This window comes from Coenobita brevimanus, chromosome 23, assembly GCF_032717465.1.
Source record: "Coenobita brevimanus isolate Jiangsu-jjx chromosome 23, ASM3271746v2, whole genome shotgun sequence".
Taxonomy (NCBI): Eukaryota; Metazoa; Arthropoda; class Malacostraca; order Decapoda; family Coenobitidae; genus Coenobita; species Coenobita brevimanus.
This window is the reverse complement of record NC_136976.1, coordinates 62,768,303-62,912,481: the sequence shown is the minus strand read 5'-3', so window position 1 is coordinate 62,912,481 and position 144,179 is coordinate 62,768,303. Positions and strand designations below refer to the sequence as shown.

General features: G+C 42.8%; 3 protein-coding genes and 1 pseudogene across 6 annotated transcripts in view; 2 read left to right on the top strand and 2 right to left on the bottom strand.

Annotated features, from left to right (window-relative positions):
• LOC145392723 (galactosylgalactosylxylosylprotein 3-beta-glucuronosyltransferase P-like) overlaps window positions 1-21,461 on the top strand; it is a 207,917-nt gene extending 186,456 nt beyond the window's left edge. Inside the window, exons 2-9 of the mRNA XM_080267022.1 lie at window positions 1,694-1,879; window positions 10,726-10,805; window positions 10,863-11,027; window positions 14,391-14,532; window positions 14,877-15,028; window positions 15,818-15,994; window positions 19,911-20,021; window positions 21,223-21,461. Coding sequence (XP_080123148.1) covers window positions 1,694-1,879; window positions 10,726-10,805; window positions 10,863-11,027; window positions 14,391-14,532; window positions 14,877-15,028; window positions 15,818-15,994; window positions 19,911-20,021; window positions 21,223-21,357 — 1,148 coding nt within the window. The 3' untranslated portion in view covers window positions 21,358-21,461. The remainder of the gene's footprint in view (window positions 1-1,693; window positions 1,880-10,725; window positions 10,806-10,862; window positions 11,028-14,390; window positions 14,533-14,876; window positions 15,029-15,817; window positions 15,995-19,910; window positions 20,022-21,222) is intronic.
• Window positions 21,462-54,225: 32,764 nt separating this feature from the next.
• Window positions 54,226-106,155, bottom strand: LOC145392994 (trimeric intracellular cation channel type 1B.1). Of its 3 annotated transcripts, none has more exons than XR_013896088.1 (8): window positions 105,900-106,155; window positions 74,003-74,159; window positions 71,698-71,793; window positions 71,133-71,221; window positions 70,558-70,645; window positions 60,460-60,580; window positions 59,738-59,976; window positions 54,226-55,594 (listed from the first exon to the last, which is right to left on the bottom strand). XR_013896088.1 is itself a non-coding variant. In XM_080267300.1 (8 exons), the coding sequence occupies exons 1-8, from the start codon at window positions 106,018-106,020 to the stop codon at window positions 55,590-55,592; spliced, it is 834 nt and encodes a 277-aa protein (XP_080123426.1). In that variant the 5' UTR covers window positions 106,021-106,155; the 3' UTR covers window positions 54,226-55,589. The 3 variants fall into 3 exon arrangements, 1 of the variants encoding a protein (XP_080123426.1); XM_080267300.1 differs by having other exon boundaries at window positions 59,820-59,976; XR_013896089.1 differs by lacking the exon at window positions 71,698-71,793.
• On the bottom strand, window positions 95,584-95,698 carry LOC145393161 (5S ribosomal RNA; annotated as a pseudogene).
• A 591-nt stretch (window positions 106,156-106,746) lies between the features above and the next one.
• On the top strand, window positions 106,747-137,915 carry Cchl (Cytochrome c heme lyase). 2 transcript variants are annotated; one of them, XM_080267298.1, is made up of 7 exons: window positions 106,747-106,770; window positions 113,926-114,094; window positions 114,463-114,788; window positions 127,716-127,907; window positions 128,708-128,887; window positions 133,828-133,940; window positions 136,443-137,915. In XM_080267298.1, exons 3-7 carry the CDS (start codon window positions 114,477-114,479, stop codon window positions 136,651-136,653), a joined length of 1,008 nt encoding a protein of 335 aa, XP_080123424.1. In that variant the 5' UTR covers window positions 106,747-106,770; window positions 113,926-114,094; window positions 114,463-114,476; the 3' UTR covers window positions 136,654-137,915. The 2 variants fall into 2 exon arrangements, with proteins under 2 accessions (XP_080123424.1, XP_080123425.1); XM_080267299.1 differs by lacking the exon at window positions 106,747-106,770 and adding an exon at window positions 106,803-106,909.
• The last annotated feature ends 6,264 nt before the right edge of the window (window positions 137,916-144,179 follow it).

Sequence of the window (144,179 nt, the reverse complement as noted above, 5' to 3'; positions counted from 1 at the left end):
TAGAACGATACGCATTTCATTAGTCGTGTTCTATATTAAAGACTTTGTAGCCAGAACGACTTTGAATTTCAGCACGCTAGTCTCTTGGTCACTCTCATGCCTGCATTTTTATCAGGTTAACACTTTAGGTTCCTCTGACTCACTCTCTGCTGCATTCAAACTTCTGGCTTTGGTGGGAATGGAATACTAAAGTCCTGACCATGAGAGGATGACCGGCATCAGTATTAACACCCTCAGGCTCATATGGCTCAGACTGGCTTTAGCTGCAATAGAAGGCTAGAGTAGTGTTGACCACTTTATTTGTCTTATGGTGTAATCTTTTGGTTCTAACGTATCCAGTTCATTATTGCCTGCATCATTATCACGGCAACCTCTTGACATCTATGATCTGGCGTTCATTTTCATCTGGCCATTAACAGACAGTTTTATTTATCCTGAGAGATACCTAACTTGCGAGGGAGATTATGTAGGGCGTATTTTTTTTTTTTTTTTTTAAATGTGACCGACTCTGGGCATAGGCTTCACAGCCTGATTTCAAGGTCCAGTAGTCCTCCTACGTACCGCACACCTCTACATGTCACCACTTCGGCGCTAACACCCATCGTCCATACTGAATACACGCTAGGGCAGTCTCATATAGGACTGATGTATTGGTATTAGCTCCCATTTGGAAGGTTTCCCCTTAACTAATAATGTCGCCTGGAGGGAGCAAAAACAAAACAAAAATCCTCATTCTGAAGTATTATTGAGAATCGCTATTTATTTTTTTATAATAATATTTGATTCAAATCAATCGTGGTACTTCAGTATAACCTTTAGACAACACGACATTAAAAACTGAATATTACATATCTTATCTCCTATATATACGGTATATATTATACACTCACGTGAAGAGGCTATTGTGGTCGTTTTATTTTTTTACCTATGTATTGTTTCTGACTGAAGTTTAAGACATCAAACTGTTTTAATGCCTTAGAAACTCATTTCCTCCTCCTGTGTCCTCCACACCACTACTCTCTTACCTTTAATTGAAAACACACACCTCAGTCCTTTCTTTCTCTCAGTATTTTCAGGATTTTCTGTATCTCTCTTTCTCGTAATCTGTCTTGGGGAGATCAAGATCTTCTCTTGTGTTATCAGCTTCCCATAGGTTGGGTGCGCTGAACAGACTCTTTGCTCTCTTGATCCTCAATCAGTTGCTGACTCTATATATGAGTCTTATTTCCTCGTTTTTGGAGTGCACTTCTCATGTGTGTGAGGGTATCCACAGACAGCTCTTCAAATAAATACCGTTTCAAATAGTTTCGACACATCATTTCCATTTTTCCCACGGACTCTCGCCGGTCTCTCTACGTTTGTTGCAATGTTGCATAGCCCTCTCTTTATACAGAACACCGTTCTTGTAAACTCTTTGCCTACACCGCCCTTCGCATTTGGCAGGCACCGTAACACCGCTCTGCAGATTTGGAACGCCACGCCTTCAGCATTTGTTGAATCATGTACGTGTTTATTTTGCAGTTATTTTCTTATTCTATTCGTTTGCCTTTCGGGTATGGTGACATTTCTGTTTGTTTATGTCTGTTTTGGCAACTGGCATTTACCTGTCTTACTCGTCTTCCCTTTCTGATATGGTGGCACAGTTCCTCACTGTTTTGGACCGTTTATTTATCTTACTCGTCTCTCCCTTCAGGCATGGTGGCGCTGTTCCGCACTGTGGTTGGAGTGAGCCTGGTGGGTGGCCTGCTGGTGGTGCTGCTGTGGACGGAACACCAGGTGGACGTCAAGACACCAGCACACATCCACTTCCAAGCCCACGCACGCGCCATACCCGAGGCAGCAGCACCAGGCACTGCACTGGACAAGGCAGCCAGTCAGGGTGAGTGAGTCAGTGGACAGGGAGAGTGGCAGGGAGGGTACGGGCAGGGGAACTTGCAGGGAGGAGATGGGTAGGGGTAGATTTAGACTGGAAATGGCCGGATTTAGGCTGGTAGTAGGTATATTGGTAAGCAGTGGATGTAGTTGGCTCAAATTATCTTTTCTGTATATATATATATATTTTTTCTATCTGTTGTCGATCTATCGATCTTTGCATCTCTGCTTACTCATTTATCCATCTATCTTCCGTCTATCAGTCAATCAGTCTACCTATCTTTCTTTGTGTCTGACTGTTTGTCTGTCTATCTGTCTGTTGGTCTGACTAACATTTAGTGAATCAGTCAGTCGCTCTCTATATGACTATCTGTCTATCTACCTACCTGTCTATCTATCCGTGCCTGTGTGTATACCTACCTATCTTCCCTCCTACCTACCCACCTGCCTTCCTACCTATTTATCTATATATCTGTCTGTCTGTCTACCTGTCTCTGTATGTCAATATGTTTCCCTATCTACCTGTTTGTCAATCACCCTACACCTCAGTTTGTTAGGGGTGTCATCCTTCCCCCCCCCCTGAAAAAAAAAAAAACTAGATATTTCCCTTCCTACTCAGCGACGACCCAAGGCTCCCTCCTCCTTCATACATGCCACGACCACCTTGTCCTCTCTCTTCCTACTATACACTGATCCCCTCCTCCACCGACAACACCTCATCACTTACACCTTCCACCGTTATCTGTTCCTCCTCAGCAACGCCCTTAACCTTTCGCCAACATACCGCCACCCTCCTTCATACACCCCCACCATCACACCATGTCTACCCACCTGATTCTAGCTGCTTTCTGTTCGTATGAAGCCTAAGCTAACCTAACCTAATGTAATATGTTGCTAGCCGAATTTTGTCCTAACTCATTAACAACCCCCTCCCCGTTCTGCCAAACCAAGCCACGCTCCCTCATACAGCACACCACCAGCACCAGCACCTTGTCCATCCATCTGGGCCAAGCAATTACCTCAAAATAGGGATAATTACTACCCCCCCTCACCCCTCGCCTCTCTCCCGGTTCCTCGCCGCTGCACTGATTGACGCTCATTACTCCTGCCTCATGTCTGACCCTTGATAACCCCGCCGCCGATGTGCTCGTTGTTTGTTGCCGCCACACACTTGATAATTAAGTGGGTCTGTTAAGTTCGTTGCGTTTTTCCATCTTGTTTCTCCATCCTCTCTACCCCTCCTATAACTGTTGGAATAAGGCAAAGATGTCCAAACCTTCAGGACCTAAGAGCTGCATACAACAATCGTTATAAATTATTGACAATGAGTATCTGTTGCTTTATTTCTTTGTTCGCCACGCACAGCCACAGTTTTCAAGCCACAGAGTTAAATATTGGCGTGGGTATAAATATGGCCAAGCGGAATGTAACAAGCAGCATATGGATAAGGCACGGGGTTTGGGAAAATGACGCAGCCACTGACTACAACTCCTAACTTAAGAGTATTCAATTTTCATTATTAAGAAAATAAATCGAAAACCTGTATGATCATAGATAAAGCTAAATTAATCTATGCCACAAAAAGTACGCTTGCGTGTACTTAGGAAGGGATACAGCCCCCGAACCCTATTCTCTATCTAACAAGATATTATCTAATTTTCAAGATTTAGGAATGGATTTTTTTTTTTGGGGGGGAGGGGGGGGACATTTACAGGCTCGGTTATGCTGTAGGCTCCTCAAGGACTGCACTTGCGTGTTCGGGTAAAAGGTGCAGCACTCATTCTTGACTCCCTGAGATAATATCCACAGTTTTCAAGGCAAATGAAATTTTGTATGTATAAACATAAACGCTCAAGTATGACAGGTCATTAGCACCATATGCTGAATGAGGAGGTGCAGCCCTCGACCCCGATTCTGCAATATGCACCGTTTGCCAAGATAAACAGGCATAATGAAAATGATGATGATGATGGTGCTGGTGATGATAAGAAGGAGGAGGAGAAGGAGAAGGAGGAAGAGAAGGAGAATGAGATGGAGAAGGAGGAAAAGGGTAATCATGCTGCTGCTGATGACGATAATGATGACGACGATGGGTTGCCTCTACGTCTCTGTTCAGTCGCACTATCAGCCAGCCTCCTAATCTCATTGCGGTCATGGCACACGTGCTTTTCACTTATTGAAATAAACTTGAAGCAGATGATCGGAGATGATTTGGACACAAGGAGCAATGAAGAATGGGAATTGAATAAAGCAAGTATGTTAAAGCAAAGGTTACTGCTGAAATAAAGGTTAAGGGAGAAAGTGTAAATAGAATAATTTGTGCAAGAATGAAAAAATCCGAAAGAAGGGTGCATGAAGGATGACTCCTTCAGATTGGCAGATGTAGTGAAAGGTAGTTTGTGGTGGAATGAGGATAGAGGGAGAGGGAGAACTAGACAGAAAGACGAAGTAGGAGAGTGCATGTGGAAAGATGGGATTCAGAATCGGCGCCTTCCTCGCTGCGTTCAGTGACGCTTGCCTGTCAGGGGTGTGGCGGTCAAAACATCCCCTCAGAGGATATCAGTCCGAACCAAACTCGAAATGTCAGCAATTGGCCCCCAACAATTGTGTGTACAAAGTAAAAACTCTGTCAAGGTTCAGGGTTTCATTCATTCATTCATTCATACATACATACAAGCAAACATACATAGAGGTTACATACATACAAACTCTAAGTAGATAGTACAGTAAGTAAATGCAACGCTGGTGCATGAATTTGGAGTAAGAGAATGAGATAGTAGGATGAATGAAAAAGTGCATAAAGAGGAGTCGATCGAACGGAAAGGGCATTGAACAGAAGCAAAATTGGTGAGCAACAGAGGTGACGAAGACCAAAAATGAAATGGCAGCAATAAAAGAAGTGTATATGTGGGTGGTTTGTTTGGACTGGCGGGAGAATGTACAGAAGCCATGTTGGTGGTAGAATGAAAAGATACTGAACAATATGGAAATTAAAAGGGAGGCGTGCATGAGGGAGGGCGACTTGGAATGGCGATATGGCAGTAGTGGAGACGAGCGGTGACGACCTTGGAGACTCTTTTGTAGCAGCCACCCTGGATGAACCCTGGGATTAGGCATATGATGATAGACAGATAGATGAACAGATAGATGGATAGACAGATAGATATACTGTACAGATATGTAGGTAGACAGGCAGACGTACAGAGATAAACCGGAAGACAGAGATATATATACAAAAACTAACAAGTAGATAGAAAACTGATGGACTGAGAGACAGATGTACTGATATAATTAAATAAACAAACATATAGATGTGTTGATAGGTACAGATACACATAAATACTGTACATACATACATACAGAGAGAGAGAGAGAGAGAGAGAGAGAGAGATTAGTCCTTACCTTCCCAACCTTCCAAGCGAGAGACTGAAATGTGAGAACGTTAACAGTAAATCCACGTAACAGTGACATTCTCCAGTTAACCTTTCTCGCTGCCGTGGACGATGTTAGAGGGTTTTATTGAGGCGAACACTGGACAGTTTTGTGTAGTGGAAGGAAAGTCTAGAGGTCGGTTTGTTATGTTACTACTAGATTCAGTTAAACTAAAATGATTTTTTTTTTTCTCTTGCTATCACCACTTATTTCATGCAATTTAACGGGGAGGCGTTTTCGAATTGTAAGGGTTAGCGGCAGTGTTCATTAACCTTTTCACTACAAAGGGCTCCCTAAATCACTTCAGACCGACGACGTCATTTTCATCGCATTCTTACTGTTACCAGACAGTTTTAATAGATTGAGAGGTTGTTATTATTATTATTGTTGTTGTTGTTGTTGTTGTTGTTGTTGTTGTTGTTGTTTTATCCTGATCTGCCTGGCCGAGCGACCCTTCGACCACAAGCAAGTAGCCACCTTCCTGTGGCAGACAGCAAAGTCGAAACAGAGTCCCTCTACACGGCGAGATGCAGGGAAAACGGAGGAGCCATAGTCCCCATGAGGATTAGTTGTGTATAGGAGACAGGTATGATTTGTAGTCTCAGGCCGCACTTTGACTACTTGGTGAATATGGATGGGTTCCCCACCTTGAAGTGTTGTGCAAAGCCAGCTACCCGGCTTTGGCCGCACGTCATTGTCATAGCAGTACCTCCCAGGACGATGATAAACATTTGTTTACTACCGGGTTAATCGGTGCTACACCTTGCCCATGGGTGACCTAAGACTATGTAGGGCAGGAGAGTTCATCTTTCCTGAGCCTGACACATGCTGCAACCGAATACCCTATGGTTTAGAGGTAATATCGTGTAGCAAAGAGCTCTGTGAAGGGTATATCTAACCCGTTTACTTAAAACTCTATCTTGGGATAAATAAAGCTGTCTGTACATGGCGAAAGTACAATACAAAATACGTCATCCAATTCAAGGGGTTAAGCTGAGTTAAATCGTCTGGCGGTGGCAAGCCCATTTGCATTCATTCGGGCATCTCATCTCCAATGACTTCCATCATTACCAAAGCGTCTTTCTCAGTTTATTCTTGTTATCCTCGTATGATTCTTTTCAGTTTTACGGAAGGCGTTCCGGACTGGTGGGGCTGGATACTGACTTAATATCACTTCATTAAAAGGCGTCTTCCCTTAGCTGGATAAAATCGTTGGGTAGCAACAAGAATGATCCCGGGCTTTAAATGGTTAAGTCAGTTCTGACTCACATATATTCGTTTTTTTTTATATCTGACTCATTTCGGGTCATTTAAGTCCATTCAGTTGAGCTCAGATGGATGCAGGTCAAGCATTATCCAAGGAATGACTTCTATGTTGATATATATATATATATATATATATATATATATATCAAGTTTCGCCATATAAATGGCGAGGCTTCTTGTTTTCGTCAGTACTATTAAGCTTCGTAATATAAATGGGAAGCTTCTTGTTTTCATTATTATTATTATTATTATTATTATTATTATTATTATTATTATCATTTGCACTTTTTTCTTCGATCTGGATGATATTATGCATGGTACCTTAGGGTAACCCAAGTCCTTGTGCCAAATATAAATTAATTTGACCTATTTTTGAAGGTCATATACTCTCTTTGATTCTACAAATTACATGTTTGAAATTGAAATATCTGAGAAACTAACTGAGATACAATTATTTGGTTGATAATCCTACGATAAAAATGTTTGATGAATAATTCTGGCTTAGTATTTTTTCATTTAGCCTAGTTAAGAGTACTGAATTCAAATCTGTTCAGTTTTTTCTTTGCAACACGTTCTAGAGAAAAACATAAAAGCTTTAAAACCGTAACTTTCTATATATATATGGCTGTGGTCCCTCTTACGATGTGAAAGGAATATGGTTACAGGTAAGCATACAATTGGCCAGTTATTGAGACAAAGGTAAAATTTACACATGCGTTTTTCGACACCTGTGTCTACAGATCGTGTAGATGTTACGCAAAGTTACCTTAGGGTCTTCATATCTTGTTTATATTAAAGATACCTTTTATACACATCACAAAACCAGCAAGAAGACACGGCGTGTGTGCTGGGCGGCCCCTTCGGGACCTCCCAGGCCCTGTCGTCCCCTCTTGTTTTTAATAAGCCAGGCCACACCCCACTGATCGGGCTAATGTATGGCTCGGTTCCCTCTATAGGAGGGATAAATCTTTAAACGAACGATACTCATAGTTGGGATCAAGCTTCATTATAATGGCTACACCACAAAACAGGTGGCTAATTATTAATATTATTATCAATATTACACCTATATATTCGTTTGTGTTACTTATATCTTACCGAACATTTTCATAGATTTCATCAGTATCATAGGCGAGAATATTACTGTACCGAGTGACACACAGAAGCAAACTGGTAAGGCAGGGGTGCTGGGGAGCCTCCTTAACCAATGAGAATACGACCCAAAAGCAACAGCCCCCTTCCCCCTGCCCATGTCTCCATCTCCCCCTCCCTTCCCTAATGTGCCCCTACTGATTGTGCCCACCTCCCTCCCCCCCCCCGCTGCCCAATGTGCCCAACTCTCCCCATTCCCACACAGATTACACCCCTTTCCCCCATCTGCCTTCTGATCGTCAACCCCGCTTCCATGAACTCATTGATAGTCTTTCTAATAAGTGGTCGTCTTTGCCTCCCTGTGATAATGGAACGGCTGAATGACAGTGAGATTAAAGGGGACTGACAGACTCTGATGGTATAGTGGTTGTCTGATGTTGTGTTATGCATATATTTTATGTTCTTGGAATTGGTTATTAAGGAGGCTGTTAATACCATGAAAGCTGTGGCGATAATTACCTACGTTACTGCCATAATAATTCATATCCGGCGGCTGGGGGCGCCCCTCATCCACTCACTAGATGAAGTGATACCTACAGGTGACTACACTGAGTGACGATCCAAATGGCTTCCCGGTCTCCAAGAAACTATTTACTACGTTAAGTTAAAACCATAATAATCAAGTTAGACGACCCTTAGTAGTTTAGTGACTTAAAGGGGAGGTGGTGACCGGGTCGGTAGAGAGGTTGTTTGTTGTTCCAGTGGACGCGGATTCAAACTCCGACTAGAGCAGGAAACAGTTTAAGAATCTGAATTTCGATGAAAGCAGCCTTGCTGATCTAACATAAGTCTCGCCATGTCATAAAAACACCCACGCTAGTAATGGTGGGAGTCAGCGCAGAAATGGTGACATGTGGAGGTGTATGATACGTGAGAGGTCTGCTGGGCCTCAGGAAACGGCTGTTAAACCTATGCCCAGAATCGTAAGCATAAAAAAATAGAAACTCCAAAAGAATATGCCCATATAGATTCAGGTCTGAGCACTGGTTGTGGTTAAATGTTCACAAAATACCGTTCAGGGAAGTTTGACCAGTCATCCCTGCCTTATATGTCTAAACGTGCCCCTATGCTCCTGATGGGGCATGAGGGATAGACAGGGTCTTGTTGAAATTAGATAGACTACATTAGGTCGTCTTTTAAAATAATTGGTCTGCGGCACTTCCAAACTCTTCTGATCATATAGGCAGTTTGTCCAATTTTACAACACCGCAGATTATGTCATTTCAGTATGCATAATATAGATTACAACTAAATTTATGCAAGGTTAACAACTGTCCTTCTTAATATAAGGAACCTATTTATGTTATTAGTTTCAATGCCAGACGATTTTATTCAGCTGAGGATAATTTTTTCGAGTTAGAAGTAAGTTGGATGGTCAACATTAATTACTTCATTAGTATGGAATATCCTCCGTCTAAAAAAATAATAATAATAATAATACCACAAGAAGTAACCATAAAAAAATTCATTATACTGAAGGGCTAGCGTTTTGGCATGAGTCAGAAAACCCATAACTGAGTGAGTAGACACGGGGCTTTACACCGACTGGATAACCTGGCCTTGTGTCAGTCTTAATAATATACCTTGGCGTGTCCGCAGCAGAAAAGGTCACGTTGAGTATGAATGTCACTCACAGCTGCTTAAAGTATCGATCATCTCATTTCTGGTTCTATCTTTCATGTGGTTATGGATGCAGGGAAGAGAAAACCAATCTATCTACCCGCCTATCTATCTATTTATCTATCTATCTGTCTATACATATATGAATCAATATATAGATAGACAGATAGGTAAATTCTGTCTGTCTACCTCTTTGTCTCTGTTGACCTGCCTACCATCCAGTCTGCCTGCCTGCCTACCAACTTACCTACCTACTCATCTGTCTGTTTCTCTGTCTGTCTGCTTATGTATCTGTCTGTTTATCTGTCTGTCTGTCTTATCAACCTGTCAATATATCTGTCTTTCTACCTGTCTGTCTATGAATCTGCCTGACTGTCTACCAATTTACTGAACTCCTTACATACCTGCCTATCTGTCCGTCTGTCTGTCTGTCTGTCCATCAATCTATCTGTCTATCTAGTTAGTTACGTAGCTTTCTATCTGTCTGTCTGTCTACCTACCTTTTGCATTGGAAGAGGAAACAGGAAAGCTCTCTCTCTCTCTCTCTCTCTCTCTCTCTCTCTCTCTCTCTCTCTCTCTATGTGGAATGAACTTAACTTGTATGGTCAAAAAGGTGTTTGTGAGGCAGATGAAGGAGGAGGAAGAGACCTTAAAAATTATAATTCTATGTAATGATTCAGCGTGTGAGAAAATAAGGTAGTATTCTGACTTCTTGAACCCTTTGCATACCAGACCTTCTCTCGACTGGACAAAACCGTCTGGTGTTAGCCTACATAAAATTCCCAGGCATACTAACAACAGGAAAAGGGTTTCTTGAGCTACTAGTTTATGTAGAATTTTACTACCTCGATTTCTCACAGCTGAACCAAATCTTCTGGTGTCAGCTTGAACAGAATGCCCAACTACACCAACCGCAGCGAGTGTGTTAATATGAGGACAATTATTATTTTATTTTTGCTACAGTCTGACGATTTAATTCAGCTTAAGAGAGTACCCTGGTAGTGAAGGGGTTAATGAAAGCTGTATCTAAGCCATTCAGCTTCAAAACGTCTTTTCCTAAACTCAGCAAAATCGCCAGGAAGCAGCAAAAGAAAAAAAAAAGAAAAAGGAACCGCAGGCATAGGGTTAGGAACAATAATTGTTCCTAATCCTATTATTGTCCCTTTGTGTGTGTGTGTGTGTGTGTGTGTGTGTGTGTGTGTGTGTGTGTGTGTGTGTGTGTGTGTGTGTGTGTGTGTGTGTGTGTGTGTGTGTGTGTGTGTGTCGTTCTTACTTCTGCATCCGTCCCACTCCAAATAATAATAATAATAATAATCCTTTCTGGTACTAAAATTCTTACATCATTTATTAATACCCGAAACTAAGCCAAATTTTACTTTCCAGCCGGTACAAGGAAGTCAGTGCAGCTGCAGTCACCCAGAGGGGCCTCTAACACCCCCGGAGACCCCCACCACAACACCACCACCAGACCGCCCCCCGCCCCCGCCCCTCCTCAGCCACATCCTCCCGCCTCCCCCCAGCCCCTCACACCCACCACCCATGCCCAAGCCCCCGCCCCCGCCCACAACCCTCAAGCCCCCGCCCAGGTTGTGGTGAAGAGGGAGCGTACTGGAGGGAGCGCCGCCCCCACCCCAGCCACGCCCACCATCTACGTCATCACACCCACCTACCGTAGGCCTGAGCAGGTGCGTGTAAATAACAAATACACACAACGAAGTTACTCACCACAGCGACAAGCAACTGTCACTTTGCAATGCAAGATCTCTATTTCGGGTTTAGGATGCGAACAGTCTGGGGTAAAGGGACCCTGTTCAAAAGTCACGTGGTTGACCAAGGAATCAAACCAAAGCCTTCTCGGTTGCGGGCCAAGTATGCTTTCAGTTACACAACCACCTCCCCCAAGCAGGTGCAGGGTTAACCTACGTCCATTCATAGTTACAGCTCATAGGTACTTAATCAAAACAGCCTTTTATACTGTCCTTAATATGTACAGAAACACGGAACACAACCACAAACAAAAATAAATGTTCCTTCAGTGAATATAAGACACAGAACGAACACCAAACATCGTTCATCTCGACATTGGCACATCGTAACATGAAAGGCTTGTAATCTTCGGCTGGGGGGCAAAGTAGACTCGGCAAAACTTCCTGAACTGGTCATTTGTGTATTGAAAAGGACGTGGAATACTGGCCGACTCTTGCATTAGAACGGTGGGGAGATAAGGGATTAAAATGTGTGGATGGATGGGTATTGTGTGCCTGTTTTAATGACAGAGGGAAGCACAGTGACAGTTCAGATGGATGTATAATGTCGAAGAGAGAGAGAGAGAGAGAGAGAGAGAGAGAGAGAGAGAGAGAGAGACTAAAGTCAGTAGTATCGGGTGCGTAAGTCATAATGCCATTGAATTAACCCCATTAACAGAGATGTCTGTAGTGATTCTTGCCCCCCCCCCCACACACACACACTTGACAAGAATAAGACGCGTTCATAATTACCTGGTTATGCTAGAAGCGTTATATGATAGTTCCAGGAAGAGGCCACAAGAAAGAAACACTGAGAACAGCGGAAGATAAGTACATACTGAGCTGTGAGTTGTGTAAGGCAAGTGATAGACATGAGGAGATTATGGTGATCAAAAAATGGAGGAGATGAATTTCTGAGGCACTGATAACTTCGACTGTCTTTCCTCCTCAACAAGAACGAACAGACAGAAAACAGTTTATGTGTGTCGTTACCTCATCCCGTAAATAACTTAGTAACTGTCGTGATGGACGCTGTGAGAGGTGGATGGAGAAGAGAGAGATGTATTCATAACAGGATGAGTGGACAGGGCAGGATACAGGATGAGCAGCTAGAAATATAACTGATGAACTGAAGGAAAAGCTGGTGAAAGGATGGAGGTGCTAAGAGTACCAGTGAAGAAAGCTTTAGATCTCAGGCGAATAGTAACCATCTATAGCAGTAGGTGTAGAACATCCATAAAGGCCACCTGAGATAAAGGCACAGATGAACGGACAGAAACCACAGAAGGGTGATTGTAGACATTTATGCCAGACTCAGTTAAAGGTCTTGGATATAATGAGTGCCATAACAACGAATTAACCATAGTCTTTTTATGAGGATGACAAAAAAACTGAAATGGTCAGCTGTGATGCACATTGATGGAACCCACGTTAACGGTAAACAAGATAATCACGGGAAGAAATATGCTTTAAAATACGAAAGAAGACTAAGAGACTATGATGATGATAAAAGATTACTGCAAAATGGCCGATATATGCAAATTTACGCAGATGACAGACTGAAGAAACACCCCGTCAGTTTATCAGAATATGGTCATTAATCTGCAAGGAGCTAACAAATTACGAAAGTGTTTTTTTTTTTTTTAATCTGAATGAAGCTGTCCAGCAGCAGCAAGAATATATGAAAAAAAAAAAAAAAAGAGAATTAGCTAGCGGCAGAAATAATAAGAGAGAGAGAGAGAGAGAGAGAGAGAGAGAGAGAGAGAGAGAGAGAGAGAGAGGGAGCGTCATCGTACCGAAGGGTTAATAATATTCTTATGTTTCTGCTTCATTTATCGTAACAAAATTAACTGCAGAATACTCCTAATACCAAATTCAAACGACGGTAACAGCCCATTCATTGAGGTGCAGGGGCCAGAAGCCAAGCTGCCGCAGTTCAGTTCGTTAGAGTCACATTTCTCCCTTCCTATTGACCAAAGCATAAATTCTCAAACAATAATCTGTTCAGCTGTAGAAGCAATTTAACACGAAGACCTCAAGGTAATTATTAAGTTTAGCTGAACAGGCCAAATTTAACAAGACCTTACCCAGCCCTAAAAGCCACAAGTTATTTTTCTTCTCAGCTAAGTATAGGGGAGAAGGGTGCCAAGGCCAGGAATGAAGACTATGTCCTTCGCCACTGAGTTAGGTCTTGTTAGGTTCAGGTTGTTTGGCGACTATGAATAAGACGGGGCAACTAAGCACAATAACTACCAATGATAAATGCAGAGCTAAAGCGTTATTCTAATTATTCCATCCATTTAATTAGAATTCTTAGCTTCTGATCCATGTTTCGAAAGTGAATTACTTACACTACCTGGTACTCTCTGGACCCAGGCTGAATAGATTCGTAGTGGCCATGGAATCCAATCTCGTAACTGGTTGGTGGTGGGAACAACGAAGGGCGCCATTTCCGATAAAGTCGTTTCACGGATCGTTTGAATGTCACTCTCAGTGTAGGCGATTGTACCCTAGCGTGCGATGAACGTGTGTGTGTGTGTGTGTGTGTGTGTGTGTGTGTGTGTGTGTGTGTGTGTGTGTGACGCTGTCTATTGGTCAAGCTTTATTTGTCAAGAAAAGGGGGTGTGAACTAAGCCACTTCGATATCTTTATCTCAACACAAAAAAGGGTTTTTCATAAATCAGATAAGATTAGTTGGCCGTAGCACGAATAGAATATGAAAACATCATTCTACCCTAGCCTATTCACACCCACAGCTGAAATAGAAAGCTGGACGTATACTGACGAACATACTGATTAGCTTCCTGTCCTAAGAGGCTTTTGTTTTTGCCGGACTAACAAAAACCACAGGAAGCTTCTGCACTCTCATTACCTTACAAAAACAATGCCGAGTTACGACCGGGAATTGACAGTAAGAGCGCTTGTGAGTCCCGCCTCACCATGGACAATCAGTTCGACTGTTGCATGTCCAAGTCTGAGGGAAAGTTTTGGAGGCGTCCTTGTCACTATGTCACGCGGGATTACATTCACGCATTGGTCATGTTGCAAAAACAAAATTATGTTTAGCAGTATAACCCTATTTACTTTTTCCACTTTAATGCAGCCTCTGTCAAGAATGCTAGACTGTAACAAGAGATTAGCAACACAATATAATGCTAGTCATTAAGTGTTATGGAAATAATTTAGAACCATGTATTATCTTATTCTGCTACTGAACTACGTGAAATAAACTACAAGGACGAAAATCTGTGCCATATTATTGTAGACGAACTCTGGTGATATGATCTGATCTCGACTCCCCAGGTTGCTGAGCTGACCCGGCTGGCACAGACGCTGATGCTAGTGCCGTCACTGCACTGGCTGGTGGTGGAGGACGCCGTGGCCCCCACCAGGAGGGTACTGGCCTTCCTCGACACCTGCACCGTACCTCACACATATCTCCTCGGTAACACATTGCCTTGTATTCTCATCAACTTGGGTGGCTTCTAACACCTTCTCCTTAAAGATACATTTCATATAGCATACATAAATTGGCTTTTCTCGACACCTGCACCAGCCCTTATCCAACCATGAATTAAATTTGTTTGAAGTTCCGCACACATTAATCTCTGAAAATGATAAGTGGTGGATAGGAGGTGTTACTGGTACTGCAAGGGTGCAGTGATAATGGTGTGTGTGTGTGTGTGTGTGTGTGTGTGTGTGTGTGTGTATTACCAGGGCTATGTGTGGATATCTTATCGGTATTGTGTGTATGTGTGTAGCTGTATTACTGGTGCTGTGTTGTATCAGGTACGGCCTCGCGACGCTACAAGGGCGCCAACAAACCTCGGGGTGTGAGCAACCGCAACGCCGGGCTGAAGTGGCTCAAGGTGCACGCCAAGGAGGGGGTTATCTACTTCGCTGACGACGACAACACCTACGACTACCGCATCTTCCACGAGGTGAGGCATGGGCGCAGAGTAGAGGGAGGGGTTGGTGGGGGGTTAGATTAGGTCTTTCAAAACAGCATCTTCTCATATCTTACATTGCCCTTCATCCTAGTCTTGCTTTGTGTAAACGAGTTTGCAGTATCGGGAATCAACTGCGTGTAAACCTATTTATTCCCTGCATAATGTGAGGGCGGTAAAAATATTCCCAGCATTCCATGTTAGTTTTGTTAGAGTTTTATTGATCATTATTCCAGTCCTGTTTCATATTGCCATATGCATTGAGGAAATTAAAATCGGTTTGTTTCAAAAAGTAAATAAAAGAAAATGGAAGCTCAGTTCTCTCCCTGTCAGTGTTGTGACAGCTATGATGGTGCTTGAAGCATAAATGACTGTGTCGGCAATCCGTGAATTTGTAGAAGAAAGAGGAGGCTCCAATCCACTCTTAGTTGTGTTTGACGACATTCAGGGAATACATTTCTCCCTTTTCCAAGGACATAATATCTTTAGTATTGCGCAGCTTTCTTTCCTATCAGCTGCAGTCACATCCCAACTAGTCCGGAGAGCCGAAGCGGTATACTATAACGCCACTTTTTTCTACAGTTCAGTTGATGACCATGTGCAGTCGTTTTGGGGAATAGATCTGACTAGTAGCCAAGGAGACTCATTCCTATCTCAGACTGTAAGGTTCAACGAATTCAAAACAAACACGACATACTACTTGAGTGGACAACTCAAGTGGACCAGTTCCGTCAGGTGAAAACAGACAGACTATAAGTCAGTAACACCCTTTCTCCTCCACAGATCCGCCACACTCGCCAAGTTTCCATGTTCCCAGTGGGTCTGGTCACTCGGCTGGGGGTATCCTCTCCCATCGTGTCCAACGGCAAACTGGTCGGGTTCTACGACGGGTGGGTGGCCGGACGCAAGTTCCCCATCGACATGGCCGGATTTGCAGTCAATGTCCAGTTTTACCTCCAGGTAGGGTGGTGGCCACGTCAGTCTGGATCTGGATATTTAACCACTTGAAACCGGTGCCATATTTTATTTGTTTATTCTTTTTAAGTAACAGTTATTTCATTCTGCATATGAGAGCATCTTGTAGAGAGGGAAAAATCTTGGATATATTTAGCCCCTCCAGTTAAAGTGAAATACACCTTAACTTTGAATGGGTTAACCACTTCATTACGATGACGTACTAGCTGAGTTTCGTTAGCTTCAGCCTTTTTTTCTTTTCAGTTTAGGGGTGAACTTTCGAACTGGAGGTGTTAGATATAGCCTTCATTAACCTCTCCACCACAAGAAGTATCACAAAAACTAAATTATATCACCTGGAGATAGCATACATAAAAAAAAAAAAAAAAAAAGTCTTCCGCTTGCGTCAGTAGAGGTCAGGTATTCTTGATAAAAAAATAGAAGCTGAATTTATAAACTTTGTGTCGCTCTAGTATTTCTGTGCTGCTTGCAGTCAATTGAACTGTCCTGTATTTTTTTTATATTATACGAGTTTTCAAATACTTTGTAACCATAATTAAGCTGGCAATTGATTTCGCGGAGCAGAAAATGTGACTACAATCGAAGGTGCTGTAATGAGCATATGCAACGTTAAAGCCAAATAAATATACAGCGTGTAAGTCACCAGGTAGGCAACAGTTAACACCTTCGATACGGTGACCTATTTTATATTTATCGCAGCCCAGAAGCTTATGTCTTTCGCTCAGTTTGTTTGTCTCTCTGTTAGCAACATTATGGAAAAACAATTGGATGGAATTACACCAGATACGGAATAATGAATGAGGACCATCAGAGGAAAAAGTGATTAAGTCTGAAAGAAAAAAGGTCGACGGTAAAGGTTATAAAAACACGAGGACAACTAAATTCTGCACATCTCACAAATGAAACAAGATAGAGACATGAGTTCATGACCATAATTTTCCATATTGAAAATCCATTAATTTCGTACTATAGTCTTGACCTATGACCTTGAACTTTTGTTATGAGGTCAAGGTCGCACATGATCGAATATGACCTTGAACTCTGAAAGCTTAGCGGAGAGATGCGCCCTCCGCGTGCTTCTGTTTCTCTTGCTACTGCAGACATTTACTCAGGTTAGGTGAATGACCAAGTAGTGGAGGGATTAATGAAGGCTGTATCTAATCCTCACAAGACATAAATGTATTCTACATTAAATATGGTTTTCTGAAGATAGCAAGGATTAAATCGATGATACATCACTGGAATCAAGGAGTTAAAAAAGATTTACCGGTACTCAGTGCATAAGATTGGCGGTTTGATCGTGGATGAATGCAGTATTTGCTCGGCTAGACAGATCTGGGTTGATCAGCAACACGACAACGTACTGCATAGGCAACACTTAATGTGGTGGAATGAAGTGTTCGCTAATTGGCTGTGACTGCTCAGAAAAGAAACTACGGATACAAGTACAGTGTTTTCATGTTGCTGGAGGTGCCTAAACACTTCATCACGAAAGTCAGTTTATACTTTATTCTTGCTACCACGAGACGATTAATTTTATTCATCTTTTGAGAGTGTCCGGGTGGTGAACAGGATACTGAAGATTTGACCTCAGCAGTTTGAAAAGTTCATTCTAATTTTAAAGCTGGATAAAATCATGTTAAGATAGTAAGAATAAAACTACGCAATATGCTACCGAACTGAAGTGGTTAAAATGATTATTAGGAGCAAAAACGTCTGCATTTACAGTTGTCCATCAATCTCTCCGTCTATCACACTCATTCCATATACTGCATCTACCTCTTAGACATTCTGCTTACGTACTTTCCTTCTATCCTCACCGCTTAGTATAAAATTTCATAGTCCTTCCCTGCATCCATTTGTCAGCACCTACCTCCCTAGCTATCTATCTGCATATGTAGCTTATCTACTAATTATCCATGTATCTATCTAACTAAATACCTTATCTACCAGTCTATCAATCTATGTATCCGTCTACCTATCTGTCAGCCGATCTGTCACCAACCTATCTTTCATCACTGATGGCCGCAAAATACAAATCAATACAGTAAGTCCTCATTATAGCCAAACATATTTCAACATTCTGAATTACAGCGTCCAATAAAGCGCCACTTCTTTCGATAAAGCTGATTTGCAAGTTTCTTTCATGTTGAGACTTTTGGATAAGATCTCATTTATTTCAGCCTGTTCGGACCTGAAACGAATTAGGGATCTACATGTGTAAATCGATAGTTACGTGCTGCAGTAAGGGGGAATGTTTGTTTGGTGCTGTCTCTATCGGACTGATTCCCAAAGTTTACAGTAAAAGCGTTGATGCTGGAGAGGGCCGCCTTCTTGTGGTGGCGTCGATAAGTTATACAAATGTCTCACTACTCCTTCCCTCTCCCCCGAAAGAGGCATGATGCACTGCCGTAGACGAGTAACTACAGTCTGCAATTCAGTGGGTTCACATTTCAGATGAACCAGGTGCACTACGATGACTATTAAAGTAAAAGTCGTAAGAAAAAGTTGTGATATACTGGAACACGACCTTTACTTGAAGTGCGGGCTGCCTGTATTGTCACACTTTACTCCTCAGCACCACGCAGGTAACGACAACCAAACACCTAATTCTAAATCATTTACTGTGCTACCATTTTGTACACACACACACACACACACACACACACACACACACACACACACACACACACACACACACACACACACACACACACATATCTATCTATCTATCTATATCTACATCTATATCTATCTATCTATCTATCAATCAATCAATCAATCAATCAGTCAATCTATCTATCTATCTATCTATCTATATAGATAGATAGATAGATAGACATATAGATATAGATATATACATAAATATAGATAGATAAATCTATATATATATACTGTATATATATACAGGGAAGTAGGTAGAAATATCTATCTATCTATCTATCTATCTGTCTAGATAGATAGATAGATAGATATTTCTACCTACTTTCCTGTCTAGCTACCTACCTACCTACTACCTACCTGCTTACCTAGCTACCAATCCATCTAACTCTCATCTGTATCTACATACCTATCTTATCTACTATTCTATCATTCCACAACTCTTATCTGCCAGTCAAATCTATCTACCTATTTACTAAGCTATCCATCTATCCATCGCCAATCTCTTTTCTTTTATATATAACAGAACAGAGGAAGGAAAAACAAATGAATACAAAAAAATAATCCATACACCAGTTTACTGGCGTCCGCCATTCATAAAATATCTGTAACAGTTGGACTTGAACAGCTGTGGGTTGAAGTTTGGGGGGAAACAACTCCGGGGAAGCGAGTTCCAGAAAGATGCAGTTTGGGGAATAAAAAAATTCTGATAAGCAGAAGTTCTGCAATGTGGCTGTGTGACATTCCAGTCATGAGAGCTATCAGATGCCCGTGCAGCGCGAGGGAAGGGATGGAGAGGCGGCACAGTGGACGCAACTTCGTCTGAGCATGTGCCATAAAAATATCTGTAAAATAATGCAAAGGAGGCAACATTCCTTCTTACTCAAATCAGTGTTGTCCGTAAAATAAAACCGAATACTATGACACTTCTTGCAGCAGGAGGTTGGCAACCACAACTAAACATGCAATATAAATCTAACCTACCACACTATCTATCAATCAATTTATCTGTCATCAACCTATCTCTGATCAAGACTGGACACGGAAAAATACACTCACACTTCCCTTGCAGCAGTGGGCAGGTAATCACAATCAAACACTTTATTTTTTGTGTGTCATACTTAGAGCACTGGCACGATGGTCTTTTCTCTGAGGCCCAGGAGTCTTCTTAAAAGGGTGCCCATCTTCACATGTCACACTTAGAGTCATACGAATATTTCTTCATTTTTCTTCCCTACAGAGAAACGCTCCCATGATGCCCTACAACGTGGGTTTTGAAGAGGACGGATTCTTAAAAGCTCTCAAGATCAATCCTGAGGATATTGAACCACTGGCTGATAACTGCACTAAGGTCAGTCTGTTAAAGTGTTTCTGAAAAGGGCGGATCCAGACGGTAGAGGGCCAAGAAATCCACATTCCCCTCCCCCCTCCATCCACCCATCCTCCCACTTTTTTTTTTCTATCTGTGACATTTCTTCCCCTGCAACAAGTACACAAAAATGTTAAATGAAAACAGAAATACAGGTTTAAGAATTCCTGCTCGTATGAACCTGACACTGTTGGTAAATCTTTGTTGTTTATATTCGTGAAATATCTTATAATAATGCATAAACTATTTTTTGCTATAACGATGTATTTTAACTGTATGATTTTCATCCGTGGGTAAATAAAAAGGGAAACATTTTGGAGCCTCGTCCCCCTTCTAGCAAGTATTGGATCCGCTCTTCAGTCTTACTTGGGTCGTTGACTAACGATTTTGTATGAGTACTGTTGTCATACAAGTTCATGCTAATTTTATGTTTCTTCATGTACTCGATTTCATGGTGGTTTTTAGTTACCTCCGCCAACGAAGTTGGCCAGACGATATCTCCAAAGTTCTCAATGGATTTCAATGAAATTTTGTGGATGGGTGGTCCATGGGCCAAGAAAAAAAACTGATTAATTGTAGGGCAGATCCATATCCGTACCCTATGTATCCCGCACAATGTCTCAAAAAGTTTTCAGTTAATTTAAATAAATTTTGTGGAAGAGTGGGCTATGGGTCAAGGAACAATTAATTAAATTTTGGGTCGGACCTGGATCCTATGTATTCCATACATTATCTCCACGGATCCGGATCCGGATCCTTTTTAATGGCAATGGCATTGGCAGAGGTATGCGCTCTCTGAGTGCTTTCTAGTGTTTCATGTATCCGACTTTGACCATAGGCGACGGTCCGTTTTCCGTCAGCCGTCCTACATGCCACACAGCTTCACATAACTACTTCGGCACTAATTCTCACACTCCTTACTGGATACATGCTAGAGATCTCTCATTCAGGACTGATGTACAGTACTGTAAAGGTATAGATGGTGCTTTTATGACATATCGGTAAACTGTAAGAGACTGCAACTTTAGCTTGCAGTTGGCAGGGTTCACATTCATATAAGCCTAGGGTTCCAACAACAATAAAAACTCATCTCGTGGACTCAGGTTGTTGCACGAGTGAAAAACTACATGAAATATGCATACACAAATATTGCAATAATTTGGTTTTGGTTGTCGTGTGGCAGATCCTGGTGTGGCACACGAGGACGGTGAAGAGTTTGCCGGCACTGAAGATGCCAGACAACGACCGAGTGAGCAAGACCAACCTGCACCACCTCAAGTCCCAGATAGTGTTCCAGCTCCCCCACGGCATCTCCTAGTGTGCACCCCCCACCACCCCACCCCCTCGCGACACACCCATCTGTACCATATATCATTGTCTGTGGCGCGTATTCTCGTCAACTTGGGAGGCTGTGTAACACCTATTCCTTACGTTCTTATTTTTTTATACTACGTGTTAAAGTTCTCCTGTATTTGACGGATCCAAGCTACGTCGATTTTAAAATATATGAGCATCGTACATGAGAATATTAATGTGTAAAAACGAAAGATAAATCGCAAAATAACACGTGCTACGTATCCTCCTAAGGGCACGATAACACGTAAATATATCACTGGGAGCAAGAATGTGTACGTGTGAACTACTATAGCCTTATGAGTACTGGTCGTGGATAGCCCTACCTTATTACCGCTGTGTGTGTGTGTGTGTGTGTGTGTGTGTGTGTGTGTGTGTGTGTGTGTGTGTGTGTGTGTGTGTGTGTGTGTGTGTGTGCAGTGAGGAATAGCAGGAGACAGAGGTGTAACTAAGGCGTGTATTCTCGTTCGCTTAAGAGGCTCACTATAGACGGCTTGTTTTCATCTGGCGGAACTGGACCACTCTCAACTTGAATGCTAAGTTGTGGCTGCGTAAATTTCGATGAGCCATAGTTCTTAGGTAGGACAAGTGTCCTTGGTCACTAGTCAAACTCATCCTACACTCAGAATACACCCAGCCATAACTAAGCTGGAAAATGTTACGGATATTTGTCAGGTGAAAACAAAGTGACTCTACGACCTCTTCTCTACCAGCTGTACTTGACACGATGATGTGCTCGTCTACAATGTTGATGGAGTTATGTCGGTGTTTAAAGTGGTATAATCATGATAGACGATAATATAAAGCTGTAATGTGCAAAACTAACTGCTGATGATGTGTTATAAAGCCTCCTTAACCGACGAGAATGAGGTCCTAAAAGTCGTATTCTCGTTGGCACAGAATTTCATTGCACTACTTCCTTAACGAATTATTTTACATAATACATCGCAAAATTATATATATATATATATATCGACTTAGTATCAGTAAGTAATATCCAAAAACTTACAGGTATTAAGGCTTAATAGGCAAAATAAATAAATGAGAAAGACGTGTTGCCATATCTTCCAAGGCAACGAGAATATGACCCTCAAATCAAAGACTGATGCAACAAGCTGATGATCAGTGACACGAGGAAAACATCTATCTTATGAGATAAACGGCTGCGGCCAATAATTCCTTTACACAGCCTCGAAAGTGCCACAAAACCTGTGTGATATTTTGCCAAACTAATCGGTAATATTCAAGCAGATTGGACGGATTAATATTTCACTCGTAACCTCAGGCGTACACAAGGATTATTGATCGCGGCTGTACCTGTATTGTATGTGGTCTATTCTAAACCTTTCAGACAGCGTCCGTGAATAATTCTTATGTTGTTTTCAGAAAGTACCCAGGAACACAGTAAGAGAAATCAGTAACCTTCGGCTTATAAGAATTAGTTCGATCGTATAGTTTGAGCGAGCTTAAATACCCTACTTTCAAACATTTTAAAGCTCATTTCAAACGTCACATCCTTCGAAAGGACTAATGGAACAAGAACTATCGGGTCTGGCCAAACACTATTCTTAGGGTTGTATACCGTTCTCGTTGCACTGAAAGATTATCGTAACACCTCTTCTTCATCGATTTATATTCCACATTACACCTTCTTAACCTCATGAATTTTGTTGATACAATTGTGTAGATATTAAAATGTACACAAGGGAGTCTCGAGGTGTAACATGCAAAGTAAATGTTACGGAAGTTAAAAAGTCTCTTGTGCCAAAGAGAACACAGTCTTAGATATCAGAAGTTAACACAACTCTCAGTTATTCTTAATTTACAATGACGTAATTTATTACTGAGCAGTTGGACTCCTATTACCTGTATCGCTGATGGACCACGATGGCAGTGGTTGTGTGTCAAGCACTGTAACATCCTCATTACCAGTAATGGTACTGTGCAGTGTTCGTACGTGCATCTTGTTTGTTAAATATGTACTATGCAGATGTTGTGTGAAATACAGCTGTAAATTATCGAGCACTGTACAGCTTGTGACTCTTTCTAAATGTCACCTGTAGTATTGAACAAAGGTGCGTAGTGTGATGCCACGGGCTATACGACCAAAAAGGTAACGAAAGTTATGTAGTAGGTGATAAATCTAAGTGTTCTTGTTTACATATCAGGAGACAAGTGTTTTTGTGAGGGATCGTGTGTGTACAGTAAATGAATTAGTATACTAAGGTTAAACTAGAGGGGCACTCACTGGAGCGCATCTCTCCGACAAGGGCAATGTAATTTCCAAACCGCTCTTCATAATGAGTTAGGGTTTCGCAAAAAGTGTTTTCCGCATTCAGAATCTGTAATACGATCCGAATCGGTGCCAAAAGTTAACTGATTGTTTCCCAGGACATGGTCCAAATCTCTCTTTAAGCTTTAATTTATCCTGCTAACAGACAAGCAAACAAACAAACAAACAAATAGGGGTGAAAACATACTCTCCTTGTCGGAGAGAAAAGCATCCAGTCATCTCCTGGGGATCAAATATTCGCGTAATCTAGGCTGTAACTCCGATCAGGGCGTTCTAACCACTACACCACAATGGGATCGGTCCAAAGTTAATCGATTGTTCCCTGGGACATGGGTTATTTACCCACCAAATTTGGTCCAAATATCTTATTTACTTTTTGAGTAATCCTGCTAACAGACAAACACACAAACAAACAAACAAACGGGGTGAAAACATCCTCTCTTTGGCGAAGAGAGTTAATACATCTCGAAGTTAATATTTTTTGACCCTGGTTATGTGTCACTAGTTTTTGATAATCTAAAGACAAAACTGAGGCGACAGTGTTTCCCTGACCGTGTATTCGTGAGCCATAGTTTTTGTTCACTTACTGATCCTAGCCCTGGCTAGAGGGATGTGCGCAGCCAGGGTTGCCCACCAAATGAAGAGCTCTTGTCCAGTGTTAAGGTGGTTGTTTGAACTTTTGCTAGACTACACAAGGAACAGTTCGCGATGACGCTATTATTCGTGCAGTCTAGCAAAGCAGTGACCTATTAGAGTCAGACGTACTGAAAACAAATAATAATAATAATAATAATAATAATAATAATAATAATAATAATAATAATAACGACAACAACAACAACAACAATGATACTAACGGGCCTTCGTTCGCTGTGAAACCCTGGCCACGACTTCCTCCCAGCCAGGGATTTGGTACAAGATGGGCAGGCACTGTGATTTAAAAGAGTACCTCCAAGAGGACACTAACACGAAACGCGCACAGCATTCAATTGAAAAAATATTTTATGTTCGTCACAGGATGACCTGCTGTTGGCTTTCGTGACTTGTTGTCAACAATTACAGTAGCCTCAATGTGATGAAGAGAATCCTAGTGGTGGTAATGGTGGTAAGGAGTACTAATGATGAGGTTGACAACAAGGCTGTGATGGGGAGACATGAGGTTTCATATCACAATCCTCGAGATACAAGAAGGACCTCAAATTATACGTGATGGAATTTTAAACGTGAACAGGATCATAATAGTGGTAAGAAGTGTTGTTGGAGGGATGTACAGAAAGGCGATTTTGATGGGACGAAACGAGGTACCACTCCACAACACTGAAAATAACACGGATCCCACGAGTGCTGGTGGCCTGTGTGTGGTGAACGGAATTCTAGTAATGATAAAGAATACCGCTAGAGAGGTGGGCAGCAAGGCTATCGTGATGGGCAGACCCGAGATTTGTCACTCTACAGCTCTTGTGACGCAACAGGTCAAAGCTTTAAATCAAAATGCAGAAACGAAGCACAAATAACTAAAGGAGAGATATGGAGTTTTGTAGGGAAGGTCTATGACAGTACTAGGCTCGAATTCAAAACGGTAACTATCAAATCCCTGTTGTGAGTATAAATTGCTTTTACAGGAGGAACAAGAGACTTCAGAGGATTCTATAGTCATTTCTCTGTCCTTCCTGCAAACTCAAACTTAGATACGACAGCGAATCAACCGTAAGTCTGTCTGTGAATCCCATATCTAACTGAGTGAGTAAAGGCAGTTACTGAGGATATAGTATGTGTAGAGGTGGTTAGATTCAAGAACAGAGGATTACCGGTATATGGATTAGATATAAACTTTAAAAAGTATGGCAGGGAAGTCTTTAGACGAGAGCGGAAGGCTGTTTATAGCGTTTACATATCTAGAAAAAGCGCGTGATAAGGTAAACAGCCTACAGTTGTGGAGTGTTGTGTGTAAGCAGAATCGAAGGCAGATTACTGATGACAATCCGAAGTCTGCATTTTGAAGCAAAACCACCGATGTATGTAGACAGTACGCTGAATAAAAGATCTAATATATAAAGAGGACTGAAACATAATTCTGTTGTCTCCATGACTGTTCACTGTGAACTGGATGTACTGAGCGGGGGGAAAGTGAGAGTAATGAAAAAAGGACGCTTGAGGTCAATAACTAGAAACTATACACTGATGTCTGCGTATGATGTAATGACTCTGATACATTAGAACTGGAAGCTGTACAGTTTTATAGATTTCATAAATGTCCAAAAGACAAAATTCAATCGTATATGTGAAATTAAAGTTACTGTATCTAAGAGGAGGGTACAATGACGAACTATAATGCAAGATTATATGATATGGATATTAAGAATGTGCGGTTTATCTGTTATTTAAATAGCCTTGTGAACCAAGACGATGACCTCGGTGGACGAATGCGGGAAAGAAGGAGAGCTGCACGGGCTTTAAGAGCAGTCATAAAAGTGCAGAGTTTTACATAACAGTAAACTGGTCACCTCAGACATGCAGCAGTGACGTTTGAACGATGCTTCACCATCTAAGGCAAGACTGAAAACAGTTGAATCAAGTTACCACAAAAGTGAGTGTGTGGTGACTTTGAGAAATGAACGAATTAATACAACTCCTTCAGTTCGATTATGTATTTTTCGTTTTATTCGCATTTCCTCTAAACGAGAATATATAGGTTTAGAGAGACTTTACGTTGGAGGGGTTAGATGTAGCCTGCCTTAGCCCATTCAGTATGAGAAGATTTTTCTGCAGTGAAAAAAATAAGCTGGCGGCAAGAATGATATGTAAAAATATCATCGTAGCGAAGGACTTAAGATGAAACAACATTGAAGCAGATCTGGTGAACGACAGAGAGAAACACTTTACGCCCGGTACAGTAGTTTGGCAAATTTGGCCATACGGAGAAATCAGAGAGCGAGATAATGACCAGAAATATGAATAAGAGTGGTGGCTGCGAGATGTGCGAGAAAAAAGGCAGGCCGGAAACCAGGTGGAAGGAAATGTATGTTGAGGGAGGGATCATTACTGGAGCGACAGAAATTCCTAGAATTTGCGTCAAGGCCACTCTTTACTATCAGATTCGTCGACAACAGAGATAAGTAATGAATCTTCTAAGATTCACAGTGTTACTCAAAATCAAGTGTATGTTCATGCAGCGTCGAAAGATATTCATGTATTTTGTATATTTATTTTTGTCAGTTGTACACACAGGGACAACAGTTTGCCAAATATTTCACCACTTCTACCTGTCACTACCATCTGCTGTCCTATCTTTCTCAGCTGAGAAAGGTTTGGTACGCTTCTCTACCCACAGATGATTTTGTATGATACGATAACACTGAGATGAAAGTAACGAACATGCCGTGTGAAGTAGAAACAGTGGAATAGCAGGCTAGCGTATGTCCCTAACTATACCTCGAGATAAACAAAGAATCAAACAATAAGCACCAACATAAAACATGTGTTGTCCACTGAGCCTCGAGTGACTGGATTTTATACTCCTTAAGGGCAGAGTCCAGAGTATGTGCATGTAAACAACTGTGATGCGACCAATGAAGAAAGTGAACACCTGCCCCAGCGGCTTGTTAAGCCCTCCCGTTATCAGATGACGATTTTATTCAGCTTTCTTGAAACATTTCATACTGAAGAGGTTAGATATAGCTTTTCTTAGCCTTCCCTCTCACGACTAGAGGTCCTTCCTAATCTAAATGAAGTCATTTAATTACAACAAAAATTATATCAGACGTTACTGGACTGAAGAGTTTCTATACCTGGCTCCTTACATGTTCTGTTATAATTCAAGCCGAGGCGTCAATCGTAACTTTTGTAGGCTATACCCAAATTAACTACATCATTCCTTTTCTCAAGTAGTGGACATTGTCAAAATATATCACTTGATTTCGTTAAAAAACATGTACAGGAAGTGGATGATTTTGACGCGGTGAACATATCAAATTAAGTAATGTGATTCTGCTAAGAACATGAACTGCAGTCGCAGAACTTGTTCAGCTGAGAGGACAAAGATGGAGGCTGCATGTCATTCTGGTAAGGCATATTAGATTATGAATATTATACACTTTTATATATTCGCAAAATTATGAGTCTCCTCTCTGTGAACGTATGGTGTGCTTAATCATTATAGTATATTTTTGCACAATAAAATTGATACTTAATATTGTTCAGTTTCATTCTAGCCTGATTCTAAGAAAAATGTAAACAGGAAAATATAAAATTACCCTCTCACGGTTGGAAGAGCTCGAGTATTTTTATTCTAAGTAACGCCAGAGGATTTAATTCAGCTTGGAATGAGTCACAGCTTTCTCTACCAGCGCTCTGGCAACCTTGAGAGTATCGACTTGCACGATTGGTGCTGCAGTCTCTTCCTTTTATACAGTGTCTAGGTTTATCCAATGGCCTCTGATGTTTTGGTCTATTGTCTCGTGAGCAGAGTGCAGGAGCTACATATACTATGCAATGCTATCTAAATATCTATTACCTGATGTGTATCCTGTTGCCCTTCGCTGCACTGACCAATTAAAAATATATTTTAACCCTTTCACTGTAAGGGAAGTCTCTCAGCGGAATAAAGGTAAATCCTCGATATGCTAATAGAGAAGAAAGCGCTGCTCAAGATTGTTTTTAAAGCCTTTGAATGCTGGGATTTCCCTTGGTTGAACAAAATATTGTAGTGTCAGCCTGATTAAAATACTCAAATGCAACAACGCCAGTGAATGGGGTGAACAGCGATGCAAGAATTGTAGACTTCAACATATTTAAATTTAGGGCGGACAAGGCATTTTAGTGGTACTGTATTATTAGAATATCATTACTGTAGAAATTACTGTCAATGAGCATGCTGGTATAACTCGACTGTGGTATCTACTGTATCAGAACTAGACAAGGAGACTAAGGATATCTCACTACTCCCCCAGCCCTTCTCCCTACCACCACCCTCTCCCTTCTAAACTTTCCTTGTCTTACCCCCCCTTCTCTCTTTCCTCATCCTTCTGGTTATCACTGCCCTTCCTTATTTCCTCCTTCCTTCTCTCCTCTTTTCATCCCTTGTCTCCAAGCCCAACCTTCCCTGTTGATCACTCTCTCTCTCTCTCTCTCTCTCTCTCTCTCTCTCTCTCTCTCTCTCTCTCCGTTCCTTCACACAATCCCTCTTTTTCCTTCCTTCCCTTCCCCGTTTCCCTCAGTTTCGTTCCTTTTTTTTCAGTCTTCACCTCTTCTCCTTTCCATATCTCCACATCTACCCATATCTTTCTCTCTCCATTCTTTCCTCTACCTCCCCATTCTCTCCCTTTTCACCGCTACCTCTTCTTTCTCTTACTCGGCGAACACAGAAGTCCAGAAAACATTTTAAACAAATACATAATACTCTAGATAATACCCTAAGTAATGGCCTTTATAACAGCCACATAATACCCAAAATAACGCCCAGAATGCATCCCCGATAACACTCAAAATAACGTAAAATAGCACCCCCATAGCATTAAAAAAAAAAAATAGCATTCAAAATAATATTCAATAAAAATAATTCAGAGTACCATTCAAAATATTAAATACCGTAATGACACCCATACAATAACAGAAACAGCATATAAAATGACACGTCAATAACACTGAAACACCGGGCTAATGTAGGGCCCGGCCTTCACTACAGGTGAAGGATATCTTGAACGAACGAACACTGAAACGGTATCGAAAATAAAATATTATCATCCAAAACAATATCGAAGTAACAATAACAAATTCAAAAATAACATCCAAGTAACAGCCAAAACTGAATCCATAAAATCACATAACCCACATTTTACACATCAAAATATACCTTAAATAACACGGTTATAACATCCACAAAACCGAATGAAAGACTATTATAAAAAAATCATGAATAAAAAAAGTGTCAAAACTAATATAAACCTAATATGCACGATAACTAAACCTCCATGTATTGCTGGAAATACTGCAAAATTCAAAATAACACTGACGAAAGCTTACCTAACATTCAGTCTTCCTTATGGCTCCATCTTGTTAGTATATCGGCAACACTCCACACCCTCTTCACATCCTGCTCCACTCTTTTTACACAAGCGTGCCCTATAGTTGTCATCTCATCATCTTGACTTCCGAGCTGTAACAACATATTAACACTAGAATGTGGTGCTGGTCACGAAGAAGTATTATGAAAACGATGTTGAGTTGTATTCGTTTTTCTGTTACTAAGGTACGTGAAATAAGCAACATAACGGAAATCTGGGCCAAGCTAGAATGAAAGTAGAACTGCTTATGGAGTTGTTGTCGTTGCTGATGCTGTTGTTGTTGTTGCTCAACTCCGATCTGTTTGACCAAGCATACCCAGTGATCACAAGCAGGCAGCCGTCTTCTTGTGGCGAGACGGAACAGGGTCCCTCCACACGGCAAGGTGCAGGGAAAATGAAATACCAAAGCCCTCAAGAGGATGAGTTGTGCACAGAGATATGTATGATTAGTAGTCTTAGGCCGGACTTTGGCTGTTTGGTAAAAGTGGTTGAATTCCCCACCTGGGAGTGTTCTGCAAGACCTTAGTGGTCTCGGTACAGTAGTATCTCCCAGGATGATGGTAACCACCCACTCACTACCTTTTTGATGGGCTAATGGGTGCTACACCTTGTTCAAAAGTGACCCAGGACTATGCAGGACAGGGACCTCTAATTTCCCTGAGCCGGGCACATGCTCCGTCCACATCACTGAGCTATAGACCTCAGTGGTCCACGTACCCAGACTGCATGTGGAGGAAAGCAAAGAATGAAAGAAGGGGACGAGGAGGGAGAAACTGGAACAAGGACGGATAAAGTGTGCGAGAACATTTCACAACAGTGGTAACAGTAAACAGTTATTTAAATATATATATATATATATATATATATATATATATATAAAGCTAGAAGTCTTTACAAGAATACTCTTCCAAATCGAGATTCCTGGACACATTGCATTTTAAAGAATGGATTTTATCGGCAGCTGGAAAGACACACAAACGAATACAGTTCCAGAGCTGACCGACTGCGTACAAAAAAGAAAGTGTTAGGTAGACGGGTGCAGGCATTTACAGTAACCCCATCCTTCTCAGGATTCCAAGAATGGTTGAAGGCTAGGCATCATGCCTGCTTAATTTGAAAACCGTGCTGTAATATGTAATATGAGCAGATAAAGGATTTTATAAAAGAGAGTATGCTGGATAAACTCTCCATATCATGGAAGCTCTGTAAAAAGGTCAGAAAAGGGAGACAGTAAGGAGATGGATCCTGAGAGCTAATGAAACGGGTAACCCATCTCTCTCTATTATCAACATTCGGTCTACCTTGAGAATACCATCCTATTCAACTGGTGCCATAGTTCTCTTTCTACAAAGGCATCAAAATGAAAGGAGGGTGGGGAAGACGAAAAGTCAAGAGCATTATCATAATTAAACCTCCTTGTTTGTGTGATGTGGAGAAATCTACATCGTGGCTAGACTCGTTATATCCTTAATTAACCACTAAACCATCATGCGCCATAAGTTGTTTATATGGTTACCATCCAGCATAGTAAATGGTTTCCCGGTGTACAGGAAACCATTTGGCTTGTCACTCAGTGAAGAGCCACCCAAGGGCAGAAGGAAGAGGAAAGAATGAAGGAAAGAAAGACAGAAATAGGAGTGTAACGTCACCCGTAGGCAGAAGGACGAGGAAAGAATGAAGTAAAGAAAGACAGATGAGGAAGGAAGGAAATAAGGAAGGAGGAGAGGAAAGGGCAGACACCTGAGAGCAGCACTACATCGAGTGAGTGGATGGTGAGCACCCCCTACCTACCATATATCTATCTATATACTGTATATATATATATATATATATATATATATATATATATATATATATATATATATAATAGATAGACAGATAGATAGATAGATATGAGGTGCTACCCAAAAGTTCCAGTAATTTGAACAGAGGGAGCCAATTGTTTGCAGTTTTGCCTTTTGCCGCTAAGAGGAGTCAGCAACACCCCTTGTGCATCAGTGTGGCCCCAACTGTGTCTGTGAGCGGACGGGTTGTTGTGCTATGCTTACTATTGTAACGTGGTGTGTAGGTGGTTTGGCGGTTTTGCAATGGCGGACCTCACGGAACAAAGAACCTGCATCAAGTTCTGCTTCAAGATCAACAAAACAGCTGCAGAAACTCACTGGTTGCTGCTGCAAGCCTTTGGTGACAATGCCATGCCCCAAAGCTTATAATATTTCTCTGGTACAAGCGGTTCAAGGAAGGACGAACGTCCATCAAAGACGATGACCATTTTGGACGGCCGGCAATGCCAACAACACCAGAAAACGTCGGAAATGTTTGTCAGGCTATCCTTGCAGATCGTAGATGAACTATCCATGATGTCTGTGATATCGTTGGACTGCCTATGGGAGCGTGAAACGCACTTTGTCGGACATGTTGGTCATGAGACGCATCGCTGCAAAATTTGTGGCAAGACTGCTGAGTGACGAGCAGGAGACACATCACGTTGCAGTTTGCAGGGAGCTCAAGAATCAGGTCAGAGATGATGCCACCTTCATCTCCAAGGTCATAACTGGTGATGAGTCATGGGATTATGGTTATGACCCAGAAACAAAGCAGCAGTCATCGCAATAGAAGTCTCCCAATTCACCAAGGCCGTAAAAAGTGCATCAAGTTCGCAGCAATGTCAAGTCGCTGTTGATCGTTTTCTTCGATATCCAAGGGATTGTTCACAAGGAATTCATCCCATCCAGTCAATCTGTCAGCGAAAAGTTTTACTGTGAAGTTTTGCAGCGTCTGAGGGAGAACATCCTCTGCAAACGTCCAGAACAGTGGAAGAGCAAGGACTGGGTCCGCATCATGACAATGCCCCCACCCACACATCAACTGTTGTTGGCAGACCCTGGCTTCCACTAACACAGTAGTCATTCCCCACCCACCCTATTTGCCTGACCTTGCACCCTGTGGCTTTTTCCTGTTTCCCAAGCTGCAATTACGACTGAAAGGGCGTCGATTTGACTCGACTGAGGAGAGCCAGAAAGAATCACAAGAGGTGCTGAAGACCATCATGCCTGAAACCTTCCAAGCTAAGTCTACTAATTCCAAGTCTGTTCACTTTTCCTCAGGGCGCAGGGAGGCGTGGCTTGTGTGTGACGTCAGTCGGCTTAAGTAACAGAAAATGTATAAAAGGGCAGACTCAAATTAAACATTTATAATAAGGGAAAACAAAGAAGGGGAAGAAGTGCAGACTCTTTTAACCCCTTAACCGCGGGTGTCATTCCAGAATGACGGCGACAAAACTGGACCAAACCGCGGGTGGCATTCTGGAATGATCGTGAATATTTTGAACACCGCGCGTTTTCCCGGCACGCAAATATTCTCACGCAAGAGTAGCTGTCAAGTTCTTTCACGCCAGCCATCCCACACCTCCCTCCTCCAACCCCGAGGGGCCCCCCCCCACCCCTGCCCTGACCCGCGTCAGTCAGTATCTGTCCAGCTCTGTGCGTGATAATGGCGCTCCGTCCCGACTCATCGTCGCTCGCTTCCTCCTCTACAATGATTAGTGCTAGTGTTCCCTCTACCTCTACACCGGTAAAGGAACTGCCGACGGCGAGGCAGAAGGGGTTGAGCACTCCTGAAATTAGGAGCTGGACAAAACTGTAAGTACTACTCTTGATTGTGGCAGTGAAAGTGACACACTCACAGCAAGTAGTGATGATTTGGCAGTGATTGGTGGTGAACCATTTTCCATTGATAGCGACAGTGATGAAAGTGATCGTGTTGATTCCCCCCCACCACCCCCAACTTACTCTGGGAAAGGAAAGGCTCCTATGGGCAAATCTGGTATTGCACGTGGGAAGGGAGTGAAGTGCAGGCTCACGTCTCCCACACCAGGCCCTAGTACGCATTTCCCATCAATTTCCCGTTCCCTTAGCCCAATTGCCCTCACATCATCATCATCATCATCTGTCGTGCCCTCTCCTCAGTCTACATCATCTGAGGAGTACGACTACCAAAGCCTGCAAAGCGAGGAAGGCAGGCCGTGCAGGCAGGCCTAGAACAAAGGGGATGCGTGGCAGTTGGAGGGCAAAGCTGGGCGATGTTTAGGCGATAAGCGAGGTGATAAGCGGGGTAGAAAGGGTCAAGTTTCACCACGCACCAGGTCAGAAAGCCCCCCGCCTGCCCCCGCTCAGTTCCCTCACCAGCGCCACCCCCCACTCACCGCCCCCGCACTCACCCCCCTCCCCGTTGCCTCCTGCCTCACCCACCTCCCGCTTGCCTCCTGCCTCACCCATTGTCTCTACATCAGCTCCTTCTCACGGGGAAACGAGTGGAATGCAACCTGCCCCTGCCACTGAACCACGCACAGGGCAAGTTGATGCATTTGTTTGGACTGACGGTGGAGATTTCCAGCCACACAATCCACCGTTTGATAGGACAAATGCTGGAATACAGCCTGCCTTCCCATGCAACGCAGGTGATAAGTTTGTTGATTACTTCCTGGCCTTCCTTGATGATGAAATTGTGCAGCATGTCAGCGATGAGACCAATAGGTATGCAACTCAGTGTGCAGCAGAAGGGCTGGGACCTATTGGCTCACCAAAGCAAGTGTCGTGGTTGCCTGTCGGGATCAGAGAGCTGTATGTTTTTTTTGCACTCATGTTTTTGATGCCCCATATAAAGAGACATGAGTTGGAGGAGTACTGGCTCGTGGATGACATAACTACTATCCCCATATTCGGGAAGTATATGTCACGGGATCGGTTCCGACAGCTGCTTGGATACCTGCACTTCGCTGACAATGACAACCCATCCCAAACTGACCCTTTGTGGAAAGTGAGGGATTTTCTCAACAGGATTAGGGATCGATTTATGCGATTTTTCAGGCCTATGCAGAAAGTCGTCATAGACGAGTCCCTGGTATTGTTCAGAGGACGTCTCAAATTCAGGCAGTACATCCCCAGCAAACGCCACCGCTTTGGGATAAAGTTCTTTGTGCTGTGTGACTGTGAGACGGGGTATATAATGGATTTTGTCATTTACTCGGCTAGCACAATGGATGTGAACAGGAAAGACCCCTTGGCTTCTCTGGCTCCGTTGTAAAAGTGCTGATGGAGAGGTATTTTGGTGGTAATCATGTGCTGTACACAGACAATTATTACACAGCACCGAAACTCTCCAAATACCTTGCTGAACACGGCATTGGCACTGTTGGCACTGTACGGAGCTATAGGAAAGAGTGGCCTAGTTTCCCCGAAGCATCATCATCATCCAGGGGAGATGTTCACCTGAAGAAGTCAGACAAGCTTCTTGCGATCAGGTGGCATGACAAGAAGGTCGTCAATATGATCAGCACCATCCACAAGGGGGAAATGAAGAGAACTGGGAAGGTCAGCTACAGGACGGGAGAGCCAATCAGGAAGCCTGATGCCGTCATTGATTATAATGTAAATATGAGACTCGTTGATAAGTCTGATATGATGATTGGCGAAATAGACTGTCTCAGGAGAAACACCCGATGGTACAGGAAGGCTTGCCTGCACATGCTCGATATGTGCATGCTCAATGCCTTCATTCTTTACAAGACGCAAGTCGGGGGCATAAGGCAACCATCACTGAGACAGTTTTCCAAGACTGTCGTGCAGCAGCAACTTGAACGATTTGGTCAGGTGACGGCATTGATCCCGAGGCGACACTCTGACACACAACCTGACCATCTTGAGTGCCGCAATTACATGAGCCGGCACCAGCTTGTGAAATTGCCTCCTAAAGCAGGCGGCAGGTTGTCACAGGGCCGCTGCAGAGTATGTTCAACCACCACACGAAGGCCTACGACGAGAAAAATGAGCACACACCAGTGCCTTGAATGCCAAGTCGCTCTATGTGTAACTCCGTGCTTTGCCGAGTACCACTCTCTGAGTAAATACTGAAAGTGACAGTGATATATAGTGATGCGACAGTGACGTGCTTTGCCAATAATTGTATAATGGATAATGTAGTAATAAGGGATATTTTGCCTAGAAAATAAAGGAAATATTGGCCAGTATAATAAGTGATATTGTAATAAGAGAATCTGCGGCACTTGTGGAATTCTGCGGCACTTATGTAATTCTGTGATGCGCCAGTGACGCAATATAGTAATAAGTGCATTGTAAATATAATGTACATTGCCCATATTATATGTAAAATAATATTAGAAGTTAGAAAGAATGAAAAGATCGCAGGAAACGTCAGTGAGCGGGTGCCGCCGCAGTGAAGTGAGGCGCAACCGCAGTGAAGAGCGGGTGCAGCCGCAGGGAAGTGCCTTTTACCTACCTCAATGAACACAGAGTGGGTGTTTATCGTATGTACAGTGTTCATATATGTTTATATTACTATTATGAGAGAGTGGTTGGCATTTGGTACTGGTGTGTGGGGCGTAAAATAGTTATTTCACACCCCTCACTTCTAACGGCTCTCCCCGTCCTGTGAAAGTCAACGAAGTCATGAAACCTACATCAATGGAAAGCTGAAGGTTTGTACTTTCTAATGGTACCTTATTTTTTTTCTCTAGCTTTATTCTGTGCAGAGTTATTAAGGTTTAAAGGTTTGTTTACATTTGGCTGAAACCCCCGCGGGAGAGGACAGTCAGACCAAAACAATACCCGCGGTTAAGGGGTTAACCGTATAACATATCAGTAGGTTCCCTCACACCCCTACGCCTTCCCTCGCACACTTCAGTCCCTTCCCACACTTCGGACTGAAAATGTTTCAAGATTTGGATAGCGCAGCATACATCCACTCACCACCACGGTCAGGCGTCAACTGAACTTGGGTTTCGTTAGATGGACGTGATCCTACTTGGTATTAGCAGACTTAGCTTCCAGAGATGCATGGATTCGTGGAAAAAACACTGGGACAACTGTATACTGTACATGCCCAAGGGAACTACTTTGAAGGTGACAGTGAGAACTAGGAGGTAAGGTAACTTACTTTCCTACAATATTCAAATTACTGGAACTTTTGGGTAGCACCTCGTGTATATATATCATCATCATCATCACCAGCAGTTTGAGTATCCACTGCAGGACCGGCCTATCTCGACTGAAGTCGGGACGATACAGCCAATGTATCTCTACCAAGTGGCTTAGGCTGTCTAGTAGAGATTGTATGTAGGGTGAGAAGTGCTTGTAAGTGTAATTGTAATGTTGGAGTGGCTTTGGATGTGTGTATAGTCTGTGAACCAAGTGTAATCATCCCGCGCAAGCCGACTGGGTGCAAGCATACTTTATAGTAAGCAACACTGGTTCAACCACAGCACCCCTTATGTCCTCCAATGCAGTACATGGCTGGGTGAACACTCCCAAAGTTTATTACCCTGGCGGGGCACGAACCCTTGTTCACCCGTGTACGAAACGCACACTCTACCACTTATACATATATATATATATATATATATATATATATACATATATATTAAAATGCCCGCCGTGCCCGCCGCCGGACCTCCCACCTCACCACCCCCCACAACACCACCTGGCCGCCACCCCACCACCACCCCAGGAGGACACACCGGTGAGTTTAGTGACCTCAGTCAAGAGGGTCATCAGGACATTACGGTCCTAGGTCCTTATTCCCCGCAAGTGCCCCAACCCCAGGTGATCAGGGGAAGTAAACTACATTGCGGGCGGAGCAGTGATCGACAGAAGAGGGGTGGGACTGAAGCAGAATCAGTCCCAGGTAGCACCATATTGACGGCTTTGTTACACCCTCTAGGGCAGGAGGCCCAAGGGCAAGAGGCCCAAGGCTACGGCCTGATACAGGGTGTGAAGGGGAAAGTGACCCCAGGCTCCGGCCTGAACACACCAGAAGGAGAGAGTTGCCCCAGCGCATCTCTCTCTTGCTGTTCTCCCCTTCAGGAGCAACATCCCGTCGTCGGCACTAAGCCGTGGCGTGAGGGCGACCCCATTCGCCCGGCAGATGTTCCTGCTAGGACAGATCAGCTACCGGCTGCGGCCAGAGTACGGATCAGGGTAAAAAGCCCCTGCTACCGTACATGTAGCACTTCCCAATTACAACACTCCGTTGTCGGCGCTAAGCCGTGGCATGAGGGCGACCCAGTTCACCCGGCAGTTGTTCTCCGTACGGGTAGACACTCGGCTCTGGCCGGGGCACGTACCAGGGTAGAGAAGCCCCTGAAGGTAGACTCAATCTGTATTGGAGGGAGTGTGGCCTCTGTGCCCCTCACTCCGACTTGTCTCGTACTACGGGAACTACACCCCGCCGGCGACCCTCAGCCACGGCGCAGGACGACCCCGTACGTCCGACAGGTGTCCCCCGTACGCCGGGCAAGTACACGGCTACAGCCAGAGTGTGTGACAGGGGAAGGCGACCCCAGGCTCTGGCCTCCAGACACACTCGAGAGGACACGGGCAACGTGAGTCCTCCTCTCGCCTCTTTCCCTTCGGGGAGCCCTTCGTCACCCCCCGGGAATATAGCCCCGGAGGAGACGCTAGAGTGGTGGCAAGGCCTGATATTGGGCTTACCGCCTACACCCGGGAGTTCCTTGTTCCTGTCGGAGCCCCGTAGGAGACGCTGCCGCAGCCCAGTCCTGACGGCGCCTCTCCCCCTTGGTGCCCGCAGCCCCAGGACGCCCCGGCCAGAATCTCCAACCCTCGACGAAGGCGACTCGGGCTCCCTCACTCCCCGGAGTCGGAAAAGGCAGGCCCGGCTACTCCGGCTGTTTGGCCCCAGTCCCGAGGGCCACCTATCAGGTAGAGGCCCCCAGACCAAAGGGCCTCCCTGCACCCTACCGGCACGGCCCCAGTACGAGGGCCGCCTCCCAGGTCGAGGCCCCCCAGACGGGAGAGCCTCCCTGCACCATACCTCCAAGTGCAAGATAGAGTGACTATTACCCAGAAAACAGCGAAAACAGTGACAGTGACTCCGTAAGAAACCGTAGTCAATAGTGGCCCATCAGAACTCAGTGTTAACAGGGCAGAAAGTGAACTTTGTGAATTATCCTAGTCTCTCCCCATATAAGAGAGTCAGGGAGTTTTCTGTGAACATCTGAGGTCAGGGTGCGGGCTAGTCAAAAGCTAAGTGTACCTGTCTCCGTGACAAGGTGACAGAGTCGAGTGTCGCTGTCCGCACCCTACCTCTTTTATAGTAATATTTCCAAACTAGGCTCCCAACCTTGTTTATTCCTAAGGTGAACAATCCTATTTATATCCTGCCTCCAAGTGACGTGTAAACCATATTATAGATAATTCACACTCTCCCTGTGTGAACATTGTAGTGTATATGATTGCTCTGTGGAGCCAAGTGTCAACTCTGTATCTCTGTGTCCCTGTATCTTAAATATCATTCTATGTGTATTGTTACGAGTAGGATTAAGGTAATAGACGTGTTAAGGTATACTGCCTGGTTTTTATATCCTGTTCCTTTGTTAGTGCTTTACTTCCGGTCTAGAAAGAGGACCCCGCTTCAGTAGCTAGTGTTTTTACGACGAGAAGTCGCCTTAAAAACACAGCATTACACTGGTGGCAAGCGGTGGTTCTGGATCCGAGTAAAAGCACGGAGGAACGAAAAAAGGAAACTTGCACAATGGCAGCCAAACCGCACATCCAATTACCGAGATTCAACCCGGACCAATGCGACATAGAAGTGTATTTAGATATGGTCAAACCCCTCCTAGACATAGGGTTCGACTCAGACAGAGAAAAGATTGCAGTCACACTACCTAACCTGGGGAAAATAATCGCTACTGTCGCACCAAAAATCGTCCCAGAACTGTCATGGGATCAATTCTCACAAATAGTGAGACAGGCTTTTATGCCATCAATAGGCAGAGTTGTCGCTCTCTCTCAACTCGACGCCCTCACCTACGACGGGAACCTGGACGATACATTCATCCAGGCTCGGCGCCTCGTCAGCGCTGCCTATCCCGAGGCACCTACAAATGCCCGGGATATACATACATTTAATGCTCTACTGAGAATTCTCCCTAGCACAGTCAGGGAGCACTTCTTAATCTACGATCCCTCAGGGGACATGGAAAACGACCTGCAACTCGTCAGACGTCTCCTCGCCGCCCGCCCCACACCACAGCCACTCCACGCGGTGACACGTTTCCCGACAAAACAAAACCCTCCACCCAAACCTAAGCTGCCGCCTCACCAGCCAACTACAGAGCCATCTCCCACTGTGCCTAGAGCTTACCTGCAGAAAAAACGCCCCAACCCCAGGGAACAAGGAAATCTCATCACGATAAATCCCTGGGAGTTCACGGCTTGCAGTCGCGCCTGCCCCTTGCACGACATAAGGGAACAACTAAAGGCTAGCAGGTGCAGAAACTTTCACCAAGGGCGCAAGAAAGTCTCCTCCCTAGACGATGACGCCCCGGAAGACGACGCACCGCCAACACACTACTCGGGAACGGACGACGACGACCACGACGACCCCACTCCACAACAGATGGATTTTTAGGCCCGCCCCCGCACCTCCCCACGGTGGCGGGGGCCACCTCACATAACTACAGACCCCCAGTCTACAACAAGATTTGGCTGAACGGGGTCAAGGCACGATTACTGGTGGATACGGGAGCAGCCAGATCGTGCCTCTACTCCCACTTCTACTCCCGCCACACCTCTGCATTCGGCCCCCTTCTCCCCACCTCAGCCAACCTCGTCGACGCAGGGGACGGCCCCCTGCCTATCCATGGGGAAACACGGGCCCTTCAAACCCACACCCACCAACAAATATCCACTAGCCACCCATTCATCATATTCGACTCGACATGCGATCAATATGATGGATATCTCGGGCTGGACCTGCTCCAGAAACTCCACGCCACCATTGACTGCCATCAGCGCCGCCTCCACTTCAGTCCAGCCCATCCCAACCAAGCATCAATCAACAAGAAAGAAAGAAAGAAAAAACAAAAACGAAGGAAAATCAGGAACACCACCCCTCCCGCACCATGCAAACACACACTACCCTCAGACACTCACCTGTCCCAAACCACTCGTACACCTGACCCCAACCCAACCTCGCACACTGCCTCACCCCATCCCCCCCATCACCACCCCCCACCACACATCATCTGGACCCCTCCCCATCTTTTCCTGCCACTATCACCTCCTCAATCACCATCCCACTCCACCACAAAGCTTGGGTAAAGCGGAACAAACCTTCACATATCTCCGTCCTCTTCTCACCATGCATCCCCACCGGACCACCACTCTCCTCCTGTTTAGTAAGCCCCACCTTCCTCCCCCCACATGCCCACGAAATCCGTATCGCCAACCTCGCCACAACCCCACTAACCCTACCAAGAGGACTCATCATCGGCGACACAGAAGAAGCCGAACCATGCCAAGCACCACCCCCAGACCATCCCACTCTCCCCGACCTACCATCACACCTATCCCCTGCCCAAACCAACAGCCTCCGACAACTCCTCCTGGACTTTCAGGACCTATTCTCCTCCGGCCTAACCGGCCTTGGCCATACCACCTATCTCAGCCATGAGATACACACGACCGGACCTCCAATTCGCCAACCATCACGACGAAAGAATCCAAAGCAACGGGCAGAAGAAGACCAGCAGGTCCAGGATATGCTCGATGCCGGCGTGATCTCCAACTCCACTAGCCCATGGTCCTCACCAGTGGTACTCATACGAAAAAAAGATGGGACAATGCGCTTTTGCATAGACTACCGCCGCGTCAACAATGTCACAGTCAAAGATGCAACGCCCCTACCCCGAATCGACGACTCACTGGACTCCTTACATGGCTCGATGTGGTTCTCCACCCTAGACCTGCAATCGGGGTATTGGCAAGTCCCTGTACACCCCGGCAACAAACACAAAACCGCCTTCTCAACATCAAATGGGAAGCATTATGAATTCAACGTTCTTCCTTTCGGACTCTGCAACGCCCCTGCCACATTCTCCCGTCTGATGGAGTCAGTTCTCAGTGGACTAACCTGGGAGACTTGTTTGGCGTATCTCGACGACGTCATCGTCTTCAGTCGTACCTGGGCTGACCACCTCCACCGCCTCAAACAAGTGTTCCACCGCATACGCCAAGCAGGGCTAAAATTAAAACCAACAAAGTGCGTCTTGGCCGAGAGATCTGTTTCTTTCCTTGGACACCTAATTAACACTGAAGGGATCTCACCAGACCCAGATAAACTACGTGCCATCGCCGACATTCCCCTACCTCGTGACGTTCATGAAACTAGAGCCTTCCTAGGCTTAACATCATACTACAGGCGGTTCGTCAAAGGATTTGCTGATATCGCCAAACCCCTACACGACCTAACAAAAAAGGGCGAGCCGTTCTTGTGGACCGAACCAAGGAAAACTGCATTTACCACCCTCAAGTCCAAGTTAACCTCTGCCCCAGTAGTCGCTTTCCCAGACTACAACCTCCCATTCCGCCTGTATACCGACGTATCGCTCATCGCCATAGGGGCTGTCCTTGCACAAGTACAAGATGGGCGGGAGCACATCATCGCTTGTGCCAGCCGCACCCTGAATCCTGCAGAACGGAACTACGCGGCCACCAAACGCGAGTGCCTGGGGATCATCTGGTCCCTAGAATACTTCCGTTCCTACATCTCAGGCACCCATGTGATAGTCATTACAGACCACCAATCCCTGCAATGGCTACGGCAATCAAACACCACCAACGCGTAACTGATACGGTGGCGAGAGACACTCGAAGAGTATGATTTCGAAATCTCATACCGACCAGGCAAACTCCACACAAACGCTGACGCCCTGTCCCGTCTTCCAATCAACGCAATCTTGACAGAGCCAGACCTGGTCCAAATGTGGCACAACAAACAACGCCCTACCTGGATCCCACCGAACACATTCGCTAAACTCCACCCACATGGCGAACACCTGTTCGACCCAAACGGACACATCGTCCTAAGCCCCACCACTGCCCACGACACCATGCTCCACCTCCATACCCATAACAGCATCCACCTGGGAACAAAGAAACTGCTACAAGTCTTTACCGACATGTACTGGACCCCTAATCCATCCACCATCGCCAAGAACATTATACAATCACGTCGAGCCTGTGCTTTAGGAAAGGACATCACCCGAACACCAGGCCCTACAGGAAAATTAACAGCACAAAAACCATGGCAACTACTTTCCTTAGACGTCATCGGCCCTCTCACACCCAAAGCAGGCTACAAGTACATAATCACCTTCGTGGATGTATATTCAAAGTTTATCATCGCATGCCCCGCCAAAGATCACAGTGCAGTATCAGTTGCCGATGCCCTCACCCGACATGTATTCCCTTATTTTGGTATTCCCCAAGCACTGCACTCAGATAATGCTCCAGAATTTACGGGAAAAGTCTGGGAAGAACTGGCAAACATATTCGGATACCACATCTCCCACTCATCCCCCTACTGGCCCCAGGGTAACAGCATCTGCGAGAGAAGCCATCACTCCCTTATGAACCAGGTCCGCACACGCATTATGCAAACAGGAAACGAAGACTGGCCTGCCCACATCAAGATCATCCAATGGGGTTTAAATACATGCCCACGAGAAGACGGAATAACTCCACATGAAAGAGTTTTCGGGGAATCGCCCCTACTCCTACCACTCCACCACCACCTACAGCCACCCACCCCACCCTCCACTACCGACCCTCCCCACCATCTCAAACGCCGCCTCCACCATCTACATTCACAACAAGACCTAGCACCCGACATAACCCACTCCAACCCATACAAACCTGGTCAATCCGTAGTCGTCGCAAACCTACCTACCCCATCCAAAACCTCCCCCCGATTCAACGGACCTTACAAAATTGTTTGAGTACCCAACCCATACCAAGTCATTATAGATCAACAGGGACAGAACCGCACATACAAGAATCGCCACGTGCGGCCCTTCCACCCACCCGACACTGACCACCCCCGCGCTAGGCCTATCTGCACCCCTGCCCGCACACCTGTCCACCCCGACCTTTCTCAGAATTACCCCCCAGACTCCTACTCCCACTCCTTCTCACCCCCTTCCCTCAAACTCACCAACAACCAGCCCACCCCCCGACACACCACCACCACAAGCCGAAATCACAACTTACAACTCACCTACCTAACACCTATCCACCCACCACCTCCCAACCCACTCCGCCCATGCTGCCCACACCACCACCACCGCCCCCCCCCCCGAAAACCGCACCACTCACCACCCCACCACCTCCACACTCACCACCACCCTCCCCCATGACCACTCTCATTATAAGCGCCACACCGCGCCCCCAGCCATCGCCCCCCCTAACCTCCGCACACCCTCACCACCACCACGCGCACAACCACCATCGCCACCCACACCCACCATCACTACTACCACCACCAGATCAGGACGCCTCTCACGCCCACTCGCGAGGTACACCCCAACACCTCCACCCATCGCACACCCATCCCAACACCCACCCTCTCCACATACCCCCCCCAAACACCTCCCCCTCCACCAAGCACGATGGAATTTTCCCAATTCCCAATTTCCCAAAGGACAACGCTCCTCCCACCGAATTAGTCCCAATAGCAACGTTGGGTCTGGTTAGTACTTGGATGGGTGACCGCCTGGGAACACCAGATGCTGTTGGCATCCCTACGTCAAGTGGGGTTGGTGGAGGATTAGTGCCCCTCCCTGTAAAACAATTAACTCTAAGCCATTGGCCACCCCATTTGGGATACATGGCGTCTGGCAATGGATGGATGGATGGAAAACCACCAACCTCCCGTCACTCTCCAGCATTCAAATTTCATCTCTCCACCAGGCACCATTCTCCGAGATGAAGGTGACGAAAGTGCATTGGAAACCTTACAACCGCCCACAGTCCAGAATCAGGGGCACCCACCACCTGCTCCAGCTCCTACGCCAGACCAACCATCCGTCCTCCCTCCACCTCACACTCAACCCCTATCAGGAGCCCAACACCTTCACCACCCACTGGGTCAGCCTCACCCAACACCTTACCCCGGCCCACCAGACATCCACCTCCACCACCTACCACCTCCAGTCACGGGGTCGTGACTTCAACAACGCGGAGGGTGGTAAAATGCCCGCCGCCGGACCTCCCACCTCACCACCCCCCACACCACCACCGGGCCGCCACCCCACCACAACCCCAGGAGGACACACCGGTGAGTTTAGTGACCTCAGTCAAGAGGGTCATCAGGACATTACGGTCCTAGGTCCTTATTCCCCGCAAGTGCCCCAACCCCAGGTGATCAGGGGAAGTAAACTACATTGCGGGCGGAGCAGTGATCGACAGAAGAGGGGTGGGACTGAAGCAGAATCAGTCTCAGGTAGCACCGTATTGACGGCTTTGTTACACCCTCTAGGGCAGGAGGCCCAAGGGCAAGAGGCCCAAGGGCAAGAGGCCCAAGGGCAAGAGGCCCAAGGCTACGGCCTGATACAGGGTGTGAAGGGGAAAGCGACCCCAGGCTCCGGCCTGAACACACCAGAAGGAGAGAGTTGCCCCAGCGCATCTCTCTCTTGCTGTTCTCCCCTTCAGGAGCAACATCCCATCGTCGGCACTAAGCCGTGGCATGAGGGCGACCCCGTTCGCCCGGCAGATGTTCCTGCTAGGACAGATCAGCTACCGGCTGTGGCCAGAGTACGGATCAGGGTAAAAAGCCCCTGCTACCGTACGTGTAGCACTTCCCAATTACGGAAGCAACACCCCGTCGTCGGCGCTAAGCCGTGGCGTGAGGGCGACCCAGCTCGCCTGGCAGTTGTTCTCCATACAGGTAGACACTCGGCTCCGGCCGGGGCACGTACCAGGGTAGAGAAGCCCCTGAAGGTAGACTCAATCCGTATTGGAGGGAGTGTGGCCTCTGTGCCCCTCACTCTGACTTGTCTCGTACTACGGGAACTACACCCCGCCGGCGACCCTCAGCCGCGGCGCAAGGACGACCCCGTACGTCCGACAGGTGTCCCCCGTACGCCGGGCAAGTACACGGCTACAGCCAGAGTGTGTGACAGGGGAAGGCGACCCCAGGCTCTGGCCTCCAGACACACTCGAGAAAAAAAAAATGGAGATCCCCCGAGCTAAGCCCTGTATTGGACTATATAGCCCCGCTAGGGTTACAGGAGCGAGCTACCACTCCCGGCACGGCAGCCCGGGCGAGGCTCGAACTCGCAATCCCCCGATTACGAGTCAGGCGTGCTACCACTGTGCTACCGCGCCCCCCAGACACACTCGAGAGGACACGGGCAACGTGAGTCCTCCTCTCCTCTTTCCCTTCGGGGAGCCCTTCGTCACCCCCCCGGGAATATAGCCCCGGAGGAGACGCTAGAGTGGTGGCAAGGCCCGATATTGGGCTTACCGCCTACACCCGGGAGTTCCTTGTTCCTGTCGGAGCCCCGTAGGAGACGCTGCCGCAGCCCAGTCCTGACGGCGCCTCTCCCCCATGGTGCCCGCAGCCCCAGGACGCCCCAGCCAGAATCTCCAACCCTCGACGAAGGCGACTCGGGCTCCCTCACTCCCCGGAGTCGGAAAAGGCAGGCCTGGCTACTCCGGCTGTTTGGCCCCAGTCCTGAGGGCCACCTAATCAGGTCGAGGACCCCAGACCAAAGGGCCTCCCTGCACCCTACCGGCGCGGCCCCAGTACGAGGGCCGCCTCCCAGGTCGAGGCCCCCCAGACGGGAGAGCCTCCCTGCACCATACCTCCAAGTGCAAGATAGAGTAACTATTACCCAGGAAACAACGAAAACAGTGACAGTGACTCCGTAAGAAACCGTAGTCAATAGTGGCCCATCAGAACTCAGTGTTAACAGGGCAGAAAGTGAACTTTGTGAATTATCTTCGTCTCTCCCCAAATAAGAGAGTCAGGGAGTTTTCTGTGAACATCTGAGGTAAGGGCGCGGGCTAGTCAATAGCTAAGTGTACCTGTCTCCGTGACAAGATGACAGAGTCGAGTGTCGCTGTCCGCACCCTACCTCTTTTATAGTAACATTCCCAAACCAGGCTCCCAACCTTGTTTATTCCTAAGGTGAACAATCCTATTTATATCCTGCCTCTAAGTGACGTGTAAACCATATTATAGATAATTCACAATCTCCCTGTGTGAACATTGTAGTGTATATGATTGCTCTGTGGAGCCAAGTGTTAACTCTGTATCTCTGTGTCCCTGTATCTTAAATATCATTCTATGTGTATTGTTACGAGTAGGATTAAGGTAATAGATGTGTTAAGGTATACTGCCTGGTTTTTATGTCCTGTTCCTTTGTTAGTGCTTTACTTCCGGTCTAGAAAGAGGACCCCGCTTCAGTAGCTAGTGTTTTCTACGACGAGAAGTCGCCTTAAAAACACAGCATTATATATATATATATATATATATATATATATATATATATATATATATATATATAGTGTGAGCAGTGGAAATGTGTTATTTAAGAGGAGCCTGTGGAGTCACATGGAGAACAGGCTGACAAATGAAGATATAAAGAAGCGTTGTGGTGTAGAAATGGATGTGATAGGAAGCGTTAGGCGGAACACACTGAGGTGGTTTGGCCATGTGGAGAGGATGGAGGGTGAGAGACTGACGAGGAGTGTGTGAGTGAGGTGGAAGGGGAGACCGAGGATGAGATGGAGGGATTGGGTGGAGAGGTATATGAGAGAGGGGGGTGTGAGTTGGAAGCAGGGCAGTGAAAAGGCGGGGGACAGGGCGACGTGGAGGCGATTTGTTTTTGGCCAACCCGTACGGGATTGAGGCGTCTGGCAATAGACAGACAGACAGACAGACACACACACACACACACATAATATATATATATATATATATATATATATATATATATATTGTGTGTGTGTGTGTGTGCGTGTGTATTATATATATATATATATATATATATATATATATATATATATATATATAATGTTTGTATATGTATTAAATAATTATATATATATATATATATATATATATATATATATATATATATATATATATATATATATATATATATATATATACACACAAATATGGAATACAAATGTGGGCGATTGTGTGTGTGTATGCGCCAACGCAAGATCGTGCCAGAAGAGTGAGAGAAGAGTTCTGGACAAATGTGGAAGTGTGCATGGAAAAGTTTGGAAGGAATGAGAGAGTGTTTTTGATCGGTGATATGAATGGTAAAGTTGGGAATGTGAAGGTGGATGGAATAGTTGGTGAGTGGGGTGTGCCTGCTGAGATAGATAAGAATGGGAGTGCGTTAGTGGACATTTGTGCTGGGAGGGGGTTGGTGATAGCCAATACCCTCTTCAGGCATAAAATGATCCACAGGTATACATGGCGAGTGATGAAAAGGGTGGGTGGTGAACTGAATGAAAGGAAGGCAATGATTGATTATGTGTGTGTGGATGAAAGGATGCGAAGATGTGTAATGGATGCAAGAGCTTATAGAGGTTGGGGGAGTGGACTTTCTGACCACTACTTGGTGGTGGCCAGAATTAGGATTCAAGTATGATGGAGGAACAGAAGAAGGGAAAGACGAGAGGAAGGAGTCGTTGCAAGGAGAGTGGAAAGGTTACAAGAGGATGAGAAAAAGGCAGAGTATAAGAGATAAGTGGAGGAACGATTGGGCAAATATGAATTGGAGCAGATGGGAGACGTGGAAGGTGTATGTGGGATACTTACAGAATAAATATGTGCAGCATGTGATGTGGTGTGTGGAAGGAAGAGAAGACGGAGGGGGGGTGCAAGGAACAGCGTGGTGGACTGAAGAGGTGAGACAGGCTGTGGCACAAAAGAAAGCATACAATGAATGGATGAGAAATAGGGGCGTGGAAGAAGTTGAGAGGCGGAAGAGAGAGTTATATGTAGAAAGAAAGAGAGAGGTGAAAAGATTAATAAGAGAAAGTAAGAAGAGAGTGGATGAGGAATTTGGAAGGAATTTGAGTGTAAAGTGGAGAGACTGTAAGAAAATGTTCTGGAAAGAGGTGAAAAGAGTAAGACAGGGTGGAAGTGGAGTTAGCAGGGGAGTGAAAGATAAAAATGGTAGATTACTAGTGGAGAAGGGAGAAAAAGTGAGCAGATGGAGACAACACTTTAAGGAATTGTTAACATAGAGGATGGAAGTAATGCGAGCATAAGTGGCTAGGGAATGGCTGGGAGAACGAGGGAGGTGAGAAGACAGGAAGAAATCAGTAGGATAGAAGTTGTGGAAGCAATGAAGAAAGTTAAATCAGGGAAAGCCCCAGGAATTGATGGAGTGTGTGGTGAAATGCTGAAGCATGGGGGAGAGATAGTAGTAGAATGGATGTGGAAGATGTGCAGATTGGCCTGTGAGGAAGGTAGAGTCCCGGAGGATTGGAAGTCAGGAATAATTATTCCCTTGTACAAAGGAAAAGGGGAAAAAGAAGTGTGGTAATCATAGGGGCATTTGTCTTCTTAGTATAATAGGAAAAGTGTATGATAGGATACTTATAGACAGAGTTAGAGAAAGAACAGAGAAATTAGTTGGAGAAGAACAGGGAGGCTTTATGAAGGGAAGAGGTTGTGTAGATCAGATATTCATTCTTAGATCTTTAGTGGAAAAGTTTCTAGAGAATGGAAAGAAGTCGTATGCGGCTTTCATGGATTTGGAGAAAGCATATGACAGGGTGGATAGACAAGGATTGTGGAAAGTATTAAGAATATATGGAGTAGATGGGAAGTTGTTGAATGCTGTGAAGAGTATGTATGATGGTGCGAAGGCTGCAGTGCGTGTGGATGGTGAACTAAGTGAATTTTTCTCCTTAAAAGTTGGGTTGAAACAGGGATGTGTCTCCATGGTTGTTCAATCTGTACATGGATGGGGTAATAAAAGAGGTACAAGGCAGGGTAGTGGATGTTGGAGTGCCCCTGGTGAGAGAGGATAGTGTTTGGAAACTCCCTGTACTGTTGTTTGCAGATGATACTGTGTTGTTGAGTGAAGACGAAGGGGAGCTGCAAGGCTTGGTGGATGAGTTTGGGAGTGTGTGTAAGAAACGGAATCTAAAGGTGAATGTAGGGAAGAGTAAAGTGATGGTCTCTGAGAGAGGTGAAGTCAGTGAATGTACAGCGAGATTGGATGGTGAGGAATTGGAAAATGTGAGTACGTTTAAGTACTTGGGTAGTGTGATGAGTAAGGGTGGAGGTTTGGAGGGTGAAGTGCTTGAAAGGGTACAGCAGGGAAGAAAGGTTGCTGGTTCTTTGATAGCAGTGATAAGAAACAGGGAAGTGAGCATGGAAGCGAAAAAGTTACTACATGACAGTATTGTGATACCAACTCTAACATATGGAAGTGAAGCTTGGACGTTGTTGGAAGGACACAAGTCAAGAGTGAGAGCAGTGGAAATGAGTTATTTAAGAGGAGCCTGTGGAGTCACATGGAGAGACAAGCTGACAAATGAGGATATAAAGGAGCGTTGTGGTGTGGATGTGGATGTGATAGGAAGCGTTATGAGGAACACACTGAGGTGGTTTGGCCATGTGGAGAGGATGGAGGGTGAGAGACTGACGAAGAGAGTGTATGTGAGTGAGGTGGAGGGGGGAAGAGGGAGGGGGAGGCTGAGGATGAGATGGAGGGATGGGGTGGAGAGGTATATGAGAGAGGGGGGTGTGAGTTGGGAGCAGGGCAGTGAAATGGCAGGGGACAGGGTGACTTGGAGGCGATTTGTTTGTGGCCACCCCAAACAGGATTGAGGCGTCTGGCAATAGATAGATAGATAGACAGATAGATATATATATGTATATATATATATATATATATATATATATGTGTGTTTTGTTTTCGTCTTTAAAGGCTCCAACATGCTTACACGTGTCGGCCTTGGTCACCTAATGGCGGCTCTCCACGCTGCACGATCCATTGCAGCCTCCTTGTTCAGTCCCTTAACCCTGAGGTCACACTTAATGACCTCGTCCCATGTCTTTCTCGGTCTACCCCTCATAACCCCACCCCCAATATTAACACCTCTCACCTTCCTCACCCAATTATCATCCCCCATTCTCTCCACATGTCCAAACCATCTCAATCTACCTCTCCTCATCACAACACCAATACACTCCAGTCCAATCCTACCTCTCAACTCTTCCATCGCAAACCCAGCCCCTCCTGGCCTTGGATGCAGGGACGCACTGCACATCCATCTAATCATTGTCATTTCTGTACGTCTGAGCCGACGAATATCTTCCTCCTTCACTGCCCAGGTCTCACTACCATACAGCATTACATTCCTAACACATGCTGCATACAAAGACCCCTTAGCACGTAGGGAGAGTCCTCTCAATGTCAGGAGAGGCAAGAGCTCCCTGAACTTCTTCCAACCACTTCTCACACTAGCCACAGAGCTAGCTCCAGCCCCACCTCCAGCACACAACATGTCTCCCAAATAACAAAACTCTTCCACACACTCAAGAGATTCACCAGCAAGTTCAATCCTTTCACGTCTGACAATCTCCACCTGGTCACCCCGACACGCCGCGCACACAAAATCAGTATTATCTCGCAGTCTACCTCTGATTCCACTACATCTCTTATGCACCTATTTGTCACAAACACCGCACAAGATGGAATTACTTCCCACGCCCTTGTGGCAAACTGCACATGGCCACTCTCCCTCATCTTTGACAGTACCGCCACCAACCCTAGATATCATCACTTTTGTTTTATCTGCATTTACCCTTAAGCCCTTGTGCCCCATACCATCTCTCCACTTCCTAAACCTTTCCTCCGCCTCCCTCTCGTTCTCTGCAATCAACACCAAATCATCAGCATACAACAACTCCCACGGGAGTCCGTTTCTAAAGTCACGTGAAAGGGCTTCAAGTACCATGATAAACAACATGGGACTCAAGACTGACCCCTGATGCACACCAACATTCACGGAAAACTCATCACTCAAATCTCCATTCACTCTTACCTGGGTGTGAGCACCCACATACATAGCCATAACCACCCTAACCAGCCACTCCTCCAAGCCAAGCTTTCTCATTGCCCACTTCACCACCTCTCTGGGGACTCTGTCAAAGGCCTTTTCCAAATCAACAAAAACAAATAAAGATCCCTTCTCCTACCAATATATTTTTCCTGAAGCTGTCGAACAATGAATATAGCATCAGTGGTCCCCCTACCTGGCATAAACCCAAACCTCATCTCATCAATATTCACTCTTTCTCTAATCATACCTTCTAAAACTCTCTCCATTACCTTCATTATCTGATCTAAAAGCTTTATACCTCTATAATTTCCTCTTTCCAGGGCATCACCCATCCCTTTATACACATTTACAATTACACTCTTCAGCCAATCATCTGGGACAACACACTCATAAATAATCCTATTTATCAGGTTAGTGACTAACCTCACCCCTATATCGCCTGAGGCCTTCAACATTTTGGCTGTCAACCCAGACACACCTGCTGCCTTCCCCACCTTCATCCTGCCTATTGCCTCACTCACAGTAGCAGCATCAATCAAAGGCCAAGGGCCAGACACTGGATCTGCTGGCTCCAAACCTTCCCCGTCCCAATCAAACTCCTCATTCAACAACCGGTTATAATGCTCTCTCCATGCATCTTTAATATCCTCACTGTTCACCATTACCCTTCCTTCATCATTCTTCACACACTGCTCACCTATAATATCCTGATTATCCCTCTTCACCTGACCTGCCACCCTAAATATCATATTTTTCCTTCCCCATGATTTAGGTTATCAAGTAAAAGTCTCTGTGACTCAGACTTTGCCCTATATACCTCTATTCTAGCCCTCCGCTTGGCAGCCAAATATTCCTCTTTGCTACCACCCTTCTTCCATTCCCGGAAAAGCCTTCTTTTCTCCTTAACTGCAGCTTCTACACCCTCATCCCACCACCAAGTTACTTTATGTCTTGGTGGTCCTCTTGTCCAACCGCATGTTACATCAGTAACTATCAAGAAATTGTTCTTGAGAGCTCTGTACTGTTCATTAACGCATCTGTCTACAGCTCCCTGTTCAGCCACCACTCTCCTCAACTCGCTATAGAAGGCATCCCTTACTACTAGGTTTTTCAGCTTCCATATTCTCCTCCTAGGTACATAAGTCCTCTTTCTCATCACTTGTTCTTTAAGCACCATATCACAAATCAATAGTTTGTGCTGCTGCACACACTCCTCACTTCCTATAACTTTAACATCCCTCACTAACCTCCTATCGGCCCTCCTAACCAGAAAATAATCTATCTGACTGCTATTTCCCCCAGACTCATACGTAATTAACCTACTGTCTCTTTTCCTAAAATATGTGTTGCACACAATCATGTCCGTTGCCTCCCCAAACTCGAGTATCCTTTCCCCTTCTGCATTCCTTATACCATACCCACATCCCCCATGCACTCCTTCATAACCTTGTGCTGCTTCACCTACATGACCATTTAAGTCCCCTCCCAAAATCACTATCTCATCATCTCGCATACCACCCACTACAAGTATTAAATCATCCCAAAATCTATCTTTCTCTGCTTCATCCAATCCAGCCTGTGGAGCATATGCCGATATAATAGCAGCTATCTTTCTACCCAACAGAATTTTCACTACCAGTATCCTATCGCTTACTCTCAAAACATTCATAACATATTCCTATATATATATATATATATATATATATATATATATATATATATATTTATCTATCTATCTATCTCTATCTGTCTATCTACTCCATCTATCTATCTACAGTATCTATGTCTCTATCTATCTCTTTCTATCTATCTATCATTATCTATCTATCTATCTCTATATCTATCTATATGTCTGCCTGTCTGTCTATCTGTCTGTCTATCTATCTGTCTGTCTGTGTCTATCTATCTATGTCTATTTATCTGTCTATCTATCTCTGTCTGTCTATCTATCTGTCTGTTTGTCTATCTATCTATATATACACATACACATATATACATGTATATAGAGTATACAGTAGTTTTAAACAGTAAAGGAACCAACTCTGGAATAAATCATTAATAGCTGAAACAGGAAATAAAACTAGAAATAAATGTCTGTATGTCAACATTTTGTTAGCATTTGAGTGACTTTACACATTATGAAAGGGGAGAGGCCTGGGCCCCAAGTCTAGTTGCATCCTTCAAAGATATCTGAAAAAATATACTGCTGCAAAAAAAGATTCCCAGCAACAAGGGAGAAGAGTTCAATAATTTATAAAAGAAAGAACTGGTGTCAAATAAATAATCACTGAGAAAGGGAGTGTGAGGTATCCAGTGTGTGTGGAGAATCTTCTGTCTGGGCCATCTCCTACAGGGCAATTCTGAGAGAGGTATATGTGTTGGCAAGATATGATAAAAGAACAGATGAAAACTAAACTATGGTACAATTTCCCACTGTAATGTATATATTACTAGAAGATTTATGCTAAGCACAAAATGACTCCTTTCCAACAGTCTGCTAATTAAGTATGATAGAAAAATATGAGCTAACTTAATATCAAAATTAAGCACAATTTATATCAGGGATCTCATTTTTATTTTTTGAAAAAACATTACTATAACAAGTTTATTCCTGCATATACACTTTCATGTTAAATTTTTTCTTGTAGTACGGCATGAATGCCCTACATGACACTGACATCTGAAAAGTATGACCAATAATATAATTACATTACAATCATCCCGAAAATCAAGCTCATTACATTACAAACTACTTAAGAAAACTGATTATAATTACCTATGCCAAAATTCAATGTGTAAGTATTGAAAGATGAATTTTGCTAAAGCTTATGATTTTTCTGCTTCCATCTCCCTTTCCATCTGGTAGTACCATGAGATTGAGCTGTTACAAGCAGTCCTCCTTATATGTCAGCGATGGGTTCCTAAATATATCTACTTTATCCACACAACCATTACTGTACACCACGAGAAGTGGGCAAATCAGCTTTGTAGGTAACAAAGAAACTGCAACAGGTATTGGCATTTCTGCAATTTATCAAGGCATTACCGGCATAAGGGAGAGTGAGGAGGGGGGAAAATAAAAAAAATGACCTATAACAAGGACTTGCTGTACTGTACATCTACCAGGTGGGAAGGAGACATAGAGTTAAAACTGTTGACACGAACATGACTAGTAAGGATGGGGGGAGTGGGAGGCTATCAACACTGACAACCAACTACTGGGAAAACTTGTACAGTTGGCTGACAACATACATACAGAGGTCGTTACCGTCACCCATGTTAAAAGATCACACACATTCTTTGAATCAACATTTTGTGATAATTTATCAATGAAATGTAAACTGCTAAATATTTTTCTTCTTACTGATAAGAAGATGCATATCTCTCAGTATAAAAAATTATTACAAAGTTTTGTGTCATATTAACTACAGAAAAATAAGTACATTTATTCATCAGTTCATAGCAAATTGGGAGACACATTTCAAACATATCTCTTTTATACATATTTTATATTGCAATATTTTAAAATTCTGCAGTGGAAAATGCAGTACAATAATTCTAAACCACCACTGCTGTGAATTAAGAATCCTAAAGAAATAACTTACTGAAACATATGTTATTAATATAAAATAATATCAATAATAAAAATAATAATAATAATAATAATAATAATTATAATAAAATGAAATCAGAACCTAAAAAGTAAAAAAAAAATTGTTGCTGTTGTTGTCAATGACTTTGGTTTAATTTAATGTTAAAAAAAAGAAAGAAAGAAAAAAAAAAGAAACAGCACCAATATTGTGTAGGCATTGTGTGATCCACGGTGCATGGTGGAAGGTGCAGCATGAGAACAGGATCATCAAGTTAGGGTCCATACATCTGCAGAACATCTTCGGCCACTGTACACAATACCACATTACCCTGCAACACATGAATCATATGACTTCCCCTGAATTTGGTGACATATTTCAAGTTTATTCTTGCTACAGGTATCTACAGAAAATTATCTTTACCTAAAGATACATTTTTCAAACCTGAATGGTTAAATATAGCCTTCATTAAATTCTCCACTACCAAATATTCTTCCTAAGATCAATAAAAGCTACTTGAAGTTGTAAGAATAAAATGAAAAATGTCATAAGAGTGAGGAGGTTAAGTAAAATACTGCCAGAAAAAAATATCATAACAGTAAAGTGCTCCTGAACAGAATGACATCTTCAAACAATTTACTCTCAAAAACACACTGGTGCCACGAGAGTACAACTGATGAAATTCTATAATACAACTGGAATATTGAAAAAAACAGTCACTTAGTTCTGTTGTGACTATACTACTGAAGTACTGTATTAAAAAATTATTCAGTCCAGTTATAAAATTGTACCATGAAGGACAAGAAGTGCCAGAATTAATCCTTGACCAAGATGGCCAAGTAAAAATCAAGAGGAAGTGTCAGATGTAAGAAAATGTATGTGAAAGTCAAAGCACTGCAATAGCTAAGTTTATATGCATCAAATGTTGAATAAGTCACTGATAAAAAGCAAAAAGGTGCAAACACATGCTAGTTAGTGGTTAGGGAAGTGACTGGTTGTTTCCATGCATGTGAGGGACAGGTTTGTTGTTACTTTTTTCCACAAGAATCAGTGATATGATACCAAAGCCTAACACCTGTAAATAACTCACTCAAACCAACAATTAAACTCTGAAAATCATCAAATATAAGTCTGGAAAAAATCAAGCTTAGTAAACTGTACCCCCAAAATGACAATGTTCATCCCACCTATGGATAAAACATATTAATCTAGGTCTAAAACCAGTTAATAAATCAACCTAAATGCACAATATTAGTCTAAAATATCAAAATCAGTAAAAAAAAAAAAAAAGTCAAAACCCATCGTTAAACCAGGGTTTGGCTATTGTTAGGTGGGGTATGGTGGTACTTCTACCCTCATCGTTAAGCCAGGCTATCGCATCTAGAGGTACCATATATCAAGGTATACCTGTGTATGTATGTATGTATGTGTATATATCTACAGTAAGACCTCACTACACCGGACTAATTAGGGCCGAAACCATTCCGAAAAATGCGAAATTCCGATAAAAGCGACATCCGGACTTCCCCCTGCTAATCCGGACTTTTTCTGATATATCAGACATTAGTCCGGATCACATGAACGGTTATTAAACTGTTTTGACTGCCATTGCGGTACTGTACTGTGTTATAACTTCACTATATTAAGCAAATGTATATATAACCGTAAAACAGGTAACTCAAAGTCAAGTGGCCACCCCTTACGGGATTATCGTCTGGCAATAGATAGATAAATAGATATATAATAATACTATATTATACACTGACAAACATGTCTTTTATTTACCTGATCGTGGTGAACACAGCTGAAGTGGTCAGGCAGTCCGGACTGCTTCTGGCTTTATCGGACTTTTTTTGATATACAGTACTGTATAGGAATTTAGTCCCGTAGCTCCTCGAGTCCGATAAAAACGAATTTTGGTCTATTGAAGCCATTATATCAAGGTTTTACTGTGTGTATGTATGTATGTATGTATGTGTGTATATATATATATATATATATATATATATATATATATATATATATATATATACAGTATATATATCCATCCATCATCCAATCCTACATTGCCCCATGAGGAGCGTAGGAGACCGGGGCTAAGCAGTTGGTCCTGACATTTAAGATGAGAGTGACTATACTGTATATATATATATATGTAAACACACACAGTATATCAATCTATATCTATATCAATCAATCAATCATCTATCTATATATATATAATTCATCCATCCATCATCCAATCCTACACTGCCCCATGAGGAGTGCAGGAGCTCGGGGCTAGGCAGTTGGTCTCAGCATTTAAGATGAGAGTGGATATACATACTAACATATATATATATATATATATATATATATATATATATATATATATATATATCTATCTATCTATCTATTGCCAGACGCCTCAATCCCGTTTGGGGTGGCCACAAACAAATCGCCTCCAAGTCGCCCTGTCCCCCGCCATTTCACTGCCCTGCTCCCAACTCACACCCCCCTCTCTCATATACCTCTCCACCCCATCCCTCCATCTCATCCTCATATATATATATATATATATATATATATATATATATATAATATACACTGGTATATACAGGTACAGTGAAAGTCCAATTATTCGGCAGATCTGATATTTAGGCAGTTTTGAGAAACAGTCCCATTTATGAAAGTCTCTGATTGTTAGGCAGATGTTCGGAATCATCTCAGCAGTCCGGGAAGTGTTATCTGTGACTTGTAGGCCTACTGTTTCATTACATTTGTATATGTTCGCTGGTTTCTATATTTTTCAGATTCAAGTATAGTACTGTACTGATTACAATACTGCACAGCATCATGCAGTACATTAACAACCCCCCCAAATTAGCGAGGGTTACGTTCCAAGCCCCCTCGCTAATTCTTGTAATTCGTTAATTGTTGACGCCTTCCTAAAAATGACATTTACCGGTAATTGCGTAGCCCATAAACCACTGATACTGTAATGAAATACCCATAAATAAGAGCTGCTTGTTAAATCTGTTTTCCTGTTTTTTTAGCTGTACGGCTGTGACAGCTCGTCTGATTCCTCTGCATAGTGGTGGAAGGGACTGTCCTAAGTGTTTAACTAAACCTAACCTAACTGTCCTAAGTGTTTAACTAAACCTAACCTAACTGTCCTAAGTGTTTAACTAAACCTAACCTAACCGAGTTTAACTGCACCTAATAATTTAACCAAACCTAACCTAACCTGAAGTTGGAAAAATACATAAACTGGAGGACTATGAACTGGTAAGGTTTAACTGATGAAAGTTAAACATACATTCGGTGCTCATTCTTTTGTTTGTTTTTGTGCTTGTATGTGAAACATATAGTACTAATGCAAACAGTAATGTACTCCATTAACCCCTTAAAACCCCCCTGGTGATGAACAACCCTTTACAGTACTGGTGTCAATGACATTGAGTTAGTGTGAACTATAAAAAACCATAAACAATTATGGGAAGGGAACGAAGGTCACTGGTATGTTTACACGACTCTACGCTACTGTTCCAAGCAGTCAGGCAATTACTTAATCTCAGATGTTTTCGCCCATATGGCACATGCACCATAACTTTATGAATTCTTTCATGAATCATAGTGAATCATAGCATGGGTTTGGGAAGCTAAATAACACATTGTTAAGTGCGCCAGATGATTCTCTTCACATCTTTAAGAAAAAGAAATTGATTTCAGAAGAATGGAAGAAACTTACTCTACTTACTCGGAGATGGATTACATTTCTTTCATTTAATTTTCTTAATGATGTGAAGAGAATCATCTGGCGCACCAAGCAATGTGTTTTTTAGCTTCCTAAACCCATGCTATGATTCGCTACGATTCACGGCAGAATTCATGAAGTTATGGTGAATTTACCACATGGGTGAAAACATCTAAGATTAAGCGACCACCTGACTGCTTGGAACGGTAACGTAGAGTCGTGCAAACATATCAGTGACCTTCGTTCCCTTCCCATAACTGTTCACAGTTTTTCATAGCTCACACTAACTAGATGCCACCACCCAAATCAGAAAATGGTTTCCTGATGTACATGAAATCATTTGGCTTGTCACTCAGTGTACAGTCACCCACAGGCAGAAGGAAGAGGAAAGAAAGACAGAAGAGGGAGTGTAAAGTCACCTGTTAGCTGAAGGAAGAGGAAAAAATGAAGGCAGAAGAGGAAGGAAAGAGAAGAAACGGTAGACATCAAAAGCAGCGACACATCGAGTGAGTGGATGGTGAGTGCCCCCACCTACCAGTTATGTGAATAAACTTATCTGTCAAAATCAGCACACTAGAATATTTATGTCTACAATAATGAAAAAATCAGACATACTTTTCTCATGCAACTAAAAAACATGATATTCACAGTTTTTTTTATAACTACTGAAAATACTTCTACATACACTGTCTTTATATTAAGCTATACAAAAGCCTGGAGAGCTACAAATATACTTACAATAAATTATATCATTTGTTTGTTAGTGGCCACACACTGCAAACCACACTGCTGTCTCAGTCCTTTTTGTTTTTGCTATTACCATTTTTGACAGCGTCGACACCTTTCTCTGCAGCAGCACCTTTCTTGCCAGCCAGAGTCTGAGCAAGGGAGTCCCAGATGCCACCCAAGAAAATGGCACAGAACAGGTTCTCAAATGGCACAAATGGATCATGAATACCCAGCAGGAGAGATGACAACTGCAAATCAATTTCAGAAAAAGGCAGTATAAGATAAGGAATTCTTAAATGACTCTTGGAAAAACTTCCAGAACCTCAAACCACTAGCAGAAAAGTCATGATTAGTGATAAAAAACTGTATAAAACAAATATTAACATGAATCAAAACTAGCTTGGAAAACACATCCAACAACAGTTATATAAAATATTATTTACATAATGTCAAAAACAAGTTCAAATTACTCTGGATAATAAATTCATTCCAACTCTTGAGAAAGTAACTTCCACCAGAGACTTGTAAGTACAAATAAGGAGCAAAACTCATCTATCAAATAAATGCATCACTAATTGTATTAAACAGTATGCAATAAAAGTATGAATAAAAAGTATCTAGGAAAAAAAAAACAATCTACGAAAATATCTTCCAATAATTACTTTTACTACATTACATGGAGAAAAAAAAAAAAAAAAAAAAAAAGCTTCACTTAGTTCTTAACTCCATACCTTGAAGTAAACAAAGAAGATGCAGATACCAAAGTAGACAAGGGCATGTGGAGCTGAAATAAGGTCTGTCTTCTTGTCCAGAACAAAGATAAGGGCAGCAGCAATTGAGGCCTTGGTTGGGCTGAGAGAAGAAAGAGTAATTTTGCAGTGTTCAGCAGTGTTCAAGATATACATAGCAAAATTATGCACTGTATATATTAGTCGTTATTGTTGATGATTAACCCCAGTCTGTCTGGCCAAGCCAACTCATCAACTGCAATTAAGTAACTGTCTCTGCAGAGTTGTCCCATACAGAGAACCAGTGTTCCTCTGTGGGAGACAGCGCCTTGCCATAGCGAAGCATGGGGAATATTGTGGAGGATGTACTCCATTTGCACCTCTTCACCCATTTAACAGGGATGCAACAGAAGGCTCCACTTCAACCCGTAACATGGCTTTACGGTTACCACCCAGCATTGCAAATGGTTTCCTGGGTTACAGGAAACCATTAAAATTGTGTATTAGTGTAGAGGCACCTGAAGTGGAAGAATGGTAATAAAAAGTGACAAGAAGGAAATGGAGAAGTAGGAAGACAGGAGAGGAGACAGAGAATGAATGAGAAAGGGGAAGGAAGAGGTAATGTCATGAATGTGAATGATGGTTGCCACTACCTACGACCATGTTTGTTTATTTTCATTTTGTTTTTGAAGGCTCCAACACACTTGCATGTGTCGGCCTTGGTCTCCTAATGGTGACTCTCCATGCTGCTCGATCTCTGGCAGCTTCCCTGTTCAGTCCCTCATCCCTGAGGTCACACTCAATGACCTAGTCCCAGGTTTTTTTCAGTCCATCTCCTGTTACCCTACCCCTAACATTAACACTTCTCACTTTCTGCACCCAATTATCATCCCCCATTCACTCCACATACTCAAACCATCTAACTCTATCCCATCACAACACCAATACAATCCAGTCTCATCCTACCTCTCAGCTCTTCTATTGTAAACCTAGCCCCCCCAGGCCTCAAACTCAGGGACGCAGTGCACATCCACCCTAATCATTGCCATTTCTGTACTTTTGAGCCAGTGAATATCTTCTTCCTTTACTGGCCAGGGCTCACTAGCATACAGCAATACACTCCAAACACATGCCACATACAAAGATGCCTCAGCACACAGAGAGAGCCCTCTCGGTATCAGGAGAGGCAACAGCTCCATGAACTATTTCCAACCATTCCTCCCTCTAGCTGCAGAGCTAGCTCCAGCCCCACCTCCAGCACATAACATGTCTCCCAAATAACAAAACTCTTCCACACACTCAAGAGACTCGCCAGCAAAGTTCAATCCTTTCACGCCTGGCAATCTCCACCTGCTCTCCCTGACACATCACACATATGAAATCAGCGTTACCTCGCAGTCTCCCTCTATCACTACACCTCTTATGCACCTAAATGCAAACACGGCACAAGATGGAATTGCTTCCCAAGCCCTTGTGGCAAATAGCACATGGCCACTCCCCCTCTTCTTTGACAGTACCATCACTTTTGCTTTATCTGCATTTACTCTGAAGCCCTTGTGCCCCATACCATCTCTCCACTTCCTAAATCTTTCCTTCACCTCCCTTTCATTCTCTGCAATCAGCACCAAATCATCAGCATACAACATCTCCCACGAGAGTCCACATCCAAAGTCACGTAAGAGGGCTTCAAGCAACATAATAAACAAGGAGTTCAAGACTGACCATTGAAGCACACTAACATTCATGGAAAATTCATCACTAAAAACTCCAATCTCCCTCACCTGGGTGTGCAAACTCACATACATGACCATAACCACCCTAACAGGCCACTCCTAGATCCCAAGCTTTCTCATTTCCCACTTCACCACCTCCCTGGGGACCTTGTCAAAGGCCTTTTCCAAATTAACAAAAACAGAGTACAGTTCCCTTTTCTCTCCAACATATTTTTCCTTAAGTTGTCAAAATATGAATATGGCATCAGTGATCCCTTTGCCTGGCATAAACCCAAACTGCATCTCATCAATATTCACTCTTTCACTAATCATACCTTCTAGAACTCTCTCCAGTACTTTCATTATCTGGTCCAAAAGCTTTATGTCTCTATGGCATGGGATGTGGGACCCATAGCCCACCAGCCATGACCAGAGGCTGTGGCAGTGGCCTCAGGGAACCCTGCCAGGACAGTTACACGGACACCCTCAAAGCGCACCTTGGCACTGTAACTGCCCTGCCATTATAAACCCAATGACAGGGCAGCGTTTTGAGGTACTACTCCCAGGTTTCGGCTCCTCTCTATAGGGCGGAAGTGGCAGTCAGGGAATAGCAATGCCCTGTACCCCCTAGCACAGGTTGGACCCTATCCCATGCTAGCACCAAAATCTATGCTAGTGGTGCCCTCAACACGCCTCCCCACAATAGGCCCGCCACTAGGTAGTGGGGGCAAAGCTTTCTGGCCGCACGCCCTTGTTAGTGTCAACCCGTGTACGTAATGGGATACGTTGTGTGATATGTAAAGCACATGTAGAGTAGTGCATGAAATAGAGGAAAGTGTCTGGTAGAGTATGCTGGTCTACTCTCCATGTAGGTGTCACACTGAAATGGTCAGCAAAGAGGGATGGTTCAGTAGCTAGTGAAATAGGAGCACCAACTCTCCCTATCACCAGCATTCCCAATCCCCTTGGGAGTGCCACCTTGACCGGGTGGTACTATAGCCTACTCCCTATACGGGAGTATATACTGTACTAATCTGTGACAATTTGGTACACAGCCTAATGTGACCCCATAGAGTTCAGTCCCTTTCCCCTCACTTTTTAATCTTTTTCCCCATGACATGCCACGCCCTCCTCCTTCACGAACATACAGTAATCTCTCAACTTCTCAATCTCTCAACTATCCAGATGGCCATTACCCGGACACTGTGATCTGGCTGTCCGAAACCATTATTCGTACATTTTTTCATATTATCCAAACAATATGCTTGCATCAGAGTGGAAATTATGGTCGAGCAAAAAATTTCCACCCAGATGAGAGGGAAGAGCCCACTGGTGCTACCATGTCCGATCGGTTAGTTTACCCAATGTCGGTCAGAGACCCCCTAACTCAATCCAAGTTCCCATGCCGCGATTGTGTAGTAAACAGCTCATCTTGAACAGTTGTTATGGCAGCGCACGTGGTAGCTTTTGTGGTTGTTTCTTACTTGCTTCAGGCCTTCATATTCATTGCATGTCTCTTCCTAGGGTGTGTGATGATGGCCCCTTCACCAGGGAAAAGGAAGAGGGTAGTGCTGGCTCTGGAGAAGCAGGAGATCCTGGTCAAGACTGATGTGGGATGGTTGAACTGTGAGTGTTGACACTGATTTTTTTTCTAGCTTACTGTACTGTGACGATTTTATTCACTTTTACGATGATTTTATTTCATTTTACCATTACATTTTGTGGGACCACTGGATTGTTCTTGTGCAGCCATTTTTTTCAAGCTTTCATGTCACTGGAGGGAATGGCCCTGTAGTGGTGACTGCTTGTCTATGGTTGACGGGTCTACTTGACCGTGGTAACTGCTTGGCTGTGCTTTATAGGTCTGTTTGACCAGAGTAGTGTCAAACAACAGAAACCAGTGTTGTATGTTGTACTGTAGTGGCCTTTACACTGGCTTTCAAAGTTAGGTTATGTCCAAAGAGGGGTCAGGGGAGGAGTCCAGTATATGGACTATGCCATTACCCAGACATGCCTTTGGTTCTGTTACGTTGGATAATCGAGGGATTACTGTACAGTCCTCTGCTGATGACTGGCAAACAGCTTCAAAACAATCCAGAACTCAAAAAGCAGCAGCACAGCTCCAACTGTCCCTCAACTCACTAGAACTCTTGACTTGGACAAAACTGAATGACCTCCTTGACAACCAAATCAATCATCACCCTCTTCACTCTAGACAGATATGAATCTCGAACACACTCTCAAGTATCCCTCTTTAATCAACCACTCCCACTGGAAAGCAGATACAGAGTAAATGTAATGTGTAATTATACTTACAACTGATTATTGACAAAGTAATTGTAACTGATCACTGTGCACTAATACATTTTTCAGAGTAATCATACTCATACTTGTAATAGAATATTTTCTATATAAAATCATAATAATTATTCTTACTATTAAAAGCTCACTCCCTCACGTACATTACAATGTATATTACATCTGAAGATTACATTATGTTTCGACAGTTACTTCAGACACATACAACTAATGTAAGTTGTAAGTGCTCTTTCTTAACGAGAGGCTTACTAGTCAGTCAACTACTCTCTTCATTTATAAGCCCCACCTTCTTGAGCAACACAAAGCCAGATATATCATGATACTGAATTCATTATTCAATTTTTCTTTTACAAAGGTACTAGGTGTTTAAACAGTACGTAGTGTACACCCACAGAACAACTGCAGGTTTAATGCAGAGATCCAATAAAAAACCAAGAAAACTATCATTGCTTAATCAGAATGTACAAGCTACGAATGAAATAAATAATCAAGGAAGATTACTTGACCCTTACAATAAACCCTCAACTTGCATCGCTCTTATATCCTGGCATTTTACTTTGCAAATAAAAATATGTGTTGCTGAGACCCTTGTTATATGGCTAATTGGTACGGTGAAATACCTAATTTTACCAGACTCTCCCCTATGGCCCTCCTGAAAAATGTTTACTCCCTCCTGATCATACCTAGCATTCACTGTAGCACACATATAACATCTATGAACATCACAGGGCATAAAAAAGGATTAGTCAGAGTAAACAACGTGGTAAATAAGCGATGATCACTTACCACGGCAAAGGATGAAGTGATTGGGTATTGGGGAAGGGGAATTCCAAGACTGAGGGACTAGAGGAGTGGGAATAAGCAATGCCTCTAACCCCTCTAAGGCTAAGGCTAGGCCTGGAACCCTTCAAAGTCACTCCCCCAATTGTCACTGCTGGCATGTTGTCAAGAGCTGGGTGATGGAGAGGTGCTAAGCTGAGGAGACTGAGATGGCAGGGCTGGCATTGGGGCTGGGTAGGAAGTTATGAGGGTTTAGAACAACTCACTGATTTTCTTCACAAGCTGATCCCTCTGCCCCCATAAAATGCTGTTAATTTTACTCTAGAGAGACTGCAACTTCTCTGTGCTGTGCACCACCATCATTAGGGCATCCTTGTACTGATCAGCTATTTCCAACACCTGACTCAGCTGCTGATGAGTAGACCCCTCAATTAGCAGTGGCTCAGCTGCTGCTGCTCCCTGTTGTGTAACCTCAGGTGCCAGGTGCTCCTACTCCTCAACCGGTTCGATGAAGCCACTGATCATTAATCTGGGAGAGGTGCTAATAACATAAAGGATGCTGTCATGAGAGATGGCAGTAAAAACCTGTCCCAGCACTAGCCGGGCCACATCTCCTGCCTGGCATGACATATCTGTGATTGGTGTTGCCAACACAATGGGTAAACATGAGGTGGCAGCTTCTGCTAATTATGCTGAATGGCCTCCTTGCTAATGTTGTCCCAGGAATCAACCATCTTCAAAAATTACATTCTTAATATTGCCTTCTAAAACTGATTTGCTGTCATTTCTTGAGAGTGTGCCACCAGAGGTGTTGGTTTGTTAACTTCAGGGGCTGCCCAGTCCTCAGATGCCACTGCTGCCACCTAAGTCCCCCAGACAGTTGCCTCTCTCATACCTTCAAAGATGCAGGACGCGATGACCTCCAGATCAAGAGGCTGAATATCACTACTGGTGCTGGGTGGTAAGAAAACAATGTCAATGGCTGGGTGACAACTGTTGACATATTGTGGGTGTGTAGTACAACCCCTTGAAGGCCGTGATGGCATCCTGGTTGAGAGGTTGAACAACACTAGTGGTGCTGGGTGATGGGAACACAACCCCAGTGGCTGAGTGACAGCTGAAAAAATAGCTGTATCACAGATGGCTTGAACAACTGACCATAACCATGACCACTTACATCGAAATACAGTAATACCCGATGTAACAGAGCCAAAGGCATGTCCGGAAACTGGGTTTGTCTGGGAATTGGGAAAATGCCTCCTGGACAGGTACTTATGGAACCTAACCCAGCCTAGCTCAGAAAACCACCTACATAACTCCCTACTGGACATGCACAGCACCTATTTAAGACCCTATTCACACGAATAAGGGACAGAAAACATGAAATAAATGAAAAGGAACCAGAGAATGAAGAATTAGAAGTATGGAAAATATTTAGAAGTGTACAGGGTACTTACAACACGTCCATGGCCACTGCGAAGATTAACCCGCCTTCTATAAGGCTCTGGCAGTGGTGAAAATGCTCTTGAAACACGTACAGCAACCCAGTGTTGTGCTGCACTTAATCCTTTGCACTGTGAATTACAACTGTCTAACACTGCACATTCTGTTCTCGCTTGTGCCACGTCAGTTGCAACATGCCAGCTTGCACTCTGCACTTACTCCTTTGCACTCTGACATCTAATAAAACACTGCACAACACTAAATTCCCATGTGGTCAAGTGGAGAGGTATTGCAGTTTATTCACTGTTTATTCACAAATACGGGCATGAGCGGCAGCCATTGTGACGAGCATCTAGTCAGGACGGTATTTAGGCGGTAACTGGGGAGGGGAGGTAGCAGGGGGCCGCCCTACTACGCGCAAAAACACGGCTGTTCGGCGCTGTGCGCCAAGTTCAAAGTACGGTTGAAAAAAATGTTGGAATTTTTTGTTCCTGCGTTTTACGGTTTTTGGCCATTTTGGGGTTCCGAAGGGCCGGGCTCAAAATGTCTGAAAATTGGGCGTCCAGTTATTAAAGGGATTACTGTATTTTCCTCTCTGCAGTGCCTCTCAGCTATGGGGACAAAAATCTTACTGAACCACTCCAGCACATACGACCACACCGCCCACCCTTTGGAATTATGCATCAAATGGACACTCCACATTTTCACAATGGAATACCCTTGGCCATGCAAACTTATGAATTACCAAAGGCTTTACCTTACACTTGCCTGTGGTGTTACAGTCAAACAATAAGGTAAGACACTCTCTGGAGGACTAGGACCCACAAGCTGAGCTTTCCTCTTCCACCAGGAAGAGGAGGAGGGAAGGCGGTTTAAAAAAAAAAAAAAAAAAAAAAAAAAAAAAGAAGTCCATACTGAACAGCTGATCTAAACTGCAACCACTGTCCTCTGCCACCTTCCTAAAGGAGGCAGCGGAAAGCTTCAGCCCTGGCCACGTCCACAGCACCTGCCTCACTATACACCAGCACACAGCACAGTTCACAGAATCTTGCAAATCAACCCTTGCTACCAGAGATGGGTGGAGGATTTGAACTATCACTTGGGCAACTTTTTCATAAATTTCAGAAGCCTTTCAGCAAATGATATTACTATCCATTGTCATATTCATTTCTTGCTGTGCAACGATAACTAATAATGCATTTCACTTTCTCTGTTTTCATTGATACATTTCTAGCATAGGAATGCCTTTCTACTTTGTTGTCACCTTCTAGTTGAACCGTGCAATCATTCTTTTCATGATACTTTTGTACTGTCAGCTCGCTTAATGTTAAAATACTTTGCAACGTCAACCATGTGCTTCTTAGTGTTGAACTGAAGGAAAATCTCTCTTCCACTTGAGAGACAGAAGCACCACTGGTGGAAGTGGCAGAAGACCAGGAAGCCATTACGGTATGCACCAAACAGCACTGAGGGTACTGCATGGTAGGAGGTTCACACAGGATTTTTATGTGAGAAGGGAAGCCAGGGGTCAATGTCAGCTGGCGCAGACAATGGGAAGAGGGAAACAGGAAGACACATAGTGTACATGAGTGGCAGCCATGCTGGCATATGTCACTGTGCAGGACCTTCAATGTCCTCACAGATGGGGGCCGAGGACTGGGATTTTCCTGTACAAACTGGTTTCTTTCCTCTCTTTACTGGGGTGAGTCAGGGTTTATCTTTCAGCATAAAACGAGTTTAGCGCAAATTGGTCCTGCATAAATTACGGGCCTACTGTTCCAGAAAACAATATAAACCATATGCTTATGGTTCAGTTGCGATCTGCTGATGTACTCCTACCGATACAGTATATACCTGTTTGAACGGTCCAGTTCCCCCAGCCTGCAGCCACTGCTGAACAGACATGTGAACATCACAATTTGTAGCATTTCATCACAGTGCATGAACCATACACTTGTTTAGGCATTCATCATTAATACTATTAATTTCATTCATTCACTCATAATCCAATCCTACGTTGCCCCATGAGAAGCGTAGAAGCCCGGGGCTAAGCAAGTTGGCCCTGACATTTAAGATAAGAGTGACCAGCCTCACTCATCCCTGAGTGGCATTACATAAGCAATAAACCCCAACCACCCCTTGGATATAAACCTTCATCGCCTCAATCCGATTGGAGCACAGTAATTGCCAACTAAACCACCAGGGGCCAAAATTTGGTTATATGGTTACCACCCAGTATAGTAAATGGTTTCCTGGTGTACAGGAAACCATTTGGCTTGTCACTCAGTATAGAGTCATCTACAGGCAGAAAGAAGGGGAAAGACTAAAGGAATGAAAGACAGAAGAGGGAGTGTAAAGTCAACAGTAGGCAGAAGGACGAGGGTGACTTTACACTCCCTCTTCTGTCTTTTATTAAGTATTCCAGGTTGGTACTACTGTACCAAGGCTTCAGATGCTGAAAAACAATATAAACCATAAAGTTATGCTTTTCTGGTGAGATCACCCACCATATCGCTTCCTGGTGTGACCCTGGAACTGCAACTGCCAACAGGCAGATGAATGACAACACTGTTAAACTCAAGAAACAATAACTGTATTGCTTTCCAATGTAAATAATGTACCTGAGGTTCCTGATAACACAAACAGGAATCTTAACATCCTGTGCCCACCACGCTTACCACAGCAGATAATACCCTTGAGACACGACCCTCAGCTAAATTACCCTTTGTTTTCCAAGCAAACCTGAGTTCAGGCACTAATGTGACAGCCTAAACCAGCCCAAACTGGGCTCCCAATACAAAAACTAATACACTTATAAAAAAACAATACATGTGCAATGTCACAAGCATACCAACAGGATGCATAAAAGCCACAAACAGAAATCATGTACATTATGAAACAAAGATGCTTCCACTCAACAATCATAGGAATATGAGAGGTACACAATTCAATGTTTCAGCTTAAAACCCGTCCCACCTTTGTAACATTATGTTAAATCACTCCCTTCCACAAAGGAACAAATAAAGAACAGTTTGCCACTGCACAATGTTTCAGTGACACCCCTCCACCATCCAACACAACATTTCACACACAAACACACACATTAACACACTGCCACCACAGCCATCCAAAACCTCCAGTCAAATAGAATCATTCATGAATCTTCACCATACATTCACTCCTCATAAAATAAACTACCCCAGAGATATGAGTTTATATAGCCAGCCTACAATATGACTATCATGTTTTTTCTGTCACATTACTAACACAAAATAAAACTCTAAAAAATCCACTATGACCAAATTGCACTGAAGTCCTCCATACAACAGCAAACTTCCTCAACTCATGCACCACACTACCACAACACAGACACTCCTTCAACATAAGCCCTGCAAAAGATCTACAGAAGGAACTGTTTGAAGTGACTGATATCCTTTGATCCACTGGGTTCACATCCAGATGATCCTGGGCTTGTACCAACAACAGCTTATAATAAGGCCTGTTTCCACACCAAATGGCCATGACCAATATCTATCTAGCCAGACATCATGATACCATAAGGGGTGGCCATTTGCCTCTGAGTTAGTTGTTTTACAGGGAGAGGAACTAACCCTCCACCAACCCACCTGCTGACATACAGGGAACATGTATGGGTTAGTTACATAGTTACCACCCAGCACTGCAAATGGTTTCCAGGCTTACAGGAATCCATTAGGCTTGTCGCTCAATGTAAAGCCATCTGAAGGAAGACCAATATGTAATGGCTATTTCACATATTTGGAATAAGCTAACAATGAAAGCCAACATGCCTGACTAAAGAAGAGACAGCTTAGAGGTGCATACGTACAAGGTAGGCTGCATGACCTCAACAGCAGCAGGTGTCCAGACGCCACGCATTAGTCGCTCCATGATCTTCAGGAATCCAGATCCGTTACCTGCCAGCAGACATTTTCTTTAATCCTCTAGCACTACACCACTCTTACCAATAATATATATTATATACATACAGTTTACCTACACACACCTGCACAATAATTTAGTACTGTACTATACACAACTAAAGACTTCACCAATTTTAACCTATTTACTAACACATGAGAAAACTTTACATTGCTTATATTCACTTATCACTGTCATCTACTGCTGCATCATATTCTTTGTTAATTACATGTACACCAGTATAGTTCTAAAAATTATTATTAGTTGTGTTTCAGCAAACCTGGAAATAGTGGAAACAAGGTTTTAGATAACAGTCAAAATGTAACTGTGGTCATGTGGTTGTTGACTGCATGATCCAAAATTAATGTTACAGTAGTGTATTTCATCATGAGGGAGATAGGATACAGAAAACTATTGTAGTAAAGAGTTGGGAATTATATTCTACCAGTTATTTCAGATTACACAACATGAGGTGGTACTAACCCTTAATAGTACCGATGAGAACCATAGAGAGGTAACCATTAGGGAAAACCTTTGCCGCATGAGTTACACCATCATTGATCTTCTTCACCCTGGTAAATTAAGCAATGATAAGTAATAACCTTACAAAAGTACATGAAAAAGATCAATTTTACATAATTATCTTCAACTTTTTTTTTTTCCATCAAAGTATGGGATGAAGTACAGTCCACAAAAAACTGAAGGATCTATGAAGGTGGGAGAACTATCAACAACATGCCCAGTGAAATGGAACAGTTACAATCGCATACAGACAGTGTGAAACAAAATCTGTTTTCCTGTTCAATGTACTGCATAACATATAATGGAATATTTAAGATAAACAATAAATAAATAGCTTCACTCTCATTTTAAATGTCAGGACCAACTTGCCTAGCCCTGGGCTCCTATGCTCCTCATGGGGCAACATAGGATTGGATGATGGATGGATACATAGCTCAGACCCATTCTCTCATGTATGATGGAGAGATCTGATACTACACTAAGTGAAAGGTAATGGTGCAATATCAAGTATTAATTTGAAACTTGCCTATAAACTTCTTTCATGGCAGCCAGCAGGACTTTGATGGGCAAGAACTTGGCAATCTTGTAACCAATATCAAATGGAGAGTAGAAAATGACATACCTGGAATGAAGAACATACTTTTACAGATGCACAACATGATGCAAAGCACTATTAATTTATCTTTTTCTGAGTCCACACCAGGATCGTATTCAATTTTGAATGTAAAGTACAGTACAATTCAATATACACCCCTAAATATCAACAAACTTTGGTCCTATACTAATGTCAGCATAATACTCCTACACTGCAAACTAAAATGAATAAAGTCATTGCTGAAATATGTATCAGATTACTTACAGACAGGCAATAACAAAAAAGCTGGTATGCAAAATTTGACTTCTGCATGCAATACAAATTCTTTACTCATGTAAACTCTATACTCAAAGGTTAGAAAACTACTTTAAATCAAATCTCAAAGTTAAATTACCACTGTTTCCAGTTTTTTTCAAACATCTTTATATATGAATGGGAAGTTAAATGCTTTATGTGTTAGAAGTACAATGTTTTACAGTTGTGAAACATGGGCAGTGAAAGATGTAGACCATCACCAGATACAAAAATAGGCTACTGAAATAAGGAAGTGAGATGGAAGTGCAATGACACACTGAGGGGCAAGAATAGTGTTTGCAGAATGAAAAGGATACTGTACTTGAATATTGAGTGTGTTAATGCATGCAGGTAGGGTCAGGTGGCCTTGACGTAACGACATTAACTGGATAAGGTGCCATACAGACGTGAGCAAGCAGAGAAGAAGCCGCTGGAAAACTAAGAAAATTGTGGGAGGAAGTTGTATGATTAAAATACTACACAGTAGAAGACTGCTGCAGCTTTAAAAGCAACCTTTCAGAAAATACAGCTGACCAATTCAAGCATTAAATACTGCCTTTTAAGGAGTGTGTCTATGGATATACAGTATCACACAAAAAACACAACAAATACTGGTACACTACTTTACTAGTGAATGATATTTTCAGAACAATGTAAGGCTTTTCATTTAAAAAATCAAATATTAAAAAAAAATAATGTAAAGTATAGAACAACCAAAATTGTACTACACTGTACATCTCTTTCTTGATTCTACACATGAATTCCTTTGAATCTATATCCCTTCTGAATGTCCAGTATACCATAACTATCATTATGAATCACCCTATGCAGGCACTAGGAAAAAAATTATGATTATAATAGGCACAATGTCACAAAACAGTTGGAAAGAAGACCCTACTGAAAGTACATTACATACAAAAAGAGCCTGACAAACAACTATGTATGACATAAAGTCCTTGCTGAAAGTCACTTTTTTTTTTTTTTTTTTTTTTTTTTTTTTTAGTCCTATGTAAATTAAAGAAACCTTAAAATATTGTTGCCCATAAGTTCATTTACCAGTTCCGCACAGATTTACTGTAGCAAGTCTGTGTAAAAATAACTAACAGGGAACTTAGTCCTAACATGTGAGGACTACCTATACTATACAGTATATACTCTTTTCATTTACACTTGACCAAAAACCAATATCTATCCATCTTGAATGCTGAATTGTAACAAGCAAGTACAGGTATACCTTGATATATGATACCCCTAGATGTGATACCCCTGCTTAATGATGGGGGTAGAAATACCACCATACCCCACCTAACAATAGCCAAACCCAGGTATAACGATGGGGTTTTATTTTTTTTTCCAATTTTGATGAATTTTAGACTAATACCTTGTGTTTAGGTTGATTTATAAACTGTTTTCAGATTTAGATTAATGTGTTTTAGCCATAGGTGGGGTGAACACTGTCATTTTGGGGTACAGTTTACTAAACTTAATTTTTTCCAGACTTATATTTGATGATTTTCAAATTTTATTTATTGGTTTTAGTGAGTTATTTACAGGTGTTAAGCTTAGGTTAGCTTAATTTTACAGCTGTTAGGTCATTTAGATTGGCTTTGGTCTTGTTTTTGGATTCATTTGTGTGGGTTTAGGACTTGGTTGGGGGGAAACCCAAGGCTCAAAAACGCATCCCTCTATTTTACGTTAAATCGTTAAATCTACCCCGAGATACGATACCCCAGCCTAATGATAGGTTTTTACCTGACAATTATATCTCTGGGTATACCTGTACCACAAGAATAGAGCACCGGTCATGAAAAAGTGCTAAGGAAGAGATCTAGTGCCATAATATTGTCTTACTCTGCTATTAAGCTAGAGGAAATCTGCTGTAAAAGAAAATTCCTGTCAAGGTCAGATGAAGGAACTACAGTATACCAAAATTCCAACTCACCAAACGGCAGTGGCCAGGAGGAGCTGTTGGTTGTTCTTGAGGGCGCCTAAGATTGGTTCTCCTAGTAGGAAGTTAGTGAGCAGACCCCCAGCAAAGATGGTCAGCATGGAGGAGAGCCAGTTGGCCAGGGGGTGCTTTCGAGAGAAGGGGAGAGACCCTGCCCGAGAGGAGACATGCTTAAGCCCAAAAGCCGTTAAGAAGATTAATGGCAAATGACTGTATATGGAAGATAAAAAAGGAGCACAGAGGAAAATTTACAATTTATATGTACAGTTCTTTATTAGCTTTAAAATAAGCAGCAGCAGAGGATAAAATGCATCACCTTGTTTTCTTCATATACACTTACAGTATATATAACACTGCATTGGAGCATTTTTTTTTTTTTTTTTTTTTTTTTTTTTTTTTTTTACTACACAGTCTTGGAGCAGTTCTTGATTATACAGTTTTAGAGCAACATGAACAATTAATAGTCTTAACCCTTTGAGTATAAAAGAACAATTAAGGATTACATTCAAGCTACTGTTACATGTAATATTACTCAGATGAGGGAGGTAGTCAGCATCAAACAGGTTAATCTATCCTGATTATGAGAGGAACACTGAAGTTTTAATCTGGCAGATGCCAATGATTTTCCAGAGGTTACAAGCAACTGAATCTTGAATATCCAGGTTGTTCAGATTATTAGTGTAGCACCTTAAAAATATACTGTACAGTACTAAATACTGTATTAATAATATTGATGGGGTAGAGGGTTTTCAAGAATACTCCCCCAGTATCCCTGCTTGTCGTACGAGGCGACTAAAAGGGTTGGTGGTGGGTTAGTGCCCCACCCCGTAAAAAGAACTAACTAAAAAAGCAAATAAAGCGCCTCGGACCCGGACGGACCATACGTTGACGACTAAGGAACGGACAAAGGACATTCTGAGGGTAGGAACGTGGAATGTGAGAGGAGTGAATGATGAAGTGAAAGAGAGAGAGATTGTCCAGGTGCTTGAGGATGCAAAAGTGGATATATGTGGATTGACTGAAACTAAATGGAAAGGTGAAAGGATGAGACAATGGGAATACTGTGTAGGTATATGTGCGGGAGTCAGTGAGAATGAGAGGGCAAGAGAGGGAGTATGTCTGATGATAAGCAAGAAGTGGAAGGAGAATATAAGAGAGTATGGAACAGTGGGTGCAAGGATTGTATGGGTGAGGATGAAAGTAGGTATACAAGCATGGGCGATTGTATGTGTGTATGCTCCAACAGAGGATCGAGTGGCAAGAGTGAAAGATGAGTTTTGGGAGAGAGTAGAAGCATGTATGGACAAGTCTGAGAGGAGCGAGAGAGTGCTGTTGATTGGAGACATGAATGGAAAAGTTGGGAATGTACGAGTGGATGGAGTGGTTGGTCAGTGGGGTGTGCCAGCTGAAGTAGATGGGAATGGTAGTGCTTTGGTGGACATCTGTGCTGGTAAGGGGTTGGCAATAGCCAACACCTACTTTCGTCATAAGATGATCCACCGGTATACATGGAGTGTAATGAGGAGGATGGATGGTGAACTTGTTGAACGAAAGGCAATGATAGACTACGTGTGTGTGGATGAGCGAATGAGAAGACAAGTGTTGGATGCAAGAGTGTGGAGAGGGTGGGGGAATGGAGTCTCGGACCATCACTTAGTGATGGCCAAGGTAGAGCTGCAAAGAAAGTGGTTGAGGAGGCGAAGGGGAAGACAGGAGGAAGCAGCTCCTGTGAGAAGAGTGGAGAAATTGCAAGATAGTGAGAAATGGACAGAGTATAAGAGCATAGTGGAAGAAAGATTGGGAAGGTATGAGCTAGAGCAGATGGAAGGGGTGGAAGACGTATGTAAGATATTCACGGAAGAGATAAGCGAAGCGTGTGAGGCGGTTTGTGGAGTGAGGAGGAGATGCAAGGGTGTGCAAGGGACAGCATGGTGGAATGATGAGGTGAAACGAGCTGTGGAACAAAAGAAGAAGGCATATGGCGAATGGTTGGCGAGTAGAGGTAGGGGAGAAGATGAGAGAGAGAAGAGAGAGGTATATGTGAGCAGGAGAAGGGAGGTTAAGAGACTGGTGAAGGAGAGTAAGAAGAAAGTGGATGAAGAGTTTGGGAGGAATCTGAGTGTGAAATGGAGGGAGAGTAAGAAATTGTTTTGGAAGGAGGTAAAGAAAGTAAGGCAGTGTGAAAGGGGAAATAGTAGGGGAGTGAAAGATAGGAATAATAGATTGTTGGTGGAGAAGAGAGAGAAATTGAGGAGATGGAAGGAGCACTTTGAGGATTTGTTGAATGTAGAGAGTGAGAGCAGTGTGAGTATAAGTGGTTGGGGAATGGCTGGGAGAAGAAGAGATGAGAGGAGGGAGGAAGAGATCAGTAGGTCGGAAGTAGTGGAAGCGATGAAGAAGATTAAGCTGGGAAAGGCCCCAGGAATTGATGGAGTGTGTGGTGAAATGCTTAGGTATGAGGGTGAGATTGTTGTGGAGTGGATATGGAAGTTGTGTAGATTGGCTTGGGAAGAGGGAAGGGTTCCAGAGGACTGGAAATCTGGTATAATTGTTCCTCTGTACAAAGGAAAAGGGGAGAGAGAAGTATGTGGTAACCATAGGGGTATTTGCCTTCTTAGTGTGACTGGTAAAATATATGGTAGAATACTCATTGATAGGGTTAGGCATATGACAGAGGAGCTAGTTGGAGAAGAACAAGGGGGATTTAGGAAGGGAAAAGGGTGTGTAGATCAGATATTTGTTCTAAGATGTTTAGTGGAGAAGTATCTAGAGAAGGGAAGGAACGTGTATGCTGCCTTCATGGACTTGGAGAAAGCTTATGACAGAATAGATAGGCAAGGTATGTGGAAGGTATTAAGAATATATGGAGTGAAGGGGAAATTGTTGAGTGCTGTGAAGAGTATGTACGAGGGAGCTAGGGCTACGGTGCGAGTGGATGGTGAGCTGAGTGAGTTCTTTGATCTCAATGTGGGACTGAAACAGGGGTGTGTAATGTCTCCATGGCTGTTTAATATATATATGGATGGGGTTGTAAAGGAGGTACAAGGTAGGGCAGTGGATGTGGGGGTGGCCCTAATGAATGAGGGTGAGATTTGGAAGCTTCCGGTGTTGCTGTTTGCTGATGATACAGTATTGTTGAGTGAAGATGAATGGGAGTTGCAAGGTTTGGTGAATGAATTTGGGACAGTGTGTAGGAGGAGGAAGCTGAAGGTTAATGTAAACAAAAGTAAAGTTATGGTGTTTGAGAGGAATGAAGTCACAGAGTGTGCAGTGAGGTTGGATGGTGAGGATATGGAGAATGTGAGTGCATTCAAGTACTTGGGTAGTGTGATGAGTAAGGATGGAACTTTGGGGGATGAAGTACGTGAAAGGGTACAGCAGGGAAGAAAGGTTGTTGGTACACTGAAAGCAGTGATGAGAAATAGGGAGGTGAGTATGGAAGTTAAGAAGTCACTGCATGATGGTATTGTGATCCCTACCCTGACGTATGGAAGCGAGGCGTGGACATTGCAAGAGGGGAACAAGTCAAGAGTGAGAGCAGTGGAAATGAGTTACCTGAGAGGAGCATGTGGAGTGATGTGGAGGGACAGGTTGACAAATGAAGAAGTGAAGGAACGTTGTGGGGTAGATGTGGATGTGGTTGAAAAGATTAGGAGAAATACACTGAGGTGGTTTGGACATGTGGAGAGAATGGAGAATGGAAGACTGACTAAGAGGGTGTATGTAGGTGAGGTGGAGGGAGGGAGAGGGAGGGGTAGACCGAGGATAAGGTGGAGGGATGGAGTTGAGAGGTATATGAGGGAGGGGGGGGTGAGTTGGGGGGAGAGGAGTCAAATGGTGGGTGACAGAGTGACTTGGAGGCGTTTTGTCTGCGGCCACCCTTTGCGGGATTAGGGCGTCGGGCTATAGATAGATAGATAGATAGACTTCTTTGTACAGCATTAATACAACTCTGTCCCTAAAGGGGCAGAAAGGTTAATGAAATTGTGAAAGTACAAAAATAAAAAACTCATTGTAAAAGACAGGACAAATACTGCCAACACCAGACATCTAGAAATGCTGATTCCAGGTCACCTTTCTTATTCTCAACCCCTAAGGTAAAGGCAAGATGGGTATAGTATTCTGGTCACCAGCAGGCACTACTATTCAGCTGGTAGCAGTAACTTGGTCCAAATGGTTTGCAGCTTAACCCCTAGAAGGGGGCTGGCCAATTTCTGTACTGGTATTTTATTCTGGTTAATGCCAAATATTTATATTTGGCTAAGTGAATAACCCTGATTCTAATGGGTTATATATTACCTGAAGCCATGTATTACTGCCTTAATGCCCTGTTGCACAAGTACCTTCCCTTTATGGGACTGTTCTTTGATACATTCAGCAAGATCATCCTCTGTACCAATGCAGTTTATTTGCCCCATTCCCCTCATACATCTACACAACTTTTTGCCTTGTGTCTCATAAGTTCATTCGCTCCAACCAGATAAGGCCTATATAGGTTTCCCTGGAGAGGTTGGGATCTAATATTCAAGTATTACCATTAAGAGGCAAGCGCCTGGTCCACCTTGCCTTCAGTGTCTCGAGCTGACTAGCCCTGGGTCCCTATGCTCCTGATGGGGCAACACTGGACTAGATGGTGGAAAGATAGATGGATATGCAATAGGTTCGGGCACTTGAGGGCTCCCAGAAAGATAATAAAGGACTGGCTTTTACTATCTGCAGTATCAGTTTAGCGCTTACCACACAAAAAGATGTGTATATCACACTGCAGATACTTAAATCTAATGTCTCTGAAACAGCAATCCAAAATCCAAATTAATAGTAACATATCTATATATTGCCAGATGCCTTAATCCCATAGGAGATGGCCATAAACAAATTGCCTCCATGTCACCCTGTCTCCTGTCATTTCATTGCCTTGCTCCCAGCTCACACCCCCCTCTTTCATATACCTCTCCACTCCATCCCTCCATCTCATCCTCAGCCTCCTCCTCCCTCTCCCCTCCTCCACCTCACTCACATACAATCATCTCGTCAGTCTCTCGCTCTCCATCCTCTCCACATGGCCAAACCACCTCAATGTGTTTCTCCTAAGGCTTCCTGTCACATCCACATCCACACCACAATGCTCCTGCACTTCCTCATTAGTCAGTCAGTCTCTCCATGTGACTCCACCTGTTCCCCTCAAAAAACTCATTTCCAATGCTCTCTTTCTTGACTTGTGTCCCTCCAACAAGGACAGAGCTTCACTTCCATAAGTTTAAGTTGGTATCACAATACTGTGCTGTCATGCAATAACTTTTTCACTTCCATGCTCACTTCCCTGTTCCTTATCACTGCTTTCAAAGAACCAGCAGTCTTTCTTCCTTCTTGTACCCTTTCAAGCACTTCACCCTCTAAACTTCCATCCTTACTCATCACACTACCCAGGTACTTTAACGCACTCTCATTTTCCATTTACTCCAACCTTTTTGTACATTCAGTGACTTAATTTCTCTCGAAAACCATAACTTTACTCTTCCCTACACTTGCCTAGATTCTGTTTCTTACACCGATTCCAAAACTCATTCACCAAGCCTTGCAGCTCCCCTTCGTTTTCACTTAACCACACAGTATCATCTGCGCACAACAGTACAGGAAGTTTCCACACACTCCAACATCCACTGCCCTACCTTGTGTCTCTCTTATAACCCCATCCATATATTGTCTGAACAGCCATGGAGACATGAAACATCCCTGTTTCAATCCAACCTTCAAATAGAATAATTCACTCAGTTTGCTGTCCACATGCACTGCATCCTTAGCACCCTCATACATACTTACTAATGAAAACTTATATTAACATATCTAGCTATCTATCTATTGCCAGATGCCTCAATCCTGTTTGGGGTGGCCACAAACAAATCACCTCCACGTCGCCCTGTCCCCCACCATTTCACTGCCCTGCTCCCAACTCACACCCCCCTCTCTCATATACCTCTCCACCCCATCCCTCCATCTCATCCTCGGCCTCCCCCTCCCTCTTCCCCCCTCCACCTCACTCACATACACTCTCTTCGTCAGTCTCTCACCCTCCATCCTCTCCACATGGCCAAACCACCTGTGTTCCTCATAACGCTTCCTATCACATCCACATCCACACCACAACGCTCCTTTATATCCTCATTCGTCAGCCTGTCTCTCCATGTGACTCCACAGGCTCCTCTTAAATAACTCATTTCCACTGCTCTCACTCTTGACTTGTGTTCTTCCAACAACGTCCAAGCTTCACTTCCATACATTAGAGTTGGTATCACAATACTGTCATGTAGTAACTTTTTCACTTCCATGCTCACTTCCCTGTTTCTTATCACTGCTTTCAAAGAACCAGCAACCTTTCTTCCCTGCTGTACCCTTTCAAGCACTTCACCCTCCAAACCTCCATCCTTACTCATCACACTACCCAAGTACTTAAACGTACTCACATTTTCCAATTCCTCACCATCCAACCTCGCTGTACATTCACTGACTTCACCTCTCTCAAAGACCATCACTTTACTCTATATCCCTACATTCACCTTTAGATTCCATTTCTTACACACTCTCTAAAACTCATCCACCAAGCCTTGCAGCTCCCCTTCATCTTCACTCAACAACACAGTATCATCTGCAAACAACAGTACGGGGAGTTTCCAAACACTATCCTCTCTCACCAAGGCCACTCCAACATCCACTACCATACCTTGTACCTCTTTTATTACCCCATCCATGTACAGACTGAACAACCATGGAGACATGACACATCCCTGTTTCAACCCAACCTTTAAAGAGAAAAATTCACTTAGTTCACCATCCACACGCACTGCAGCCTTAGCACCATCATACATACTCTTCGCAGCATTCAACAACTTCCCATCTACTCCATATATTCTTAATACGTTCCACAATCCTTGTCTATTCACCCTGTCATATGCTTTCTCCACATGCATGAAAGCCGCATACAACTTCTTTCCCTTCTCTAGAAACTTTTCCACTAAAGATCTAACATATCACTTATGAAAAATTCCAAGCACATACCTGGTAAAAAATTATAGTTACCACACTTCCTGCAATCTAAAATGCAAAATAATATTAACACATCGCTTCTAAAAACTTCCAAATATATTTCATTCAATCATTTATCTAATTCAGTGTTGCCCCCTGAGGAGCATAGAAACCCAGGACTAGGCAAGTTCGTCCTGGCATTTAAGATGAAAGTGACCAGCCTCACTCATCCGAGTGGCATTACGTAAGCAATAAACCCCAACCACCCTTTGGATATAAACCTGCACTGCCTGAATTTGATTGGAGTGCTTTAATTACCCACTAAACCACCAGGTGCCATATTATGGTTATATGGTTACCACCTAACGTAGTAAATGGTTTCCTGGTGTACAGGAAACCATCTGGCTTGCCACTCAATGTAGTCATTCATAGGCAGAGGGAAGAAGAAAGAATGAAGAAAAGATAGAAGAGGACAGAAGGACAGATGAGAGGAAAGGGCAGGCACCCGAGAGCAACACTACATCGAGTGAGTGGATGGGGAGAGCCTCCATCCACCAAATTATAAAAATAATGTGAAAAGTTCCTGTTAAACTTTGCCATGAAATTTTCACCACAAACACTAGATTTTTTTTTCTTTCTTGCAGTCAACAGGTCAGCTTGATCAGATGGACCAAAGGTGGGGAGGGGGGGGTGGAATAATTTTTTTTAATATGATTACTGGAACAGAAATGTAAAAACCTCACTGCCTATCACAGTACTGAACGCAGCCTCATAACTCCTACTGTACATAGGAAGGCAAGGAAGGATTACAATGATCAAGACATACAGTGGAGTCTCTTTTATCTGAAATTCTTTTAACCGTAGTATGCCATTAACCCTAAGTTTCACTATAATGTTCTCATTTCTATTAACCGCAAAAATCTGAAATCTATCTGAAATTCAAACATGGCGGGCTTCTTTCGTGCCACTAGCATTAGTTTACGGTTGCTCCACTAGTCACTAAAGCGAGCAAGTTGCCCACTCCCTCACCTGCATCCACCACCTTGGAAGATTTGGATGATGTGGGAGATGATCTGGAAATGATTGAGTAAGGAAACAGAAAATATGAAAAAACAATTAGGTTTAAGACTTTATTTGTTCGAATTGCTTACAGTGAATTATGTTGTTTTGGTGAAGGTTTATTTAAGTCTACCTGAGTGAAGATTTAGTTAAGCTGACAGTTTCTATTACAGTTACATAAGTACAGTTACATATGTAGTTACTACAGTGTATTAAGTGTTTTGGTGATGGTTAAGTGACTTTTGGGGTGCTGGTGGTGGGCTAGACATCGTCAGAAATGGGTGATGGGTGAGTACAATACTGTTCCCTTGTATCCTACATATTATTACAGTATCTTTTATCTGAAAAAATCAACTCTGAAAGTCCCATGATTTTCGGATAAAAGAGACTCCACCATAGTTGGGTGCAATCCCATGCCTGTCAACAACACAGCCGTGACTATTAACAACAGCATGCAAGTTAAATAAATAAAATGCACAGTATTGTTAAACCCATACTTGTTCTCTACTTTTCAACAAGTGGGTTGGTGAAGGGTTAGTGCCCCTCCTCATAAAACAACTAACTCAATGTCAAATGGCCACCCCTTATGGGATTATGGCATCTGGTTACAGACACAGATAGACAGACTACAATTTAATAGTCTAGCAGTTTCCTCTTCCTCTTTATACACTTCTCCAGCCATGATGGAAGAGATTCAACAAGGTTTTAGAAAATTTATGGGTCCAAGTGTTTTATTCTTCCTTAATGGCCATCTTCAGCTTCAGGATGCTCGGTATGTTCCTCTTCAGTGGACACTTCTTCATTACTGACCACAAATTTGCAATCAGATTTAAGTCAGCAAGTTCTCTGGCCAGCCTTCTATAAAGTCCACCTCATAGTTCTGAAATTATTCCAGGACAGATTTAGCCATGTGGCAAGAGACCCCATCCTGCATGAACAGGTAGCTATAAAAATTGAGATTGTCATGAACTCAGTGGTGCACAGTCCTTGTAGAAAGCTCTACAAGCAGCTCAGGATTTTTCCTCTTAATTCCCTTGCTTTATGTGAGAGCTGGCATCTACCTGATGCCTCATGAGAGTCAAAGTAATTGGTGGTCTTATGCCTTTGTCCTGACTTCTTCACATGTTCTGGTACAGTATTTTCATCCTTCTGTTATTCTGAAACTTTTTCCTCTTGTACACATCTCTCTGTCACTCTCACATTCCTTGCTATTTCTTTCACTCACCTCTGTGCCTTGTGCATACCAATTATGACTGTAATCTGAAACTTTGTCGTGTCTTTCTTGCCACTTGCTGCCGAGGTAAATGAACATCAAAAAGTGCACCTGAATGACAAAGGGTGGGAAATGTCTGAGCACTCTTTTTTCAAAATAATCCACTCACAATGGCCTTGTGGGAACTGATGTTTCAGTAATGCTCCCATTCATGGGTCCAGACATCCACTCATGCTACAGGTACAACACCTGTCTCAGCTTCCTCTCCCCAGCCTTAGAGGGTATGTTCCACCTTTTGCCACAATAATGTTCGTTGACCATTTGGCAAACATTATTTTGGTGAACAGTGTGTATCTGTGGATGCTGTCTGTTTGAATCATGTATCCAATGAAAACAAAGACTATGTTTAAGATCTCTCCACTCCACGTAAATAGGGGAAACAATGTCCAATAAAATACAAAAAAATGTTTTTAGCACTGTATTTAACCCTGCAGTAAATAATACATGTATTGGGGAAAACAGAAAAGAAAAACACATTTACCCATGAAGACTGCAAGAAAAGAACATTACTTCCACTTTCCCCAAATGCTGAAAATTAACACAAAAAAGGTTGGAAGCCAAGGACTAGAACTCCTTTACTTTACACAGTACAGTGCTGATGTAGGGATGTAATGACTCCATTGCTCACCACAATATATTCAGCTCTCTATTAATGACATTTTTTCATATTTTTTCCTTGCTACCTTAAGGTAATTGTAATCAGTGTGGAAGAGCACCCCATAACAAATTTCTCTACTTTGAATACCATATGGTCTCTTAAGCTAAATAAAAGTGTCTGCAAGCAGGAAGAGTAAGGCGGAAATCTCTCATAGGCTGAATAAAATCGTAAGTTGCAACAATAATCTCATTCAGGTCTTAAGAGATCAATGAGCCCATTCTAGATCTCTCCAATCCCTGTGATCGTGATAAATGAAATAGTGTATATTACTGTACTTACAAAGGAGTGCCTATCATAATTTGGCATGTGTTTTGTCTACAACATGTCAAAGTAAAGCCACCTAAGAATAAAATTATCTAATTGTACATTCCTGTACTTCAATTGTGGTACCATTGTGTGAACACTAATTTCTTTTTACAATCTACTTTGCTTACCCGTACTTAACTATGCAAAAGTACATAGAATTTTGACCAATCCAAAGGTTTTAACATTTCATAGTCATGTAGTTATCCTACAATATGATAACTTAGAAATGAAAATCAGCATTGTACTACAACACTGGATGCTGGATAACATCCATGCATATGCAGAACACTACTACTAAATAAAACAGTAAACAATCATAAACTTCATTTAGGTGAATTCTGTTTAAACTCTGATAACTGCATTGAACTGCATACCACCATTGCATGGCTGCCCATATACTGTACTACATACAATACTAGTATCAATCTACCTGGGTGATGACAGGTTTAAGCTGATGACACACCACTACTTGGTACAGTCTTGTCAAATATGTACTGAACAGTGCTAATATGGAACAGAAGAAAGCAAGAATAGTTATTACAAAGCACATTCATGAAAACACTTCTTTCATATCATGTAAGATGAGCCTGTTGTCGTGTGGTAAAAATTAAAGAGCAACTGGCATCCTTATGGGGCCAGTCTGGTAGGATAAATATAGAGGCAGCAGCACACATGCTGGTGGCAGCCAAGCCTGTGTGCTGCTAGTTGTATGCCAGCCCAACACTCTCACCACAAACCATCATGACCACTGAGTCCTCACTGTCACACACTATGACCTCACTGCAGCTTTCATTCACTCTCAACAATTATTATTATGCATGCAGAAATAGGAACTTTTTAAGGTGTTAACAATACTGAGCAATGAGGAACTAAAGCTAATTGTACAGGGTAGCTATATTTCTGTCATCATAAAGATACTAACTGCACAGGCACTAAGAACTGGGAGGTAACACCCCAGTACTGTATATGACTGACAAAATAAGAATATAAATCTTGATGGCTACAAAAGTATACCAAACACTGCAGTAATATTTCTATGTATGTACCTAACAGGCTGGCCACTTGCCTTACCTAACCCCTTCAATCTGGTGACAATCATTCTTCTCTTCTAGCTGCCTCCAGATGATAATATTCTGATTAATGGAGACCTTTCAGACTGAACGGGTAAATGCATATTAACCTCTCTGGTGTGAGAAACCTCACCTAAGATGTTTAAAACTATCTGGTGGTAACAAAAACTAAATAAAATACATTAAAAGATAAAGGAGTTAAATTTCAAATGCCTGCTGCTAATGTATATCGTCACTAAGTTTGGTCAACTTACTCCCCATAATCAGTTTTAAAGAATGAAATGAATCAAAATTCTTCTCCCCAAGTGCTGCTTTACATAACATGGAACAGTACAGGCAATACAAAAAGCATAATCTTATACCTCCCTATGTGTCAACAAGTGGGTTGGTGGAGGGTTAGTGCCCCTCCCTGTAAAACAAATAACTCAGAGTCAAATGGCCACCCCTTATGGGATTGTGGCATCTGGCAATAGATATACAGATAGATAATCTTATACCAATTTACAGCATTTTTAAAATGACACAGATTGTGAAGCAACATGAGTTTAATAATGCTGTGGAATACTGTATACTGGTAACTTGACACTATTTTGCACTACAATGAAAATGTACTATATTTACTTTAACAAAGCTATTCAGTGATACCAGATATCTGACAATGTGCTCTGCTGTATACACAAATTGGTCAATTAAAAGGAAACAGCACAACAAAACTTCAATTCAGATACAGTTCACTCGCACAGTGCGCGAGAGACTGGATGGTCCGCGACCTTGCGTAGTGTGAATTCGCGCACTGAGAATACATAATCTCATGGGAAAAATTACATTTGGGCAGCACCCCCTCATACCTGGACCTTTTTTGGCCCTTAGAGACAATAAACGTCAAATTTTTCAGACACTGTACTACAGATATAGCTACAATAACAATAATATGGGCAGGCACCTTAACAACAGGAGACAACAGGCCTGATGGACTTAAGTAACATGGGTTCTGAGGCGCAGCAACACTTAAAGCCCCGCATTTCCCACCACACCTCCCGCCGCACCAACACTTCCCTCCACAGACTCCTCCTAAGCACCTTCCCCAGGAGCCTCTAACTCACTCACTTCGGCCATAAGCCTCTCAAAGTCCAATGCTGATACATCTGATATTGCATCCTCTTCATCCTCAACAGGAACAGGATCAGACAATGTCGCTGGTTCCTCACTGTCACTTACCTGAGCCTGCTGTGTGTAACTTGTTATTAGTGTCTGTCTTCTCCTGTTTATTTCTTGCCTGCACCTGTCTGTGTAGAAACGAAAGAGTTTGTCGATACCACTGAGAACCTTCTCCATTCTTAGGTTGCCCACTTCATGTTCCTTCACCTCTTCCTTGAGCTTATCCACAGCAGCAAGGATCTTGCTTATTCTTGACTTACACAGATCTGTCCTACCCTCCAACACACTAGACTCCTCAACTTGACTGCCTGGCGTTGGGCTCTGCGTCAGCCTCGTCTTGCCGTTGCAAGACTTCCTACCCCAAGCTGTAAAGTGGAATGTCCTGGGAATTTCTGCACATCAACATGACGACACGTGATGATGGACGCGTTGTGTGTGTGGGGGGGTCGCGTACTAATGGAAAATGGCATTTTTGAGCCACTCCTTGCCTCTACCTCGCGTTCTGTGAAGTAAACTCACACATTCAGAGTTTCTGGGTATGATTTTTGGTCACTCGCGCACAATGCAATTCGCGCACACTGAGCTCATGCACTAGGCAAGTGAACTGTACCATGGTCTACATAGGTACACTTGCTTCAAAAAGTATCAGTGCACACTATGCGTGAGACAGTCTTACACCACAGACGATGGCTTTTGCAAAATGTACAATGATTCCATGCCATGCTGGTAAATCTGCTGTCAAGAGGATGCATTATATCGCACTCTTATGACTCTTCATAGCCAATATTGTTCGTGGCCAGTACTGCTATCATATAAATATTCAAATAACAATTGATTAATCTTCTCGGAACATCGTAAACTTCATTGTTCATCATCTCCCTCTTGTGCGATACTTTTTGGACCTAGTGTACATACATTCTGTACATGGTTACATGTTCTGAGTATGTATCTGTACAATAATATCTTGATCAATGTTTTGTTGTGCTGTTGCTCTAGCCAGGAGTTCATCTGACTGTGAACCAGTGGACTGTAGGCTGAAGCTGTCCTCCTCCTGTTCACCATCCTCATTTCAAAGGACTAGGAGGGAGTTGAGGGACATTTGTATTATAGTGCAATGGATTCACCCAGTCATATTGGTGCATTTAACTGAAAGCAACCTTCTCTAGTACCTCTACTGTGCTATTTCCCTATATTGGTATATCAAAAGTTAAAACTGCATTTTATCGATGATGACTGACTCTGTAACATGACATGATCAACAGTTCTTTTGGAACAATGACTGTGCAGTCTTGTCACAAATCAGTCACTTGATATCTCTTGACACATTCCAAGTGCAGTAATAGTGTGACATGCAGAGCCTAAAGTGTAGGTAAACAGGGGAACATGGGCAAGAGTTAACACTACAGGTATCCCAGCACTTCTGGCACTATGCCATCACTGCTTCCTTCACCACCACCATTTACTTTCACACAACTGTTTCACATTACCTAACATAATGAACTATTTCAGCTTGTGTCTGAATAATCAACAGGGCATCAACACGTTCCACTACATGGTACATCACAAATAAATTTTCAATGCCAGTGGGATAATATACCTACAAACAAGAATAAACAAAATGTCTTGTAGCAGCAAAATAGCAATCAAGGAAAACAATGTCCTTGAGCAACACCACCTGCCAACTCTGTAAATCTATCTTCTCTAACTCCATTAGCATACACAAATACTAGTGCCAGTAATTATACTACTGTATTTAGTACATCTAACCATTGCAACCTTTAAGAAAATAAGAGCAGTTCTAGTAAACTGAGTTATATGAATGTATAAAGTTATGTGTAGGTTAAGAGTAGAACCATTTCGATAATAATACTGTACCACGAATATGAGTGTCTACTGTTGTCATAAAAATATAAACATCTAACACTAGGAGACAAATCTAGAATAAGCCTGCAATAATCAACCTGCATCTTATACAGATGAGAAAAAGTGGTGAGCCAAGGAACAACTATTAATGAACTTAGCAAATGCAACACTGATTTCTCCTTGTAATACTGGACAGGCTACTGATCACCATATTTATTGCTAAGGTTACAAAAGAGAACTATAAAAACAATACAGTGAGTAAGCTTCTCCATAACACGAGAAAATGGTTGACACTAGAGCATGTGTAACAGAAAAACGTATTATGGTAACTGCGGAGCCTATGGGGAATGAGGAATCTGGCTGATACCTTCTCAAGTGTCACCTGGAATGACCCCCCCTAAGCCTGGTTCCCCAAAATAGCCTTAGAAGTAACAAACATTTATAAGGAAGCCTAACATCACACTATCAAACATGTATAAACACATTTATTGTACTTCAAATAATCTGCGATGGTAGGCATGAAGGAAGGATGAGGGAGGAGAAGTTGCACAATGAGCCTCTGTAGCCCGTGTTGAGTGATTTGGGAAGGAGGGGCGTGTGCAATGGTTGGATATGCCATACCTGTACTTGAACCCAGATCATGTATTAAATACATTCTATACATGTTATAAAAACATTCTGAACACAACCAACAGCTATGCATGGTCTAGTATTCAAGAAATGTGCTGCAGATGCATGTATTATTGGCGAACCTTCAGTAGTTTATCCACCTAACCACACCAGGTTCTAACTTCTCTTTCCATCACCTGTTACAGCATGCCTGGATGTCTCCTTTCTAAATTGTATCATCAGCATTACAACTCCATTTATCTATCTACTGCCAGAAACCTCAATTCCGTGAAAGGTGGCCACAAACAAATTGCCTCCATGAAGCCCTGTCCCCTGCCATTTCACTGCCCTCCATCCACCTCACATTGCCCTCTCTCATATACTGTACCTCTCCACTCCCCTCCATCTCATCCTCAGCCTCCCCCTCCCTCTCCCCCCCCAACCTCACTCACATACATTTTCCTCATTAGTCCCTCACTCTCCATCCTCTCCACATGGCCAAACCACCTCAATGTATTTCTCCTAATACTTTCTATCACATCCACATCCACACCACAAAGTTCCTTCACTTTCTCATCTGCTGGTCTGTCTCTCCACGTACCTCCACATGCTCCCCTCAAATAACTCATTTCCACTGTTCTCACTCGACTTGTGTCCTTCCAACAAGGTCCGAGCTTCGCTTCCATATGTTAGAGTTGGTATCACAATACAATCATGCAACGACTTTATTACTTCAATGCTCACTTCCCTATTTCTTATCACTGATTTCAAAGAACCAGCAACCTTTCTTCCTTGCTGCAACCTTTCAAGCACTTCATCCTCCAAACTTCTATCCTGACTCATCACATTACCCAAGTACTTAACCTCCTGCATCCCAACCAATTTTTCACCAGACACCCCCCCCCCCCAATCCCGGCAGAGTTTCGAAGTTTTTTGGCTAAAACCTCCGCTTTTTATGAGAAACATTGGAAAAATACCCATAAAAGTGCTCAGCTGAGCTTATAATTGCATTATACAGCTGTCCCTCTGAATACCTGGCACCATCTTCTGTGGGCTGTGCTCCAGAGAAAATGTTCTCCATGGGAGAAGTAACTAGTCCAAACCACTCATAAAAGGTTAGATATTTATTTCAATGGTACGAATTAATATGTAGTACAAGAGTATATTGATTTTCAGACAATAATATAGACAAAATAAGCACTGTTTTACTCACCAAACATATCAACATACCTTACCTTTCTTTACAATGTTACCGCCTCATCACTTCTGCTTGTTTCTTCCTTTGTCCTTCACCTCGGGAATAACCTTCGCCTTGAATTTCGTCATTGGAGAGACCGTGGCACGACATGTCTTTACTAGCCAGGTCTCTGCTAACAGGTGAGTTGCTGAGAAAATGATGTGCGGGGGGGGGGGATCCCTGTCAGACAAGGGGTAGAGAAAGGTCTCTCATATATGCCTACCAAAAATCACCCACGAAACTTGAAAAAGTGAAAATGACAGACCTCACAATTGCAAAACGTATGGATACATCATCGGGAGTCACCATGACAAAACGTGGCGACGTATCCACACGTCACCGGGACGCAGCGGGTTATACACACTCACATTTTCAATTTCCTCCTCATCCACTCACATTTTCAATTTCCTCCTCATCCACTCACATTTTTCATTTCCTCATCATCCAGCCTCACTATACTTTCAGTGATATCATTTCTCTCAAAGACCATAACTCTACTCTTCCCTACATTCCCCTTTAGATTCTGTTTCTTATGCACTCTCCCAAACAGTTCCCCTTTCTCTTCACTTAACAATACAGTATCATCTGCACTAAGGCCACTCCAACATCCACTGCCCTACCTTGTATCTCTTTTATAATCCCATCCATATACAGACTGAACAACCATGGAGACATGACACATCCCTGTTTCAATCCAACATTCACATAGAAAAATCTACTCAGTTCACTATCCACACACACTGAAGCTTTGGCACCCTCATACATACTCTTCATGGCATCCAAAAACGTCCCATTTACTCCATATTTTCTTAATTCGGTAGTCTCTCAATTATCTGGACGGCCATTACCCTGACAATCCATTACCTGAACACTGTGATCTGGCTGTTCGAAACCATTATTCGTACATTCTTCATAATACTGTATCTGGAAAAAATACTTGTGTCTGGGTGGAAATTAAGGTGATGCAAACATTTCCCCACGGTCAGGCAGGAATAGCCCGTTGATGCCGCCCTGTCTGGCTGGGTAGTTCACCCAGTGGTGATTGCTTATCGATGGTTGATCGGTCTGCTTGACCATGGTAATTGCTTGGCTGTGGTTTACAGGTCTCCTTGCCCAGACAGGGTATTGTTAAACAACAAAACAAGTGTTGATTGACGTACTGTAGTGGCCTTTTATACTGGCTTTCAAAGCTGATGTTATATACAAAAGAGGGCTAGGGGAAAAGTCCATTATCCGGACAGAGCCATTACCCAGACATGACTTTGGCTCTATTAAATCAGATAATTGTGGGATTACTGTATTTTCCACATTCCTTGTCTATCCACTTAGTCATATGCTTTCTCCAAATCCATGATGGCTGCATACAACTTCATTTCTTTCTCTAGAAACTTTTCCACTTACGACCTAAGAATGAATAACTGATCTACACAACTTCTTACCTTCCTAAAACCTCCCTGTTCTTCTACAGCTAATTCATCAGTTACTTCCTTCATTTTGTCAATAAGTATCATACCATATACTTTTCCTATTACACTAAGAAGATAAATGCTCCTATGATTACCACACACTTCTTTTTCTCCTTTTCCTTTGCACAGGGAAATAATTATACTAAAGCTGACTTCCAATCCTCAGGGATTCTACTTTCCTCCGAGGCCAATCTACACATCTTCCACATCCAGTCTATTACTATCTCTCCCCCATGCTTCAGCATTTCACCATACACTCCATCATTTCCTGGGGCTTTCTCCACTTTGACTTTCATCACTGCTTCCACTACTTCCATCCTACTGATATCTTCCTTGATTTTCGTCTCCCTCCTTCTCCCAGCCATTCCCCAGCCACTTATGCTTGAACTTCAGTAATCCCTTGATTATCCAATGTAACAGAGCCAAAGGCATGTCTGGAAAGTGGATCTGCTCGGATAATGGACTTAATCCCTGGCTCCCTTCATACAAAACTTTGAAAACAACTGTAAAATGCCACTACAGTACGTCATACAATACTTGTTTCTGTTGTTTAACACTACTCTATCTGGTCAAGCAGACCTATAAACAACAGCCAAGCAACTGTCAAGCAGACCTACCAACCACAGACAAGCAATCACCATTGCAGGGCCATTCCCTGCAGTGACATGAAAAAAACAAGAAAAAACTGGCCTAGCCAGGTGAAAATGTTCATGTGGCCATAATTTCCACCCGGACGCAAGAATTTTGTCCGGATAAAATGGAAAGATGTACGAATGATGGTTTCAAACAGCCAGGTCAAGGCATTCGGGTAATGGATTGTTCAGATAATGGATGTCCGGGTAATCGAGGGATTACTTTTCATTCTCTTTAACAGCTCCTTAACCCCTACGCACCAGGAAACAGCATATGCCACGGAAATGGGCGGATGGGGACCACCAGGTGACAGGAGGAGCTGCTAATGTATTCCCACCATCATTTGAACCGGCCACAATTTGATCTCAGCATCAGTAGGCTGGGAGAGACTCCCGCCACCTCACACAAATGTACCTCAGTCTTCTCTGTGACCTCGCCAGGTGTAGAATGAAAATTTCTGAAACTTTATGTCCGATTCCATTCCCACCTCACGTGGATACCTTGCCTCATCCACCCCTGCCTAGCCTCTTTCAAAGGATACTAGGAATGGGCTCACTGATAATGCCACAGGATATGCCTTGGATACTACTGTGCCTAGTTTATCTAGTAGTGGAGAATTTATCACACTGAGAGCACAGCCAAAGTTGGGGTTGTGTGCACACACATGACTACTGCACATACATCCTGCCTCAAGTGGGAAACATCCTTAATCATCGATGCAACCACCTGAAGACTTGGAGATGCTTTCATTCACAAGAAGAGTTGGTGAGCAATATGGTCTCTAATTTGTTTCCTTAACTGCTATACTTTCCCAGGTATGAAGGTTTGAAAACAGGCTATTTGGGGGAAACATGCCTGTAGTGAGAGCGGGGCTGTGGCAAAATAATGCCGGCAAGTAGGGAGAGGGAGGCCAAGGATGAGATGAAGGGATGGAGTGGAGAGGTATATGAGAGAGGGGGGTGTGAGCTGGGAACAGGGCAATGAAATGGCAGGGGACAGGGCAACATGGAGTCAATTTGTTTGTGGCCACCCTTTACGGGATTAAGGCGTCTGGCAATAGATAGATGATGGAAGAACAAGAGGTCATGACTTCAAGTTGAGGAAAAGTAGATGTCTTAATGATCTTAAAAAGTTCAGTTTCCCGAACAGAAGCATCAGTATTTGGCAGTGCTGGGCAGGTGCGCAAACACTTGCGCACTGTTGCGCTCTGGTGAATATCGTTTGCACATTGCTCACCGCACAAGACCATGCACAATAATGCGCTTTCGCACATGCCTTGCGCACCTGTCCTGTGGATTGCACACTGCGATCCAAGGGACACGTGGTCTTGGGAGCTTCCCATATGTCTGGACAAGGGATGAGGGAGGCTTGGGCGAGTCGCAAGGGTTCTGGAGGAAGGGGTGGAGGGTAGTAGCATTTCTTAAAATGCTTCAACAGAGATAATGTATTTTTATATTTTTCTATTATTATTAGTCAATAATGCTTAGGTATGGGGGTGAGACTGTTGTGAAGTGGATATGGAAGTTGTGTAGATTGGCTTGGGAAGAGGGAAGGGTTCCAGAGGACTGGAAATCAGGTATAATTGTTCCTCTGTACAAAGGAAAAGGGGAGAGAGAAGTATGTGGTAACCATAGGGGTATTTGCCTTCTTAGTGTGACTGGTAAAATATATGGTAGAATACTCATTGATAGGGTTAGGCATATGACAGAGGAGCTAGTTGGAGAAGAACAAGGGGGATTTAGGAAGGGAAAAGGGTGTGTAGATCAGATATTTGTTCTAAGATGTTTAGTGGAGAAGTATCTAGAGAAGGGAAGGAAAGTGTATGCTGCCTTCATGGACTTGGAGAAAGCTTATGACAGAATAGATAGGCAAGGTATGTGGAAGGTATTAAGAATATATGGAGTGGAGGGGAAACTGTTAAGTGCTGTGAAGAGTATGTACGAGGGAGCTAGGGCTATGGTGCGAGTGGATGGTGAGCTGAGTGAGTTCTTTGATCTCAATGTGGGACTGAAACAGGGGTGTGTAATGTCTCCATGGCTGTTTAATATATATATGGATGGGGTTGTAAAGGAGGTACAAGGTAGGGCAGTGGATGTGGGGGTGGCCCTAATGAATGAGGGTGAGATTTGGAAGCTTCCGGTGTTGCTGTTTGCTGATGATACAGTATTGTTGAGTGAAGATGAATGGGAGTTGCAAGGTTTGGTGAATGAATTTGGGACAGTGTGTAGGAGGAGGAAGCTGAAAGTTAATGTAAACAAAAGTAAAGTTATGGTGTTTGAGAGGAATGAAGTCACAGAGTGTGCAGTGAGGTTGGATGGTGAGGATATGGAGAATGTGAGTGCATTCAAGTACTTGGGTAGTGTGATGAGTAAGGATGGAACTTTGGGGGATGAAGTACGTGAAAGGGTACAGCAGGGAAGAAAGGTTGTTGGTACACTGAAAGCAGTGATGAGAAATAGGGAGGTGAGTATGGAAGTTAAGAAGTCACTGCATGATAGTATTGTGATCCCTACCCTGACGTATGGAAGCGAGGCGTGGACCTTGCAAGAGGGGAACAAGTCAAGAGTGAGAGCAGTGGAAATGAGTTACTTGAGAGGAGCATGTGGAGTGACGTGGAGGGACAGGTTGACGAATGAAGAAGTGAAGGAACGTTGTGGGGTAGATGTGGATGTGGTTGAAAAGATTAGGAGAAATACACTGAGGTGGTTTGGACATGTGGAGAGAATGGAGAATGAAAGACTGACTAAGAGGGTGTATGTAGGTGAGGTGGAGGGAGGGAGAGGGAGGGGTAGACCGAGGATGAGGTGGAGGGATGGAGTTGAGAGGTATATGAGGGAGGGGGGGGGGTGAGTTGGGGGGAGGGGAGTCAAATGGTGGGTGACAGAGTGACTTGGAGGCGTTTTGTCTGCAGCCACCCTTTGCAGGATTAGGGCGTCGGGCTATAGATAGATAGATACAATAATAATAAATTAAAAATACATTATTTATTAAGAGTAGCATACGCAATTCCTTACAAAAATCATTAAAACATATTATTTAAATCAAATATCCACAGCTTAATAATTTATTAGGCTGGGGATATTTGATTTAAATAATATTCATTTTTTTCATTCATTCATTGCCAGACGCCATGTATCCCAGACGGGGTGGCCAAGGGCTTAGAGTTAATTGTTTTACGGGGAGGGGCACTAATCCTCCACCAACCCCACTTGACACGTAGGGATGCCAACAGCATCTGGTGTTCCCAGGCGGTCACCTATCCAAGTACCAGACCCAATGTTGCTTAACTTCGCTGATCGGACGGGAAGCGGTGTACTCAACGTGGTATGGCTGTTGCTTTAATGATTTTTGTAAGGAATTACACACGCTATTGTATATCTACATTGAATTATTAAATACAACGTCTTGCGAAAAAGCAGATAAAAGTAAAACTGGCAATATCACAGCCTTTGTTTCTCTGTCCCTCTGCTTTGCAGACCGCGCACTCCTCTGTTTGAACTTCCACGAGTGAAAAAGTTACTACATGACAGTACTGTGATACCAACTCTAACGTATGGAGCTGAAGCTTTGACCTTGTTGGAGGGACAGAAGTCAAGAGTGAGAGCAGTGGAAATAAGTTATTTGAGAGGAGTATGTGGAGTCACATGGAGAGACAGACTGACAAATAAGGAAGTGAAGGAGCGTTGTGGTGTGGATGTGGATGTGATAGGAAGAGTTAGGAGAAACACACTGAGGTGGTTTGGTCATATGGAGAGGATGGAGAGTGAGAGACTAACAAGGAGAGTGTATGTGAATGAGGTGGAGGGGGAAGAGGGAGGGGGAGGCGAAGAATGAGATGGAGGGATGGAGTGGAGAAGTATATGGGAAAGGGATGTGTGAGCTGGGAGCAGGGCAGTGAAATGGCGGGGGACAGGGTGACATGGAGGCAATTTGTTGCTTGTTTTTGGCCAGTGGCCACCCTTTAATGTGATTTAGGCGTCTGGCAATAGATAGATAGATAGAATAATAATAAATAAAAGTACATATGCTAATTTATTTAAATATCTCAATATTTTACAGTAATTCCGACAAATATATGCAAATGGTTTGCACTAGTGCTTAGCGACACTGTGCAAGCTAAATATGAGATTGCGCACTTGTGCAAATTACAAATAATAGAAAATAATACTAATACATAAAAGTATGTAAGTAGGTATGCTATTTTATGTAAATATCTCAATATTTTACGGTAATTCCCACAAATATATGCAAATGGTTTGCACTTACGCTTTGCGACATTACGCAAGCTAAATATTTGTCAGATTGCGCACTTGTGCAAGGTAGTGAACTGTGGATTGCGCATTGCGCTGGCGCAAGGTCCTTCTTCGTTTGAGCTGCCCACCATTGGTAATTGGAATGACTTAGACGAAGAGGAGGTGCGGGCAAAAAACATTCATGTGTTTAAGACTTGACTAAATAAATGTAGATATGGAGACAGGACAACACGAGCTTAGCTCAATTCCTGTATACCAGAAATAGGTAAATAGGTAAATACACAAAACACACACACACACACACAAGAATAAGTACAACTGGAATACATGACAAAACAAAATACAGTATAAGCCAAAAGATTAAGGGGATACAGTATTCTATGCTGTACTCTGTAAATCGACTTGATTTGTGTACACTACCATTCATCAGTCTCTATCATCATAAAACAAACAAGACTTACATGAAAGTACCAGAGTAAAGAAGTCTTCTGTAATGTAACAGTAAATGTCATCATGGAAAAGATAATAATACTATACACAGTTGGAAATTTTCACCCATCTCTGATTTTACAGTCCATGGGTAAAAAAATGAGCCTAACCAATAAAACCACACACAATAGTAGCCTACGTAACTGATATGTCGACAGTCACAAAGTTAATTTCCTTTCCTTATCTGATATCATAAAGCTCCTTATCAAACCACATAATTCTGTATACCGGTATCAAATATCTACCTCCCATAAAAGACACCCCGTAACTCAGATGGGACACTACACATTACAAGAATATAAAGTTCATACATGGACAGTCATTCACCAGTACAAATATATTTCGATACTGTATTACTAAGAAGGCCCAAAGAAGTTCAAAGAACTTGTTAGCCTAAGTTAAGTGAAAAGGTTTAGTTATGAGAAAGAGTGTTATATGTGGAATTAAACAAGGTACTGCACCTTTCATTTATCATTACTTCAAGCTTACTAATACATCCAACTGTCAGCCTATCTTATTTACAGCCAGATACCTTAAACCCTGAAGGGGTAACACAAGTGAACTGCTCCATGTCATTCTGCCCCATGTAATTAGACTACACTGCCGTGGTGGCTGAGTGTTTAGCATCACTGACTGTGAAGCTGTTGTCCCATTAGTGCCAGGATTCAAATTCTGGTGTGAGCATGATTCAGGTGTCCATCGACGCTTTGTGGCTGGTAGCTAAAATGTGTACCTAGGGTAACACCCAGGAGAGGTAACTCTGGTAATCTGGATGATGCAGTGGCCTTGTACCCCATGCAATTGAATGAAAAATGCACTGCAGGTTCAGAGGCCATGTTTTGGAGATAAGTACAGCGACTTAATGCCTCATGGCGTCTGCCCCTACCTTTATCTTTTACTTTACCCTCTCTCCAACTAAAACTCTCCCTCATTCATATAATTCACTCCATCCCTCCATCTCATTCTTGGTCTTCCCTTTCCCCTCCTCCCCTCCACCTGATTAACATGTACAGGACTCTCCTAGTCAATCTCTCAAACTCCATTCTCTCCACAAAGCCAAATCATCTCAATGTATTTGTATTGCTTTCTAGCACATTCACATCTGCACATCAACATTCATTAACATTCTCATCTGTTTGTCTGCTTATTCATGTAACTCCACATGCTCCTCACATATAACTATCCACCACTCTCACTCTTGACCTGTATTTTTTCCAACAGAGGCCAAGCTTCACTTCAGTATATTAAAAGGGATGATTACAATATGTTAAAAGGGGGGACCACACTTCCATCTTCCTTCTCACTGCTCCCAGAGAACCTACAACCTTTCTTCCCTGCTTTTACTTTTAAAGAACTTCTTTCTTTAAACATCCATCCTTGCTCATCACACTAAATATCTGATGGTACTCATCCTCCACTTCCTGACCATTCAGTTTCATGGTGCACTCTATGACATGACTTCATTCCACTCAAAGATCATAACTTTACAGTGCTACATTAATTTTTAGATTTGGTTTCTTTACACACACATTTCCAAACTCATTCACAAAGCCTTGCAACTCTCACTCACTTTCACTGACTACAGTATCAACAGTAATCAACAGTACAGATAATTGCCAAACCCTCCCATCTCTTGCCAATGGAATGCCAACACCCAGTACATACATAAACAGTATACACAAAATGATACCACGCTTCCTCTTAAGGAATAACTATACTGAGGTTGGCCATGATACTACAGATTCCTATAGACTGGAAGTTACACCACATCCCCAGACCTGCTAAATACCTCCCAACAGTTGCTAGAAACTGATGAGAGAGAATATGAAATGTGTACAATAACAAGGCTGGTGACTAGGTTAGTCTCAGTTTGGAGTTTGACTGTGCATCCTTGTGGCAGAATGTTTACTGTCTGAAAGTGATGACTGGCTAGTTACCAAGCCTGTAGCTATATTTCACCCACATGTCAGTAGCTACTGTAACTCCTAGGGACCCATCTACAACCTATAATTATAGTAACCTATTATCATATGTAAGATAGGTAGGATCCAAAAACTAGAAAAGGCTGCTCAGCTACAATGCCTTATCAAAACTTCACTTCTTTGTCAGTGTCATGCCTTCAGAATTTTATTCACTTGACCCAACTACTCCTTTCATGCAAGCTGTCTGACATGCAGCTGCTTCTCAGTTCACAATGAATCCAATTATTCTTTTTCCATTTACCTGGCTAATCCAAACATGACCCATTCACCACATATGCATCACTGTCACGGACTGATATAAGCAAAAAACTCCGAGACGTTTAAAATACACTGCGTAGTCATGTTGATGTATGCAGCTCTCTCTATAATCCACCATGCCACCTCCACTCCTGATATCTTATGCATGTGGAACAACCTGACTGGACCTGGTCAAGTGGGAAATCTTGCACGATCTGTATTCCAGTTTTAGTGCAGTTGGTTGAGTCTTCAACTAAGTGCAAAATGATGGAGTCTGTTGCAGGACCATTTCATGGGAGATATTAAACTTTGTCCTTGGTGACAATACTGGGAATGTTACATCATCTGGACAACCATGAGACAGTTTTTTTTTTTAATCTTGACAAGCCAAGAGTGCATAAGTGAGAAAGGATCATGAAAAAAAAAATAATAATAAAATATTTACTAAGAAAATCTGTGAAAATAAAAGATGAGAAAAATAAAACAATGCTGAAATGATAAAGAATAGTTTGATGATGTTTACTGTATCTACGCATAATGTGATCATAACCTACACGTTGACAACAACATTAGGCACAGGAAAGCCAAAGAAATCTATGCTAAGTATTTTGACCTGTGCAGATGGTGATGAGGCGAGCAAGGAAAGCCAAACTCTACTCTTTTCTATTACTGCTACTGGTGACTGCCAGTGGACTTTCTGACCACCACTTGGTGGTAGTGAAAGTCGAGGTTCAAATGAAATGGGAGGAATAGAAGGAGGGAAGGACAGGATGTAGCAGTCCATACAAGGAGGGTAGAAAAGTTATAAGAGGTTGGAAAAAAGGCAGACTTTAAGAGAGAAGTGGAGGAATGACTGGGTAAAATGATCTGGAACAGATGGGGGATATGGAAGGTGTGTGCAAGACACTCACAAAAGAAATCTGTGCAGCATGTCATGTGGTGTGTGGGGTGAAGAGAAGACTGCCTAGTGGAATAAAAAGGTGAGACAGGCTGTGACATAAGAGAAGAAAGCATATAGTGAGTGGATGAGAAACAGGGGCGTGGAGGAAGTTGAGAGACAAAAGAGAGAGTTATACGTTGAGAGGAAGAGAGAGGTGAAAAAACTGGTGAGAAAGTATTACGAGAGTGGATGGGGAATTTGGAATTTGAGTGAAAAGTGGAGGGAACGTAAGAAAATGTTCTGGAATGAGGTAATGAGAGTTAGACAGGGTGATAAAGAAGAAAGTCGCTGAGTGAAACATAAAAATGGTATATTGCTAGTGAAGAGGGGAGAAAAAGTGGGTAGATGGAGAGAACACTTCAAGGAACTGCTGAACATAGAGAATGAAAGTAATATGAGTATAAGTGGTGGCTGAAGAATGGCTGGGAGGAGGAGGGAGGTGAGAAGAGGAAGGAATCAGTAGGATGGAAGTAGTGGAAGCAATGAAAAAAGTCAAAATGGGGAAAGCCCCATGAATTAATGAAGTACGTGGTGAAATGTTGAAGCATGGGAGAGATATAGGAGTAGAATGGATATGAAAGATGTGCAGATTGGCCTGGGAGGAAGGCAGAATCCCAAAGGCTTGGAAGTCAGGTAGGCCTATAATTATTCTCCTGCACAAAAGAAAAGGGGAAAACGAAGTGTGTGGTAACCATAGGGGCATTTGTCCTCTAAATGTAATACAAAAATTATATGGTAGGATAGCTGGGTCTGGTTAGTATTTGGATGGGTGACCGCCTGGGAACACCAGATGCTGTTGGCATCCCTACATGTCAAGTGGGGTTGGTGGAGGATTAGTGCCCCTCCCTGTAAAACAATTAACTCTAAGCCCTTGGCCACCCCGTCTGGGATACATGGCGTCTGGCAATGAATGGATGATGAAAATACTTAATGACCGAGTCAGGGAAATAACAGAGGAATTAGTTGGAGAAGAACAGGGAGGTTTTAGGAAGGGAAGAGGCTGTGTAGATCAGATATTCATCCTTAGGTCTTTAGTGGACAACTTTGTCGAGATGGAAAAGAAGTTGTATGTGGCCTTCATGGACTTGGAGAAAGCATATGACAGGGTGGATAGACCAGGAATGTGGAGAGTATTTAGGATATACGGAGTAAATGGAAAGTTGTTGAATACCGTAAAGAGTATGTACGGTACGAGGGTGCTAAGGCTGCAGTGAGCGTGGATAGTGAACTGAGTGAATTTTTCTATCTGAATGTTGGATAGGAACAGGGATGTGTCATGTCCCCATGGTTGTTCAACCTGTATTTGGATGGGGTTATAAAACGTATACAGGATAGGGCAGTGGCCAGTGGATGTTGGAGTGACCCTAATAAGAGAGGGCAGCGTTTGGAAACTCCCTGTACCGTCGTTTGTTAAGTGAAGACGAAGGGGAACTGCAAGGCTTGGTGAATGAGTTTGGAAGTGTGTGTCAGAAACGGAATCTAAAGGCAAATGTATGAAAAAGTAAAGTTACGGTCTTTGAGAGAAATGACGTCCCTGAATGTATCTCAGAGGATCCCCTATCGGCCCACTCTGTGTTCCAATTTCTACATTACAGTAGTTGCTTACGGGGTACCTTGTCAAAGGCTTTCTTCAAATCTAAATACACGCAATCCACCCAAATATCTCTTTCCTGTAGCAGGTCTATTGCCCTTGAGTAGAAACTCAACATGTTGGTGACATACAACCTTCCATTTCTGAATCCAAACTGACTTTCTGCCAAAATGTCCATCTTCTCCAGACATTTATCCATCTGTCTTTCAGGATTCTCTCGGACAGCTTTGCAAGCGTGCTGGTCAGGGACACTGGTCTGTAATTCAGGGGTACTTCCTTGTTCCCTCCCTTACGAGTATAACTTGGTACCACACTGGACCTTTTCCATTCCTGACGCACTTTCCTTTCTTCCAGAGAACACACATTTAAACTGTAAATCTTATATGCCATTTGTTCTCTGTATTCCTTTAGTATCCAATTAGAGATACCGTCCGGTTAAAGGGCCTTCCTCACGTCTTGAATTTCTAGTAATCTGTATACTTCTTGCACTTCTACCTTTACATCTTGTAACACTACATTTCTAGTCACTCTCTTCTCCACAAAATCACTTTCTCTAGTGAAGACTGATTGGAAGCATTTGTTCATTATTTCATCTTGCATAACCACATCTTTATAGACATTTCTTTCAACTTTCAGCTTATCGATTCCTTCCTTTTGTTTCAGTTTACCATTAACAAATCTGTAAAACAATTTAGATTCTTCCTTACATTGTCAACTATACCTTTTTCAAAGTTTCTTTCTTCCTCTCTTCATATTCTAGTATATTCATTTCTAGCTCTTTTATATTCTTCCTTTGTTCTATAATTACTTCTCTTTCTCCATTTGTTCCATGCCTTATCCCTTTCTTTTTTTTTGCTATCATTCACCTTTTGTTGAACAAGTCATTTCTCCAGCTCTCTTTCCCACTAACTTTTGGCACTTACTTTTCAACATCCACATTACAGAAGTCTAGAAAGATATCTCACTTCTTCTGTCTCTCTCTTGTTTCTCAGATTTCCCCAATCTGCTGCTTCAAAAATTTTTCTCAATCCTGTAAAGTTTGCTTTCCCAAAGTTGTATCTTCCATGCCTGTATAGTTCATCTCTTGTCTCCCCAATTCCTTCTATCATTTGGAACTCTGTCACTACATGATCACTTTTTCCTATAGGACACAGATATTTTAGAGATTCAATTGCATCAGGTTCTTTTGTTGGAATTAAATCTAATCTTGCTGGTGTGTCATCCCCCCCCTAAATCTTGTCTTTTCTTTGACCCACTAGATCATTACATTGTCTATGTCTATTGCCAGACGCCTTAATCCCATAAGGGGTGGCCTCCATGTCACCCTGTCCCCCTCCATTTCACTGCCCTGCTCCCAGCTCACAACCCCATTTCTCACATACCTCTCCACTCCATCCCTACATCTCATCCTTGGCCTCCTCCCGTCCACCTCACTCGTATACACTCTCCTCATCAGTCTCTTATTCTCCATCCTCTCCACATGGCCAAACCAGCTCACTGAGTTTCTCCTAACACTTCCTATCACATCCACATCCACACCCACACCACAATGCTCCTTAACTTCTTCATTTGTCAGTCTGTCTCTCCAAATGACTCCACATGCTTCTCTCAAATAACTCATTTCCACTGCCCACACTCTTGACTTCTGTCCATCCAACATGGTCCAAGTTTCACTTCCATATGTTAGAGTTGGTATCACTGTCATGTGGTAACTTTTTCACTTCCATGCTCACATCCCTGTTTCTTATCACTGCTTTCAAGGAACCAGCAGCCTTTCTTCCTTGTTGTACCCTTTCAAGCACTTCACCCTCTAAACTTCCATCCTTACTCATCACACTATCCAAGTATGTAAATGCACTCACATTTTCCATTTCCTCCTCATCCATCTTGTCTAAGAAGATTAACCACGTGACAACAGGAATTTGAAAAGTGCAGGTACATCTGGTATAAGGTTACTTCAGTTACACTCTTTTAGGTGTACATGTGCTCCACCGGTAACCAACTGAAGATTAAGCATGAGAGTACCAGTATTCCATCCATAGTTAGCTACATGGTTATGGTTGCAAAAAGCAAGATAGAAGAGTGTATCCGTTTATGTGCTATGGTCGCATGGAGAGAAATATGAAAATAGGATGGTCAAAAAGGTATATGCAAGCAACTTTGAAGGAGCAGTCATGGTACGCCAAGGCAGAAGCAGATGGATGTGGTAAACATGTGTCTGAGAAAGCAAGGTATAGAAACTGATAAGGCTAGGTAGGCCAATGTGAAAGGTGACTGAGTTGGTTGGTTTTAACCCCTAAAAGAGGGATGTCTGCATATGCTGTCCGAGGGTACTAGGGCCAAAAAGACGGATGTCTGCATATGCAGTCACGATCCCCACCCCACCCCCATCCCCCACCCCCCACTGCCCCCCCTCATCTACATTCCCCCATGCTCCCTACCACTACCCCACTCCCTCATAACTGCCCAACCACCCACCATCTCTAAACCACCCTCCACCCCCTACCCCTCACCCTCCATCCTCCCCCACTCCCCTTCCCCCAAACCTCCCTACCCAACCCTCCCACCCTCCACCCATAATCCTCCCCCTTCCTGCACCCAGGCCCCTCACCCATCCACCCCCCAACCACCACCCCCACCCTACCCCCCACCACCACCCAACATCCCCCCATCCACTCCCTCACCCCACAACCTTCCACTATATCGCACCCACCGATTATGCGCGTCCTGAGCGTATGGTATATCAAAACATTCCGCTGCCCATCTTTTAGGGGTTAAACCCTTACAGACCACATCCAGTTGCAGCACCTTCGTCCACTGGGCCACCAAACATCCATTTGCTGGCTATATGATAATCACCATGGGTATGAAATGGTGTCCAGGGTACCAGTAAACAATTTATCAGTGTAGTGTTACAATACAGGTATACCAGTATGTCATTAGTTAATTAACGGTACAATATCAGTGTCTCTACTACAGCTGACAAAACAGGTACTGGTTAATTCAATTACTGGTAATTCAAATGTAATATTTCAACCCTTCCATTTTTTTTTTATATATATATTTTTTTTAATGTCTGATTCTGGGCATAGGCTTCACAGCCTGCTCTCAAGGCCCAGTAGTTCTCCTACATACCATACACCTCTCTACGTATCACCACTTCGGCACTAACACCCTGAATCCTGGCCCCTTCTGATGATTTTCTTCAATACTGGTCAAACTTGAAACTAGAGAGGTTACACATACCCATAATTAATCTGTTCTTTTTAGGGAAATCCTTCTTAAGTATAATAGACAGTGTGGAAGAAATGATAAAATAGAAAAAAAGTCACTAGAATCAGAGAGTAAACAAATACACAACTTCAACATTTTCAATAAAGCTGAAATAAGAGAAAGCTATAATCAAATTCATTTACCCATACACAGTCCTTAATTAAATGTTAAAAAATCAACATAGCATTTAAATGTATACTGATATATGGTAGCCATGTTATTTCCATATTCATAATTATACACTTATGCATATTAACCTGAGAATAAATACAAAATGCACCCAGCTGTGGCCATATTGTTGCAACAGTACAATATAAAATCTGTTCCAAATCTGCTAGGAATGACCTCCCGAAATATCAATCACTTTCACTTAATCAGGGCAACAAAAGTACTTTCACTTTCCTGGCAATAATTCTACTACGGTAAGACTCATTTCACTTAATCAGGGCAACAAAAGTACTTTCACTTTCCTGGCAATAATTTTACTAAGACTCATTATGAACAGGAAAACCTTGTGAAACAAGGGGATTGACAGCATAATCAATGATACTGTTGGCTATTCGCTATATACGTAATCAACCAGACAACAGGATATGAGGTTACTGGGTTTGAGATAAAGAGCAAGAGTGATTATAAGCTAACTCGAGCACTGACATATATCCCGCGCAGTTAAAGTAGCGTTAGTGCAATTTGCTCAGTGTCATTATATATACACATCCAATAAATATACAGTGCTATTGCAGTGACTATAACCAACTGTGGACTATTCCTCACCGGTGCCTAGGTCGTCGCGGACGTAGAGACAACACAAAGTACAATGAGCGATGTCAAAGTACGGGTACATTTTCAATTTGGTGACCTGATTGGCCATTTCGAGGAAGGCTTCGGGATCCATGGTGAATAATGATTTCGTTGACGCCGCTCAGATTCAGGCGTGCTGGTCTGGACACCCACGGGTAAGACAAGACAGGAGGAGAGAACTGACGTACGTCCACTTCTCAGGGGAACTTGGCTCTCCTGCAGACGACAATCGACATCGTGGTGAGGAAGCCGATAATAAATTTCAGTGTATTTTTATCAGCACTATAAAACTAAAAAAGAGACACAAATTTTTATGTATTGTTATTTACAAACAAAGACATTTTTAATAACTGCATTAATGACTGTACTTAAATCTCGATGTCAAAAGAAAAATTTATTTATATGGCATGCCACAACAATAGGCGCATGCGCACACATGCAGACGACAAAAATAAAACTGAAAAGTACACGATGGTACACAATAAATGGATGCTGGTGTATAGAGTTTGAATGCGAATGTTTTGGAGTATATATCACGATAGTAAATAACTCTTTGAAACTGCTAATACTGCAAATACAACTCTTTATTTACATTAGCAAGTGGCTTCCTCTACAACTTGTTCACATTCTCTAAATGTAACTTCTTTAGACAATTCTTTGAAGTTATTTTAGCCTTTATATTTTCATTGCATAACAAAGAAATTACAGAGTTTACAAATATACTTTCTGAAACTGCTTTTAACAGAGAAGTGAACAAACAATGTGCAAATACTGGAAGACTCGTATTTTGGTGTGCAAGAACGAAGGTCTTGCACAACTACCCGATCCGACGAACTTGTCTAAGGTTGGTGGAAAGAAGTGTTTGTATTCGGTGTTGCTTGCGCCAGGGTTGTCCGGGTTAGGCGGTCTTCCTGGAATGCCTGGCGGAGGTGTCCCTGCCCTAGTCACCGAGACCTCCCCCATAGGGGTGCGGAATGCAAACGGTAGTTCTGTACCGGTATACCGACTCGCAGTCCTCACTAACCCTCCTCCTCTCAGATCATCCTTTGACTCACGTCTGGCTTGTTCATGCTATTTTGGAGCACCTCCTTCTCCTTGCTACTCTGTCCTGGCACTTCTGCTTTCAGTGGATTCCCTCGCAGGTATGCATCCATGGCTATGAAATTGCAGATGCAGCAGCAAAGCGGCTGCTGACCTCCAATACATTGGTATATGTGGCACCAGATACTGCCTCATTCCCTTACCTCGCACGCAGTGCTTGCATATCATATTGTAATGCAAACCTTGTGACCAACCATCCCACCTGGGGCGTTTTTGCTCTGACTCCTCTGCACATCCTTGGGCTCACTATCTCTGTTGAGATGTTGATGTAGCCATCACCAGGTAATGGTCAGGCCCTCGCGAGTTGCAGGTCACCTGTACCATTTGGGTAGGCTGTGGCAGATCATCATTGGTGCCAGTGGTGTACATTACATGCAGTCTTTAATTACATTTCATGTTATAATTTCATTTCATAACATTTCATGTCATGGCATCCTAGGTTCCACTCCTTTTGCTCACTTTTGAAAAATTGTCTGGCATCTCTGGGAGTTTTCAACTTGTCCTTCCACACCCTCCTGGGAGGGGATAATAGGGACCCTCAGTTACAGCAGCGAGTCGTGCAGTACTCGTCTGACTTTTTCCGCAAATCTAGGCAGCTCTGCCGTATATAACGTGAGGACCTAATCAGTCTGCACTGGAAGGGCTTTGAGCCATAGTAATGGCCGCATCCCTCAAACCCACAAGATGAGGAAGATATTTGGTCTTGCTGTGGTCCAACCATTGGATTTCTATCATAAAATGAGAACTGTGGATGGTAGTTTTTTTTTTTTTTTTTTTTTCCCATCAACACATTGTGTAGCCAACGTTAAACTTGGTTATTCCATACTCTAGCTCTAAAGTTAAATACTTAACAATAACTGAACTCCAAATCTGACATGTAAAATTTCTTCACGAACTGATATTTTTTATCTCTTTGTTGAGGCCACCTCGAGCATTTTAGAGAATCAGGTGTATGAGGTACAATCCCTCCATCCACGCCAGACCACTCGGACCAGCACAAGATCCCCCACTTTGTTGCTTTAAGTCTTACCTTAGCAGTGAATTGTAAGCTGCTGATAAAAATGTAGAATTCATATTGATAAATGAGATATATTTGTAGTTTTGGAGTCACTGCATTTAATTTTATTTATTATGGTACAATATAAATTTACAAAGACTGACGAAGAGAGTGTATGTGAGTGAGGTGGAGGGGGGAAGAGGGAGGGGGAGGCTGAGGATGAGATGGAGGGATGGGGTGGAGAGGTATATGAGAGAGGGGGGTGTGAGTTGGGAGCAGGGCAGTGAAATGGCGGCAGACAGGGTGATGTGGAGGCGATTTGTTTGTGGCCACCCCAAACGGGATTGAGGTGTCTGGCAATAGATAGATAGATAGATAAATTTACAAAACCATAACCGAATGTGTACAAAATAATGGGACTCAATATGTTGTGCAGTTATATCAACTTTCTTATTGGTGTTTCTTTTAAACATAAAAGGTACCGAAAGCAATGTTGTGGGATCTAATTTGGTGTTACAGCTTTGTAAGCATTTATACTTTTTTCCTTAATGGTAAAAATGAACAAGTGAATGATCTTTCAAGCCATTTTGGCCATTACCAACCCAAATGCCACTTAACCTAATGGAGATCCATGTCATTTCAGCCAGTCAAGATCATTTTCCATTCTTATCCATAGCTAAATCATTGGCAGAGGCCATTTTGACTAGTTTCAAATTTGAAATCGAGACAGACCCATTTGCGTCCCTCTGATTGGTTAAATAAGGACCATAATGTGCCAGCAGAAACAAAAACGCTGCCTAAAACCATAATGCACCACTGAGAAACAGAAACAAAACACTTTTCAAGGACAAAATGTAAACAAACCACCAGCACAGGCATATATTAAAGACCCTACAATATCTCGCTCTTTTGACTTTGCGGAGGAAGGATCACGAGAATGTTGGCTTAAAACTGTGCAGTATATTGGTTCCTATTATCATCATCATCATCACATATGCAAATCAGACTGATGGGTGGCCAAGGCTATGACTTTTTCATTATAAATGTATCATTTTGTACCATGCTTAATAAATAAGGAGAGGGATCATCCAGCTCTGGGTAAATTTTTGCTTTTGAGCACACAAATTTTGTGGATAAAACAAACTTTTTCTTATGTTTTTATATGATAAATTTTATTTTGACCCACATTTCTTTTGAAAGTGCCACATTTCCAAAATCAGTAGACTCACTTAAAGGAAGCTACAGAAACATGTGGTTCCCAGCTTGAGGGGGCTGTGCAGTATGAATATCCAGAACCCCCATCCACGATATCAGATATTCAGAACACCACTAAATCTAACTTTGAAAGACCACTTATCTCAGGAGAAGGATGCTGATTTGGGTTTTTTGAGCAGTCGTGGAGCAAATATCTTTGATCCTACATGATGCATGAGTGTATTTTTCATGTACGATATATTTTTCAACATCCTCGGTTTTAGTTGGTGTAGGAAGAAGTCAAAGAAAGCACGTGAAACTGCTTTGCGTGTGTTTGCCCATAAGTAAAATAATATCTAGCTCCGAGCTTTCTGCTATGATGTATGTGATAAAATGACCCAAAGTAACCAAACTTAAACTAATCAGCATAGAGCTACCCTACATCCATATTTTCCCTGACATCTGCTCCATCTCCATTTTGCTTCTTTTATCTCCTTCTTGGAGGAATTTTACGCATTTAAACTTGTGCATGATTTTGCCCATTATGCAGTGGTTGAGGAGATGAAGGGGAAGACAGGAGGAAGCAACTCCTGTGAGAAGAGTGGAGAAATTGCAAGATAGTGAGAAAATGACAGAGTATAAGAGCATAGTGGAAGAAAGACTGGGAAGGTATGAGCTAGAGCAGATGGAAGGGGTGGAAGACGTATGTAAGATATTCACGGAAGAGATAGGCGCGGCGTGTGAGGCGGTTTGTGGAGTGAGGAGGAGATGCAAGGGTGTGCAAGGGACAGCATGGTGGAATGATGAGGTGAAACGAGCTGTGGAACAAAAGAAGAAGGCATATAGTGAATGGTTAGCGAGTAGAGGTAGGGGAGAAGATGAGAGAGTGAAGAGAGAGGTATATGTGAGCAGGAGAAGGGAGGTTAAGAGACTGGTGAAGGAGAGTAAAAAGAAAGTGGATGAGGAGTTTGGGAGGAATCTGAGTGTGAAATGGAGGGAGAGTAAGAAATTGTTTTGGAAGGAGGTAAAGAAAGTAAGGCATTGTGAAAGGGGAAATAGTAGGGGAGTGAAAGATAGGAATAATAGATTGTTGGTGGAGAAGAGAGAGAAACTGAGGAGATGGAAGGAGCACTTTGAGGATTTGTTGAATGTGGAGAGTGTGAGCAGTGCGAGTATAAGTGGTTGGGGAATGGCTGGAAGAAGAAGAGATGAGAGGAGGGAGGAAGAGATCAGTAGGGCGGAAGTAGTGGAAGCGATGAAGAATATTAAGTTGGGAAAGGCCCCAGGAATTGATGGAGTGTGTGGTGAAATGCTTAGGTATGGGGGTGAGATTGTTGTGGAGTGGATATGGAAGTTGTGTAGATTGGCTTGGGATGAGGGAAGGGTTCCAGAGGACTGGAAATCAGGTATAATTGTTCCTTTATACAAAGGAAAAGGAGAGAGAGAAGTATGTGGTAACCATAGGGGTATTTGCCTACTTAGTGTGACTGGTAAAATATATGGTAGAATACTCATTGATAGGGTTAGGCATATGACAGAGGAGCTAGTTGGAGAAGAACAAGGGGGATTTAGGAAGGGAAAAGGGTGTGTAGATCAGATATTTGTTCTAAGATGTTTAGTGGAGAAGTATCTAGAGAAGGGAAGGAAAGTGTATGCTGCCTTCATGGACTTGGAGAAAGCTTATGACAGAATAGATAGGCAAGGTATGTGGAAGGTATTAAGAATATATGGAGTGGAGGGGAAGTTGTTGAGTGCTGTGAAGAGTATGTACGAGGGAGCTAGGGTTACGGTGCGAGTGGATGGTGAGCTGATTGAGTTCTTTGATCTCAGTGTGGGACTGAAACAGGGTTGTGTGATGTCTCCATGGCTGTTTAATATATACATGGATGGGGTTGTAAAGGAGGTGCAGGGTAGGGCAGTGGATGTGGGGGTGGCTCTAATGAATGAGGGTGAGATTTGGAAGCTTCCGGTGTTGCTGTTTGCTGATGATACAGTACTGTTGAGTGAAGATGAATGGGAGTTGCAAGGTTTGGTGAATGAATTTGGGACAGTGTGTAGGAGGAGGAATCTGAAAGTTAATGTAAACAAAAGTAAAGTTATGGTGTTTGAGAGGAATGAAGTCACAGAGTGTGCAGTGAGGTTGGATGGTGAGGATATGGAGAATGTGGGTGCATTCAAGTACTTGTGTAGTGTGATGAGTAAGGATGGAACTTTGGAGGATGAAGTGTGTAAAAGGGTACAGCAGGGAAGGAAGGTTGTTGGTACACTGAAAGCAGTGATGAGAAATAGGGAGGTGCGTATGGAAGTTAAGAAGTCACTGCATGATATTATTGTGATCCCTACCCTGACGTCTGGAAGCGAGGCATGGACCTTGCAAGAGGCGAACAAGTCAAGAGTGAGAGCAGTGGAAATGAGTTACTTGAGAGGAGCATGTGGAGTGACGTCGAGGGACAGGTTGACGAATGAAGAAGCAAAGGAACATTGTGGGGTGGATGTGGATATGGTTGAGAAGATTAGGAGAAATACACTGAGGTGGTTTGGACATGTGAAGAGAATGGAGAATGAAAGACTGACTAAGAGGGTGTATGTAGGTGAGGTGGAGGGAGGGAGAGGGAGAGGTAGACCGAGGATGAGGTGGAGGGATGGAGTTGAGAGGTATATGAGGGAGGGGGGGGTGAGTTGGGGGGAGGGTAGTCAAATGGTGGGTGACAGAGCGACTTGGAGGCGTTTTGTCTGCGGCCACCCTTTGTGGGATTAGGGCGTCGGGCTATAGATAGATGGATAGATAGATGCATCTCAAGAATTTTCCATACAGAACTGGTAAAACTGTAGTGTAGAATTAGGAATATGGTACTGTATTCAGTTTTGAGAGAAAGATTGAGATTTGCATACCGTACCACTTCAATCCTGGACTTTTATAACTTGCTGTGTGGTTCACTTTTCCTTGTGAACTGATACCATAGCTCTCTCTCCTGGCTCCACTTAAAATTTTTAAGAATTAAATCAGTGATTGACTCCACAACGCTAATATATTGTATTTAAAGACTGCTTGTAATGTACAGCACACACAACTCATTATTACAGTTTAAATAACTTGGTACGGTACTTTCACGCCTCACTACCGATATATGATAATGCATCAAGTAAAAAACCATGGTATGGTAATTATCACATAGCAAGGTCGATGTAACATGGGTTCATTGGGTATGGGGAGAGGGCCCATAACCACATAATCTAAGATCTAACAAAAAATTACCCTTACTGGCTTGCTGTTGGCATCCTCAGTAGCACCATGCTTTCCACTAGGGGTGGCATCTTTGCTAGACATGATTTCCAAGTCACAAGTTTCAGTACTTCACACAAAAAAATGATATCTAGTCATTGTGCATTATTTTTAATGATTTGAAAAAGCCTCTAGAGAAGTGGTGAAGCGGGGAATGAGAAAGCTTGGGATCAAGGAGTTGCTGGTTAGAGTGGTTATGGCAATGTATGTGGGTGCTTGCATCCAGGTGGTAGTAAATGGAAATTTGAGTGACAAGCTTTCTCTGAATGTTGGCTTGCATCAGGAGTCAGTGTTGAGCCCCATGTTCTTCGTCATGGTGTTCGAAGCTCTCTCACATTTCAAAAATGAACTCCCATGAGGGATGTTAAATGCTGATTTCTTGATGTTGACTGCAGAGAATGAGAGGGAGGCAGAGGATAGTTTTGAGAAATAGAAAGATGGAATGGGGCACAAGGGTTTGAGAGTATATGCAGATAAAGCTAAGTGATGATATTTAGGGTTGGTGGCAGTACTGTCAAAGCAGAGGGAGTATGGTCGTGTGCAATTTGCCGTAAAGGTGTAGAAGTGAATCCCATCTTGTACTGTGTCTGTGACAAGTGGGTGCATAAGAGATGTATCTAGTAGTATTAAAGGTGGGCTGCGAAATAATGCTGATTTTGTGTGTGCTGTGTGTCAGGGAAAGCATGTAGAGATTGTCAGACACGAAAGGATTGCTCTTGCAGGAGGGTCTCTTGAGTGTGTGGAGGAGTTCTGTTATTTTCAGGACATGTTATGTGCTGGAAGTGGGGCTTTATGGTTGAGATAAGGAGTTGTTGCCTCCAAGGAAGTTCGTGGAGTAGTGGCCTCTCATAACATTGAGAGGGCTCTCCCTCTGTGCTAAGGGATCTTTGTATGCAGCATGTGTTGGGAGTGCAATATGTATTGTAATGAGACCTGAGCCTTAAAGGAAGAGGATATTTGTAGGCTCAGACATACAGAAATGACAATGACTAGACGGATGAGTAGTGTATCCATAAATATGAGGCCTGTGGGGGCTAGGATTTTAATTGAAGAGCTGAGAGGAAGGAGAGGGCTTGAATGTATTGATGTTGTGATGAGGGGTAGATTTAGATGGTTTGGGCATGTTAAGAGGATGGAGGTTGACAGTTGGATACGAAAGATAATAAGTGTGAACATTGGGGGCAGGGTTGTGAAAGGCAGACCAAAAAATGACGTGGGACAAGTTCATAGAGTGTGACCTCAGGGATAGGGGACTAAATAGGGAGGATTCCAGAAACCAAGTGGCATGGAGAGCCACCAATAGGTGACTAAGGTTGAAGCATGCAAGCTTGGAGCCTTTATAAACAGTATAAGCAATATGAAACAATACAAACAATACACTGAGTTTATGTAACAAGTTTATAATTTGTATTTTTCCTGTGTAGGCTTCTTTCTGAACTCTTGGACAGTGTCCCCCAGTTCCTTCTGGTGAACAAAGAGTAAAGCAAGACGTGAACCTGGGCTGCAGTTGAGCAACTTACAAACTGGGACCACGTAACTATCTCCTTCCATTCCCACACCATACCTGAAAGTGAAAGGTCATTACTATCAGAGGTGAGAAGTTGTTTCATTTCTAACCAGCTTAACTCTTTTGAGAATTTATAGGACACTATAACATTATTATGTCAGCCATTAAACAATTTTATTCAAATGAAGAAATCAGCTGAATCTCAGAGGGTTTAAACCATAACTTGGTTAATGTTCAGGTCTCATGTAGAATATATGTCAGTATCTCTTTCAGCTCATATTAGATCCACTGTAGGACCTGACTTTCACAGGTTGGTGAATAGTGTACTTTATTTGAATTTTTAAGTAGCTGCATGTAATTCACTTTTTTTTTTTAAATACTCTTTGTTGTTGGTAATTAACTCTGGATTTGCAGAGAACCCCAGTATACTATTTTTTTTTTTTTTTCCCTCCAGGGTACAGTATAACCATGGGCAACACAGTGTCAGCTGCACAGGCTGCTGCCACATCCCTTACAAGTCTGGCTGTGAGTGGTAGTAATGGTGCCACACTTGATGCATCACAGTTACCCCCCAGTCACCCCTCAGTAGACACACACACTATCACCTCCTCACCAGCTGAGTGCCCAATGCATAAAATGTCAGCAGTTGAGTCATCAGACCACACAAACTCTTACAGTCATGGTGCTCCTCCCTCAGAGTGCCCTATGCACAACAAGCCCAGAAATGTTATCCCATCAGAGTGTCCAATGCATCAAGGCAACCAGGACCAAGTTATTCAGGTAAGAGATGGAGTACACATTACTCAGACCAAGGGGTATATACAGTATATATACAGTATATCATAATAAATGTACTGATCCTGTAGCTAACATTCTGTATTCCTGATGTTGGTAATGTCATCATAAGAATATACCCAATAATGCTCAGATATTCTTTAAAAGTCATATATTCTCATACTCTTTAAGAATTAGAGATGCCTCTGAGCTGAATAAAATTATCTGTCCATAGCCATAGTATAATCTTATAATTCAGCACAACTGAATGGCTTAGTGGAGAAAAGAGTACATACCAAATACTGTAACAGGGTGATGTGGAGCCTGCTGTGGTGCCCCTGTTAATTGGGTGGAAGGATGTATTTGCATCATCCATCTGGAAACCAGATCTCCATATTCTTCCCTGCACCTTGCCCTGGTGAGGCACTGTCCACCACAAGGGAACATCAGTTTGCTGCTTGAAACCACCCTGCAGTGGCAGTTGCTTGCCCATGGTTGATGGACCTGCTTAGCTAGAGAGATAGGGTTAATCTACTCCTACACTAAGATGACATCTTTTATCAACCTGCTACCAAATGCTTTTATTCAGCTCAAGAAAGATCTCTGTTAGTGAAGGGTCTAAAAAAGGATATACGTGTACTGTACTGTGCAGATATCAGACTCATCCATTACTGATTCTTTTAGAAATCATCTCTGACATGCTTGCATGCGTCTGCCTTGGTCACCAGTGGCAGTCATCGACACTGCTTGATCTGTAGTAGCCTCTTAGTTCCGTCCCTTTTCCTTAAGGTCACATTCTATGACCTTGTCCCAGCTATTTATTTATTTAATTATTTAATTATTTATTTTTTCTGGTTTGGCTTCTGGAACTCGACTCACAACATTCACACCTCTCACTCTCCTCTCGTAGTTGTCATCATCCATCCTCTCCACATCCCCTGACATTTCAGTCCACCCCTTCTCATCATAACACTAATACTTTCAAATCCCATCCTTCATCTTACCTCTTTGTTCACAATCCTGACCCGCTCCCCCCCAGGCTAGTCATTCAAGAATACACTACATGTCCATTTAACACGTTGACCGCTTATCGGGCCATCGATGTACCGAGCAGAAGTTTCCCCCTCAGCGTATTGGTACATCCTTGACCCGAATGTCCCTTTTCAAAAACTTTTGAAAACGTGAGTATATAATCAATATTTATTTCCATTTGCATTTATTAAAGCTACTGATGTGCTGCAATGGTATTATTTAATACAAAAATACTTATACATAGGTAAGTTATTGATTAATAATCAGCTAAAAATTTATTTATTTTTCGTTCATCATTTTTTATACAAAATCAGTTTTCACACAATACAGTTAGCTCAAATGCATTATAATCAATATCCTAGAAAGGCAGGTATCAAATATAACACTTATGAATGCATTTCTTGTATAAAGAGTAAAAAATCAACACTCCGTTTTAAAAAAATTGAGATAATATTTCATAAAATAAAACATAGTTCCAAGATGCACAAGAAGCCTGGTAACAATTTATAAACAAAGTAAATGAATTACATAATGTAACAGTAAGTAACTGTAAAGGAAAATACTGCTAAATTAAAAAAAAAATCTAAAAATTTTTAGTCTTATGATAAATGAAGGTTACATAAAACATACAAAAATAATTAACTATTACACTATATGACTCGTAATTTGCAAAACTGAATATCAAAATATCTAATTTTTGCCCTGTATTATATAACCTATTAGTATGAAGCTGCATGCTTTTCACTGAAACATGAAATACAAAGGTGGGGTTGTCCATCACACCCAACACAGAAGGTTGATACTCTCCTTGGAGAGAGAGAGAGAGAGAGAGAGAGAGAGAGAGAGAGAGAGAGATGTGCAGCTTATTGAAATAATAAGACATATTTTATAGGTACTAACAGGTATATACATTAGAAAATACACATTTTTCTAAAGTAATGAAATGGTACATCAATGCACCAATTCGCAGGACAACAAGATATCATCAGTAGGTCGCGTATTGGTACCCAGATGCACCGAGGCAACCTCGGTACATCGATGCACCAATACGCGAGGGGAGAAAAATATATTAGTGGTCGGCGATTCGGTATACATATGTACCACGACTTTTAGTGCTCTAACCAATGCACCACCCTCTAAGAGTGAATCATACCTCCTCTCCCTCCGAAAGTCCAATGGACACTGGCAGGGGAGCGAAGTGAAGTTGACGCTGGGAGGGCGAGAGTGCAGGGTTGCCAAACGCGGCGAACGTGTTAATCATTATCGTCTTTGCACCTCTGAGCTTATAAATACTGTCTTCTTTTACAGTCCAGGGTTCATTTCTGAACTCCCCTGGTGTTTATGTTTAGAGATCATTTACAATGCCACAATATACGGTATAAATCTTTTCACCCGATGACAGCTTTCCGTATGCTGTTACCTTAAGCTGGTTCCATGCGTAATCCCCTAGCTTTGAGAGGTGAATAAAATTGTATGGAAATAGCTTGAATAAAAATTTTAACATCATCATCATCCATCATCCAATCCTACATTGCCCCATGAGGAGCGTAGGAACCTGGGGCTAGGCAGTTGGTCCTGACATTTAAGATGAGAGTGACCAGCCTCACTCATCTCTGAGTGGCATTACATGAGCAATCAACCCCAACCACCCCTTGGATATAAACCTTCACCAGCTCAGTCCGATTGGAGCGCAATAATTACCCACTAAACCACCAGGTGCCAAAATTTGGTTATATGGTTACCACCCAGCATAGTAAATGGTTTCCTGGTGCACAGGAAACCATTTGGCTTGTCACTTAGTGTAGAGGCACCCATAGGTTGAAGGAAGTGGAAAGAACGAAGGAAAGACTGAAGAGGGAGTGTAAAGTCACCCGTAGGCAGAAGGACAAGGAAAGAATGAAGGAAAGAAAGACAGAAGAGAATGGAAGGAAAGAAGGATGGAGAGGAAAGGGCAGACACCCGAGAGCAGCACTACATCGAGTGAGTGGATGGTGAGTGCCCCCACCTACCACAAAAATTTTTTTAACAATTTATTGTAATGAAATGGTTACGGTAATCCTTTGGGAAGTAAGAGATTCCCTCAAGCTGATGAAAAGTGTGTGGCACTAGCCGAAGTGTCGCCATGTCTGAATGAGGCAATAGGAAATGGAAAATATCCAATGGTATTGGTAACCCAGCTAGCATGTACTGTAGGGTTGCAAGATGTAAACCAAAATGACTTGGAATAAGGTTGCATAGTGTAATGTCAGAGATTAGGAATAGAGAGGTTGCTAGAGATGAAGCAACATGGAAACCTGCCATTAGGTGACCAAGGCCAATGCATGCAAGCATGTTGGAGCATTTATAAATGAATGACCATCATCCTGACTCTTACTATCAACTAAGGATTGAGTAAGGTAGGATCGAGAAGTAGGGAAGTTGAATATACAACAGTGGGAAAACTATCAATAGCATGCTTAGTGGATTGGGTCAAGAAGACATTCATATGCTGTTCAAACTATCAGGATCCTAGTTTCATCTCACAAGCATAGCCTCTCTCTCTCTCTCTATTTTAGATGGGCTTCACAAATTCCTGTCAAATAGAGTAATTCCTTTGACTGTCAGGATATATATCTATCTGTCTGTCTGTCTATTGCCAGACTCCATAATCCTGTACGGGGTGGCCATTTGACTCTGAGTTATTTGTTTTACAGGGAGGGGCACTAACGCTTCACCAACCCACTTGACATGTAGGGAGTATGTATGGTTTGGTTATATGGTTACCACCCAGCATTGTAAATGGTTTCTTGGCTTACAGGAAACCATTTGGCTTGTCACTCAATGTAAAGCCACCTGTAACGGAAAAAAAGGCAATAAGTAGTGACACGAAAGATGGGAGAAATAGGAAGAGAGGAGAGCAGGCACAGAAAAAGAATGATAAAGGCTAAGGAAGGGGAAGTGGTGGCTTAATTGGTAGAGAGGTGGCTTGTGGTCCTACCGGACCCAGGTTCAGATCCCCGCTGGTGCAGGGAACAGTTTAAGGATTTGAATTTCATTACGGCAGAGTTTACCAATCTACCAGAAGACCTCCGACGTCGTAAAAATACCCCTGCCAATACCAATACACCAGTCTTGTATGAGACAGCCCTAGCATGTATTCAATATGGACGGTGGGTGTTAGCACCGAAGTGGTGACATGTAGAGGTGTACGATATGTAGGAGGACTGCTGGGCCTTGGGAGGAGGCTAAGAAGCCTATGCCCAGAGTCGAGCACATTAAAAAAGAAAAAAAAATCAATGAGTGGATGATGGTCGCCACCACGTACCGCTACTTATATATATGTGTGTGTGTGTGTATATATATATATATATATATATATATATATATATATATATACAGTCACTAGTTATACGTTGGGGTTACATCAGGTCATACCTTAACGTATAACGATTTTATCGTAAATCGGGAGATTGAAACACATTATAAAAGGGGGGTTACGTCAACTCAGCTTCCCAAAGTCACCTATCCAAGACTGAAACAAAAAATGACAACCCACCTTAATCACTTCCTGTGTCAGTCCAAGTCATCTCCAAGACCAAAACAAACACTATCACACCAATACAGGCAGCGTTACTCATGTACACTAAATTGTTGCAACAACACAACAATGACACTTACGTAACATTGGCCTGGTGCTACACAATGTATAGGCCTACTGTAGCATCATGCTTGGCTGAGAGGTGACGATAGCAGGGGGGTACATGTGAACGAGTGGAAAAGACAAGGCTTTGAAGGGATGGCGGGACCGCAACTGAACCAAAACACTGCTCTGCACGCTGGTGCCACCATCTTGCCTGAGACAATCGACTGTCGCCTTGTGTGTGCCTGGCACTTCATACGAAATTATCCGAGGGCAATATCGTCATAGCGGGAAATTCATCGCAAATCGGATTTTAGGGTGGAACTTTTCTGTTATCGTTGTAGCAAATTATCGTATACCGAATCTGTGTAAAACGAGCAGTGACTGTATGTGGTAGGTGGTTGCGACCATCATCCACTTACTTGATGTAGTGCTGCCTACTTCCTCCATAGTCTTTATCATTCTTCTTCTGTGCCTGCCCTCCTCTCTTCCTATTTCTCCCATCTTTCCTGTCACTTCTTACTGCTTCTCTTTCCTTTACAAGTGGCTTTACACTGAGTGACAAGCCAAATGGTTTCCTGTAAGCCAAGAAACCATTTACAACACTGGGTGGTAACCATATAACCAAACCATACGTGCTCCCTACTTGCCAACAAGTGGGTTGGTGGAAGGATAGTGCTCCTCCCTGTAAAACAAATACTGTATCTCGAAGTCAAATGGCCACCCCTTACAGGATTATGGCGTCTGGCAATATATATATATATATATATATATATATATATACAGTATATAGATCTATATATATATATATATATATATATATATATATATATATATATATATATATATAGATCTATATATATATATATAGAGAGAGAGATCTATATATATATATATATATATATATATATATATATGGAGCCTCTTTGGTACAGTGGTAAAGTGTGTGTTTTCGTACACTGAAGGACGAGGGATTGCGCCCTGCCAGGGTAATAAACTTTGGGAGCGTTCTTCTGGCCACATACTACTTTGGCGGACACAAGGGGTGCTGTGGTTGAACCAATGTCGCATACTATAAAGTATGCTTGCACCCAGTCGGCTTTCGTTGGCTGATTACACTTGGTTCACAGACTACGCACACATCCAAAGCCACTCCAACACTACAAAACACTTACAAGCACTTCTCACCCTACATACAATCTCTACCAGACAGCCTAAGCCACATGGTAGAGATACATTGTCTGTATCGTCCCCACTTCGGTAGGGATAGGCCGGTCCTGCAGTGGACATTCAAACGGCTGATGAGATGAGAGATGAGTTCGTTTTTGTTTTCGTTTTCGTTTTTAAAGGCTCCAACATGCTTGCATGTGTCGGCCTTGGTCACCTAATGGCGGCTCTCCATGCTGCACGATCCATTGCAGCCTCCCTGTTCAGTCCCTTAACCCTAAGGTCACACTTAATGACCTCGTCCCATGTCTTTCTCGGTCTACCCCTCATAACCCCACCCCCAATATTAACACTTCTCACCTTCCTCACCCAACTATCATCCCCCATCCTCTCCACATGTCCAAACCACCCTAATCTACCTCTCCTCATCACAACACCAATACACTCCAGTCCCATCCTACCTCTCAACTCTTCCATTGTAAACCCAGCCCCTCCAGGCCTTGGACGCAGGGACGCACTGCACATCCACCTAATCATTGTCATTTCTGTACATCTGAGCCGGCGAATGTCTTCCTCCTTCACTGCCCAGGTCTCACTGCCATACAGCATTACACTCCTAACACACGCTGCATACAAAGACCCCTTAGCACGTAGGGAGAGCCCCCTCAATGTCAGGAGAGGCAAGAGCTCCCTGAACTTCTTCCAACCACTTCTCACCCTAGCCACAGAGCTAGCTCCAGCCCCACCTCCAGCACACAACATGTCTCCTAAATAACAAAACTCTTCCACACACTCAAGAGATTCACCAGCAAGTTCAATTCTTTCACGTCTGACGATCTCCACCTGCTCACCCCGGCACGCCGTACACATAAAATCAGCATTATCTCGCAGTCTACCTCTGATACCACTACATCTCTTATGCACCCATTTATCACACACACCGCACAAGATGGAATTACTTCCCACGCCCTTGTGGCAAACTGCACATGGCCACTCTCCCTCGTCTTTGACAGTACCGCCACCAACCCTAGATATCATCACTTTTGTTTTATCTGCATTTACCCTTAAACCCTTTTGCCCCATACCATCTCTCCACTTCCTAAATCTTTCCTCCGCCTCCCTTTCATTCTCTGCAATCAACACCAAATCATCAGCATACAACAACTCCCACGGGAGTCCGTTTCTAAAGTCACGTGAAAGGGCTTCAAGTACCATGATAAACAACATGGGACTCAAGACTGACCCCTGATGCACACCAACATTCACGGAAAACTCATCACTCAAATCTCCATTCACTCTCACCTGGGTGTGAGCACCCACATACATGGCCATAACCACCCTAACCAGCCACTCCTCCAAGCCAAGCTTTCTCATTGCCCACTTCACCACCTCTCTAGGGACTCTGTCAAAGGCCTTTTCCAAATCAACAAATACAAAATAAAGATCCCTTCTCCTACCAATATATTTTTCCTGAAGCTGTCGAACAATGAATATGGCATCAGTGGTCCCCCTACCTGGCATAAACCCAAACTGCATCTCATCAATATTCACTCTTTCTCTAATCATACCTTCTAAAACTCTCTCCATTACCTTCATTATCTGATCTAAAAGCTTTATACCTCTATAATTCCCTCTTTCCAGGGCATCACCCTTCCCTTTATACACATTTACAATTACACTCTTCAGCCAATCATCTGGGACAACACACTCATAAATAATCCTATTTATCAGGTCAGTGACTAAACTCACCCCTATATCGCCTGAGGCCTTCAACATTTCGGCAGTCAACCCAGACACACCTGCTGCCTTCCCCACCCTCATCCTGCCTATTGCCTCACTCACAGTAGCAGTATCAATCAAAGGCCAAGGGCCAGACACTGGATCTGCTGGCTTCAAACCTTCCCTGTCCCAGTCAAACTCCTCATTCAACAACCGGTTATAATGCTCTCTCCATGCATCTTTAATATCCTCACTGTTCACCACTACCCTTCCTTCATCATTCTTCACACACTGCTCACCTATGATATCCCGATTATCCCTCTTCACCTGACCTGCCACCCTAAATATATTTTTCCTTTCCCCATGATTTAGGTTATCAAGTAATTGTCTCTGTGACTCAGACTTTGCCCTGTATACCTCTCTCCTAGCCCTACGCTTGGCAGCCAAATATTCCTCTTTGCTACCACCCTTCTTCCATTCCCGGAAAAGCCTTCTTTTCTCCTTAAGATATACAGTATATATATATATATACCCAGTAATCCCTCCACTTTCCAATGTAATAGAGCCTAAAGCGTGTCTGGAAAGTGGTCCCGTCAGGATAGTGGTCCCCAGCCTCCTGGACTTGTACTTATGGACCCTAACCTACCCTGACTCAGAAAAACACCTATACAACTCCCTCTGGACATGCATAGCACCTATTTAAGACCCAGATCACACCAATAAGGGACATAAAAGACTGAAATAAATGCAAAAGAACCAGAGAATGAGGTTTTAGAGGTGAGTTTATACAATATTAAACATTCTGGATACCTACAACAAGTCCCTGGCTCCTGGACTTGTACTTATGGACCCTAACCTAGCCTAACTCAGAAAAACACCTCCCTATTGCACATGCATAGGACCTAAGACTCTATTCTTACCAATAAGGGACATTAAAGAGTGAAATGAGGTTTTAGAGGGAAAGTATGGAAAATGCAGTACAATATGAAACAATCTGGGTACTTATACCAAGTCCCTGGCCATCTCAATGAATAACCTGCCTCCTCTCAGACACTGACAGTAAAATGGAATACCTGAAGCACCTGCAGTACACTGTACATGAAGTCTTGCACTGAACATAGTCATTAGCACTCAGAATTCCATTCTCTTAACACTGCGCACTCTAGTCTTACTTGCGCGCCATTGCACCTTAATGAAATAAGTGTTGCACTCTGCACTTAAGTCTTTGCACTCATAAATCCAATTTCTTAAAAGTACACACTCTAGTCTAATTTGCGCTTCATTGAACATCAATAAAATTAGTGTTGCACTCTGCAATTTAGTCTTTGCACTCACAATTCTAATTTCTTAACACTACGCACTGTTTTTTTCACTGCACAACACTGTAAATTCCCGTGTGGTCTAGTGGCGAGTGCTTGCTTTTTATTCACTGTTAAAGTCTGAGAGTAGCTGATGCAGGTGGCCTAGGGGTGCATTGTTGGGTTGTGGTGATGGAGCACCCACTGCAGACGACTCTGAAGAGAGGTGCAAACTCATGTCAAGTGGTGACTCCACCGTGCCTGATGTGCTGAACTGTGGCTCGGAGGATGAGGGCCTGCCTTGGGGAGGCAATGGTGTGGAGCCAGGGCTGGGCACAGCGGGGATCACGGGCCTGAAAAAGCTGTCAAGGGTTGATTGACGCAAGGAACTACGATTTTGGCGATTAACGATGCACTGCCTGAAAGCGCGCACTTCCTCCACAAGTCCCAAGGGCCCCAACTCCCTGTCGCAGTCCGGGTGTTCCAGGTAGTTGAGAACGAACTCTACGTGTTTCTGGAGTGCGCTTAGCTTGGGGATGGCTGGAGTAGTGTCACGCTGAGAAGAGTCCGCATCATCATTGCTCTCCTCATCGGAATCTTCAAGCTGGATACTGACACCTGCAACTGAAGATGCAAGCTTGATATCAGACATGGTCTGATACCCAGGATCGCCCTCGTCGTCATCCAACCACTCACGCACTTCGTCCACATCAACATCGTCACCATTCGCATATAGACGTGCATGGAAGTCATCCACGTCAAAACCTAGGAAATCTTGCTCCACATCCGTTCCGAGAAGCAGACGAGACCAACCGTTTTCTTGAGTCTTGACAGGGACTTCCTTCCATGCACTGGCCCAGTTGTAAATGGCAGACTTGATGTTATAGCAGCGAAGGTTTTCCAAAGTCTGCTGGCCTCGCGTGTCCCATCCCTCCCTGCACTCGTCCTTGTCCTCGAGAACAACCATCACCTCGTCCAGGAACTTGCGTTGGTACAGCCTCTTCGTTGCCATGATCACTCCTTGGTCCATTGGTTGGATGAGAGCAGTCGTATTAAGTGGCAGAAACATGCATCTAATGCACCCATTCTCAGCCACCAAGTCCTTGTCGCACGGGTGAGCAGGTGCATTGTCGAGGAGAAGGAGGGCCTTTACCTAGTCGCGCGGGATTCCCAGTGTCTTCGTCTGGTAATGGATGACCTCCTTGACGAAATGGCGGTGGAACCAGTCTTTGAAGATGTGGGCAGTGAACCATGCCTTCAAAGAATGGCACCAAACGACAGGAAGGACATCCATCGCCCCACAAAGACACTGAGGCTGCTTTGCGCAGCCAACAATAACGGGCTTAAGCCGGTGCATGCCGTTAACATTGGCACAACGCAAAGCAGATATCCGTTGCTTGGAGAGCTTGCAGCCAGGTACATGCTTCTCCGTCTCCTCTGCTAGAGTGTTCGTTGGCAAAGAGCGATAGAATAAACCAGTTTTGTCAGCGTTGTAGACATGACCGAGGGTGAGGCCCTCCCTGTTGATCAAGTGCTTCACCTTGTGCCAAAACTCCTCTACTCCTTCATTGTTGGTGTCCAAAGCTTCACCATGGGCCTTACGGTTGGCAAGGCCATGTCATAACTTGAACGCAAAGAGCCAACCCTCGGATGCCTTGAAGTCTGGGGTGTCGTGAAGCCTTGCCAACTTCTCAGCAGCATCCTTCAGCTCCGTGCCACGCACCAGCACACCAGCAGCACGTTGCTGTCGATACCAAATCAACGTGGAGTGATTGACTTCAGCATACCGGGGAGTAAACATCATCTTCCTCTCCACGTTGCATTTGCTCTTTGACGAGAAGTCAGCCGTGTACTGCATGAGTTTGTCTCGGGATCTCTTGATTTCAAACGAAGTAGATTGGACCAGGTTGAATTCGCGGAGGATGCGTGAGGTTGACTATCCTGTGTCCACCTTGTCCAATATCTCGCTCTTCTTTTCCAGAGTCAAAACCACTCTCTTCCTCTTGTCAGGTGGCGGGGCCATCATCACACATACTAACAAGAGGCAGGAGAGTAGCAGCAGAGCCTGCAGCAGGTAAGGCACCATCACAAAAGCGAGCATGTGGGCGGCCATGATGGTGAGTGTGCACTCAGAACAAGAGACGGGCGGTAAGTGGGGAGGATGCAGGGGCGCTCTAGCGGACAGCGGCAGAACTATGCACCAAAACACAGGTGGTCCGCGCCGCATGCACCAAGTTCAAATTACGGGGGTGGGGGGTGAAGTCGGATTTTTAAAATTTTTTTTGCGAATTTAGTCCATTTTGGGAATACTGGATCCCGGGACCAAAATATTCGGTAAGTGGGCATCCGGATAGTACGGGGATTACTGTGTGTATATATATATATATATATATATATATATATATATATATATATATATATGTATATGTTGAACTCTTGTCATGTGTTTATCTTCACCAGCTAGTTCAGCCACTTGTACTCATGTGTTCCATAGCTTCATTAACTTTTATACCTCATTTATTCACACACTCCTTTACAGGTCAGTCTGGGACTGTCTCCCTCTGTCTGTTTTTGCTATTGCCTACGATCTCCAGTCTTTTAGACACAGTGTGTCCAGGCATCTCAAAATGAATAGTTCTTGAAAATGGCGCTCTGTTGTTTTGTTTTGTTTTCTTGGAGGGAGCAGTTCGCAGGCCCCAGGGCTTTGGCTTCTTCCTTGCATTAAAAAAAAAAAAAAAAAAGAAATGTAGGAATCTAGGTCTGTTACACTGCATCCTACTTGACAAATTCACATACAGGTATACCTCGATATACGATACCCCTAGATACAATACCTCAGCTAAACGATGGGGATAGAAATATGGCCAAATCCCAGTTTAATGATGGAGTGTATTATTTAAAAATGATTTTGATGATATTTTTGACTAAAATTGTGTTTAGGTTGATTTATAAACTTTTTAGAAGTAGATTAATGTGTTTTAGCCATAGGGGCGGTGAACATTCATTTTGGGGTACAGTTTACTAAGCTTGATTTTTTCCAGGCGTATTTGACAATTTTCAGATTTTATTTGTTAGTTTTAGTGAGTTATTTACAGGTGTTAGGCTTAGGTTAGCTTCTTTTACAGCTGTTAGGCCATTTAGATTGGCTTTAAACGTGTTTTTGGACTCATTTGGGTGGGTTTCGGACTTGGTTGAGGGGGGAAACCCAAGGCTCAAAAATGCATCCCAATACGGTTCTTTACATGTTAAATTTACCCTGAGATACAATACCCCGCCTAACGATTGGTTTTAACGAAACCAATTACATCGTTAAAATGGGGTATACCTGCTCATAAATCCATTTGACAGTCCTGTTTATCAGTGTATATCTATTCCTTCCATGTAACCCATGTAACTGCACCATTGAAGCACACTCTCTGAAATCCTTTTATCAACTGGCTTTCATATTTCTCTTCAGTCACAAATCAATTTGTTTTTTATCCTGTCCATTCAAAATACTGTACACATTCCTCTATGGTCCCATTTCCACAGCTCTTACTCTTGACTTTTCATGTTCATGTCACATCATAATTTAACTCGCATATGTTAATGTGAGCACTAACACACCATCATGCAGTCCTTTTGCAACCTCCATATTCAGACCTTTTTCATATGAGCGTCACAGTAGTGCTGACCACCTTTCTTCTCTGAGCCATGCTACTTTCTTTGTACATTTATTTGCCTCTTGTTTCTACTACTGCATTAAGGTACATATTGTACAGTAAATTAATTTACAGATTAAAGTCCCCATTCATCAGCACAGCACACTGAGAATCACCTGCGTCTTGTCAGCCAAAACTTTACATTCAACCACACATTTCACAGACGTGTTCAAAATTCTGAAGTAGTGTGGAGAGATCCTGTCCACTATTTTTCAGATTATGCATAAATTTGGTACAGTATAATATTTTTGTACCCTAGTGTTATAAGTTTATATCAAATGGTTAGGGAGTATCTGAAGCATCATAGGGGATATCTGTAGTATTATTAATATAGGCCACTTTAAGTCTTTGTATTTAGAGCACTAACTACTATTTTTTTTTTTTTTTTTTTTTCCAGGCCTATCCATCTGAATGTCCAATGAGTGGAGGGTCTGGGGCAGCACCATCAGGGCCAATTCATCAGGCTGGACTCCACTATGGAAATGATTATGCTGGCCAGTTTGTTGACATCAATCCTCTAAATCAAGAGGCTTACCCAAACCAGAAGCCTGCACCCGACCAACCATTCAAACTGCCAACTGAAAGACAGGTCACACCCCATATGCCCATTTGTCTTTCTGTCTATCTATAGCCAGATGCCCTAATCCCGTAAGGGTTGGCCTTAAACAAATCGCCTCCATGTCACCCAGTCCCTTGCCATTTCGCTGTCTTTTCCCCAACTTGTAGTCCCCTCTCATAAACCTCTCCACTCCATCCCTCCATCTCATCTTCGGTCTCCTCCTCCACCTCACTCACATACATTCTCCTCGTTAGTTGCTTACTCCCCATCCTCTCCACATTGCCAAACCACCTCAATACTTTCTGTCACATCCACACCCACACCACAACATTCCTTCACATCCTCATTTATCAGTCTGTGTATCCATGTAGCTCCACATGACCCTCTCAGAAAACTTGTTTCCACTGCTCTCACTCTTGTGTCCATCCAAAAAGTCCAAAGCTTCGCTTCCATAATTATAGTGGTGTAGCAGCGTAGGCAGACCTGTTGAGTATTAATATTTCTAATAAGTGACCATTAACTATCCTTGAATGTCTGTTTATACTAGTTGACTGTAGCACTAGTTAGAGTGCTGGAGACTCAAGCGGGATGCCTTCATGTGATGACACTGATATAACCAGGGGATTCTGTTGCCCAGTTGTACAAACACCCCTCAGCTCCCTCTCAGTCCTTCGAAAAGAGAATGATGGACTACAGACGAACAGTAGCTTCATCTTGTTACAGGGTCCATGATTGGATGAGCCTATGACTTCAACAACATTTGTTAGGCAGCAAAAGAAAGGTAAATGTTTATGAAAAACTGAGCATAATGAATCTGTATACATTTGCAGGTATCTTGCATCCCTAAAGCTGGTACAGAAGATGAGAACTGGGTATATCCTTCGCCACAAATGTTTTGGAATGCTATGTTGAGGAAGGGATGGAGGTGGAAAAATGATGATCTCAGCCAAGAGGATATGGATAACATAATCCGCATTCATAATGTCAATAACGAAATGGCTTGGCAGGAAGTAAGTACTGGTAACTTGTTCTGATTGTTAAAATGTAGGATTAGACTAATCTGTAGCTAGTGTACCAAACTGTACTCATGTGCACTAAATTTTGAAGGAACAGCATAGGAAGCACAGTACACTAGAGTGATCATTTGGAGTTAATTTGATGAAATTGCTGTAAAGCTTTACTGACTGTCTGTGCATTATATACTGATGTTTCACACTCATTTTTCTTATGGGTGAAAATTTTATACCGGTAGGTGAACAGTGGCTACATCAGCTTGTCATCATCTCTAAAACAACAGATGTTGATAGTTTATAGAATGTGATTTCTTTTTAATTGCTAGTGGTATGGGGTAAGCGTATTGTACTAGCTGCTATTTCTTTATAATATGAAAGCTTATTGGTGGCTATGTTACCAGATAAAATAATCACTCTTTCAGTATCATTACCTGTTATTGTAGCACTGTACTCTACAGTATTGTAAACACTGTCATTACTAGAGCATCTCTAATAGCTACCTGTACTATATTTCCATTGGGATGGTTGTAGCAGAAGCATCTTCAAGCCATTTTGTTTTTCATATTTACATCCTCATTCAGCATTATTAAAATTAATGCTGCTCAACTTCTTCCTTTATTTTTTTCCCCCAGTGCCTCAGTCTTACCTCATAATGTAAAGGGTTGGTTTAAGATTTATCTTTGCAGCTGTCCACTTAAACCTCCTACCTACATGCATTGCATGAATTATGTTTTTGTGGTTTTCTGTATTTATTAATATTTTTAAATATGACTAGTATTGTATCTGCCTTAGTTGGATGTGCTGATTACTGTGAAGAGCAAAGAGTAAAATATATATATATATATATATATATATATTTTTTTTCCACTGGTTGATTGCTTTTAATCCTTTGGAGGCCAGAGGTTTTCCATAGCTAAATAAAATCATCTGGCAGTAGCAGCAGTGAAAATCTAAGTGAGTGCCTGTTTTCTAAAGAGTTAATCAAGATTTCTATACTGGACATTGTTGGAAGGACACAAGTCAAGACTGAGAGCAGTGGAAATGAGTTATTTAAGAGGAGCCTGTGGAGTCACGTGGAGAGACAGGCTGACGAATGAGGATATAAAGGAGCGTTGTGGTGTGGAGAGAGTGTTTTTGATTGGTGATATGAATGGTAAAGTTGGGAATGTGAAGGTGGATGGAATAGTTGGTGAGTGGGGTGTGCCTGCCGAGATAGATGAGAATGGGAGTGCGTTAGTGGACATTTGTGCTGGGAGGGGGTTGGTGATAGCCAATACCCTCTTCAGGCATAAAATGATCCACAGGTATACATGGCGAGTGATGAGAAGGGTGGGTGGTGAACTGAATGAAAGGAAGGCAATGATTGATTATGTGTGTGTGGATGAAAGGATGCGAAGATGTGTAAAGGATGCAAGAGTGTATAGAGGTTGGGGGAGTGGACTTTCTGACCACTACTTGGTGGTGGCCAGAAATAGGATGCAAGTGAGATGGAGGAATAGAAGAAGGAAAAGACGAGAGGAAGGAGTAGTTGCAAGGAGAGTGGAAAGGTTACAAGAGGATGAGAATAAGGCAGAGTATAAGAGAGAAGTGGAGGAACGATTGGGCAAATATGAATTGGAGCAGATGGGAGACGTGGAAGGTGTGTGTAAGATATGTACAGAAGAAATATGTGCAGCATGTGATGTGGTGTGTGGAAGGAAGAGAAGGCGGAGGGGGGTGCAAGGAACAGCGTGGTGGACTGAAGAGGTGAAACAGGCTGTGGCACAAAAGAAGAAAGCATACAATGAATGGGTGAGAAATAGGGGCGTGGAAGAAGTTGAGAGGCGGAAGAGAGAGTTATATGTGGAAAGGAAGAGAGAGGTGAAAAGATTAGTAAGAGAGAGTAAGAAGAGAGTGGATGAGGAATTTGGAAGGAATTTGAGTGTAAAGTGGAGGGACTGTAAGAAAATGTTCTGGAGAGAAGTGAAAAGAGTAAGACAGGGTGGAAGTGAAGTTAGCAGGGGAGTGAAAGATAAAAATGGTAGATTACTAGTGGAGAAGGGAGAAAAAGTGAGCAGATGGAGTGAACACTTTAAGGAATTGTTGAACGTAGAGGATGGAAGTAATGTGAGTATAAGTGGCTGGGGAATGGCTGGGAGAAGGAGGGAGGTGAGAAGGCAGGAAGAAATCAGTGGGATAGAAGTTGTGGAAGCAATGAAGAAAGTTAAATCGGGGAAAGCCCCAGGAATTGATGGAGTGTGTGGTGAAATGCTGAAGCATGGGGGAGAGATAGTAGTAGAATGGATGTGGAAGATGTGCAGATTGGCCTGGGAGGAAGGTAGAGTCCCGGAGGATTGGAAGTCAGGTATAATTATTCCCTTGTACAAAGGAAAAGGGGAAAAAGAAGTGTGTGGTAATCATAGGGGCATTTGTCTTCTTAGTATAATAGGAAAAGTGTATGGTAGGATACTTATAGACAGAGTTAGAGAAAGAACAGAGAAATTAGTTGGAGAAGAACAGGGAGGCTTTAGGAAGGGAAGAGGTTGTGTAGATCAGATATTCATTCTTAGATCTTTAGTGGAAAAGTTTCTAGAGAAGGGAAAGAAGTTGTATGCGGCTTTCATGGATTTGGAGAAAGCATATGACGGGTGGATAGACAAGGATTGTGGAAAGTGTTAAGAATATATGGAGTAGATGGGAAGTTGTTGAATGCTGTGAAGAGTATGTACGATGGTGCGAAGACTGCAGTGCGTGTGGATGGTGAACTAAGTGAATTTTTCTCTTTGAAAGTTGGTTTGAAACAGGGATGTGTAATGTCTCCATGGTTGTTCAATCTGTACATGGATGGGGTAATAAAAGAGGTACAAGGTAGGGTAGTGGATGTTGGAGTGGCCCTGGTGAGAGAGGATAGTGTTTGGAAACTCCCTGTACTGTTGTTTGCAGATGATACTGTGTTGTTGAGTGAAGACGAAGGGGAGCTGCAAGGCTTGGTGGATGAGTTTGAGAGAGTGTGTAAGAAACGGAACCTAAAGGTGAATGTAGGGAAGAGTAAAGTGATGGTCTTTGAGAGAGGTGACGTTAGTGAATGTACAGCGAGGTTAGATGGTGAGGAATTGGAAAATGTGAGTACGTTTAAGTATTTGGGTAGTGTGATGAGTAAGGATGGAGGTTTGGAGGGTGAAGTGCTTGAAAGGGTACAGCAGGGAAGAAAGGTTGCTGGTTCCTTGAAAGCAGTGATAAGAAACAGGGAAGTGAGCATGGAAGTGAAAAAGTTACTACATGACAGTATTGTGATACCAACTCTAACGTACGGAAGTGAAGCTTGGACATTGTTAGAAGGACACAAGTCAAGAGTGAGAGCAGTGGAAATGAGTTATTTAAGAGGAGCCTGTGGAGTCACGTGGAGAGACAGGCTGATGAATGAGGATATAAAGGAGCGTTGTGGTGTGGATGTGGATGTGATAGGAAGCGTTATGAGGAACACACTGAGGTGGTTTGGCCATGTGGAGAGGATGGAGGGTGAAAGACTGACGAAGAGAGTGTATGTGAGTGAAGTGGAGGGGGGAAGAGGGAGGGGGAGGCCGAGGATGAGATGGAGGGATGGGGTGGAGAGGTATATGAGAGAGGGGGGTGTGAGTTGGGACCAGGGCAGTGAAATGGCGGGGGACAGGGCGACTTGGAGGCGATTTGTTCGTGGCCACCCCAAACGGGATTGAGGCGTCTGGCAATAGATAGATAGATAGAACCTTTAATGAAGGCAGAGGTTTCATCCAGTTGGGAAAAAAAGAATCAGGTAGCAGTAGCCAGTATGTAGAATATGAAGTGAAGACCTACCCATGGAAGGGCTACTGATCATATAACTGTATTGTAGTTTGTTTGTCCATCCATCTATCCATCATTTAATCCTATGTTGCCCCATGAGGAGCGTAGGAGCCCGGGGCTAGGCAAGTTGGTCCTGGCATTTAAGATGAGAGTGACCGGCCTCACTCATCCCTGAGTGGCATTACATGAGCAATAAACCCCAACCACCCCTTGGATATAAACCTTCACTGGCTCAATCCGATTGGAGCACCGTTATTACCCACTAAACCACCTGGCACCAAAATTTGGTTATATGGTTACTACCCAGTGTAGTAAATGGTTTCCTGGTGTACAGGAAACCATTTGGCTTGTCACTCAGTGTAGAGTCACCCATAGGCAGAAGGAAGAGGAAAGAATGAAGGAAAGAAAGACACAAGAGGGAGTGCAAAGTCACCCGCAGGCAGAAGAAAGAGGAAAGAATGAAGGAAAGAAATATACCGTATTATTATTTATTTATTCATCCATCCATCATCCAATCCTACAAATTTATTCTATTTTTTCTAATATATACTTATTTATTGCTTTGTAGAGTATTGGTTCATTCATTCATTCATTCATCATCCAGTCCTGTGGTGCCCCATGAGGAGTGTAGGAGCCCAGGGCTTAGCAAGTTGGTCTTGACATGTAAGATGAGAGTTACCAGCCCCACTCATCCCTGAGGGGCATTACATGAGCAATAAACCCCAACCATCTCTTGGATATAAACCTGCCTAGGCTCAATGCAATTGGAGTGCCATAATTACCCACTGAACCACCAGGCATAATTCGGTTATATGGTTACCACCCAGCGTAATAAATGGTTTCTTAGTGTACAGGAAACCATTGGCTTGTCACTTAGTGTAGAGTCACTCGTAGACAGAAGGAAGAGGAAAGAATGAAAAGAAAGGAAAACAGAAGAGGAATGGAAGCAAGAAAAGGGCATTCAAGTGAGAGCAGCACTACATTGAGCGAGTGGATGCTGAGCACCCCCACCTACCACTAGAGTATTGTTACAAGTATTATATTGAAAGAGATTTCATTAACTTTTCCATTTTGTAGCAAAAGCAGTTCTTTATATATTATTTCAGTTTTATCTAATGACAAAAAAATACTTGCAGGTACTAAGATGGGAATCATTACACAAGAATGAATGTGGAAACCCAAAGTTGAAGCGATTTGGTGGGAAGGCTTCTGATTATTCTCCAAGAGCACGCATAAGAAGCTGGTTGGGGTAAGGAGCACAGAATTTTCTGTGATGATTATGACGACTTTTTTTTTTTTTTTTTTTTTTTTTTTTTTTTTAAATAAAGAACCAGGTGAGGTAGGGTACAGAAAATAAGGATTTTTTTTTTTTTCTTCAACTGAGGTGGTCTCTCCAAAGCTAAATTGTCTGTCAGCAAATTGACTTAAGGACCCTAACCCAGCCTAACTTTGAAAACCACGTAAATAACTCCCTACTGGACATGCATAGCACCTATTTAAACCTATTTAAGACCCTATTCACACCAATAATGGACATAAAGCATAAAATAAATGAAAAGGAACCAAAGAATGGGGAATTAGAAGTGACTATACCTCAGCCAGGGTACTTACAGCACGTCTGTGGCCGCCTTCTTAAGACTATGGCAGTGGTGAAAATGCTCTTGAAGCACGTTCAGTAATCCAGTGTTGTGCTGCACTTACAGTAATTCTTTGCATTGTGAGTTATAATTGTTTAACACTGCAGATTGTTATTTGCACCATGCCAGTTTCAACTGCCACTTTGCACTCCACAGTTAATCCATTGCACTCTAAATTCTAACTTCTTTACACTGCACAACACTGTAAATTCCCGTGTGGTCTACTGGCAAGGTATTGCAGTTTATTCACTGTTTATTCACAAAAAAACGAGCATGTGTGGCATCCACTTCGATAAGCATCCACTCGTGATCGAAGTTAAGCAGTAACTGTTGGAGTGTTGGTGACGGGGAAACAGAGTTGCCAGATCGCAACAGCCACATTACCAAACTCCTCAATTTTCATTACCAAATATAACTTTTCATTACCAAATTTGTAAAGGTAGCATTTATTCTTCACTCATTATATAAACAAGTGGTAATACATGTAATTACTCTCCTTATAATTAACAGCATGTTGATTTTCACTCTATGTAGGCTAGCAAAGTAATCAGAGAGAGCAGACAATCCACCATCTTCATCCTGTGTATCCTCGTATATGTGAAAAATCTAGTTGGTAATGCATTATTCTGATTCATTACCAAACGAATTTTTTATTACCAAATTGGCCCACACTTGGTAATGAAAAATACAAAATGGCAGCCTGACAGAGGGGGGAGGGGGAAAGAAGGGAGGGGTGAAGGGGCCATGGTACACCAGCTGTTCGGCACTGCATGGCAATTTCAAATTACGGGAGGGACTTTTTTTTTTTGGATCTGAAGGTCCAGGGCCACAATGACCGGTAAGTGGGGTGTCTGGAAAGTGGGCATCCGGATAGTATAGAGATTACTGTATATATATACAGTAAATCCTCGTTTTTCGCACCGCGGATGTTCCACCAAAACCGCGCGAAACATGAAATGTCGAATTGTGAAGTTAAGAATCAACGGGAAAAATAGAGGAGCATTCCGGTGGGACATGGACCTACCGTATCATAAAGTACTATAACACCAAACAGGCCCTACCCAAAATTTAATGAAGAGTGTTTACTAGTGCTAAGACAACAGAACACAACAAACATATACCTGAAAAGACATTAAAACTGTTATAAAGAGCTGCAACACCAAAAATCCTTACCAGAAGTAAAGTGAAGACTGGCTTGAGTGGCAGGTGAAGGTGTGTTGAGAGTGGGCTAGTTCCCGATGTCACTAACCAAGGAAAAGCTGCCACTTTTCACCAGATTATTTAATTTTCAACATCAAAGTAGGTCAACTAAACCCTGGTCATTTTATGTGCCCTCTTTGTCACTAAAAGGAAGGGAGAAATTATAACAACATTGTTTTACTCACTGCTACAAGGAAGAGAGGCTGTAATAGAATACAAAATTGGTGGGCTAAGTCTACCATCTCTGTATTGGGACGGTTATTATTCTTTCCATCCTTAAATATCGATAAGCTTTATTTTACATCCATTTCAGGTATTTGTCCCTCAAAACAAAAATAAATAGTGTTACGAAAAACATGTAACGATGCTTTATCAAGAAATAGTAGCACGACACGGCTGAAGGTTGTATGTTACGATCACAAACAATAACAAACTCACGTGTGTTTACTGCCCAACTGGACCTGCTGTGTATTCACGACACAGCTGAAGATTGTAGGTTACGATCATAAACAATAACACACTCATGTGTATCTGCTGCCCCGCTGGACCTGCTGTATAAAGATCATGGAAAACTGTTGCATAGAAAAATGGACAGTGCTTAGACTAAGCATCGGTACACATCGTCTGCTGAGTGTCGGCTGCCATCTGGGAGCATTGAATTGTGGGGAAATTCGCGAATTGTGAGACAAATCGGAAACTTTTTTCTTGTGCGAAAAACGAGGTGTCGAAGTAAAATGTGTCCAAATACAAGGACTTACTGTATATATATATATATATATATATATATATATATTTATATATATACATATACGCCTAAATATCCATTGTCGTCCTCAATGTCCTTTTTCCCCACCAAAGCTTTGTGTATTGTAGAGGTAGAGTGTTTCGAAATTCATTCTGTTGTATTTTTATAGATATGAATTGCCCTTTGACCGACATGACTGGATTGTGGACCGGTGTGGGAAGGAGGTTCGCTACATCATTGACTACTATGATGGAGGCTCTGTCAACCCTAAAGATTATAACTTCGCTCTCTTGGATGTGCGGCCAGCAATGGATTCCTTTGAAAATGTTTGGGATCGTATGGTAGTGGCTTGGTGGCGTTGGACCCGAAGTTCAGAGTAAAGAACTGATAGGAGTTTTATTGTCAGCCTATTATCTGCTCAGCTTAGCTTAAGCCATACAGTGTGCATGAAAGACCTTTTTATCTTTCTGAATGGTAACAGTACAACAGGTGTTGAGTCTTGAATACTTGACATCTCATTTTACTGCAGTTTATTTATTCCTAGTCTCAAAAACTGTTTAGACTCACATCACTGTATAGCATTATTTCAAACAGTTTTAGTAACACAAGTAGAATATTCATTAGGACAAATTCAGTGGCAGGTGAGTGTTATAGGACTAAGCAACTTTATTATGCCTAGTACGGTATCTAGTATTTAATGCAAGTGTGGGCACTATTTCTTTTTTCAACTAGATCACCACATTACTTTTTCCTGGCTTTAACTCCATCAGTCTTATGTGTAAAAGTCTTTGTCTTGCAATGTTTAGGTGATTTTTTCAGCCAAGGCTGAGAAATCTGGATCTGAAGATGTTGAGACTGTTTCTAACCCCACCTCTACAGTTGGTCACCTCAGGGATAACAGAATTGTCTGAATGGAGCAAAGATAGAATGAAAAATATAAATAATCTAATTAAAGGGGTAACTACATTACTTCATTCCATTCAAATGCACCTCCCTACAAATATACCTCACTTGCCCCTCTAGCAAATTTGGGGTCTGCCTCTTGTTTTCTTGAGCTAATATACTTTAGTTGGTTAAGGAACTTACCTGTCCCATCTTCCTTACCTGTTTATTTCAGTATGTGGCACATTAATATCCTCTTGTATTTTACTGAAACACATGAATGTGAGATTAGTAAAACTTAATGAGCATAATGTATCACTGAGAAGGTACTAGATAGCCTCCCAAGCAGACAGGAGTAAGGATCTTCATCTTTGTTCCCTCCAGCTAGCTTATACCTGGAACAAACCTGCCTTTATTATCATTTGCTTATGTTTATGATCCTGTCAGAGAAGAAATTGTAAAGCACTAGGATGAATCTATCCCCTGTTATATAGGGAAGAGGTTTCAGCCATGTTTAGCATCCTATATAGGTAGAAGTATAGAAAGTGGTGAAATTATTTAGCCCAGCAACCCAGGATTGCCCTCCATAAAATCATCTAACACTAGCCAGAATAAAATTTAAGAAATGTCCATGGGCTGAAAAGGTTAAACAATTTGAACTTTCAGGCACACTGCAGTCACTTGTGAGGAGTATTATAGTGCAAACCCATTCTAAGAATGTTGTAAATATAAATGTACAGAGTTGTTATTAAAGTGTAGGAATCTTCATGTATACCTATTCCTCTCACAAACTCAGTGATTCAAGCGGCTTAGTGGTTGATAGTGCTTATTGTTTGCCTGTATCAAAACATACAGGTATTGTTAGTCTTATCCTGTGGTATTTCAAAAAGTGCTTTCTTATTAACTTGAAGGCTCCAATAACTCAGTCAGCTGAGTAAAATCATATAGTGTCAGCTGGAATAGAATACTAGAACAGTCTCAATAATTAGATGGTTAATAATACCTGTTTCACTCCTATGACTCATTCTCAGATAAGTAAAATTCTCTGGTGTCAGTCGGCCCAACTGTGAGAGTAAATATTGACAAATTAACTCTCTGGTTAGTACTTGGATGGGTGACCGCCTGGGAACACCAGATGCTGTTGGCATCCCTACGTGTCCAGTGGGGTTGGTGGAGGATTAGTGCCCCTCCCTGTAAAACAATTAACTCTAAGCCCTTGACCACCCCATTTGGGATACATGGCATCTGGCAATGGATGGATGGATGGAACTCTTAGTCTCGTGTAACTCATTTTCAGGTAACAGAAGTTTGATGCCAGCTATTATAGAACACCAGACTTGTTATGTGCAGTGTAGTACATATGATAGCTCTGCAGTAGCAAAGCAGGGCTTAGTAATTGTCATCCATTTCCCTTATTCTGAAGTATTTTCACCCTCCGACTACTAGAAACTTTCGTTGAGCAAAATACCCAGTGTAAGCCTAAATCAAATTCTAGGGGTATCTTTCTCTATCTACAGCCAGATGCCATAAACCTGTAAGAAGTGGCCATTTGACTTTGAGTTGGTTGTTTTACAGGGAGGAGCACTAACCCTCCTCCAACCCATTTGTTGACACATAGGGAACAGTATGGGTTGGTTATATGGTTACCACCCAGTTTTGTATATGGTTTCCTGGCTTTCAGGAAACCGTTAGGCATTTCACTCGATGTAAAGCCACCTGGAAAGGAAAGAAGAGTAATAAAAAGTGACAGGAAAGATGGAAGATATAGGAAGAGAGGAAGGCAGACACAGAAAAAGAATGATAAAGGTGAAGGAAGAAGAAGGCAGCACTACATCAAGTGAGTGGATGATGGTCACCACCAATTATCACCAATAGGTGTATCAGTAGTGAAAAAATGGTTACTCAGAGATTTTTTAATCTTTTGAGTGCTTGAATTTCTTTCTGTTGAACAAAACCTTATGAGAGCCTGCTTAAAACACTTAATTGTACCAGCCACAATAAAGGTGTAAAACATGTCAAGACATGAAACTTTATATGGTATTTGCAGTCAAGGTTTTTCATGAGGAAAAGATTACACATAAGAAGAAATCAGTGTTAACTTATATTTGCAAATTTATTCTAACACAAAAAGCAGACCATGACTCATAATACTGCATCTTCAGTAAACACTAATGCACACAGATCACATAAAGCAGTCCCACAAGAAAATAACTCTAGCTGTGTTATGCAAAACTACTTTTTTCTTGTAGGGTACTACACTAGACTTTGGCTCTCTAACATCCATTATCGTTGTTCAGAAAAATGCTGTTTCATATATATATATATATGTTTATAATTACACACACACACACACACACATACCTGGCCTGATGTATGCAGTTATATATTGTATTATTAAACATTCAAGTAACTGGAAACAAGGCAGCTTCATGTGAGGATGGTAATCTATACAGTACTCTATTATACATGATCAATAAAAACTGTCATATATGGAACAAAAATATTTGAAATACTGGGCTTGGGATAGTTTTTCAGTCAAATGCTAGATGTAAATGAGTGAATAAGACTGCACTGTATACAGTATGCAACAACATATATATATATATATATTACTGTACAGTCGTCAGCACAAAATTCACTGCAAACCTACTTGTGTGATGTGGTTGTTTTGTCTGGCAACGGCGTATGGGAACTAGTCACCACACAGGCTTTTATACGCTTTAAAGACGTGTGTGTAAGAATTAGTACTATAATTCGCCCAGAGAGCAAAATTCTTTATGTCTGATTAGCATAAAAATGTGCAAAAGACGACAGAAAAATGTTGTGGAATGATGACACTTCCGCTTTCTCCCCAGTACCCCTCCTGATTACCCTCCCCAGCCTACCTCTTACCACACCTCCCCCTTGCTCTCCTTCTCCACTCCCCTCTCTCCTTACCCTGCCTCCCTTGTTAACATTTATGCACTACGCTAACCTATCCGCACTATTCTCTATTTCTTGTCTATTCCTGTAACTTTTTTGTTTCTCTACATTTGTGAGATTCTTGCCATGCCACAGTCATTTTCTCTCACTCCTTACTTCAATCATGATGCAGTAGTTCAAAACATTATTGGTTTTGGTTCTGATATTGCTTCATGAATCAGTGAACAGTATGAGGAGATTGGGAACATTTTCCTAGGGAAGAGAGAGAGCGAGAAGTAGGAGGAATGGGCACAAATGTTTGTTAAATTACGCTTACTGAAATAATAGCCACTGACTGCTGCTCGCACTCAATCACCAGTAGGGAATACATCACAAGAACGAGGCCTCAACGTTCCTATATCTCCTGGCTGTTGATAATGACAAAAGGTGGAGAAAAGAAAGACAGCTGGAATAAAAGAAGTGGGAAGGAGACGGGGAGGGTGAGAATGGGACTCGACCAGGAAGGAATATGGATAATTAGCCTTGGATATAGTTGATAGTACTGCGAGCAACTGGGAATAGGGCAGACTGGGTTTAGTAAACAGTCAAGAGAGAACTGCCAAGTGCCAATGGAGTTAGTCTATCTATCTATCTATTGCCAGATGCCATAATCCTGTACGGGGTGGCCATTTGACTCTGAGTTATTTGTTTTACAGGGAGCGGCACTAACTCTCCACCAACCCACTTGACACGCAGGGAGCACGTATGGTTTGGTTACATGGTTACCACCCAGCATTGTAAATGGTTTCTTAGCTTACAGGAAACCATTTGGCTTGTCACTCAATGTAAAGCCACCTGTAATGGAAAGAAAAGCAATAAGTTGTGACAGGAAAGATGGGAGAAATAGGAAGAGAGGAGGGCAGGCACAGAAAAAGTGCCGTGGATAAATGAATGAAAGTAGAGAGGGTGGGGACAGAAGGCAGTGGAGGGATGTGAAAGTGAGTGGGGGGTAGGAGGGAGAGGTGGGGGGGACATCAGGAGGAGTAAGGGAACTTAGACATGGTTATAATGACCAATACCAGAGTATTATGCTCATACGTCATTCCATAACATTCTTCTGTCAACTCTTGCACTTTTTTATATTAATCAAATATGGTATACAGAATATTGTACTCTAGGAAGTCTCTAGTACCATTTCTTAAAAATACATCTTTAAAGTGTATATAAGGCTATGCGACAACTAGTCCTCTTACACTGTTACCTGACAAAAGGACTCACACTACACGAGTAGACTTGCAGCGAATTTATGCTGATGACTGTACAAGATATCACACAAATATTTTTATGGGCTCCCAAACCTTTAACTCCATATACCTTTGCTGTGGCAGCACTGTCCCCCCTTTTGACTTTCACATTCCACTTTTTCTCCCAAAATTTAATCACTTATTTCCCTGATGGTCCTGAGTCATTACTCCATCCACCAGTTCTTTCATAATACTGATAACAGACACACACACAGACATACCAAACCAAAAACATAACCCTAAAAAAAGAAAAAAAAATGGAAGTACAGTAAATTCTCAGTTATCCAGGGTAATTCAGCCAAATCCCCCACCGGACTGCAAAAATGCCAAATATTGCATCAGTACCCCAGTCGTCTATCCATCAGGCACTGAGCCGGATAATATGTCACCACCCTAAGCTATCTGTCTCAACACGCTATCCTAAAAACTTTCCTATAATATTACCCATGAGTAAATATAGTACATTACTGATGCAGGACATATGGTACAGTAATACAGTACATAATATAATCATAATCATACTCACCTAGTGTTGGCATTGACAGAGGGTAGAGTAGTATGCAATACAGTGCACTTAATCCCATATGACAATAACTAGGACCAGCCAAAAGGCAAATGGGACCTGCAGCAGCCAGGGCACTGCCACATAAGACACAAACTCAGCCATCACACAGAACTAGGGTACAGTAGTCAGAGCACTAGGGCATGGAGCACAAAGGGGTCACAAGGGAAGTAACAGCACTACAGCAATGGGTAAGGTACGGGGGGCCACAGGCCAAGTCACAGTACTGGGGGATAGCCACCACATGGGTAACAAATGCACAAGGCTCTGATACCACCTCACTATACGGGATCCAGTGGAAAGAACGAGAGTGACAGTTGCTTCGTGTGTCAGGTGGGGCACTTCCACAATGCACTGTGACTGGCTGGTGTGTGTTGTGGGGTCTGCCTGCGCTCCGATTGGGTCCCGTGTCTGAGCTGGATGATACACATTACCACCAAAAAGTGCATAGTACCACCAATTGCTTCCTGTTTCTAAGCTGCCGGAGATTCCCTAATTTCGCTGGATATTGTTTTAATAGAGCCAAGCTGAAAGTGCTGGATAATGCAATAGGCCAGATATTGTCACGACAGATAATTGAGAAACTGGAATAAGGTGCTGTCGACCCTTAGTACTGGTGGGTTCAGTTTTTATGGCTTTGATTATTCACAACAGCCTCACTGAATCCCAAATTTGGCCATTTGTGCTGCCTGGCAGCCTTCCAGAGCATCTGAAAGGCAACCAGAAAGGGAATGATGAGCAGTGAACAATGCATCCATTCACCTTCAAACTTGAGAAATATATAAGAAAATCACCACAATAAGGGATTATTCCTCCGAGACAGACCTAGATAGATCATATAGCCCTGCTAAGGTTACAGAAGAGCATTACCCCTTCCAGCAAATGCATCTACCTGGACGGGACTCGAACTCTCAACCTCACAATATCGAGTCCAGCACTATACCACTGAGCCACCCCGCTCCCCATCGTCATAATAATGAAAATAAAAAAACTCTTTTTTTTCACTAGTAGTAATGGCTGGTTTGCAAAGTTTTGTGCACAGAAACAACTGCATCATGTATTTGTTGCTTGATGAAGCTGGGATCACCAATGTTTGTAGGTGTCAGGTTTTCAGCAATTCATTATGGTACTAATACTTTGTAAAGCATATTAACAGCAGGAAATCTACTGTATATATATTTTGTTATAAAAACCAATACTGTATTAATCTCAGAAGGCAAAACAAACCGAAAATATTTGGACCACAAAATTCTGCGCAGAATATTGTGTATTGAATTTCCTGGTATGAACTTACTGAGGGAAGAAATCACCAGATACTGCATTGACAGCAGTGCTGCATTAACATTTTCATCAAACTTCCACACATCTGATGTCTCAACAACAACCCTAAGTGATGCACACCACTTATGTATCATTTAATATCACATGATTACTGTACTGTATGTCAAATTATGATCAACCTGTACTTAACCTATAAAGTTGAAGATGTTTGGGGGCACTGCAAAGGACTGATAGAGACCATGCAGTTAAACTGCAACTGCAAGGATCATCTGGGAGTGGGTTGCCAATTACTTGTAGATTTTCAACATTGGCAAAGTCTACAGTGTGACTCCCATAAATGCAGGGTCATCTGTATTGTCATTCATATCTGTGGTTTTATATCTGTCTTCATATTCACCACTGCTGGGTATTAGTCAACTGGCAGACCTTAAACTGGTAGTTAAGAAAAAAGATGTAGCAATGCCAAAAACCCATTTTCCATTTGTAGCAAGTAAATCTGAGGAAGAAACTTCCAACTACTATTGATGCCACACAGGCATTAGACATGATGGGAGAACCTGGGCACATAAAGACTGAGGAGACGATGCATTGCTTCTTGTCACCTGTTATAATACTGCATAGGGAATGATGACCTTCCTCTAGTGTATTCATGCCTGTTCAGGAAGTAAACACTTGACTAGGCAACTTCATTTGTTTCACAGTGCAAGTGCCAGTAGCACTCATGATGCTGTCTTACCACCTTGATCCGTGTGTGTGGCCTCACTCAGACCAGTGTGGGAAAAACAGGGGCATACTGTGACTCCCTCAGACAGTGTCTAGTGAACTGTTTCCAGATTCACTTGGGATAAGTGAAAACCAATTTTCTTCATTCTTTGAGTATCACACAGAAGCACCATTGAGAAAGAGTCCCCATGACAGAGAAAAGGAAAGCAAGAGCAAGGAGGTCTAAATAATCATGCACATAGACACAGACCAC

Bases quoted from the DNA above. Each gene is read 5' to 3' on its own strand.
- LOC145392994 (XM_080267300.1), bottom strand. From the start codon at position 106,020: ATGGATCCCGAAGCCTTCCTCGAAATGGCCAATCAGGTCACCAAATTG. The intron at 74,160-105,899 runs GTGAGGAATAGT...CCTCTCGGGCAG, and splicing joins CCGCGACGACCTAGGCACCG to GGTCTCTCCCCTTCTCTCGA. The intron at 59,977-60,459 runs GTATGGAGTTAA...ATTGATTTGCAG, and splicing joins TCTTCTTTGTTTACTTCAAG to TTGTCATCTCTCCTGCTGGG.
- Cchl (XM_080267298.1), top strand. From the start codon at position 114,477: ATGGGCAACACAGTGTCAGCTGCACAGGCTGCTGCCACATCCCTTACA. The intron at 114,789-127,715 runs GTAAGAGATGGA...TTTTTTTTCCAG, and splicing joins ACCAGGACCAAGTTATTCAG to GCCTATCCATCTGAATGTCC. The intron at 133,941-136,442 runs GTAAGGAGCACA...GTATTTTTATAG, and splicing joins CGCATAAGAAGCTGGTTGGG to ATATGAATTGCCCTTTGACC.